Raw genomic sequence first — 144,179 nt, forward strand, 5'->3', positions numbered from 1 at the left:
AGAGAATGGGAAATAGAGAAATGGGAATTCTTGCTTGGTGCATTAAGGGAGGGTGACCAGCATGCCTTCTGGAATCCTCTTTCAATGGGAAGCAAGGAAGGCCACTACTCAATTGAGGTTACTGTCCTTACTGCAGACTAGGTTGCCAATATTTCCAACCTAAATATGCTGTGAATGGAGCTGATGGCACCCCTCACCCACAGTGGGAAGCTGTTGATCAAGTCACTCGGGGTAGTAAAAGGGCCACAAAGGAGATTGCGCAGATCTAATTGGCCAAAGTACCAGGGCTTGACAAAATCCCTGGGGATCTAATCAGGGGGATCTAATCAGGAGGAGGCTGAGATTTGGAGTTTCTATTTTTTAATACTATTTAACTCCATCCTGCAAGGTGCACCTATACTGCAAAATTAGGCAGAAGCAGAAATTATCCCAATTCATATGAAGGGATCACCAATTGAACCATGTAATTATCAGCCAATAAATTTAATTGACTGCTCACAAAAGGTCTATAGCAGAATTCTCCTTGAATGGCTACAAGCCTGGGTTGGTGACAGTGAAGTGCTTTCCCCTTTGCAGGCGGGTATCTGGGAATGTACTAGCTCGGTGGACCAGAATACAGCTATATTTCTGGAAAATAGTGGCACTGGGTGAAGGACGACTGTACATCTCATTTATTGACTTAAACTCAGCATTTGACTTGGTCCCAAGGTTACTGCTCTGGTGAGTTCTGGCAGACATGGGGATCCCCAGAGACCTTCTGACTGCCCTTTTAAATCCACGCAGCAATAACAATGCCCAAGTCCACTGTGGTACGTTGGGTGAGACAACGGAACCATTCCCTGTCAGCCGAGGTATAAGGCAGGGATGCATTCTCACCCAGACACACTTCACACAATGGCTTAATTGCATTCCTGAACCAATGTGATGGAACAATAAAGCTCCGGCCTTGATGTTCGCAGCTTACAACCTGATATTATCAAAGTCACCGATGGAGTCGCAGAAAACTCTGGATAGTTTTGAGACCTTCTGCAGACTGGGATGACAGAAATAAATGTGGATAAAATTAAAAGCATGATTTTGAACCCATGCCATTCCACAAGATCGAACACAAAACTTCCTAGGGACTGTCTTGGAGTAAGTACAAACATTTGAGTATCTGGAGTTAATACTCACAGAACAGCTAGATTGGAGGCCCCATATAGACAAGTTTTGTCTTAAATTTGTGTAAAACACACAGGGCTGACTAGAATTCTGAAAAGCTCACATTTTTGTCCAACATCCCTAGTGATTCAGATTTATAAGCAGCAGGCATTAGGATCAGCCCTCTATGGATTGGAGTTGTGGGCCTTAAGGATGTGGTAAAATTACTAGCTGTGGAGAGCCATTTTTTATGACAGCTGATGGCACTCCCAAATAGCACACCCCTGCTCCCTCTTAGGTTGGATATGGGTCTTAGGCCAACTACGGAGGTGGTTGGAGTCAGGCCTCTTTGTTGGCACCAGAGCTCTGGTTCTATCGTGAGGGTATCAAGAAAGTCTTGGCCATTCCAGGTTTGGGTTCAGGTAGATTGGGTTGGATCAAGTACATAAAAGACACCCTGGTTAAGATGGGGAGATGGATTATTTTGGGATAACTCCTCTGAAGTCTCAACAATTAGTAAATCTCTTCTGAAGAAAAAGTATAAACAATATGTCATGAGACAAGCACAGACACCTGCACCTCGAGGCCGTTCAATGTTGATTATGTCTTTGGGAACTTCCTTGATGAAATCGAGCCCCCGCAAGCTAGAAAGTTATATATCTGCAGTTTAGGCACACAGCTCTACCTCTAGCATATTTCACTGTAAAATGGGGTGGTATGCTTGGGCAGGCCGGGTGCACATGCCCTGTCTGTGGGGCTAAAGAGAAAACTGAAGGGCAAGTCTTGTTCATCTGTCCTGCCTATCAAACTGGCAGAAGAAAATGGCTTGTATCGGAGTGCCATGCTCTTAGGGTAAGGAAAATCTGCAGAAGGTTTATACATTTTAAAATCATATACCAAATGGTATATAGTCTTTGCTTGGTCTTGTTATCTTTCAGACATGTGGAGAATCAGGCAAAAGGCGAGTGGTGAGATTGATTAGACTCTTTACCAGTGCAAAGATCTGGGTTATGTAAATAGGTGATGATTTATGTTCTCTTGGATGCAGGATGGCCGATTGTCTGTGTTTGCCCTATTGGTATTTTAAATGTTCAACTGTTTTATATTTTACTTCTATTTTATCTGAAGGTTTTAAATGTGTTGTCTTATTTAGGTTTTTATGCAAACATTCAACACAACACAGTAGGGAGGTGAAACCATTCTAACGCATAGCAGGGTAAAAATCTGATTATAAAACAACTTAGAAGAATAAATAGCATTAGTCATCATATAAACATTGCAGGTGCATTTATCATCATAACAACGTATTTACGACACACAACATAATAAACATTTAATTTTTTATTCAACCTAATTCGATTTGAGAAGCAAATCACATCAATTCAACAAAATAACAAGTGACAATATACAATATTAAAGAAAATCTGGCATTTCAAAACATAGCATAAAATAGAGATTGATAACTAGATAACACTTAACTTGTGTGAAAATATGTAGGAAAAGAGAGAATGGTCATAATAACATTGCAATATTATTTTCACAAAACAAAAAAGTCACCATGGTAGTTTTAGTCATTTAGTAAAATATATGTAGTGAAAATGAACAGACATTTAGAATAGGAAACACAGAGGGGCATATTATCTAGAATGGAAAAGAAAGAAAAGAGTAAGCGCATGTTTCTAATATGTTTAATTTCACAATGCTTGTGGGCACACAATATGCTTTTGCGACTATTGTCACGTTTGTATATATAAACACGCGCTAATGTTGCAAAGTGAACCAACTCCTCTCCGCTCCCTCCACCCACTTCCCGGTTCTGCCATCCTGACACCAACTGTCCATCCTAATGTATGTAGACTATTGTCTCTATGCATCCTTTTCTTAATGTTACAAAGTGAACCAACTCCTCCCCCTCCCTCCACCCACTTCCCGGTCTGCCATCCTGACACCAACTGTCCATCCTAATATATGTCGACTATTGTCTCAATGCGTCCCTTGTAGTTTTTGCGCAGCAACCAAATCGATAGGGTCTGTTCGGCCTTTCGATTAAAACCACACGCCTATTGGACACGCGCGTATTCTAATCCCACGTTGTGTATATATAAACATGCGCTTAATCGAATTCAACGTCCCAGGTTGTGTATATATAAACACGAGCTTAATCGAATCCAACGTTGTGTCAAAATTTCAAATCAATCGGTGAAGAACTTTCGGAGATTTAAGATTTTGAACAAACGAACATTGACATTTTTATGTGTCGGTTCGGGCTTTCGATTAAAAACATGCACATATTCGACAAACACGTATTGGAATCCAACGTTGTCTATATAAACCCCCTCCGTATTCGAATCCAACGTTGTGTCAAAATTCTACAGCAATCAGTGAAGAACTTTCGGAGATTTGCGATTTTGAACAAACGAACATTTACATTTTCATTTATATAGAGATAAAAAATGATGAACTTCAATCGAAAAACCAAAGGTTAAAATTTAGCTATGGATATGAAAACTATATATTTTTTTTATACAAACCAAACTTAAACTACCCAAACATTGCAAATTCTAAAGTGAAAGTTATGCCTTAAATGTATCATTTATGCACCACCTTCAAATTATTACAACTTGGGCACCTCTTTACACAGTGTTGTGAACTTGGTAGCCACAGACATAAACTATAACTCACCACTATATCACGGACTGTGTTCTGCTGAATGATGTGACTTGAGATGTTATATGTGTTGTTAGGAGTGCGATAAACTTCAGATGGTATAAGTGATGTAATATGAAATGGTATAAGCAGTGCACGGAGAAGGTGCAAGAAGTTGTGAATAATTGTGCAATTGTAATGGCACTGGCAAAATCAAAAACAGCACTGACCATCTTGTAAAGTTACTTCTATACTTTCCTGATAACTTTCACTTTGCTTGTAGACACAACATAGTGGCCTTCTTGAAAGTACAGAAAATAAAATTCCATCATATCTGACCTCAAGTATAGGCTTTGCCAATGTTTGAGATGCAGTTTTACAGGTGTTATATTCCAAATAAGTTCACTGGATTTAGGCTCAGGTAGCTCATAATCCTGCACCTATATTCTTCCCTACATTACACTTGCAACGAATTACAGGGACTGATTTTTTACCTAGATGCGACACTTCATTCAGAAAAAGGTTTTCCCTATTTCGAAATCTCATACATTATTCATGAGGATTCTTGAAAGCACAGCAGGATCCCCATCTCCTGTATCATATCTATGTATAAAGCTCATGCCCAATGTCATCCATGGGCTGACACATTAATATAGCAAGGTAGGACCACTGAGGATGGGTATATATTCGTCACTTCTTGCTAGGACAGAACAGAGGAGACTGAGAATTCCCGGCCGACACACTGACCAGAGATGCTGAGGTTCCTGCATGCATACACTCCAGCTCGCAGTAGTCTAAAACATCCCTTGCGGGGTCTCCAACTCGAGACCAGGATGGAGTCCCACAGTCTCACTACAGGTAATGGGGTTGTCTTTATCCTTGAGGGATTCTTGGCTTAACACCTACATACATGCCAGGTACACTTAGGTACATCAAGTTAGGGAGGCATCGTAGGAGTACACATCTTGTTATTATCATGTGTTTTATAAACTCCTATGTATTCATGATTATTGCAAGATGGTAGAGTTATACCATCCATTTACCTTTATAGTACTGCTTATCATTTATATCTTATACTGTCTAACGGTTGTTGCAGCTCATCTATTCTACACCAGAATAACAACAGTTCAATAAATACTTATTAAAAAGGCCCAGCCTGTTTATTTTGTGAATCTCTCTAAGACCGACTGAGCTAGCATGAGTGACTGAGCGAAAGGTAGTATATTGTTTCCACAGTCCTGAGGGATCATGGTTGCAATGTTTGATGGTTGCAAAGAACTATTCTCTCCATGGTAAGAGGAGATTATAGTGGCACTGTGAGCTAGCTGGTACAAAAGGCCAACATATCCGATGGGGGTGTTCAGAATCAGTCTGACATCAATCCTACAGTGTATGCTGTCCAAACGGGCAGATCCTGTATAGCTTTATAGGAGCTACACGACATGGCGCCGCCAACGTTGGTTGGGTACTTATTAACAGTAGAATCTGGGTAGTTTAGTCATGCTTTTCTCAGAAATCCCCACTCACAAAACACCAGAGACATCTGGAGTGGATGGGCAAAAACTGCACCACAGCGGAATAGGAAAAAAATTCTATTTCTTGGCTGTTGGTTAATCAAGCTTGAAGGACACAGTGTTCCTAAAAATTGTGCAAAAACACCTTATCTTAGTTCCCTTGAAAAGTTATTGCCTACTATAAACACAATGACTGTGCAGAAAACAATCCCACTAAGACAAGCACTTCCCCTCTCAAGGACGAGGATGATGCAAACACAATACATATTGGGGGTTCGGGCCCCCTGTATCAGGCTGAGAAGTTTGTCCCCTACAATCCGGTACGTACCCTTCGCTCCAGCAACCAATGTCTTCTACAAATTCCTTCTATCAGAAGGGTGAGACTGGGCGAAAGGGCTCTCACATTTCTGGGTCCCAGTCTCTGGAACAAACTGCCTGCTGCCCTCAGGCTCTGTACTAATCATCTAGCCTTCAGGAAACCGCTGAAGACTTTTCTGTTTCAAACATAGCGCCTCCTCTTTAAGATCTTGAGAGCACTGCTGTTCTACCTGTAGGGTGAATTGAGCGCAGAGATACTCCTTCGGGAGTCGAGTCTAGCGCTATACAAGCCTATAAATAAATAAATATATAAATACGTAAATTGAGGAAAACATTAGAAATGCCATCACCCTGAAACTGGTTGCGCATGGACTAACACCTAGGGGTGGCTCAGTAGCATTCTTGATTGAGGCACATGAATCATACAGAACAAAGGTATTTTATTCATGGGTTACATTCCCAGCAGCAAATGCAAGATTAAAAACATTTCACTCCTACACAGAAGATGAAACACAAATGGAATATTGTCCGCATAGGACATTGAAGTTCTGCTCACTTACCAGGAACATTTATACTGGTCCAAAGGTGAACTCCTTCATACAAGAAGTAGAGGGAGGCTTGGTCCGCTCGGAATAGAAGGCTCACCATGGCCAATATTAGCGTCCTACACACCACATCCTGACATTGAAACTATGCCAGAAGGAGACTTACTTATACTTCACAAAGAATTGATAAAACTTTATAGAAACATGACATAATTCCACATGAGGATACTTACAGTCCAGCCAGCAATGGTAAGAGCAAATACACCTCCAGTTCAAAATACAGCAACTAAAATTACACCACAAACTTTGCACGCAGTATTGGGTAAAATGCCCACAAAACATGAACGAATACCATTCTGGGTAGCTCAGAAAATAACACAGCTAGAAGCAGTATTCCCAAATAATAGAGTGTAGAAAAAACACAGAATGCTGACAATCTGCTTGCCCATGGGGATAACACCACAAATAGAGGATTGTACCTCTTGGGGTACAGTTTTTGCTGCCATATATACCAGAAAACATGGTATCCCATCATTAGCTGTGATACCAGATGCATTAAAACAAATACAAAATGAGTATGGAGCAGAACCTGCTCCGAACTCAGGGATGAAACAACTAGGGAATTATGCCCAGGTATCAGCTATAATATTAGCAAATATTAAAGGGGAGGCAGCATCAATGGCAATCCGCCAACACCTAAGGGAGTTCAGTTCTTTACAAAAGGAACAAGAACTACAAAAAATAATTGAAATTGCGTATGCTGAATTAGGATGGGATAGTTTGGGTGGAAAGACATTAAAACCACAACTGATGGGTAGTCCTGAAAAGGACACATCAAAGCAGACACTCACTTCATCAAAGAAGAAGTGGGACAATAACAAAAAACAAAAAGGTAAAGACAACATATCTCAATCCAGAGGTAGGTCTCCTCAACAGGTGTCCTCTGAAAGGAGGTAGAACCTTAGGAATAGAGACACTATTAGAAACCCTGACAGGTATCAGGATACTGATACACGTACCTCTCGTTTCTTTCAGGGTGCAATGAAAAACTCGGAGAGGGAAGGACGTTCAGACAGACATGAAGAGCGTACAAAGTCCAAAGAAAGCACCACGCTCCAGATTATACTTCCAAAAAAGAAGACAAACAAAAAACAAAGCCACAGTTCAAAAAGGAAAAGGTTGCAGGTCTAACGATCAGACATACCCAGAATTTTGAGGACTCAACTAATGAATGGAGAATAGGCTCTGACGATGCTAGACAGTGTGGCAGAAGTAACAATAGCTCACCAGAAACTGATGGAATTTCTGGTGACAGCGGACTTGAATGATTATATCACGGTGGAAACACCTGATACAAGGGTAAGCATCCCACATAAGTTATATGAATTAACACTCCAAATGGAGGGGGACAAGCCCTGGAAAGTTAGAGGTCTCTTTTGGGAGAACCTGACGTTAGGCTATGCATTTTGTTAGCTACACAAGATTGGATGCCAGCATTCGTCATGGACTGCCTTAGGGAAGAAACAGTAATTTTAACAGTATTTTCTGACCATGTTCCCCGATATCTAAAATTTACATATGCACGGAGAGAGCTGTAGCCCTAGCCTCGGCATTATACAAAAACCATGTTGGATGGGACTAGGATTCAATGCACCACATCATACTATTAAAAAATACTCCGATTGCACTGCGGCAGTATCCAATGAAGCAAGAAGCTAAAATACAGGCCAGGGAGATTTTAGATCAACTTGAGTACCAAGGGGTGATTGAAACTTGCACCTCTCAAATAAATAACTGTTTGTTTCCCGAATAAAAACCAGATAATTCATATAGTTTACTTTTGGATTGCAGACAATTAAACACTTGCACTTAGACATTTCCAGGTCAAAATGCACATAGTGCTGCATTATTAGATAACATTGTATGGAAAAAATACAAAACAACACTAGATATCTCAAATGGAGTTTTTTGCCATAATATGGCACCTGAAAGCAGGTATTTAACCGCCTTCTCCCCGTTAGGCTCCCAGGGTCAATTTTGTGGACTCCCCCAGGGTTATAAGAATAGCCCAGGGTTGTTTTCAAGCCAGAGTAACTGAATTAGTTCACAATTTGGAAGAATAGGCATTGTCCTATATGGATGATATTTATCTAACAGATGATGACCTGGAGTAAAACTTTAACAGAGTAAATACCATAATGTTGGGATTTGACTCTGAGGGTTAAAAATTTAACTTTAAAAAATCAAAGATTTCCCACCTCAATGTCCTTTTTCTGGGATATGAGCTTTCAAGTGAAGGAAAAAGCTTACCAGCTAAATTTTTTGAAAAAAGTGCACTGCTCCAAACTCCGAAATCATTAAAAAACTTACTATCAATCCTGGGATTTCTGAACTTTGGCAGAACATACATTTTGGATTACGCTGAAAGAGTAAGACCTTTCTAAGATTTAATAAAATCTGACTTTTCAGTTAGACAATGGACACAGGAACACACAGATGTTTGCTCCCTACAAGCAGATATGATAGCTTCAAAACACTTACAGACACGTGTAAATGTACGCAACCTAATGATCTGCATTGTTGTGGGTCAATTGGGATACACCTAACTACATATAACGAAGGCGCAACAGTACCATTAGCATACAAATCACATTAGTATACAAATGGTGAAATGCGTTTTGCATCAACGGCAAAAATTCTGACAGCAGTACAGACTGCTGTAGTGAGAGAAAGAGCTGTGGCACAGGGGAAGCGAATAATTGTCGTAACCCCAGTACCAGCCTTACAGGCTGCTATGAATACAAGCGTTCCCAATGCAAAAGCATTACATCCAAGATGGATACAATGAGCTAAGTCTCTCACTGCAACAGACGTACAATACAGGTATGACCAAAGTCTGAAGACACAAGCCTTTCTGCAATATGAACAAGAATATCCTCTAACAAATGAAATAATGCCTTTAGATCAGTATGAATATATAATGTACACTGATGGTTCTGCTAAGCCGGACATAGGAAGTAAACAACTATACAGAGCTGCATTGCTATTGTTAAAAGACGCATGCAGGATTTACAATTTTATCCAAGTTGTACAAAAACTCAGGGCCTCATTTATGAGAAATGACGCATCGCTGCGTGAAAGCAGCGATGCGTCACTTCTCAGTGCGCACTCCTTGCGACATTCCTGATGCGTCATATTTAATGATACGTCAGTATTTCTGACGTATCTGTATGGCGCAAAAGTGACGCATTGCTGGAGTGTGTCACAAAAGTGACGCAACTCCAGCAATTTCGCCTGCAGTGAGGCAGGCGCAAGATTTCGACGCAACGGCGTCCTAAAAGTGAATCAGTGAAATCTCATAGATTTCACTGTCACTTCTACGATCCTTCCTTGCATCAATACGCCCCCATTGCATACATTATACCTGGCGCAGGTAAAATGTGGAGCAGGGGTTTACAAAGTGACACATCTACCTAGATGCGTCACTTTGTAAATATGACGCAACAAGGCGCATTTTTTACGCCACTGGTGCCTCACAAAAAGTGACGCACCGGCGGGTAAAAGTGACTCATAGCCTCATAAATGAGGCCCTCAGTCTCTAGGAGACTGCATGGAACAGCTGGCAGAATTAAAAGCCCTGTTACTAGCACTGGTAAATAAGGATCGAGAATTGCAAGAATTCCTCGCACTAATATTGTGTGTTTCCTTTTACTGTGCGCAGTCATACAATGAATATTTACACCACTGGGGACAAAATACATTTAAAATGAATGCGGCACACTTAAGCACAAAATGCTATGGGAACAGGTAGTGGAGTTGAAAAACGAACTACCAAGGGCTTACATGATACACACACTAAGTCATCAACGTGATGGCATTTGTGTTGAAGGGAATTCATTGACTGACAAAGCCGCAAAGGGGGCTGTATGCACGGCTTCCGTAGCTGCAATCACTCATTCAAAGACGAGAATAGACGGTGAGATTATGGTTGCGATTACTGCTACATGCAATAATACGGCAGTACCAAAAAATTTCCACGAATGCACTCCTACAAGTTAGATGCAAATAACTTTTCCTATGCTCAGACTCCTGGAGTGGGGATAGAGTAATGCCAAATATGGATCGCAGATTAGGGTCAATTCTAGCAGCACACAAGGGTATAGGTTCTGCACACGCAGGAGTAACAGCGACTTTTGCTCTACTGAAACAGCGCTTCTGGTGGCCAGGAGTAACAAAGCAGACTAAAGATTATGTCTTAAAATGCAACATCTGTCAGCAGATGAAAGGCTCCACCGTAACACGTCCAGTGCAGACACCATTGCTAATATCAGACAAATCACTCATGTGTGTTTATTTGGACTACTGCGGACCCTTACAAACAGATGGGGCTTACAAGTATATCATGGTTGCTGTAGATTCCTGCTCTAGATTTCTATGGGTGTGGCCCCAGCGCTTGGCTGTCGCTCGAACTGTTATAAAAGATTTGCGAGTCTTTGTAGGGACATACGCAATTGGCACATTCCATTCTGACCGTGGCCCCATCTTTAGCTCTAGGGCTTACAAGGAAGCCATGAGAAGTTTGGTTGTAGCATTGCGGTTCTCCTCGCCGTACCATCTCAAAGGAAATTCAGTTGTGGAGAGGAAAAACTGGGACTGAAAGCAGTCTTTAACAGCTAGAGTATTAGGCTTGGGTGTGAGTTGGGTAAAACATTTGCATGGGGTACAAAGAGTATTGAATAATGTGCCAAGAAGTTCTCTAGGGGGGTCACTCCTTTTGAGGTCTTATTTGGACGAGAATGTGGGTACCTGATCTTGATTCTGAAGGCACAGTGGCAAATGAAAAACCTTTTGACATCCATAAACATTTAGCTGTTTTACAGGAGCTAAACAAATCCAGGTCACTATAAAGCAATGTCCAGGTAAAGCGGACTGCAACTGGGGAAGTCAAGTCTGTCACCACAAGACCTGTCTGTTTCTCTAAAATTAGGGACCTGGTCAGAGAAAAAATAGCAGACAAAAAAGAATTTGGGCCATCATACATAAAGCCTGTACCTGTCTTGGCAGTTGAAGAAACAAGAAATATTCTTCTGCCATCTCTTGCATGTAAAAAGGAAAAAAGATTTTTCTCAATTTAGCTAATCAAGCCACACTATGTGGCCGATACTGAGTAGTAAGCCGCGTGGACTCCGGAGTAACAGACACCCTCCTCTCGCTACTGTACAAGAACTTCAAACAAAAGGACTCATCACATTTGAAGAGTCACCTGCATGGAATGATGGACTATGCAACAATGCCATGGAACTTGTTCCCCTTGAAACTGAAATTCAAATTCAAAACCAGAGTGAAAGACAAATTTCCATTCGACCAAACACAGATATCTACATCAACATGCCTCAACAAGAGCGAGCTACAGTTTCCACAAGACCTGCGGAAATCCCAAAAATTGATCAAACTACATCTGGCTAATTTATTGACTTTGATACTTTTTCATTGGATCCAAGTGAACCTGAAATGATTTCAGTGGAAAAACTTGTCAATAGCGAATTAAGGATTTTCTGAACCTTCTTAAAAAGACATACCTGGTATCACCTCGGGTAGAAGTCTGGGTAATTATCGGGATACTTTTCTTTCTTTTCTGGATAGACTTAGTAACTGTCTTTAGTATGCTTATGAATGGAACTTATCTCCGAGAAAGCTCTGCAGCACAAAAAGTGAATGCGAATCTTAAACCGCATCTATCATCACATGGTGAAAAAAGAGACCTGTCATTAGTGAACATTACAGCAGTTCCTATACCAGATAGTGTGGGACAAGGTTTATTATGATATATTTGGTCTGACCTAACTTTTAAAAATACCACATTTACTTAAAATTTCATTGAGTGATATCATTACCTCCAGTACATTTTCCGAGGATTGAGATTCTGAAACTGTAAATAATATGTTGTCTATTATTAGAAAAAGCAGCAGATTTTTCTAAATCGAAAAATCTGCTGCTTTTTCTTATAATGAAATGTTGGAAGACACAGCAGACTTCGAAACAATGTATTGCTATCAACATTATGTTCATAATTTTCTGCATAAATCGGCTAATCCCAGAAATGTTTTCACATACCACCAATGGGAACATTGCCCAACACCACTGAAAAGCAGTTCAAAGACATTTGCACAGAAATTTCCATATTTTTCAGAGTTTAACACATCAGAACCAGCTTCAAATTATTATAAGGTTGCACAAACACCAGCCCAGAAAAATATGTTGACAAACACCAAACAGATTTATTCTGCCTCCTTTATTGCCCAACTGTCTGAACAAGGTTTCGACTTATGGAAAGACACTATAGACTTAAAATCAGTCTGGGGTACTAGAGACCGGAAGGTTCAGGGAACAGAAACGCTATTTAGAGCATGCCTTATTCCTCAGCAAATCATGTTTTTGAATGAAATGGTGCAACAAAAACCTGTCTTGGACTAGCCAAGATCAAAGACTTAATACACCTCGGATGCCCACACCATCACACACCAAGGGTAACATAACATCGCAAGAAAGGATTATGCTAGAGGACATCATGCAATACAATAGATCAGACCCCGATTGGAAGGGATGGTTGATTTGGCCCGGATCACTGAAATAATATCGACCTCAAAAATATCGAGTTGCCATAATATCGTTGACAAAATATCGATGGACAAAATATCGACTGGCTATCTTTAAACAGGTAAGTACAAAAATATCGACTCTAAAATATCGAGTTACTAAAATATAGACTGTAAAAAATATCGTTTTTTTTAAATGTCTTTAAATTAAGTTAAAACTAATGTAGTAATAAATATATTTATTATAAACTTACTTAAAATTATTAAAATAATGTTATATTAATAAATATTTATTTTAAATTAAAAAAATATAGAAAATAATAATACATATATATTTATATAATTTTTTTTTATTAAATAAACATATATAATAATTTTACCGTAGCATAGCAAAATAGTTAACAATTATTGTAACAACTGTAGTGAATTCTACAATAGCTAAAGCGTTGGATAGCGTAGGGGTAAAATTTACTATTCCCACTCCAGTGGGTGCAACAGTAGGGAAAACGTTGGATAGCGTAGGGGTAAAATTTACTATTCCCACTCCAGTGGGTGCAACAGTAGGGAAACCGCTGGATAGCGTAGGGGTAAAAATTACTATTCCCACTCCAGTGGGTGCAACAGTAGGTAAAGCATTAGATAGCGTAGGGGTTAAAATTACTATTCCCACTCCAGTGGGTGCTACAGTAGGGAAAGCGTTGGATAGCGTAGGGGTTAAAATTACTATTCCCACTCCAGTGTGTGCAACAGTAGGGAAAGCGCTGGATAGCGTAGGGGTAAAAATTACTATTCCCACTCCAGTGGGTGCAACAGTAGGGAAAGCGTTGGATAGCGTAGGGGTTACAATTACTATTCCCACTCCAGAGGGTGCTACAGTAGGGAAAGCGTTGGATAGCCTAGGGGTTAAAATTACTATTCCCACTCCAGTGGGTGCTACAGTAGGGAAAGCGTTGGATAGCGTAGGGGTTAAAATTACTATTCCCACTCCAGTGGGTGCAACAGTAGGGAAACCGCTGGATAGCGTAGGGGTAAAAATTACTATTCCCACTCCAGTGGGTGCAACAGTAGGGAAAGCGTTGGATAGCGTAGGGGTTAAAATTACTATTCCCACTCCAGTGGGTGCTACAGTAGGGAAAGCGTTGGATAGCGTAGGGGTTAAAATTACTATTCCCACTCCAGTGTGTGCAACAGTAGGGAAAGCGCTGGATAGCGTAGGGGTAAAAATCACTATTCCCACTCCAGTGGGTGCAACAGTAGGGAAAGCGTTGGATAGTGTAGGGGTTACAATTACTATTCCCACTCCAGAGGGTGCTACAGTAGGGAAAGCGTTGGATAGCGTAGGGGTTAAAATTACTATTCCCACTCCAGTGGGTGCTACAGTAGGGAAAGCGTTGGATAGCGTAGGGGTTAAAATTACTATTTCCACTCCAGTGAGTACAACAGTATAAATAGGCAAAAGTTCATAATTAATTATAATTTATAGAAAAATTAGTACCAAGTAAATTTATTTTCCTAGACCAATTACTTTTATTTACCAATTATTTTTTTTTCATGGACAATATTAATTAATTAAACCATTTAATTAATTAACTTTATTAATTAATTATTTATTGATTTACTTCCCACCCTATTCCCCTATAAACCCACTACCCACTACAGATTTATATTACACAATTATTAAAAAATAGTCAAAACTTACCTTATTTCCCATTTTCTTTTGTCTATATTCTATCTAGTCAATATTATGTCTAGTCTATATTTTTGATTCGATATTTTAGCTATTAAAATCAATATAACTCGATATTTTTGTAGTCGATATTATGTCTGGTCGATATTTTGTCTAGTCGATATTTTTTACTCGATATTATGACCTGTCTATATTTTGGATTCAATACTATGTCTGTTTACCATTTGGCCCACAGGCACCAATGGCTGTCAGGAAATATACATGGGTAAACCCAAAGAGTTTAGTATCAACAAGCCAGATCCATGCTGTGTACAGAGAGAACACCCAGGGGTAATGAAATCATACAGTGTTAGGAAGTTATGCCTCAATTGGCTAAAGACCTCAACACTTACACAAAGCTTATCCTTACTTACAGAGGATGTGGACCTATAGAATGTTGTATTAGGCCCTAGGAAGCCACATCATGAACATTTCTATTATGCTGTCTATAAAGAGATTTGGAAAATATCGCAAGAGGCCCCAGAGAGATTATGAGAAATAGATTGTATAAACCTAGAGAAAGGTCTAACAGTGGTTTACAAGGGGTTAACTAAACTAACCTCCAGGATATATTCACTGGGCAATATTGTATCTTCTGCTATTGATGTACTAGAACAGGATTTGTCCACATTACAACACGGACAATCACAATTATGTTCTATTGTGTTATTAAGCTGGACGCTGCAATCTTTGTGCGCAGGCTACGTGCCTTGGTATTTCATAAACAGCACGTCTCTGTTTTCTTCAATCAATCCAACAGAAAAAACATAGAAATGGCACAGAGGTGAGCAAAGTATACAATGCTGTGTATTGAAAAACTGGACAGATTAGCTTGTACAGTGGCAGAGTCACCGTCCACTGAATAGTTTATCCGTGGCCACATAACTCTTCCGGTCACTACTTTTCAATTTCAACATTGTCTTGAACAAAAGTAGGCAGGCAGATATGAAGAAATAGGTAGGGAACTCATCAAGGAATCTTGGGAATTACCGTACAGATTTTGATGCCAGAGTGGGGAAGAGAAGTATTTTTAAGCGGTACAAACTGTGAGAACACTTTAAGTGGATCACTTATATGCCAGCATATAATGCTTCATGAGGCCTGTAAGGGTTTCGTGGCAAATGTATTCTGTCACTTGAAGGGTGCCCTAGCTGCCCTGATCACAGTGTTCAGGCTACTTTCGAATGGGAGCTACTTGATACTCAAGGATCATTGTTGCTTTGGGATCCCTTCTGGCATTGCATATCTGGTGACCATCAGTTCCAGGGTTACTTGCTGTATGGAGGTATTGTTTCCACCAACACATACAGTCAGGTAGGGGCCATTATGGCCTTCACTAAATGTTTCATTAATATGGTTTGATGTTTTGAGCAGAATGAAAGCTTTTACAGAAATCCGTGCCCTTAACCTCCGCTCGAGAGACTTTTGATCTCCAGATCGCAAGTTCTTCGGCAGAGATACAGGCGCTCATATGTACAAACTGCCTCTTCCATTTCGCAGAAATGATAAATCACATCTTTAACATGTCTGATATGACAGGCATTATCCTCCTATTTAAGACCGTAGGTTCTGGACTATTAAGCACCTTTCAAAGGGTTCTCGGAGTTATACCAAACTTTATACACTCTGTATTTGGAAGCATTTTTGGAGGGCTGCCACTGATCCTGTTTCTAATAGCAGGTATCCTGAATGTTATTTTTCTGCTACGCAATGGACGTCCCAGTCACCAAGGAGATGGAAACAGTACTCCTAGAGCGAAAATACTGTCATCGCATGGTAGAACATCTAGGCACACCTCGCCTAAGAGAACTAAGTGCATTGTGGTTCTTGTCATTTAGACCAGTCTGGATGAACTGGATCTTACCTGTCTTCTGATGCCTGTTTTGCAGTGAAGAATGCGTGTTAAATTGCTGTCTGGCACTCCCATCATGTGCGCAACCGAACATTAATGCTTTACTGGACCCCATAACGGCCCATGGTCTGCAGTGTCCCCAGCACATTCAGATGTTGAGAGCAGCATTCCTACAGCCACCACAGGTAGTATTGGCTCATGTTGGTATGGACATCAGCTCCTCCTCTGACACCCAGGCCTTGGATGGCGCACGGACTGCCCAGCATCAGTTGTGTACTCTACAAAAGATCATCTGTGCTCAACTGACATAATCTGCGAGGTGTAACAGGGACCGCCATCTGCAGCGGCAGGCTAAAAGAATGTTGCGTCTATCAGCCAGGACACATAGACATTTGACTCATTTAGCCCGTCGTGTGCTGGAAAAAATTCAACATTTTGAAAAACCAACTTAAGATTGGAACTCTATAACTAAATATACATTCTTTTGAGCATGCATGGCTTTCAAATGCTTATAGTAGTTCAAACTATACCTACGGACACATTAGAGCTATGGCTTGAGTGACAATTTCCATTTCACTTTTGTTTATTATGTTTAAGGGGTTTTAGAATTTTTAAACATCTGTTTTTAGTACGTTTAGAATTTAACTATGTCGTCCATTCGGAAGAGGAGTGGGTGTTATATTCCATATAGGTACCCTTATATAGGCTCAGGTAGCTCATAACCCTTCACCTATATTCTTCCCTACCTTACACTTGTAACAATCTACAGGGACTGACCTTTAACCTAGATATGACACTGTATTCAGAACGTGGGTTTTCCCTAGTTTGAAATCTCATACATTATGCATGAGGATTCTTGGAAGCACAGCAGAATAACCATCTTCTCTATCATATTTATGTATAAAGTTCATACTCAATGTCATCCTTAGGCGGATACAGTAATACAGCATAGTAGGAACCCTGGGGAGACCTATGGGTATATATATATATCACATCTTGCTAAGATAGAACAGAGGAGACCGAGTCTTCCCAGCTGACACACTGACCAAAGATGATGAGATTTCTGCATGCAGACACTCCAGCTCGCAGTGGCCTAAAACATTCCTTGCGGTGTGTCCCACCTGAGACCATGACGGGGTCCCACAGTCTCTCACTTCAGGTAATGGGGTTGACTTTATCCTAGAGGGATTCTTGGCTTGACACCTACACACATGCTAGGTACACTTAGGTACATCTAGTTAGGGAGGCATCGTAGGAGTAGGCATCTTTTTATTACCATTTGTTTTATATACTTATATGTATTAATGAATGTTGCAAGATGGTAGAGCTATACCATCCATTTAGCTTTATAGTACTGATAATCATTTATATCCTATACTGTCTAACGGTTGTTGCAGCTCATCTATTCTACACCAGAATAACAACTGTTCAATAAATACTTATTGAAAATGCTCAGCCTGTTTATTCTGTGTATCTGTCACGGTTAGCAGCGGACAAGTAATCCCAATGAAGAATACACAAGCCACTAACCTGAAGTCTTCAGCTAGCGGGGACCACGGCGAGATGATAGTCTTCCCTATACCTGATAGCACTGACCCTCCCCGTGTGACATACACACCGGAGACAGGTAGTCCTCTAGGTAAGGGGAAGGATAGTTGATCGGGGAAGGTTGTTGTGAAGACACCCCTCAAGGTCTGGTCTGAGACTTCGGACGACTTCAAGGCACAACAATTGTCTGGAGACACAAGAACACTTGTTAGCACTACAAATGGGCAGATACTATAAATGTTACATTTAGACATATAACCAAGTGTTCACTTACGGATAACCACCGCTTGTAACATCCTGAAGTCTGGGTTAGCAAAGACTCAAGTTCAAACGAATGGGTTGCTGTTAATTCACAGCTAGTTCCACAGGAAAAAACAAGTTTCTGAAAAGACCACAGCGTAGTTGGAATCACTACTGGTGGGATGAATGTTTTTAGTATCTGAATATCACAACTATCCTCAGGGGTGATCTGAAGGTAAAGTAGAAAACTATACTCTAATAGCACGGCCGTGCTAACTATATGTACCTGAAATCTACTTACTGAAATACCACAAGTTTGCTTTGGTGTCCTCAGCGGGAAGGCAAGCGTCCGCGCACCCTAGGCTCTCGGCGTCCTCAGCGGGAAGGCAAGCGTCCGCGCACCCTCGGCTCTCGGCGTCCTCAGCGGGAAGGCAAGCGTCCGCGCACCCTCGGCTCTCGGCGTCCTCAGCGGGAAGGCAAGCGTCCGCGCACCCTCGTTTCTCGAATAGCTAGTTCCCAACACGATCGATAAAACCGGAAGGATTGACAAGCATCCGGTGATGGGACAAAAGTGTTTTTATACGCTCTCAGAGGGCTTGGACAAGTTCGCCATGCCCCGGGGCATTCTGGGATATGTAGTGCTGCAGCGGTATTTCCTTACACTAGCTCTCCAGCTATGGGTAATCGCGACAGAACCCCCTCTCGAGGATAGCCGACCCGGCGGTCGACCTGGCTTCCCTGGATTCTGCAGATGAAATTGTGTCACCAATTCGGGGCAGTGGAGATTCTGCTCTGGTTCCCAAGTTCTCTCCTCAACCCCAAATCCCTTCCAACCAACCAAATACTGCACTCTGCCCCGATGGATCCGTGAATCCAACAACTCTTCTACCTCATATTCCTCTAATCCCTCCACCAACACAGGGGCTGGATGAACAGGTAATCTAGTGTGCAAAGGACAAGGCAGGAGCAGGGAGACGTGAAAAACAGGTGGATTCTCCAGTTCTGGGGAATCGACAATTTCAATGCCACAGGGTTGATGACTTCCTCAACACTATAGGGACCAATGTATCTAGGTTTGAGTTTGTTAATACCCCGGAGATGAATGTTTTTAGTAGAAAGCCATACCTTGTCCCCCACCTGGTAGACCGGTTCTGGAGTGCGTTTCTTGTCGGCGTAGCGTTTCTGCGAGGCTTGAGCTTCCGCCAGGTGACGTTTCGCATCTATCCTTACAGCCTGTAAATGCGCATGATGTTCTTGAATACTGGGTAGGCTGGTTGATACCGGCCAATCAAATGGAAGTATGTTTGGATGATATCCAAGCAGGCAAAAGAAAGGGGAACAACCCAGGGTGGAATGGTCTGAGTTATTGTACGTGAATTACGCTAGCCATAAGAGGGTAACCCAATCCGTCGAGTTTTGCAAAGTGAAGCAACGCAGATATTGCTCAATAGTTTGGTTGAGCCTTTCCGTTTTTCCATCTGTCTGCGGGTGGTAACTGGTAGAGAGCCTGACATCTATAGCTAACGATTCACAAAGGGCTTTCCAAAAACGGGATGTGAATTGAGATCCTCTGTCGGTAATGAAGACTCTCGGAATGCCATGTGCCCTGATGAGATGCTGCAATATTACCATGGCTAATTCCGCAGATGTGGGTAGACCCTCCAAAGGTACAAAATGACCCATTTTGGTTAAGTGATCCACAATCACCAGTACGGTCGTTTTTCCTTGACACACAGGCATTTCCACGATAAAGTCCATTGAGACCGTATGCCACGGTTTAGGGGGTACTGGAATTGGACGTAGCAGCCCCGTAGGTCTGGTGTGTTTTGCTTTACCTTGGGTACACACTGAACAGTTCCTTACATATTTCTTGACATCAGTTCGTAAGGAAGGCCACCAGAATGATCGCTCTATAGTCGCGATAGTCTTGTACACCCCCCAATGCCCACCTAACACAGAGTCATGTGCCCAATTGAGCACTTGCATTTGGAACCCAGGGTCCGGCACAAACAAGGCTTGCCGGTAATATAGGAGTTCGTCGGTTTGCGACCGCCATTGGGGATCTTCTTGCAGCCATGTTTGGACATCGACATCCGTTAAAGCCACTCTTATATCCTCGATAAAGTCTGTGGAGGTGAGTAAAGCAATGGTGTTTTCGGGAAAGGATTTTTCAGGCAGGATTGATGATGGTTCAACGGGGACTTCAGACTGGGTTTCTTGAGTGTCTTGATTCCTGGAGAGGGCACCGGCTTTCCCATTTTGAGGGCCGGGACGATACTTGATAACAAAATCGTAATCAGAGAAAAAGAGAGTCCATCTCAATTGCCTAGGAGTCAGAGCCTTCGCTGTTTTTAAGAACAAGTTCCGATGGTCCGTATAGATTTCAATGGTATGTCGTGCTCCTAGCAGGTAATGTCTCCATTCCTCACAACCTCTCTTGATGGCAAGCAGCTCTTTGTCTGTGATAGAATAATTGATTTCACTGGGACTGTGTTTCTTTGAGTAGAATGCCACCGGGTGGATTTGTCCTGTTTCAGGGTGGCGTTGCGAGAGCACCCCTCCCAAAGCATACTGTGAGGCATCTGTTTCCAGAATGAATGGAAGTTGGGAATCGGGATGTCGCAATATGGGGGCCTGGGTGAAACTGTCTTTTAGAGTACAGAAAGACTGTTCGGCTTCCTCACCCCACTGGAAGGGAACGTTTTTCCGTAACAGAGTGGAAATGGGGTGGATGATTTTAGAGAAGTCCTTAATGAAACGTCTATAATAGTTAGCAAAGCCAAGGAAACTCTGCACCGATTTGACGTCTTTTGGGGTTTTCCAATTCGTGATGGCTTCAACCTTCCCACTTTCCATCTGAAAGCCCTTGGCGTTGATCACGTACCCCAGGAAGGAGACTTCTGTGGCATGGAAGAGGCACTTTTCCAGTTTGGCAAACAGCTGGTGTTGTTGTAGACGACTCAGAACTTCCTTGACATGCTGTTCATGTTCCTGGAGAGTACTGGAGTATACCAGGATGTCGTAGATGTACACCATACAGATGGTATCCAGAAGGCCCCTGAGCACTTCGTCCATAAAGAATTGGAATGCTGCAGGGGCGTTACATAAGCCAAAGGGCATGACATTATATTCGAACAAACCGAACTTTGTTCTGAACGCTGTCTTCCACTCGTCGCCCTTCTTTACTCGGACCAGATGATACGCTCCCCTGAGATCTAGCTTGGTGAAGTAACGAGCGCCCTTTATCTGGTCCATCATGACTGGAATCAATGGAAGGGGGTATCTATTCTTCACCGTGATGTTATTCAAGGCTCTGTAGTCTATGCAGGGTCTTAATTCTGCACAGTCCTTCTTCGGGATGAAGAATAGGGGCAAAGAAGCAGGTGACGTGGAATGGCTGATGAATCCCGTAGCTAAATTATCCTCAATGTAGCTCTGAAGATATGTATTTTCATGTTCTGTCAAGGCATACACTCGACTACACGGAATAGCCGCACCAGGGAGGAGTTCGATGCAGCAGTCGTAGACCCGGTGTGGGGGTAAACCGGTAGCTTTCTGTTTGTCGAACAAAGAACGGTATTCATTATATATCTCGGGTAGACTGGTAGTACTGCATAGATTTTTCTCTACACATGCTACAGCCAGATGGCGGATACCAGGACGCTCTTCTTCTCCAGTTGATAAAGAAAAAGGGTGGTAACAATGTTCCATACAGTAGGAGGAGGTTAATGCTATTGTGCGAGCCGACCAACTCACCACGGGATCGTGTAGCGTGAGCCATGGCATGCCTAAGATCAGGCGAAACTGGGGAGCCGCAATCAAATCAAACTGGATACACTCCGTGTGTTCCCCATGTTGCATTTGCACAGGGATTGTATGTTTGATAACAGATCCAGATGACAAGGTGGATCCATCCACGGCCTTCACATGTTCTGGTTCCTCCTTCTGTTCCCACGATATCCCAAGGGACTCTGCATAGTCAATGTCCATGTAATTTCCCGTGGCTCCTGAATCTAACAGCGCATCCATCTGCGTCACGTTATCCCTGGTTGTCCATAGGGACACAGGCAAGTTCATATGAGCTACAGCGGGCATCATTGTATTGGCAAGTAAGGTGGAGATCGTTGATTGTTTTCGATCCGTCCCAGAGATCTCAACCTGGGTTGGACATTCTAGTTTTCCGACGTCTCTCTGGTTCCAAGAGCTGCCGCTTTACGTGGGGCGGAATTCCTCTCTGATTGTGGGGCTCTGACTCTGCACTCTCGTATGAAGTGTCCCCCTTTGCCACAATAGAGGCATAGTTTCATCTTCCGCCGTCGCTCTCTTTCCTCAGAAGACAAGGGACCTCGAATACCCCCGATCTGCATGGGCTCCGTACCATCAGAACTTTTGGCACTATCTTCTTGTGGGGGTTTGAATTTAGGGAACCATCCACGTCCATCCCCCTTGCTTCTATCTCCTCTTCTCTCCAACAGCCTATGATCCAATTGTACCGTTAGGTCGATGAGTTCTTCACAAGTAGCAGGCAGTTGGACTACCTGGGACAAGACGTCCTTCAATTCACTCCTCAGGCCTTGATAGAACAGCGAGGTCCTTTTTTCTTGTGGCCAATCTGTTTCGGCTAAGAGACGATTAAAAGAGGTGATGTATGACAATAAATCCTGTGACCCCTGTCTCAGTGTCAAAAGCTCTTTATCCAAGGACAACATGTGGGTTTTTCTATCAAATAGTTTCCTTAAGGCAGAACAGAAATCGGTGAAATGGTGCAAAACGGGATTGTTTCTTTCCATTAAAGGGATAGTCCAGCTTGCAGCGTTTCCACCCATATATGACATCATGAATGCGGTTTTGGCCGCTTTGTCCTGAAACACAGAAGGTTTACACAAAAAGTGGAGACGGCACTGGTTCAGGAATGTCTCAAATTTCTTTGGATCTCAGTAGAACCTCTCAGGGGGAGCCAAAGGAATCCCTGTATTCTGTATGACGTGCACCGTCGGTGTATGGTCCGTGGAGGACGAAGGTATGGCAGAAGGAGAGAAGAACCCACCCCCGGCTGCCATAGGGGTCGTAGGCTGCGATACGGTTTGTACGGGAGGGGGAAGCGTGGCTTCTCTAATATTTATTTATTTTTGTAATTTATTGAGCGCGGCGAATACCCGTGGGCGTCTCGGCGCTAATTGATTCCATTAATTCCCTCATCACTCATAGCAGGCTGTATTGGACTACTGATCGAATAGCCAGGTTTTCAATAGCTTTCGAAATTGATAAGTGAGGGAGAGGTCTTGATGCAGAGTGGCAAGGAGTTCCAAAGCTTTGAAGCCGCAACCAGGAAGCGACGGTCTCCCCAAGATACTGTCTTGGATCGAGGGACCACTAGATGGTTCAGAGTGGTTGATCGAAGCAGTCTGGTTGGTTTATAGGGTGTCAGCTTTGCCTTAAAAATTGGGGAGCCTGGTCATGTAATGCTTTGTAAACTATGCATAAAGATTTAAATTTTATTCGGTTGCGGATCGTTAGCCAGTGATAGTTTTTAAGGGTGTCAGATACTGAGGAAAATTTAGGTGTTCCTGAGAGGAGCCGTGCTGCAGCATTCTGCAATGACTGAAGCTTGTTTATTATCCTGGTTTGGGCATTTAAAAATAGCCCGTTGCAGTAGTCAAGGGAAGTTAGCACCAATGAACTGATTAGTGTTTTTGCAGCAGTAACTGGGAGAAATGGGAGGATTTTCCTAATCAGCCTTAATTTATGGTGGGCTGTTGCCGCTACCTTATTTGCATGTGCCATGAAATTTAAGTCCACATCGAAAGTTACTCCTAGGTTCCTAACCTTGAGTGCTGGCTTCGGAGGCTCACCCATTCCCGGTGGCCACCAAGTTGATGACCAGTCAGGTCTGAGGGGTCCGAAAATTAGCACTTCCGTCTTATCGGAATTTAGCTTAAGACAGTTACATGCCATCCACTCGCTGATTACGAGCATTCCGCGCCGAAATCGGTCAGCCACCTCTGGTCCATTATCTTTAATACCCAAAACCAGCTGGGTATCATCTGCATAGGAGGTTACGCTCATCCCATATGCCTTGATGACATTGGCAAGGTCCGACACATAGATGTTAAAAAGTGTCGGACTTAGGGATGAGCCTTGAGGAACCCCACATGGTAATGACAGATTGATAGATTGATAAGGGCCAATGGTGACTGCCTGTGATCTGTCGGCTAGGAATGAGGCAATCAGATTGCTCGCCGATTGGTGGATGCCCATCTTTTCGACACGGTCGATAAGAGTGTTGTGGTCGACCGTGTCGAAAGCCGCCGACAGGTCCAGCATGACCAGGACTGCTGTCCCACCGAGATCTCGGATGGTCCTTATGTCATCCGCAGCCTTGATTAAGGCGGTTTCGGTGCCATGGTGTCTTCGAAAGCCAAATTGTGAGTCATCCAGTAGGTGGTGTGTCTCGATGTACTCGACCAGCTGTTGATTCATGGCCTTTTCGACCACTTTGGCTAAGAAAGGTAGGCTTGCGATTGGTCTATAGTTCTTTGGGTCTGTCTTGTCCAAGCTAGCTTTCTTCAACAGAGGCTTCACAATCGTGTTTTTTAAGGATTCGGGGAAGATTCCGGAGCCTAATATGGTGTTACAGACTGAAGTGATCATCGGGATGAGAGTATTCATCACTGGTGGGAGAACCGAGAATGGACACGGATCCAATATGGATCCAGTCTTAATAGAAGAGACTATTTTTGTAGTTTGTTCCATGGTCAGGGGTTTAAAACTCGTGAATTCATTGTCCTGTGCTGGCTTAGGGGAGGGCGAGTTTAGGGGGTTTGAAGAGAAAGCCTGATAGATATCATTGACTTTGGAGTAAAAGAATTTAGCCAATTCATCACAGAAGGATTGAGAGGCAGGAGGGGTATATAATATAATATAAGACCCTGCCCCGGGGTTCTTTCGTGACATGCCAGCGACTTCTCTACGCATGGTATTCATATCCTTTCTGAGCTCTTGGTTCTCAACTAGAGAAGCATGCACTTCTTGCTGTAGTAAGCTAAACCCCTCAAGCAACGAGGCCAAAGTCACACTCGTATCCATGGCCCAGGCTAGTCTTCTTTCTTGGGCTTGTCAATCGGTCACGGTTAGCAGCGGACAAGTAATACCAATGAAGAATACACAAGCCACTAACCTGAAGTGTTCAGCTAGCGGGGACCACGGCGAGATGATAGTCTTCCCTATACCTGATAGCACTGACCCTCCCTGTGTGACATACACAGCGGAGACAGGTAGTCCTCTAGGTAAGGGGAAGGATAGTTGATCGGGGAAGGTTGTTGTGAAGACACCCCTCAAGGTCTGGTCTGAGACTTCGGACGACTTCAAGGCACAACAATTGTCTGGAGACACAAGAACACTTGTTAGCACTACAAATGGGCAGATACTATAAATGTTACATTTAGACATATAACCAATTTTCACTTACGGATAACCACCGCTTGTAACATCCTGAAGTCTGGGTTAGCAAAGACTCAAGTTCAAACGAATGGGTTGCTGTTAATTCACAGCTAGTTCCACAGGAAAAAACAAGTTTTTGAAAAGACCACCGCGTAGTTGGAATCACTACTGGTGGGATGAATGTTTTTAGTATCTGAATATCACAACTATCCTCAGGGGTGATCTGAAGGTAAAGTAGAAAACTATACTCTAATAGCACGGCCGTGCTAACTGTATGTACCTGAATTCTACTTACTGAAATACCACAAGTTTGCTTTGGTGTCCTCAGCGGGAAGGCAAGCGTCCGCGCACCCTAGGCTCTCGGCGTCCTCAGCGGGAAGGCAAGCGTCCGCCCACCCTCGGCTCTCGGCGTCCTCAGCGGGAAGGCAAGCGTCCGCGCACCCTCGGCTCTCGGCGTCCTCAGCGGGAAGGCAAGCGTCCACGCACCCTCGTTTCTCGAATAGCTAGTTCCCAACACGATCGATAAAACCGGAAGGATTGACAAGCATCAGGTGATGGGACAAAAGTGTTTTTATACGCTCTCAGAGGACGTGGACAAGTTCGCCAGGCCCCGGGGCATTCTGGGATATGTAGTGCTGCAGCGGTATTTCCTTACACTAGCTCTCCAGCTATGGGTAATCGCGACAGTATCTCTGAGACCGACTAAGCTAGCACGAGTGACTGAGCGAAAGGTAGTATATTGCTTCCACAGTCCTGGGGGATCAGGGTTGTCATGTTCAATGGTTGCTAAGAACTATTCTCTCCTTGGTAAGAGAAGATTCTAGTGGCACTGTGAGCTGCTGGTACAAAAGGCCAACATACCCGGTGGGGGCATTCAGAATCAGTCTGACACCAATCCTACAGTGTATGCTGTCCAAGCACGCAGATCCTGTATAGTTTTATAGGAGCTACACGACACAGGCATCGGCAAAGCCAACAGTTGTTGGACATCTTGGAGGGTTATTTTTATATTTTCAAGATGTTGGTAATGTTGAATCTAAGGGGGATGTTGTGGCCATCTTTGAAAAATAGAAAATAATATTCAGCAATCCTATTTTCTATACTTCTGAGATGGCCATCATGTATAGCACATGATATTGAAATTCAACAGAATAGCCAAATGTTATGCACCTGAAAACTTCAAAAGGAAGCATACTCATGAGGTGAACAGTCAAGACCATCCAGACTCTCTGACTTCCTATAGATGTGTTGTTGGATTCTTCATTTTGCCAAAAGAAGTCAATTCAGGTAGCAACAAGATAGTTACAGATTTCTGGCCATCTTGTGAAATGAAACTGATCATCCATAATGCTGTATTGTGGATTATTCAAGGCATCTGCACTCTTCCCGTCTCCTTCGCTTGACCTTGTTAGCCAAATCCTACATTTGGCACTGACACCTGTACAAGATGAAGATTTTTACGTGCACAACCTATAAAATTTTAAATAGTATTTAACCAATTTTCTTTTGAAGTAAGCCCACTAGGACCAGGGCAGAGGAGGAAGCAGACAATAACTTCAAAAAAGGTTGTGAAGCATTGCCACTCCATTTCAGTAGATGGTTCCAAGTATATCTCTGCAGTTTCTTGCTGTGTCAGTCCCTATACAAAGGTTTCAGATTACTTAAAAAGATGCAATCTGAGAAGTAGGTTACTCAGATTTTGGAAGCCAAAGCCAATACATAGCCTTTTTGGTTTCACAACCATATTTGTGGAGACATACCAACATCTTGTTTGGCTGCACCAGTAAGCAGTTCTGAAACAAAGGCATGTACCCTTCTGAAAAGAAAAAGGCAGTCATAACCATGCTATCTGCGTAGTTCTTCTTCACTGCACCTCCAAATATTTAAACAATTTCTCTATATTGATACATAATTCAGTACTATTTTGTACCTGTTTATAGGAGTTCGTTACTAAAAAGGGAGAATACTAGTGAATGCAGCAAATAGGACATTAGTTTAAATGCATAATTTAGATGGCGAATGACCTGTGTGAATCTTCCTGTTGGCCTCTTGAAGTGGCAGCGACCTAGCAATGATGAGATAGCTGTATTGTTCCCATAGCAACATAATAGCCACTTAATGAATTGTATGGCAGGGTTTGACTGACAGTGTGAACATGATAAGGATGCAACTCCCAAGGTGGATGAATTGGCATGCTTGTGTTGAAGTGCATACAGAAAAAGAAAGCCTCCAAGGTGGCTAGTATTTAGATACTGTAAGATGCTCCCTTTATATGATGGTGTCTGGAAGAGGTGCCCACAGATAATGGGACAGACGATAGTTAGTAGAACAAGAGTAAGGTATTTTTATTTATTCTATTTAATTAATGCAATTTTCTATAGCGCGAACATTACCCGAAGGTGTCAGAGTGCTTTACAAAAGAACCAGCTGCAATACATAAGGAGTTAGGATAACATGAGTTACATAAAAGATACAAACCGAAAAAAATGCAAATGTACAAGTTGTAAAGTCACTCAAGGAAGAGATTCAAATGGATAAACTCTAAGAATCACATAGGAATGGTAGTGAGTACAAGGGTCTAATGCATATACTAGTGGTTAGAGTTATCTCTATATACATATACTAGCAGCCCGTCCCGACGTTGTCCGGGAGCAATTAGGCTTCAGGGCCCCCGCCCGCCCCGACGTTGTCCGTGGGTCCCCTGGAGCCTTCCTCCATATATTGCAGTATTATACCTCTATGTTTACTTTGTACGCTTTTGTAACCTGCACACATAACTTTTTCCTCCTGTAAAGCACAGTTTGGCTCACTTTTTTAATGCTCCGTTTGCTTCCTCTTGCTACCTGCACACGTCACTTTTTCCTCCTACACCTCTATGTTTACTTTCTACGCTTTTGTTACCTGTACACGTAACTTTTTTCTCCTGTAATGCACCGTTTGGCTCACTTTTTTAATGCTCCGTTTGCTTCCTCTTTCTACCTGCACACGTCACTTTTTCTTCCTACTCCTCTATGTTTACTTTCTGCGCTTTTGTAACCTGCACATGTAACTTTTTCCTCCTGTAATGCACCGTTTGGCTCACTATGGTAAAGCTCCGTTTGCTTCCTCTTGCTCACGATTTTCATTTTTGCTTCATTTTTCCACCGCTCACCTCTCCTAAATAAATAAATAAATAACCTACCATATCCGCTGCTCACCGCTCCTCCCTGCCTGTCCGCCGCTCCTCCACGTCTGTCCGCCGCTCCTCACCGCCTGTCCGCCGCTCCTCACCGCCTGTCCGCCGCTCCTCACCGCTCCTCCCCACGCCATGTCCGCTGGTCCTCCTTGCACTCCTGGACGCCGCTCCTCCCTGTGCTCCTCACGTCAGGCACGCACGTCGCGGCCGGCGCTTCTTCCAAGGGACTAATTTTTTCGGTAAATTTTTTAAATAACGTATATTTATTACATTTATATAGCCTATGTCTATCTGCACACCCTGACGATTACAACGATGTATGAGGTGTGTGGATTGGCGCTGTGGTTCCCGAGTTTATCCGCCTCAAACGTTCAAAGTTCTTCCTTTATAATAGTAGTATAGATATATATACAAATAGTAGATTTGCTCAGGATTACAGTTTACTAGCGATTAGGCTGGACAAGTATATATCACATATTTACAGAATTAATGGGGAAATAAAAAAATCAAAAGTGGTAGAGAGCGGTAGGTGGGGTAGAAGAGTCGGAGGCTGAGATTGGTGAGAGGAGAAAGGGGGACCTGAGGGGGAGAAAGAGCTAAGGCAGTCCAGCAAAAGAGAAATGACTGAAGGTCGCAGGATTTTGTATTTATTTATTTATCTAATGTGATTTTCTATAGCGCAAACATTACCCGAAGGTGTCAGAGCGCTTCATAAAAGAACCAGTTGCGATACATAAGGACTTAGGATTACATGAGTTACATAAAAGATACAAACAGGAAAAAAAATTCCAAATGTACAAGTTGTAAAGTCACACAGGGAAGAGATACAAATATAAAAAATTGCAAATGTACAAGTTGTAAAGTCACTCAAGGAAGAGATACAAATCGATAAACTCTAAGAATCACATAGGAATGGTAGTGAGTACAAAGGTCTACTACATGTACTAGTGGTTAGAGTTATCTCTATAAACATATATATACAAATAGTACATTTTCCCAGGATTCCATTTTACCAGCGATTCGGCTTGAACAAGTATATATCACATATTTACAGAGTGAAAAGAGAAATAAAAATAAAAATGGATTCCAATGGACCAAAGGAAAGGACAAGAATCCACAAAATGGCGGACCCGGGACATGGGCATCGATGGAAACCATCTCAAGATGGCAAGATGCACCCAGGTCAGGACCCAAAAACCATGAGAGCAGAGTTCCATTAAGTGGGGCCGGAGGGGTGACGCAGTCACATCACCAAGGGAGGGCAGTAGAATGTCTGCTGTTTGCGTGCACAGGCACAGCTCCACAAGGGCATCAGGCTGAAGACCCATGCAACAAGGAGAGCAGAGAACTGGAGCGAGCCTCAGAATAGGTAGGGACCACAGAGACCGAAATAGAAGAGTGTCCCACACGTTACCTGTACCGCTGTGAACAGTGACGAATTCAGGCCAAAATCCATGAACGAGGAGGGAAGCTGGAGACACCGTTACACAGCAAGCGCTGCCGAGAAGCACTCCGCCATCTTGTGCTCATGAGAGCAGAGTTTCATTGAGCGGGGTCAGAGGGGGAACATAGTCACTGCACCGAGGAGCACTTCGCAATCTTGTGCTCATGAAAGCAGTGTTCCATTGAGTGGGGTCGGAGGAAGGATGCAGTTAGAGCACAGAGGAGCACTCCACCAGATGTGTCCCATTTGTGACTTGCCCTCACCCACCTTGCTTTTGTCAACTTCTTCAAGAGATGCTAGTACAGCGATGGTGACAGGGCGCGTTGTAACACTTATTTTAGCCTGACTTTAAATGCATGTGCATCTGTGACCCAAGGTGCGGCTGTTTAGAGATAATAGAAGACAACACCCATGTTAGGGCAGCGAGTCTTTGGCCTGTTGCAGCTGAGCCTCGTGCCCTGAGGCGCGAGTGCCTTCAACACTTGCTTCTTACCCTCCTCTCAGCTGTGCGTGCTCTCTCCAGCCATAAAGCCCCTGTGCTCCATGCACTTTGCTGGGGGGAACTCAGTGGTTGCCTTCTGCTTATTAACATTAGCGGCTCTTGGTGTTTTTCTACGTAAGCTCTTCACTGACTACTCTGGGGGATCCAATAGGTTGGCGGGGTTTTACATACACGTGAAAGCTGTGGATCCGCTAAGGATTGATTAGTGGTTCATTGCCTGTTGCTTTTAAGGTTGACGCTCCTACTGACTGGCACTTGGGTGCTTGCAAGATATTTTCTTGCTCTCTCATCTCAAAGATACTCAATAAACAAGTCAAGACAGCTCTGTATCCTCAATGCATGAAGTGCTGCCACCTTGTGACCTTGCTGGAGCCCTGCACTTCGAACGCATAGTTAATTATCCCAGACCAGGATTGCAGACAAACAGGCTCGTATTTCATACCATGGCTGCGCTCGCCTTGAACTGTTCAAACAAGCTGGCCCTATGGAGCCCGAGGGAAAGTGAAAGCACAGGATTCACGCGCTGACAGGAGATGTGCACACGTACAGAGTGCACATCTCCTGTCTGTGCGTGCCACCTCCTGTCTCCCCTCCAGCACCAAAGCGGCAGCAGTAGAGGCTCGCTAGCAAAGCAGTGCATGCGCTGCGTTCGTAGTGAGACCTAAAAAGTCATTAAAAAGTCTGATTATCTAAGCAGTAAAGGGAAGTTGCTGTGACTCTGGCATTTTGTATCTGTGCCTTTTTAATGCATTTCCCCGACTGTTAATTGGTTTCAGGTAATCTGGTTGGATGCGAGTAGGCAGTCACTGCAGAAGGAAATTATGCACTAATGAAACAGTTCTTACATGCTATCGGCTTCTATCTCTGTCCATAGTGTCATCATATTCTGGAGGCTCCCCAACACTCTGATGGACTTAGTTTTCCATACTTGTCAGTGGGATGGCACATGGACTCCAAATGAATAGCATTAACTGGGCAGATGTGCCAGGTTACACAACAGAATAGTCAGTCAGCCACTTTATTCGATACTTAAATTATTAAGATCAGAAAAGTACAAAATGCACAATATAAAATATACATTCCAAGGAATACAACTTTCATGATTCAAATGGTAACAGTGATTTGTTTAAAACAATAGATTTAAAAACAAGGTTAAGTTCATAATTCATAGCACAAAGTGATCCATCCGCCTAGACCTCCATGAGAGAAGTAGATATGAGGCCACAGTAAAACATACTAATTCATTAGATAATAATTGTAAACGTCCCGGGCGGGACTGAGTAAAATGGTATTTGCGCATAAGTAGCCACATACATCCTCTGCGGGGCTTCTTATAAAATGCACAGAAAAAAAGAATGTGTAAATTTGATTAAGGGTAGGAGCCACTACACGAACAGGGTGGAAGATCCGTTATAGAGTAAATATCAGCGGGAAAAGAACGCATACAAGGAATGAGGTTCAAACGAAACCTTACTAGGATAAATCGATGGCGTGGGTTGGTCAAAAAAAGATAGGTATCCCGGGGTGCCTTCCTTTTCAATTGTATTTACAACAAGGGGTGGTGAGGGACAGAGTCTCTGAATTAAGCAGAAAGCTCTCACCCAGTCAAGAGATCAGGGCTAGATCCAACACCGTTTTTTAGCTCACTGCACCATCCCAGTTTCAGAACCTGGCTGTATGCAAATTAGTCTGTTCCTGTCCCAGTGCATAATGGGAACAGGGCAAACCAAACTACAAAAGCCAATTCTTACACTGGGAAGGAAACAAGCTCCCGGGGACCGGTTTCTGGCATTACAGCCGTCTTCGGCCCGGTTTGCTTGAATCCTTATGGTGCAATGAGCAAGGGTCTCACATCTGAGAATACCCTTCCACGCTTAGGGTGGACAAAAATATTTACAACAAGGGGTGGTGAGGGACAGAGTCTCTGAATTAAGCAGAAAGCTCTCACCCAGTCAAGAGATCAGGGCTAGATCCAACACCGTTTTTTAGCTCACTGCACCATCCCAGTTTCAGAACCTGGCTGTATGCAAATTAGTCTGTTCCTGTCCCAGTGCATGATGGGAACAGGGCAAACCAAACTACAAAAGCCAATTCTTACACTGGGAAGGAAACAAGCTCCCGGGGACCGGTTTCTGGCATTACAGCCGTCTTCGGCCCGGTTTGCTTGAATCCTGATGGTGCAATGAGCAAGGGTCTCCCCCCTTTTCTGAATCGTTTTTGGCCACTATAGGTGTGGCAGGGTATACTCAGACATGAGTCCCTTTCTCACTGCTCCATCAGGATTCAAGCAAGCCGGGCCGAAGACGGCTGAAATGCCAGAAACCGGTCCCCGGTAGCTTGTCTCCTTTCTGGTGAAGAATTGGCTTGGTAGTTTAGTCTGCCCTGTTCCCATGATGCACTGGGCCAGGGACAGACTGATTTGCATATAGCCAGGTTCTGAGCTGGGATGGGGCAGTGAGATAAATAACGGTGATGGATCAAGCCCTGATCTTTGGACTGGGTAAGAGTGGTCTGCTCAATTCAGACACTCTGTTCATCACCACCCCTTTTTCGGAATTCCTTTTCAATTGGGCTCTCTAAATATAATTTTTACGAGTGCTTTTCAACAATTCAATTTAGATCACACCAGTGTCCTTTGATTATAAAATGATCTTTTAATTTATTTTTTTGACACTGTGATACAGGTTGTAGGCGATGTAAATAATCGGCCTAGACCGAGAGAAGTGAATTTGTTTTTAATATATAGTAAACACTGAATCTTTAGTATGTGTTCCAAAGTGAGACAATCTTCTATTAGTTTCTGGGTAAGGTTTACTGTTGTTCTTCTCCAGGTGGAATCTCACAGCGTTATGGGTGCCCGCATAATTATGTCATCGAAATAAGGGACATCCAGCTTGGTGTGGCACAACAAGTTAGAACAACTCGTTTGGAGGACAATGAGTCTTTTCCAAAAAGAATTTTCGATTGTCTGGAGAGAATGGCCATCGGTGTAACCCCATATTCCTGCCCCATAAGTTGCCACTGATATTGCTTTAGCAGAATAAACCTTTTTGATCACCTCAAGGGGCTTTGCACCCAATGTCTTTGTAAAGGAATTAAGTGCTATAATACTTTTTTCCAGTGCTAGGCCTCTTGTTATGATCATTTGGACCAGGCTAGTTGTCTCTCAGAGGTTATTCTGAGGTACAAAAAGGTGTCAGTGTGGGTCAGTTCACGTCCTTCTATATAAAAATGTGGCGGTCTCTTCTCTCTATGTCCAATTATTAGAACCAGGTATTTTGCCTAATTTGTTTTTAGAACTAGGCTACTCATGTAGTTTACATAAATCCCTAATAATTGTTGTAGGGCTTGGCCAGTACACGCAATTAAGACAGCATCATCTGCATTTAGAAGAATTTGGTGCGTACATTCTTGATCAATGGGATGTCCAGGGTGGAGTTTAGCAGGGATGCTTCTACCTCATTTGTGTAGATAGAAAAAAGGAATTGGGCAAGAACGCACCCATGGTGTACTCCCCTCAAGATTGGAAACTATAGAGTAAACAATTGTATTAGTTTATCTAGGACCCAAGAAGTCTTGCACCAAGGCTTGAATGGGCAGTGACCCCTACTTCTGGTGAACTGGCCAGTTGCAGGCCTAGACAGATCGAGGTTTACGAGTACTGATTATTTGGCATTTTTCTTCAGAGGTACAGTCTGGATTTGTTTCCCTCACTGTAGACCCCCCCCCCACCAAAAAGTATCAAGTACATGAAATTGTTCTTAGCATCCCTAGAAAAGGAACTGGAGTACTCCTGTTGTTGTTTTCATGAGAGAACAACCCTCGAAGATGAGGAGTATTTACTGTCCCAATATTCACAACAACCAATATGGAAGTGCATTATTTTGTGTGATTTTTTTAAGTGTTATCATAAAATGGTTCCAGAAGTTAATGATGCACATCTTCCCTTATTTTCCCTTATTTTCAGTGTAAGAATTTAACACACACTCATACATGTAGCCCCTTCTAAAATCAAGGTTGTTGATATACAATAGCAAGGTGTCAGAAAATTTCATTTTTTTGCATGGTGATCCCGGAAGTTTTTGTAAAGCCCTATTTTTGCTGGCTATAGAACTCTGTGCACTGTACCCCTGCTAAACAGTATTAAGTGATTGTGCTCCACTTTTTTTACATGGTAAAACTGGTTTACAATTGATTTTTTTTTTATTTTGCCTATAAGTCCCCCTAGTGTATGGCACCAAGTGTACCCAGGGCCTGTAAATTAAAAGCTACCAGTGGACTGCAGCACTGATTGCGTTACACATTCCAGTGGTGCTGTGAAGCATGTTGCCAGGCCTACCATTGTAGCCTGGCTGTGCAGCATTAAACTGCAAGTTCAACCAGTAAAATAACCCCTTTTTGATAGGCCTAAACCTTCCTTTCAAAAAACAATGAGCCACACATGAGTAGTCCTCATTGCCCTTAGGGCAGGGTTTATGCTATTTAAAAGTAGGACAAATAAATGTTTAATGTTAAACATATGCTTACAGTGAAATAGCAGTAAAAGATGTTTTCACAGTAGCTGGCTTGGCGCTTTCGTAGGAAAGCATTGGGATACAATATTAAGTTTAATATATGTTATCTATGACTAGGAGATTTTTTTGATTTATTGAAATATTTATTACAAGCCCAATTCACTGGTGTAGTCAGATTTGTAGTAAATGTTTTGGACTTTTATAAAGTTACTTTTTCCCTACCTGTAGTCCCCTGTAGTTCCTGGAAGCTAAATCTGCACTTTTGGCAGGCTGTAATTAGAATTTGAATAGGTGTGAACTTGCTCCCAGAAGCACACAATAGGATGACAAGAATGGGCAGAGATGACCCATCTGACCCAGACAGAATGTGCACGGTCAGGCTGAGGATCTTTTTTGACATTAGAGTGTCAAATCCTGTTTGAATGTCACACCTGCTTGACAGGTCTGCTGGGACTTTTAATATGACACTTGGATCACATGCCAAAGAGGCCTCCCCTGTCACAGATAAATTCCAGGGCACTATTTTTGCCACCCCTAGTGAGACAGGCCCAATTCACAGTGGGCCTGTTTTTTACATTACAGTGTCAAAGCCTAGTTAATAGGCTAGTTGGGTTTATATATAATACTAAGGGTGCACTTCAAAGAAGGGAAAGAGGATGCCAAAACCATTTGTGTCCTGTTTTGTTGATGAAAACGCAGCCTTTGTTCTACCAGACTTCTGTCTCTGATGTTGTTGTAGGTACAGCACCTGCCTCAAACTGGCTTTTAGGTAACATGTGGAGGACACTAAGATTACCATTGTTCACTACCTACATATATCTCCAGCCTTCGAAGATCAATTTTAATGTGGCTTAAGATTTGTCCATCATGAAAATGCCCAAAGTTTGTAGGGTCCTTTACCCCATTTGGTAGGCTGTCCCAGGTGGTCATTTGCACCCACTAGCTCTTGCCAGGCATAAATATGGCATATCCAGGCATCCACTTAAGAACACTCCTTAACCTGAGGAAGAGACCAAGAGTAATGGATCTGATGTTTGCAATGTGAGATGAGCCCTCAAGAACTAGACCTGCTCTCTCTCTTGTACCCATGTTAAAGAAGTATCAAAAGGCTGACCTCCTGTTGAAGCTACAGGGATGTCACAAGTTCCTAGAGGCCGTTCATGCAACTACCAGGTGATCTGAGGTAACTTGACCTAGATTGGCTGACCATGAGATTCTCTCAGTACCTCGCCTAAGGTCCTGGGGTTCTTAGAAGTGTACTCCTCTTGTAGTGGATTGGGATGTAAAGGACTAAAGCCAGAAAGTAAAATCTTAGTTGATGTATCTGTCCCATGCTCCATCACAGTCAGCTGTAAATTGCATCTATGTCCTGTTCTACTGTGAGCATTGACTATCATTGTGTGTTTTGTGCTTCTCAGGGCTTTTTCCAGTTTAAAACCTTTAAAAAATCATATGTCTGGTTCTCCTTAGTGGATTTTTGTCATTTTCATGTCATTTTGTTCATTACACTTTAATCTATTTTTCTAATTTGTTCTGAGATTCTAATTGTTTTGCATTTCTACTTTATTACTGGTTTTATTACTGCATAAATACATTGCCTGTCTGTGTAATTGTAACACAGGTATTGGACTTCCTAAACCCATGTAGAGGCATTATTATGATGCTTTGTTGTTTTGGGACACTAAACAGAGGGCATCACATACTGTCAATACCCACACTCATGTTGTTTTATTTGTTATCACAATTTACAAAAAATGCTACTTTATCCTTGGGGATACAAATATTCCTTGCCCGCTAAAACCGCTTTCCCCTTTGATTGACTGACAAATAATAGAAGTCCAGGGGATGCATTATAAATGTGGCGCATTTTCCTTCATTGTTCTGCACACCTTTTAAAAGGTGCACCCAGCGCAATGAAGAAAAATGCATGATATTAGGATGAATGTGCTGCCCTCAGGGCAACTTCAAACTCATGTTACCCTGGGGGCCAGTTCATTCATGTGAAAAACAGAGCAGCTCCTTTGAAGCCTCGCCTTCTTTTCACTGTGCAGGTGGCAACCAGCCTTCACTTTATTAGAGATCCCCTTGCAGGCGGGTGCAGTCAAGATGTCTAGGGGTCCATAGGTCCTCCTTTTTCCCCTCCAGAGGGCTGCTCTCAGGGGGCGCACTGATAGTGCGCCACCTTTTAGGTGGTGCACTGTCAGTGCACCTCCTGAGAGCTACTTTGCCTCTCCGTCCACATCTATAATACGGCGTGGGCACAGAGGCAAAGGGATTTCCTCATTTGCATGGGATGCGCCAGGTTTGTGTAGCAAATGGAGAAGGGGGGACAGTGTGCCCCGGGTGAAATGAGTTTTGGTGGTGGTGCCAACCCCCCGCTTTTACTTGTGGCCGTGCGTAGCGGCTGTTGTGGGACTCGCCAGCAACCCCCTTCCCTTGCTGTAACTTGCGGCCAACGTGCGGGCGGCAAACACAGTGACTGCCACAGGTGCCATAACAGCTAGCTATGCCACTGGGCACTCCCCCATGCAATTGAGGGTATTCTCCCGGAATATTGCGCTGGCGCTTTATGAGCGCGAGCTCAATCGGTATTACAGAAGAGGCTGCACAAGCGTCTGTGGCCCCTTCCGTAATACCAAAGTGCCCTTGGGGCATGCATCGTGAGGACAAACGCCTGTTGCACCCCAGGGGCACTTTGTGTAATACGGCCCCAGATGTTTACATGGGCGTCCGCAGGGGGGGGCAAGGGGGTGCGCTTGCCCCCCCCTGGATCGCCGGTCTATCCGGTGCTGGCCCAGTGACAATGTGATATTATCGCTTAGGCAGCGCACATTGCTGTAGCAGACCCCATGTGTTCCGAGCAGGTAGGCCATCAACATTCCTTTTATCCCTAATTTTCACAACTACAGCAGGCTGTGCTGTTCCCCTGCGAGAAGCCCCAGGAGTTTAAACGTTCTCTCACTTGGGACCTCTCGCACTTCTCTTTGAACTCTAGAGGCTGCAGCAGCCCCTCCCCGACCTCGAGCAGACTGTGGACAGGCCCATTGTCATTCTATCTGCTGCTGATCATCGCATAAAGAATGACAATGGGCCGTCTGCCTTTTACGCGCCTTGAAGGCGAGTGCTTGGAGGCAGTAGATTATACCACCCACATCTGAGCAAAAAAATCTACTATTAGATCTGATAGCTTTTTTTTTTAGCCTAAACTGTTTAGCTCGTGTTTATTTTTTATTTGTAAATATTAATCATTACTTCTGAACTGAGTTTCCCAGCCTCGTGTTCTCACATATTGCATTGCAGTAGTCTAGTTGTGCAAAACTGCATGAAGCTGGGAAACTCAGTTCAGAAGTAATGTTTAATATTTTAGTAACAAAATAAATACGAGCTTAAACAGTTAAAAAAGCAAACGGAAATTAGATCCTCAAACACTGAAGTTACATTTTTGCCCCCCCCCTGGAAACATTTCTGCGGTCGCCCATGGATGTTTATTGATTTCCTTTGCATACAAAAACAAATTCAAAAATAGTTTTTTATAGCAAACATCGTCTTGTTCATTTTTCACCCAATAGTTTTGTTTGTAGGTCCCACCGGCAATGACCAACTCAATTTAAACAGTTACTACTTGTGCCATTACATTCTCGGCTACATGTGCGCATGTTGCTTAAAATCGGTGGCATGTTCTCAAAAGAGAAACATTGAGGATTTCCTAGCTCGAAGACACTTCAATGACTTTCTCAAACATAAGATTTTCTAAATATTTTCTGCAAATCTCACAAGACCGAAATATAGCCAGCAAACTCACTCCATTCTATTTGTAATCACATATCCACTTAAAAAAATAAGAAACGGTTCCCTTTGAAGTTCCTCGAATTGATCTTGTGAGAGACAGTCCATAACCATTTGGGCGCTCATCCAATTTAGAGCAAATGCTGGCAGATGATGCCCCCAGCTCAATATCTTTTGACGAGAATCTCTTCCTTCCGTATCACGCTTGAGCTATTGCAACCACCCATATCTTCCAGTCAATTATTCCGATCCTGCATCACTCATCAAATGACGAAAGATCTCATCAGTTTCACTCGTACACTGGCGCGCGGGTTTGAGGCACAGTCGGAACCACAGGCCAAACGCATTCACAAAGGTGAAAGGTTAACCAAAATAGTGAGTAACTCAAGGAACGCACGAATGAAATCCCAATAGAAGTCCCGAAATATCGAGATTGCTAGTTACAATTTCTATCGCTTTTACGATTTATTTTATGAAGAATGAGCTGCTATAATAAACTGCATGTTTTCTATAGGTCGGCATGAAAGGGTTTCTGATTATATAAAAACGAAGGAAGGTCACATGCCATGAACTGGAATGGAAAAAGATCTAATCATGATGGATATTTTTTGTGACACTGCAGAGGAAGTGGCTTTTAAAAGGTGGGTGGGACATGCTGTTGGTAGAACTGACCAAGATTATGCCGTCCGTTTATGAGCTAGGAAGAGTTCTGCCTTGAGCTATGTTATGCGTTATGCATCTCGGGGCACAAGTGTTGTCATAAGTACAAATAAACCTTTTTTAATGCATTTATGACACCTTAGTCAGCTAAGGACCTGCTGCGATGTCTATGTGTAAGCAGCAAGACACCGAGTTTAAACTGAACATGGTTTAGTAATTCGTTCATGTTTTCTTGGTCAATCATTTCTGTGTTAGTCGGGATGCTTTTTATTCGAGTGCTATAAATGGCATATCTGCACCCGGAAGGGCTATTTGGAAAACAAGCTAATGCAGAGTATGGCAGGCTTAACACTGAGGAAACATATGTTCCAAATACAGGTAAATATGACAAAACATTTACCAATTATTTCATAACAGCTTTTGATCACCCTGATCTGAATATAACTATCTTTTGAGAGAGTAAAAAGCATAAATGTCACTGAAGTTCATCAGTGATTCGAAAGCAAACTCAGCAATGCAAAAGCTACATTAATCAAAGTCAGTAATCAACCTCAAATATATTGAGACGTGTTTCAGGATTCCATTTTACTTCCCAGATTATAATTAATCCAATATGGTAATGGCAGGTCTTGAGCTACTCAGGGTTCGGTTGTCAGTTCAATTGAAAACCGTGCATGTCATTTGACCATTTATTTCTCCACACATTAAATAGGAGTCCTACAATTGTGGGCTTTAAGTCAGTGTGACATGGTTTTGAGTGAAATTCTAACGCCAAATGAAATCAGGTGCAAACAAGAATCAGGCAGAACATCCTGTGATATTCCTACACCTTAGAATGTGCAATTGCCTTGACATTACACATTGTATGTGTCTTAGGCCTAGATGTAAGTAATTTCATTTTACCACTTCTTAAATACCGAATTTTACCGATTCGGTTTTTAAGAAGTGGTAAAATAGGGGGGGGGGGGGATGTAGGTATTACAGAATCGTTAAATACCGAATCGTTAAGATTTGGTATTTACCGATTCTGTAAATACCGATTCGGTAATGCTCATTGATTCCTATCGGCATTGAAGCCCATAGGAATCAATGGGCATTACCGAATCGGTATTTACCGATTCGGTAAATACCGATTCCAGCAAGGGTGCAGGGGGTGTCACTTTGACACCCTCTAGCACCCCAAATACAGGCTTGTGTGCCATGTGGTACACAGACATGCCCTAAGGGCATGTCTGTGTGTCACATTGCACACCTGAATTCGGTATTTTACCACACAATAGGATTGTGTGGTAAAATATCGACTCTTAAGGGCCTGTGGCACTGTAAACTGTGCCACCTACATTTGTAATTACAGAATCGGTATATTTACCGATTCGGTAATTTACCGAATCGCTAATTTTACCAAATCGGTAAGTAAACCGATTCTGTCATTTTCAGCCCCCTACATCTGAAAACCCTAATACCGGTCGGAAACGGCCGAAATCGGCTGTTTCCGACCGGTATTAGGGCTCCTACATCTGGCCCTTAGACTTAGACAGTTGACCTCTCATTGAGGTTTATGCTAAATGGTGCACCTCAAGTGCAAATTCTCATGCAAGGCACTGCCAGTTTACCTTTGCATCATTTGCGCAACACCTAATGTCATGCTACAATGGCTTTCTAAAACAGGCGTTAGCAATGACATCGTCAGCACATGACTTCAAGCAGCTCTGTGTTGTGTGAATGTCAATTTGAGCCTTTGTTTGTAAAAACTTAAGCCTAACCCCTTGTCTTTTCCTGTCTACACTCTATTCAGGTGGGTCAAAGGTAGACTTTTTGGTTGAGAGCAACAAACCGCACAGTAGCACAGATTGAAGAATTTTGAAGTCAGATACAAGTCTAGCAAAAAAGAACCAAAAAAGAATGTGCTTTTTGCTACAAGAATGTCCATGCAAAGTTGATATCATAAATGTGTTGCAACTGAAGCAGTGGCAAATACTAATTCTAAAACTGGTGCCTCAAAGGATAATGGCGCCTGCTCATGATCAACCTCTAGAGCCTGCACAAAAATGGAGATGCTGACGTCCATTTAGTGTATACCTCACCTTTAGAAGTAGCAGCCTAAATAGCCACATTTGTTTCCCTTATTATACTCTTATGTGCCACTGCCATCCATTTTCTTTTCAATTAGGTTCTGGGAAGCGTCTCCCTCATTTGACATTATTTGAGAATCAGAATCTTACAGGAGCAACACAGTCACAATAACATACCTTTCAGCTGCAATGCCTGCACAAAGGTTTGCAGATGCCATGTGAGGGTAGGATTAGGAGTGAACGATCAACTTGGAAGAAAATCTGAAATGACAAGAAATACATACTAAACCTAAAAGAAGTGGAAGATATGATAATGTATAACACAATCAGTAGATTTTAGCAATATAGGGCTAGATGTAGGTAAGTATATTTTACCGACTCATAAATACCAAATTTTACCAATTGAAATTAATATTATGGCCACCTACATCTGGCCCATAGTCTCTTCACAAGCCTATGTCATGAGGTTATCTGAAAGTAATGAAGAGGTTTAATTATAGTGATGCTAAATAGAATAGCGAAAGATTTTGTTCAATTGTTTAATATTAAAAACTTACAATAAGGGCATTCCTGACCAATGGTTATTCCTGACCAACTATTGTCAATCATCCTTTCAATATGAGTATTGTATGAAAGCCTCCTGCCAGCATCAATCAATCATCAATCAATCAAGCTGGATTTATAGAGTGCGGCTAATCAACTGTGAGGGTCTTCAGGCAATGGGTGTCTTGTTGTTTCACGTGGGTTCAGTTGAACAGCCAGGTCTTAAGTGCCTGCTAGAATTCTAGGAGGGGGATGTATGTCCGGAGGTAAAGGGGGAGGTTGTTCCAATATTTGGCCCTCAGAAAGGAGAAGGAGTGTCCCCTACTGTTGTTATGGCGGATACATGGGGTGTGCGTGAGGGAGAGGAAGGCAGAGCGCAGGTGTCTGAAGTGTAGGTAGAAGTACAGGCAGTGGTTTCTATAGTTGTAATACTTTATTCGATATATATATATCATAAAAGTACAAACAATTCAAACATAAAACACACATATCTAAAATATCATATTCGATTCATTTCATGATTTAAAAAGATAAACGGATATTTACATATAAAACACATAGTTATATAAAAAGTCATATAGGTCATATGCAGTAGTGGGTTTAAGTGACAAGTTGGGTGCCATAGGCTAGCTTTTGACAGTTTTCAGCAGCCTTGTTCGTATGAACCATGTATTTGATAGATACTTAGCAATCCCACATACGACAAACAGAGATGTAGTGTCTGATGAGAGAATACGCAGAGCAATCCTAAAATCTCTCACTCCCTACTCTCTACACACAGGTTTTAACCATCTTGTTCTGGGTTTTTATATGCTATACAAGCGAACAAGAAATGGGGTAGAGATTCGCTCATACATGGGCACCCAGGGCAGGTATGAGAATGGGTCCTCAATCCTTTCCATCCCTCCATGAATTTATTCAGAGGAAGTACTCCGTATCTCATTTTCACGAAGAGCGACCTATCTCTTGGGATTTGGAGGAAATCTAGGAAGGGTTCGATCTTCTTAGTGGGTTTGTGTTCCAAAATTTTTGTAGTTAGAGGCCCCCACTTTGTGCTTTTGAATTCCTCCGCCTGAACCCATTCCCAATAAAAAAGTTTAATAATTTGCTTATGGGGAGGGGATTGGGAGATCCAAAATTCTCCCAAACCTAGATTCAAAACCAACTGCTTTATTTTGTTTAGCCAGTGGATCTTATTTGAACTTTTCAAGATAATCAACTCATCCAACACCAGGGCATAGTTTGCCAGTTCTGGCATCCTTCGCAGGCGCACCCAGAACAGCAAAGGATGGAGGCGCACTACGTCTGCAATTGAGTGTTTTCCCATGTCTATAAAAAGGGGTTTAAGAGGAGTAGAGGGCGCAAGGGCAACCATATCCCTCATAAAATTATTCTCCGCTCTTACCAGGTCTGTGGTGTTTTCACATCCCCACAGCTCTGAACCATAGATAGCAGAGGCCAAGGCCCTGCCATCATAGACTGCCAGAGCTGGGGCTACCGGTCTGCTGATGGACAAGCGCTGATTTCTCAGAATTGCTCCAGAAGCTCTTTTGAGATTTCAGAGCATTTTGGCCACATGGGAGTCCCATTTCATTCTGTTATTAATCCTGACACCCAAGTAGTCAAACTCCTCCACCACCTCTAGTGGGGACCCATTCAAAGTTATATTTATTCTCCTAGCTTTTTTCCCTGCGGACAATACCATCAATTTGGTTTTGGCTGTGTTTACAGTGAGCCCCCTCTCGTCACAAAATACACTGCATCTGTCTAGTAGCTTCTGGAGCCCCGAAGGGGTTTTGGACAGTAAGAGAGTGTCGTCTACAAAGAGGAGGGTAGGTGTTTTCTCACCCGCCAGGGCAGGGGCATCCGCAGAGTCCTCCCTCAAATGGTCTACCACCCCATTGATAAAGAGGGAGAACAATGTCGGGGCCATCGCACATCCCTGGCGGACTTACCTCTGTACCGGCACCTTCCCAGTTAGTTGTCCCTGGGCCCCCCACCTAATTCCGGCGTAGTTTCCCTGGTGGAGCCTTACAATCAACTCCAAGAGATAACTCGGGAACCCCATATCCAGCAGCGCCTTCCAGAGTTTGTCTCGAAGGACCAAATCAAATGCCATTTTTAAATCTATGAAGGCCAGATATAGACTAACCTTTGCAACACACACCGTCTTCAAATAGATAGCATACAACCTGAAGACCTGGTCTATTGTTCCTATATTTCGTCTAAAACCTGCCTGAAAATGGGTAAGTATTCTGCCTTCCTCTATCCAGGACCCTATTCTAGTAACGATGACCCTGCCAACTACTTTCTGAATAGTGTCAATTAGACTAATTGGTCTGTAGTTGGCAGGGTCCTCCCTATTACCTTTCTTGTATATGGTCACTACACCAGCACCCTTCCATGACTCAGGGACAGAATGTCCCTGGAGAATCAAATTCATTAGGAGGGTGATGAAGTCTGACAATACTTTGGGTGTATATAATAATAAGTCACCAGGAAGCCCATCCGGGCCTGCTGCCTTACCAGGAGATAAGTTTATAATGGCGTCTTGTACTTCCCTGAGGTGAAAGGATTCAGCATCACTATGGATCTGTGGTATAATTGTAGTTGGTGGTATTATGTGCTGGCTCAAATTTACTGGGTCGCAGTATACTTTTGCAAAATGGGTGTACCACTGGTCTTCGGTTTTGTGGTTGGATATTTGCTCTACACCCCTTCTCTCAAATTTGTTTACCAAGTTCCAGAAAGTGGTCGAAACTTTGAAGCCGGCAGCTTTTTTAAGTTGCTGCTAATGCTCTTCCTCCCACTCTTTTTTGGCCAATTTGATACTAATTTGATAGTCCTTGCGGGCTAACTTCACTGCTATTGGATCTTTCGGGCACATGCATCATTCATACATTTTGCATTTCTTAATTTGCGAAAATTACCGAATCGCAAATTAAGAATTGCAAAATGCTATGCATCATTTTTTTCGGTATTTATTTGTGATTCGGTAAAAATCGCAATTTTTACCGAATCGCAAATAAATACCGAATTCCTAACCGCTTTTTCGCAAATCCCATTGATTCCTATGGGCCGAAAGGCCCATAGGAGTCAATGGGAAGGCATTTACGAATTCGCAATTTGTTGATGCATTCCAAGGGTGCAGGGGGGGTCCAAGGACCCCCCCCCTGCACCCCTGAAATGTATTTGAAAGTGCATGTTTCAAACACACATGTCCTAAGGACATGTGTGACTGTAACATGACAGTGTAAAAAATGCATTTTTTTGCATTTTGAAAGATTTTCGCAAATTAACACGAGGGTCAACCTCGTGTTAATTTGCACTTCCAATTTCAAAATTCGCATTTTTTTAAAAAATTGATGCATTGCATTTAAGGAATCGCACAAATGCGATTCCTTAAATGCATTCGCATTTTTAAGAAATGTAAAATAATGCGAATATTGAAAAAGTGTTTGATGCATCCCAAAAACGTATTTAGGAAGTGCAAATGGCCGAATTTACCGATTCGCACCGTTTGCACTTCCTAAACACGTTGATGCATGTGGGGGATTGCTCCTATTGGAGGACGAAATGGCCTTTCTCTTTGCCCTGCAGCCTGCCATGTACCAGGGGGTTCCCTTGTTGTGAAGTTTGTTCTTTATGGGCCCTCTGGTCTCTCCCATGGTAAAAAAGGCACCAATCTTCTCTATTAAGATTTTGTAGGAATCAACTAAATTAAATCTTGGGTCATTCGCCTGCAGAGACGTGGAGGTCTCCCGAACTCTGGTTTCTAGTTGCACAAACTCTTTGATACTAGTCAATTTGTCCTCTTGGCACATAACTCTGTTCCATTTTAGCTTGCGATTACAATGCGTCGGGATTATTTCTTTAGCGATCATTAATGGGCCATTTGTCGCTCTATCCTCATTCCCCCCTTTAATTTTCATACAGAGTGGGTTGTGATCGCTATCTTGAGATTGTATAACCTCCATGTCCACTAGTATTCCCCAAGATCTGGTGTCCAGTAGGATATAATCGATGCGCGACGGGCAACTAAGTCTATTATACGTCATTGCCCCCTTTGCGTCAGAGAGAGTCCTCCCATTTAGAGCACGTAAGTTGTGTTCTAATGTTAGAGCGTTTAGTTGTATCGCTCTTGGTTCCAGATTTAATAAGGGAATAGACTGTCTTAAATCCTCTGCACTGGATCCCACCAAACCTTCTTCAGCTAAGGGTTAATATGTGCAATTCAAGTCTCCACCTACAATAATATTAGACATTGGGCGAAGACCTGCTAGTGCTGAATCAAGTAGTGCTTTCGTAGGGGAAGATTGGCCACCCAGTGTGCCTCTAGCATATACACAAAACAATTCTATGGTTGTTGTGATGTGTGGACCTTTAAGGGAAATGTGTAGTATATCATCTGTAGGTAACTTATGCAGCAAAACAGTCCAATTTAGTGCCACACTAATCCATATATGGAGACCGCCTGATGGGCGGCCTCTCCCTACAGTAGTTGCCGGAAAAAAATAAGTAGCATAACCGTTTTTACAAAGTGGGATCAAACTCCATGTCTCTTGGAACAAGCAGATCTCAAATTTCTCAATAAATTGGTTCCATTCTGGGCTATCCAGTTTTTTAAGAGACCCGCTATGTTCCAAGAGACCAGATTAATTATTTTTACGTTCTCAACTATGGCTTTGGTAAAAGCTTGGAGCTCACAACCCTCTTTTGTTATGCTTTGTAAGGTATACTCTGGACCTCTGCTCTGTCCTGTCAGCCCAGAGAGTTCTTTACTTAGGTAGCGTCTCCTCCCCTGGCTCAATGTCTCTTTCAATGGGCCTAGGCCGATACCCAGTTTTTCCTATTGGATATATATGAGAGACATTGTGAGATTGCATGCCTTTCCCTAGTCAGTCAACATAAGAGCTGGATTTTGACCATAATGGAGACTGTCTAATTTGTATATTTGAATACGCCGGGGGGGGGGGGGAGTTCTGTACTCCAGGGTCACTAAGTTTTCTGTCAGTGCTGTGTTACCCAATTGAATTTCGATACAATCTGTAACAGAGCTCGACAGGGACAGTCTTGTAACTTTAACCATATCTTCCCTGATAACTGACCTGCACCCTCTCACATGGCGCAGCCAGTGAATAGCTTTGTTACAGATAGAATCCCTACTCTCATATACATTTGGGCTAAGCCTCGGTACCCCTGTCATGTAGATGGTAGTGTTTCTGGGTATATAAGCTAAAGTGCTCTGGGCATTAGATCTTTTAGCCCCCTGATGACAGTTTTTCTACCTCCATTGTATTTCTCTGTGTTTTTTTATCCCCCATGTCAGTCTTTGCTCCGCTTGTTATATCCTGTTGTTTAACTGCCTCTGCATAGGTGTTGGGAATACTATTTCGCCCCCTTACTGCCCTATTGACCTCAATTTGAGGTGTATTTTTGAGGACCTGCCCTTTCGCTGTGATAAGGCCTGTTGATCGGTTAACTTGCTTAGTGACAGGTTTTGACAATTTGGGCATCTCCACTGCTTGTTGAGCGCATTGTGCGCCCCTCAATCCAGTGGTTTTGGGGTCAGTTGCTGATGTTAATAGTGCATTAGCTGTTTTCGAGGTTGTAGCTATAGCTAATGACTGAGGGGCACTTATAACATGCTTTCACCCTTGATTGATTAGATCTATCAGCATTTTCTTTATTTGTGCTAAATCCGCTCCTAGGGATCCCATTTTCTTTAAAATACTCCCTTTAAATTTCTGGCAGCTAGGGAAATCTGCGGTATTCTCCGGGGTTATCTTACTTGAACCAGAATCTTGTTGCAATACCTCACACAGCTCTGTAGACTCCCCTTCCAGCAAGGCATATCTATTAGTGCAAACAATCCCGTCTACAGCCACAAACTTTTCCCCACCCGGGTCAAGAAGCTCTGTTATTCCAGGCGGGACCTCTCCATTGCTGGACAAGTTGCATCCCTGTACTGTTTGTGTGACCTTGGGCGTGGGGGAAGTTAAGGGGAGGATGAATCGCAACAGCGGGGCTAGTAAAATGCGGTTTCTTTAAAAATATATTCGGAATTACTTTATTCTTCTTCTGGGTGGTGCCCTTTAATGTGGTATCTAAACTACCTAGTTCTTCTGCACTCGGAGCTCCCTTCAGTATCTCCTCACATTCTTCTACAATCAGTTCAATACTTGAGAGAACACAGTTGAATGCAGCATGTTGTGCTTTTGATTTTTTAGCCTTTTTCCCTTTTTTTGGGTTTGTAGAGTCGTGGCCCCCATCCGCTATCTTTCTTTTGCCCATTTTACAATACAACCTAAGGCCTTATATATGATAAATTAAAGCCCTCCTCTTTCTATCACTTTAATGGGCAACCACAGCGAACCAGGGACCCAACCAACAACCCTGCAATACCTTAATCACAATTACCGGAGGTCCGCTAGTCCAAATGAATGGGGGGTTGTCCAGCCCTGCCCTTGTCTGTCCCGGACTGTCACAGACTGTCCCGCCCTTGTCCCGGGCTTCGCCTGGTGCCCGCCCGCGTCCCGCATAGTGGGGACTATAACTTTTTGTATAGAGGATGGGGGCAGGGCAATGCGGGCCTCGAGAAGCTAAGAGGAGGCTGGAGGTGGGAGCGGGGCCGTCAGCTCACCCACAGGTGTGGTGTTCCCGGAGGCTCCTAATCTGTGGAGTCCTCCCCTGGGCTGCTGGCGCGGTTCACCTTGGTCCGGTGGAAGGTGAGGACAGAGTGACCCCCTGCTGCTGCCCACACAGTGTTCCAGGCCCCCATGCAACAACTGCTTCCTCGAGTGGCTCCCGCGAAGTGGGGGCCGCGAGAAGCTAAGAGGAGGCGGGAGGCGGGGCCATCAGCTCGCCCACAGGTGTGGTGTTCCCGGAGGCTCCTGGTCTGTGGAGTCCTCCCCTGGGCTGCTGGCTTGGTTCACCTTGGTCCGGTGGAAGGTGAGGACAGAGTGACCCACTGCTGCTGCCCAGACAGTGTTCCAGGCCCCCAAGCAACAACTGGTTCCTCGAGCGGCTCCCACGAAGCGGGGGCCGTGAGAAGCTAGAGGAGGCTGGAGGCGGGGCCGTCAGCTTGCCCACAGGTGTGGTGTTCCCGGAGGCTCCTGGTCTGTGGAGTCCTCCCCTGGGCTGCTGGCGCGGTTCACCTTGGTCCTGTGGAAGGTGAGGACAGAGTGACCCCCTGCTGCTGCCCACACAGTGTTCCAGGCCCCCACGCAACAACTGCTTCCACGAGCGGCTCCCGCGAAGCGGGGGCCGTGAGAAGCTAAGAGGAGGCTGGAGGCGGGAGGCGGGGCCATCAGCTCGCCCACAGGTGTGGTGTTCCCGGAGGCTCCTGGTACGTGGAGTCCTCCCCTTGGCTGCTGGCGCGGTTCACCTTGGTCCGGTGGAAGGTGAGGACAGAGTGACCCCCTGCTGCTGCCCACACAGTGTTCCAGGCCCCCACGCAACAACTGCTTCCTCGAGCGGCTCCTATAGGTTTCTATTGGCTCGTCCTTGGATGTGCAGGGCTTCGTAGGTGTGGATCAGAATCTTGAATTGACATCTCTTCTGTATGCAGAGCCAGTGGAGTTTCTTGAGGTGAGGGGCAATGTGGGTTCATTTGAGGAGGTTAAAAATGAGTCTGACCGTGGAGTTCTGTACAGTTTGCAGTGTTATCAAGAGGTGAGAGGTGATTCCTGCATAAAGTGTGTTGCCGTAGTCCAGACGGCTAGTGACTGGGGCTTGAGTGATGGTGCGTCTCGGGAACCAGTTAAAGATTTTCCCAAACATGCAAAGAGCGACGAAGCAGGCGGAAGAGACTGGGTTGATCTAGGTTTAAATGGTGAGTTTGCTGTCCAGAATAATGCAAAGATTATGAGCCTAGTCTGTCAGTGTGGGTGAGGGTACTAGTTCAGAGGGTCACCAGGAGTCTTTCCGCGTGGAGGTGTTGATAACACATTTTCATTGTCCCTGAAGATCAGCACTTCCGTTTTGTCTATGTTGAGTTTTATGCAGTTGTTTTTCATCCAGTCGGCAATGCTCATCATACACCTTCAGAAGTTGGCTCTCATGGTGGTGTGTTCGTCTGAGAGCGAGAGGATGTGCTCAGTATTATTTTCATAGGAAATTATGTTTAATCTGTTGGGTCTGATGATGTTGGCAAAGGGGTAATGTAGTTGTTGAACAGAGTGGGCTGAGGGATGGGCACTGAGGAATGCAGCAGATGATGTTCTAGATTTTGAGGTGAACAATGGTAGACAAACTCTCAGGGGCTTTGCTTGCAGGGCCAAGATGGCGGATGCACCTTAACGCTGCTTGCCACCCATCCCCATTATCCGCTATTTTCTTCCCACTCTGGATTGACATCCACCTCTCACAGCTGCTCTGTCACTCCCCTGGGGTGCCCCTATCTGCATTCCTGTCATGAAGTGGACTGGATCAACATAACCGCGACTGATGTGACCTGAGGGCCTGTTGGAGGCAGTATGGCGAGGAAAGGCAATAGCAAGGCACACCCAGGGTAGATCGGTCAGAACCTCATGGCTGACTGATACAACTGGTGACCGGGGTGCAGAGGAGCCTGAAGCCACTACGAAACCTCCGAAATGCTGGAGGTGTGATGTCCTGCTTGCTGTCACCACAGACTGAGTGGTGGCTACGGGCAACATGGAGGAGCTGACTGCGTAGACCTGAGAAGCCTGTCTTGCTCGTTGTTGTGGCTTGGAGCCGATGAGGGCCATTGAATGGAGAAGCCTGGTCTGCGGAGGGGCCCTCGTAGTGCCGGAGGTGGTTCAGCCCGCCTACTGCTGCCACAGCCTAAGGGGTGGCAGCAAGTGGTGCTGATGAGAGGTGGGGACGAGAATCGTAAATGGCAAAGCTGGAGCTGCAGGCATGCGAGGGCTGTGACTGCCGCCAGAGGAGAGGGGCGGGCCAGCTGCGGATACTTCGGAACTCCAGCAGAGGCCCAGCCACCTCGGAAAGGGACGGGGTGAGCTGGCACCTGCATGCCTTTCCCACCAGGCTTACATAGGTGTGCGAGCTGCATCATGTTGAATGTGCCACATTCAGCTGCATGCGGTGCCTCTCCCCTGGGGCACTACTGAGCCACGGGGATTGCTGAGCGCACTCTTGGTGTCATGGGTGCAGCTGCTGCAAATACATGAATTGAGATAAAGCCTGTGACTCTCAGATCCTAAGAGGGACCATCTCCCCTGCTCTTCACACTTTAGTACATTGAATAGAGGCTCCACAGCCTGCACCACCATAGCTCCATGTACTGCTGGACATAACAATGAACACAGGTCCAAGACTGGCGCTCTGCATTGCCCTAGAGGAGCGATGTTCACATCTGACTGATGCTACTAGTGAACCTCTAACTCCCTGCTGGCTCTGCAATGGCAGTGCTTTGCCTTTCCCCACCCCTATAACCTACACTCTTTTGGGCACTGTGCTCTTTTGGTTGCTACGGCCCGCGAGCTTCATGGACCTGCCTGCACTAAGCTTAGTCACAGTGCAATGGTGTGTCACCATAAGAACATTACGATTCAGAAAAGGGGGTGGTGATGGACAGAGTTTCTGAATTAAGCAGAATACTCCTACCCAGTCAACAGATCAGGGCTTGATCCATCACCGTTTTTTAGCTCACTGCACCATCCCAGCTCAGAACCTGGCTACATGCAAATTAGTCTGTCCCTGTCCCAGTGCATCATGGGAACAGGGCAAACCAAACTACCAAGCCAATTCTTTCACTGGGAAGGAAACAAGCTTCCGTGCTCACATGTATTCCTGAAGTCCAAAATAGATAATGTGGTGGCATTCTCACAGTACTCTACGCAGATCACAGAAAACTAGCTGAACGAGTAACAACCATGGAACAGACTCTCTCAGTGGTCCAACCCTCCACTAAATTACCAGAAAAGCGATTACAGGAATATGACATCAGGATTGGGCTCTCGGAGGGGGCGCCAGGCCAAGATGCAGTTGCATTTACTAAGCGATGGCTCAAGGATTTGCTGCCTCAAGCCACCCTGTTGTTTTAATTAACAATTGAGTGGGCGCACTGCATTCCCTCGAGACACCCTGCCCCAGGCTCCAGTCCTTGACCGTTCATCTTCAAAGTATTACACTACAATGATAGAGAAACCATATTGCGAGAGGCCAGGAAGCTATGTGATATTAGACTAGACAACGTGCATGTAATGTACTTCCCACACTACACCTTAGGGGTACAGCATCAATGCAGCTCCTTTTAAGCAGTAAAATGGCAAATCTGAACATAACATTGAAGGTACTCCTTGCTCTTCCCAGTGAGGCTATGTGTGGTGTCTGCAGATAAAACCAGATTTTTTGACAGACCCCAGGATGCATAGGACTGGGTTAAGCCTACAGGGTGGGCTATTCATTGGCCCGAGACCCTGCGATGAGGGTAGATTGTGAACACCTACGGGGAATGCATTTGGATGATGCCGACGATGCAAGAAACACCACCATCCCAATCTGAAGGTAGTGCCTAATCTGGAGCAGATCCTTACGGAAAGCAGGCAGGCAGTTTAGGAAGCCGCAAGGGTAACTGATCTCGACATCAGTATGGACCGAGAAACAGTGTCCGCCTGATCATCTGGGGATGAGGAGTCCTCAATGGTATGCCCACCGGACAGCAACTCAATGATCATGACAGATATCATGCCACAGAAGTCTGATGAAATTATTTGATTCAACAACTATGCATCTGTTGTCTAATGATTTAAGTTGCTCCCACACCAAGTCCACTCTGTTTTTAATACTTCAATGCATTTGCATGTTGCTTTTGTGGTATACGGAGGGTGGAGCCCGGGGGTGGCTGGCGCCTTTATATCCATATATCTCCTTATCCATGATGCTCATCTATGCTCTAAAATTTTCATATGTTTAATTTTATTGCCATGGAATGTGGTGTTCAATGAGAATACATACTGATCATGTACTTTGGAGGGCACCTAATTGCCTTGTGCTGATCCTTAAACATCACAACATTCTAGATCTGCTGGGAAACGAGCACCAGACAAGTCATAAAGTATGTCTCCACAAGTCTCATGAACTAACGATCAGTTAGATCTTAATACCCTTGTCCTCTCATCATGCCTGCATTTGCTCTGTAACTGTATCATGAAAGGTTAATAAACAGATTTTTTTAAAGAGATGGTAGACTGACTATCTGGATTCTTCTTGAGTGTGGATTCCGATGTGATGTACACTTGATCAGGGTGTGGTGGAATATGCTAATGAATGCTGCCAAGAGCTCAAGAGGATCAGGGCCTCTGTTTCTTCGTAGCCGAGAAGGATTCTGATGTCTTCGGTGGCAGTGATTCGGGTAGGTTCAGTGCTGTAGTCGGTGAGTTAGTTGTTGATGGCTTTTTTTGAGGACTTTGTTGGGAAAGGGAAGCAGAGAGATGGGACTGTAGTTTTTGAGTTTGCTTGGGTCAGTGGATGGTTTCTTGCAAAGGGATTTGACTGCTGTGTGTTTCCTTTCTTAGATGAAGGGATGGAGGCATTGAAGAGGGTGAGCTCACTGATTATCTTCTTGCACCCGAGGATGAAAATGTGTTGGCTCCCGAGTGAACTGAGTTCATGATTGTTGTGGTGTTCTGTGTGGTAAGCTGGTCTCGGGCATGCTTCTGTGGGAGCTAGGTAGCCAAAGAGGTCAGAGGAGGTGTGCCGGGGTGTAAAGTTCTTTTAGATGGTGGCAACCTTGTTATTGAAGAAGTCTGCCTGGGTGTCGCAAAGTTCCTGGGACGGTGTGATGTTGTTTTCTATGGATGAGGAGTTGTAGAACTCTCTGACGATGATGAAGAGTTCTTTGCTGTGGTTTGAGCTCGCTACGATGAGGTCCACCTGAATTTTTTTTTCATCTTCTCCAGGAGCTGGTGGTAGTGGTTTAGGGCTGTCTTGAAGGTGTCTCTGACTGCAGATTCCTTGCTTGTGCACCCTTTTCTTTCTAGTTGTTTGCGGTTGCTTTTCACAGTTCCCAACTCCATGGTGTACCACCTGGCCTGTTTAGTGGATCTTTTGCATTTGCTGGCTTGATGCGTTGATTCTTTCGGCACAGTCAGTTATCCAAGCAGTGAAGTTCTAGGTCGTTCTAGGCTGGGGAAAGTGTCAGGGTGGGAAGAGTTTAGTGCCTCAGTCCACTGGCTCTCTGACACTTTGCTCCAGCAATGGTGGGGGGTGCTGGGTCATTCTGGAGTGGTGCCCGGGGTTCTGATGATGACAAAGTGGATGATGGGGTGGTCTGTCCAGGTGAGTTTAGCAACATAGTTTAGTGACAATGTGTGAAGTTGTGTTGTGTGTATTTGCTCATGGTATGTTTGTTTTATTCATTCACCTAAAAGAAGATCACCACTTGCTGTGAATTTCTGAAACATTTTTAATCCATGGTGGAACCCTCAAAAAGAAACAGTAGTCAACATTTACTCCCAGGATTCTCGTGTCTAAGCCTGGTGACAATGAGTGTCCCAGGATCCCTGCCTCTAACACCCACTGCATATCACCTGGATACCTGGGTGAAATCACTTTTATCAATCACTGCAAGGATTCATTCTTGGCTAATGCTGTTATGCTGACCAGCATTGGAGTGCTTACACCCTATAACTCTAGCGTTGAAATCCAACCAAGGGCAAAGTTCAATGATCACCACAACAGTGCAACCATACACCAAGCCACCCTGAGTGCTAGCCAATGGGGTTCATAGTTCATAGTCACATTGTAAAATTGAACTTAAATCTGGAAATGGGTGTTAATGTGAATACTTGCCCGGATTGTGCTTTGTGCTAAACGCTGCTGCAGGGACCAGCAAAACAGCATTTTTGCCCGCCCGCCTCCCGCTCTCTGAACCTTCATCTGCAGAGGCAGAACCATCGAGTGGAGCGCGGCGCAGGGGCAGGAAAACTATGATCCCCAGCATCCCTAGCGGCACCGGCCGCGTCAGTTTGGCACCACTAGGCGCAGAAATACGGCGACACCCCGGTCGAGGGGGTGTTAATGTGAATACTTGCCCGGATTGTGCTTTGTGCTAAACGCTGCTGCAGGGACCAGCAAAACAGCGTTTTTGCCCGCCCGCCTCCCGCTCTCTGAACCTTCATCTGCAGAGGCAGAACCATCGAGTGGAGCGCGGCGCAGGGGCAGGAAAACTACGATCCCCAGCATCCCTAGCGGCACCGGCCACGTCAGTTTCGCGCCAGGAGGCGCAGAAATACGGCGACACCCCGGTCGAGGGGGTGTTAATGTGAATACTTGCCCGGATTGTGCTTTGTGCTAAACGCTGCTGCAGGGACCAGCAAAACAGCGTTTTTGCCCGCCCGCCTCCCGCTCTCTGAACCTTCATCTGCAGAGGCAGAACCATCGAGTGGAGCGCGGCGCAGGGGCAGGAAAACTACGATCCCCAGCATCCCTAGCGGCACCGGCCACGTCAGTTTCGCGCCAGGAGGCGCAGAAATACGGCGACACCCCGGTCGAGGGGGTGTTAATGTGAATACTTGCTCGGATTGTGCTTTGTGCTAAACGCTGCTGCAGGGACCAGCAAAACAGCGTTTTTGCCCGCCCGCCTCCCGCTCTCTGAACCTTCATCTGCAGAGGCAGAACCATCGAGTGGAGCGCGGCGCAGGGGCAGGAAAACTACGATCCCCAGCATACCTAGCGGCACCGGCCGCGTCAGTTTCGCGCCAGGAGGCGCAGAAATACGGCGACACCCCGGTCGAGGGGGTGTTAATGTGAATACTTGCCCGGATTGTGCTTTGTGCTAAACGCTGCTGCAGGGACCAGCAAAACAGCGTTTTTGCCCGCCCGCCTCCCGCTCTCTGAACCTTCATCTGCAGAGGCAGAACCATCGAGTGGAGCGCGGCGCAGGGGCAGGAAAACTACGATCCCCAGCATCCCTAGCGGCACCGGCCGTGTCAGTTTCGCGCCAGGAGGCGCAGAAATACGGCGACACCCCCGTCTCGCTGGACGCGAGCGGGACGCCGGGCGAAGCCCTGGCAAAGGGCGGGCCCTCTGTGGCCCTCAGTGGCTGAGGTAGGCTGGGCTGGGCCCGGTTATTTTCATTTTCGTTGTTTTTGTCGCTATTCATACTATATACTTCTGGCTGCTAGAGGAAGTAACACTTTGCGACGTTAATAAGTCGCTCCCTTTCTATCTTTCACTGGTGAGTTATTGCTGCATCTCCAGAGCTTTATTTTATTTTTTTTACGGACATTGTATTACTCTGTGAACTCCTCTTCTGGAGGTAAACTATTTGAAAAACAACGAACTGTGGGAAGAGTCTGCAAAAGATGTCAAAAAAACTTTGCTCAGGAAGATTAGTGGGAGGAAGATCTGGTGCTAAAACAGTTACCAACCCCACGCGAAATAAATCCGTAAATAATCCTCCGCTGAAGGGTCAATGCCAACTCTTTGAGTTATGGGATAAACCTGTGGATAAGAAGTCTAATACTGCTGAAAAGGAAGCTCTCCTCTCTGCGGCTCGGGAGGATCCTACTCAAGTTATTACTAACTCTATGTCACCATCCTTGCTGACCGTGCCACCGCAAACAGCAGCGGTGGTGAATTCCTGTCTTGTTCATCTTGAAGGAGAGGGGGAGAGTAAGCTTGGCATTCTTGCAACAGAAGGAAAATTAGAGAATCAACCACTTATGCCTCAAGCTCCTTCTGTGAATGGCAGGTTAGGTGGGGAATCCTCATCATTATCTATTGATCTTGAACTGTGCGGTCGCTATGTAGATGCAGCTAGTTTGGTGGCTTTAGAACCCAATAAGCCATCTGGGGGTGCTACTCCATCTGGGCTAATGTTATATAGTAGTACTCCCTCGTTAAATGGACAGGACATGTCTGATCTGTTAAAAGCTTCCAGGAGTCCGGGTCTAAATCTATCTGGTATTTGTCCTACAGCTGAAGCTTGTAATAAACCTATATCGGAATCTTTGATTGCTTTGGAACAATTATTAGCCTCCATATTATTTCTCCTGGGGAAATTTGTAGGCAGCTCGGATTGCATCCTGGACTCAGTTACTCAAATACTAAAGACATTGCTACAAAAAACACCAGAAACGAGGAGTGTTCCTTCCCCTAAGGCCGAAGCTAGCTCTCCTAAGGGGAAAATAAACGAGCCTATAGTGAATTCTGGTATAGAAGCTGCAGCAATAGATCATGAAATGCATACTACAGTCTTGCCTTTAACCGCAGTGCCCAATTGTGTAATGAACTCTGTTCTCGAGATTGAGGAAGAAAACAAATCTATAGCTGGCTCCAAAGTGGTTCAAGATTTATTTCCAATTTTCTTGTCGGAAAATAAAAAAGAACAATCTGAAGATAAACAAGAAGTAAAGGTAAAAAACGGTAAACATAGAAATAATAAAGGGAATAAAAGGAAACCGATCCGAAAATACAGGAAGAAAAGACAACGACGGATAATCTTCCAAAACTCTATAGTCTTGTCTGAGAATGAAGAAATAGACTTAGATCCAACTTCTATGTCTTTAAAGGTGGACAGTGAACTTTGCCCACCAACGACTGGGGAAGATGTACCACAAAAGGAGGGTCCGGTCCCTAATATTACTGCATCGGTACCGATAAGAGCCTCTAACTCACACCAACTCGGGCTCCTTAACCCTTTGGCCTCTCCTTTTTCTTTTGCACTAGAGGTTGGAGATCGCCCCCCTACCTCTCTCCAACCAAAAAACTCAAAGGCCTATGTGGACACTCGTGTGCTAGACTTTTTACCTTTATTTGATGCAGACTTACCCTTAAACAGGACATGGCTACTTAAGCGTTTTAGCGAGATGGAAAGTCTTCACCCTATTCAATCTAGGGACATTGAACTAGTTTCTTTGTTTGGTGGAGACAGGGTCTCATGTATAAGGGTTAAATTTTACTCCACAATTATTGTAAATTTGATATTGCAGCAAGCTGAGAATTTCCAACGTACCTGTATTGATGTTCTCCCTATTTTTAGTCTTGGTAATACTCACCCTTCCCATGGGATGACACTAAAGGGTGATAAACAAAATGGGACAGCCTCTCCACTTAGAGACCTGAAGATCTGGGTCTCTAAAGGGAAACGTTCGGTCTCCCAGGTAAAGCCACTTCCACTGCTTCAGAACTCCTCCTTAATGGAGGATAATAATCGGTGGAATTGGCTGCACAGTGCTTTATCTACTAAGACCACAGATAACCCCAAATTGTTTCACCATCTTTAACACCCCATTGAAAATTATTTCTTGGAATGCGGCAGGGATTCATAGTAGCCCAGAGAAATTTGACCTTCTATTTTCTCTGGGAGCAAATGTGATCTGCATCCAGGAAACTTGGTGTACTAATTTGCTGGCTGTGTTAAAGTATTTCTATGTTCTGGAAGTGCCAGCTGCCCCATCCAAGAAAGGTCACGCTAGGGGGGGAATTGCTTGTCTATTATCAAATAACTTGCAGTGGAGTTTTTCTCATTATACTGACCCAAGTAATCTTTTCCAAGCTATAACAATAGCAAACTTATCTAGTAATTTCAAAAAGTCTTCCGTTGTAATTATTAATGTGTATATCCCTCCAGAAGAGCGTTTTAATCCTATATTGAAGCAGGTATTTCATTATATTGGCCAAATTAAAAAGGTACCATCCCCTCCGGAAGTTATCCTAGTAGGAGATCTGAACTGTAAAATTTCCAATACTAGTCTGAAGCTTTTCAGAAACAACCCCAAAGAAGAGGCGCATTTTATACCCCAATCCCTCTTCCCAGATAAAATAGTGACTAATAAAAGAGGGAAGATTCTGCTAGAAGAACTAGCGGCAGTCGAGGGTCTTATATTAAATGGGAGACTCCCGTCTGATGTGCCTGCAAAATTTACACATAAGTCACCCTTCTGGTTCTCCATTCTTGATTATGCAATATCGGATTATGGTTTGTTTCCCTGGATTCAGGATTTTAAGATAATCCCAACAACTTTGAGCGATCATTGTATAATGCTCATAACTATTTCTTTAAACCCTCTGCCCACTGTGCCATGGGCCCTTAACGGCAGTGATGTGGCTTTTCACGCTTCTACGGGAAGATGCTTTTGGAATCCCTCTGCCTTTAATGGGGTCCATGATAAATTATGTAAGACTCTATTAGAATTAAATGAGTGGCGTGGTTTAGAAATAGTTAAATTTGAAAATCTTATGCGAAACATCATTTTAGATGTAAAAAAGGCTACCCGCCCTAGAAAAGGGGTAGTTGTGCCTAGTACACTACGCATCCTGAACAAAGAAATAAATAAATTAGTCCGTGAGCAATATTTAGATAGAGTCATGGAACGAGGAAAAGAAATCTCTATGTTAAAAAGAAAGAGATGCAGATTAAAGGCGAAAATAAAAAAGGAGAATGAAGATACAGTTTGGATTAACTTGAGGGAATCAGTTGTCCATGGTAGGAGTAGAGAATTTTGGGCAAAAAATGGAAAGGGATGCGGTACTAGAATAAGTCCTTGCCCCATCCCTATAGCTGAAGAGGTTTGGATCACTTATATTCGGGACCTCTACGCAGGGAATGGCATTCCAGGTGAAGATATTGTTCTAGCTGCAACACCTGAAGGACTTATTAATTATCCCACAGAGGAATCAATTGAAATAGCCATAAGGAACATGCGCACCTCTGGTGCAATGGGTCCCGATGAACTCCCTATGACAGTCTTGAAGCAGGATCCCCTAATGTGGAGTAAAATCCTGTACCCATTGTTTAAAGCCTGTTTCTTGTCAAATACGGTACCTGCCTCCTGGAGGGGAAGTATTTTGGTCCCTATTTTTAAGAAGGGAACAAGGGACAGCCCCAGTAATTATCGTTTGATCGCCCTCCTCGACTCTATCGGAAAGGTTTTTGCGAAATGTCTTTTAAGTTTTCTTTCCGATTGGGTCGAAGAGAACAATATCTTGCCTCTTGAACAAACTGGCTTCCGTAGGGGGCACGGTACTCTAGACAACCTCACCACTCTCCAGGTGGTAACTGATAAATATGTGCAGGTGAGAGGGGGGGTTGTCTATGCGGCTTTTATTGATTTCTCCACAGCGTTCGATAAAGTGGACCGTAGAACGCTGTGGAGAAAATTGGCAGCACTCGGTGTTCCATCCTATCTATTGGAGCTTGTTCGTACACTCCATACAGAGACTTGGTGCAATGTCTTGCAAGGGGGCGAAAGGGGGCTCTCCCATCAAATTCCTTCTCTGAATGGCCTAAAACAAGGCTGCCTATTGGCTCCCCTTTTGTTCTCCTTGTATACTGTTGACTTGCCTGTTGCCCTGTCTGTCAGTGAAGGTATTGCTCCTGTGATTGGGGGGACCCCAATATCTTGCTTGATGTACGCCGATGACGTCCTTATTTTAGATCTGACTCCCAAAGGCCTTGCAAATCGGCTACAAGCTCTTCATGATTTTTCTGTTGCTCACTGCATGAAGATTAACATCTCCAAAAGCAAAATTATGTGCATAGCAGGGAAAAAGAAGTGCCGATCTGAAAATTTTGGTTGGTATATCGGCGGTCAAAAACTGGAGGTGGTTAAATCTTATACTTTTTTGGGGAAAATTATTGCGGCTAACTTGAGCAAGAGGCCTCATATTGAGCATAGTTCGCGCAAAGCCCTCGCACATGGCAAAGGTTTAAATTCTCTGTACCAGGCCACTGGGAAAAGGCACTTTTTGTGTTTATTGGAGGTATATAGGTCCAAAATTCCCGCTACGATACTATATGGTATCGAACTTATTGAGATGAAATATTGGGACTTCTGCCATAAGATTGAGGGGAAACTCTTAAGATCCCTATCTTCTCTGAATACTGCGTGTCCTTTGGCCGCTTGCAGGCTCGATTTCAGTCTCAGGAGCAGCTGGGTACAGGGATTATGCGCCCTGGTAAGATGGGTGGCTTGCCTGGCTAGAGCTGAACTGGGGACGATGAGAGCTCTCCTTAAAACTGAATTACTGGGTAATTTTAAGGAGTTTTCACAAATTGTAAGGAATTTTAGAAAAGCCGTAACTCTTCTAAAGTTAGATGAAAACACTTTGTTTTTGCACTCTCCCTTACAGTTAAAACTCCTATTAAAACAGGCCTCGTGGGAACTGTGTTTTCAGGCAGATAAGAATATAATTTATGAAAAAAGGGAAGTAGACCTTCTCCTTAATTCTTACTCAATTAAATTGGCCCAACCATATGTTACATGGAACTTGCCGCATGGTATTCATAGATTATGGTTTCTTTTACGTTATGATCTATTACCTTTAAATCTACTTTTATCCAAATGGTACGGTTCTTCCCCTATGTGCAATTTATGTAACCTGAGCACCCAGGATCGCATGCATGTTTTGTTGATCTGCCCTGCGCTTCGCATATTACGTCTCAAATGGTTAAAACCTATTTGTCTTCGTCTGGGCATTTCTACTCTGAACAGCTTTCTCCAAGCACTTTATTGGCCTCCTAATGAAATGTTTTGTTTCTATATTTTTAACTTTTTCAAAGGTTTTTTAGCTATTTATTATTATGTTTCTGGAGATGTTTGACATTGCTTCCTGTGGTAGATTTGTCATTGTATGTTATTTTGTATTCAAATGTGTTTTTGAATGTCATTTCTTTGATATGTATTTGTCTTTTCCTTTTATCATCGTGAATTTTTATGTGGCCCTCTGTGAGAGCCAAAACATAATAAAATAAATTGAAAAAATTGGAAATGGGTTCTCAAGGCATGCTGAATTTTGAGGTCCTCCTTTCTACATGGTTGTAAGATATTACAACACCATGAATGCCTTTACCATGCATATACATAGGTTTCTATTAAATGTATTTTGTCCATGCATGTCTTTAGCATGCACATATTATTTACTGTAAACATTGTTTATGATTTCTGACATGTATGACAATCAGAATACTCAGCTTTTAAATAATTTATTTAAAAAGAATCAAATATTTTTCCAACTATTGTGACATAAAATAACTAGACTAGTCCACAACCAAGATGATGGCTAGTTGTACCAAACAAGAAGCCTAAAGAACTTTCAAAGTTATTAATAATATAAACACATTTTAGGCATATCATACAAGTAACAAAATGTGAAAATCATGTATTACTTTAATTTTAAATTATAGATAATCAATAATTTACCAAAACATATGCTGTCTACCATTTTATGAACAATACTATGACACCCTCACAGTTGGCAACACAACTCTCATCACAGTGGAGCATCCTAGAGAATAGTGCCACCTACCGGGGAAAGTAACTAAATAATGAAACTCCAACTCGGAAATAATCAATTGTATTACGTAAAATATTATGTAAATAATATATATTTCTTTGAAAATAATTCACAGGGGTTCTTTTATTCTATTGAACACATAAATGTTATGTGGCATGAACAGATAGAAGCATATCATGTTATCGGACTGGTCATATTTTCTAAATAAATGACAAAATAGACAATTTCTTTATAAAAAAGAAACCTAATTCAATATTTTTCTATATTCCAAAGGGTAAATAGAAGTTTGTTTTGGACAAGGATCACATTTTAAAATAATAAAAAATCGAATCAAGTATAAAGAAAAGCATTTAAAATACATGTTTTCTAATATTAAATATTCAGATAACAAAACTTGAGAAGACTTTTTCAGAATATTGAAAACAGTGCATGACCCCGATGGTGAGGCATGTCACCGACCGGGGTGGTGAGTGGGGGGTTTCTTGAACAAAGAAGGAATTCTCTCTGTTGTGTTTCTCTCTCCACTTCTATGGATCGCTGGGGCACTTTGTCTTGGGGATACTCCCTCTTTTGTTTTTGATGTGCAGCACACTTGACCGCAGCTACTGTTTCTGGTAATTGAAATGCTTTTAGTAAATCTTTCACAACATTTCCATTTTTAATTGGAGTACCTGATAAAGTCAGAAACTCTCTTTGCATCCAGAGTTGACCAAAATCATGCACAACTCCATAGTCATATTGGCTATCAGTAAAAATAATCACTTTCGGGGCGTGGCTAGGCGCCGGCTAAGATGGCCGCCTAACCCAAGAGCTCCGTGCTACCGAGCCTTCAACCCTCCTAAATCCGTCCTAAATCTGGCAATTCCTGCACTCCAGCTACAGCCCTGCGTAGACCTTCGGAAGGTGAATCTAGTGGTCCGACTCCGTCCCCGCTACCTTTCTCCGTCGCTGCGTGGCGGCCCGACCTCTCGAAACGGAGAGCCGGCTCGGAGCGTGGGTGCGGCGCAGAAGGCCTCTCTAACCAGGCGAGCCCCCGGCCTTGCAGCCTAGTCGGGGCGGTACGGAGCCCAGCTGGGCTTCTAAGGGGGTCGCTACAGACATCAGGCGGCACGATACCTACGGCACGGTGCCTGTGGGACAGAACCACTCTCCCTGCATCACTGAGAGTGGGCGCAGGGGCCCGGCGTGGGAGCTAGCTGAGGCCCAGAGAAGGCGCGATCGGAAGGAGACCTCGAGGCCCGGCCACTTATCAGCTCTGAAGCACAACGGAGGACGGCGAAACAGAGTGTGATCGAGAGCACCACACAATACCCTCCTCAGGGCCCGATTGACGTTGGGGCCCGGCCCTGTCAGCGGTGGGGATACGCGAGGCCTGGCTGGCAGCGGCAGGATCCGTCCGGGGACGACCAGGCAGTCCTGAAGACCGACTAAGCTTCTTCGGGGAGGGCCTACAGCTGTGAGGTGAGCACTGTAGGTGGGGAACCACACTGGGCCACTGCTTTGCCGAGGATCACTGAGGTGAGCGGCGCACATGTCTCTGCCGCTGCGGCACCTGGTGGCTGCGGTTGAGGGCCGCTGAGGCCAACGCGAAGAGGGGACGCTAACAGGCCGGGAGCCCATACAGCTGGCACGGGGGGCCTCGCGAGCCCATTTCAGAGATCTGTGTTGCGGAAAGGTGGCGAGCCCGTGCTAATGCCCCAGACACCCCCGAGGGAACTGAGTTTAGGCCCCGGACGGGACTGACAGCATTGCTGGCCGTGTTATTGGACCGAGAACTTGCCGTCATGAGGCCCAAACAAGGTACGGCCACCCAGACTAACAAACTTGATAAGTACACGGTGCAGAAGGGTACGCCGCAGGCGGAGGGACCAGCAGGGGATCAGTCAAGCCAGAAAAAAATAACGTTGGCTAACATCATGGCTGCCATCCAGTCACTAGGCGCCAACCTGGAAACGAAAATTGACAAAGTGTCCATAAAGGTCAACCTCCTTCGCACGGACCTTACCAAAACATCAGAGAGGACCAAAGCCAATGAGGCAGGTATCGCGGAACTGCAGACATCGACCAAGACACTGGAATAGCGAGTAAACGATCTAGTGCCTCAGCATCGTCAAATGGCCCTCCGGCTGGAGGACCAGGAAGGAAGGGCGCAGAGGAGCAATATTCGCTTGGTTGGCTTGCCGGAGGCCCTGGAGGGGCCCAGCATCAAACTCTTTGTTGAGGACTTGATCCTCAATCATCTGAAGCCCAAACGTCTGTCCAAAGTTTTCACTGTCGAGCGAGCACAACGGGCGCCCATCCCAAAGCCGAAACCAGGGGCACCGCCAAGGACAATAATCACAAAAATCCATAACTACAGGGATAGAGACGCCATATTACAGACAGCCAGACAGGCCGGGGATCTACATTATGAGAATGTCACAATTCGTTTTTTCCCGGACTTCACTCCTCAGGTCCAACGAGAGAGGTGATCCTTTGTGGGTGTAAAGGCGGCGCTGAGAGACAGAGGCATGAAGTACATGATGTTTTTTCCTGCCATGCTCAAGGTCCAAGCTGGGGGCAAGTCTTTATTTTTTACTTCGCCATCAGAGATGTAGGAATGGATTGACAGGAAGTCATCGAGAGCTAGTGACGGAGCTGGTGGTCAGAACTGGAGAGACACCCAGGCCGCGTCTCCGAAGTCAACGGCTGAGAGGTCAGAAATGGACGGCCAGAGTCAGCGCTCCTGGAGGTCCCGGTCTGCAAGCCCCAGATGGGACACCCTACGTGCAGCGGCTGGTCACGGAGACTGAGGGGCCTTCAAGACTGGACCGTGGTAAAACGAAATGTATTGCAATAGGTGCAGCTGTCGAGGGGGGCCGTGATCCACCCACTGGGTCATCTACTGGGGGGGGGATATGTGCCACAGCATTGGAGGGGAGTTAGTTCCATTTAAGTAGACATTGTTGGAGGTCCTCCCTTCCCCCTTCTACTTCTTCATTCAGTGGCCCGGACAGTCCCAATAAGAGCTGTTATAATGACAACAGGGGTGGGCTACAGACCAACAATGGACAAATTCCACCTGTGACGAAATGCAGGATTTGCTGGTATATTGTTATCTGTTTGGTGGGAGGGGGCGCAGGCTGCGGGCGGAAGGTCCACAAGGAAGGGAAGACAGGGTGTCTAGAGTTGTTCTTTCTTCCTCTTCCCGGGTGAGTATCGGGCGAAAGGCACTCTGCTAATTGGGGATGTGGGTAGTTCAAAGCCTACGGAGCAGGAAGGGGGGTGGGGATGGGGGGTGTTGGGGGTGGGGGTGGGGGACGGTTGGGGACAGAGGGAAAAGTTTGGTAAGGTCACACCAGGAATGTAACGATACTGTTGAAATTTGTACCAGCTCACACAGGGCGTCACATCAGAAATGTATGGAAACACGTGTGCAAGATGTCGGAAATTATTGGGAGGGTGTTTCAGTAGGAAGTGTACATTGCTATGAAGTGGGATAGGAGCCGTAAGATTATGAGCTGGAACGTCAACGGGTTGGGGGACAAGCTTCAAGGGACCATTGTGTTGCAATTTGTTAAGAGGCACCTTTCTGATGTGGTACTCCTGCAGGAGACGCATCTGCTGGCCAACACATGCCACACGCTCAACCGGTGGGGTTACTCTTTGGCGGTGCATGCCGGCTTCACCTCCGGATCCCGAGGGGTGGGAATCCTGCTCCGTCGCAACTTTCCCCTAGTCATTGATCACACGGACTCTGACCCACTAGGGCGCTTTGCGCCCATCTCGGGTAGATGGGAGGGTCGCAGGATAAATCTAGTTACGACTCGTATCCCACCTGGTCTCCAAACCCAATCATATCAGGACATGGGCAAGTTACTCCTTTCTCTTCCAGAGGGGCGCCTTCTGGTGCGGGGCGATTTTAACGATGTGGTCTCCGGGGCCCTTGATAGGCACCCACCCAGGGATATACCAACGGGACAAAGGTGGTTTTCAGATTTCCTTGAGGCATTTGGTCCTATTATGGCGTCTCTGCCACCCGATGGACACACAGTACACTTTCTTTTCTGGCCCACACCGATTATTCTCCCGCATTGACTATATATTAGCACCTTTGCAGCACGACACAACAATTCATGAAGTTACACATCTAGCAAGGGGTATATCGGACCACTCACCGCTGCTTGTCCATCTCACAATCGGGGACAGGCAAGAGGGCTGCATTGCGCCTCTAAACGCCTGGTACCTACGTAGCGAAAACATGAGGAAGAAGCTTACTCTCTCGATTGACCGCTATTTTGAGGACAGCGATGGTACGGTAGCCTCATCAATGGTGCTGTGGGAGGCCTTCAAAACCGTGCTGAGAGGGGAGGCCCTGTCTGCGATTGCCGGCACCGCAGGGAACGGGAGGAACAAATGGCTAGTATGGAGAGAGACCTTCTTGCGCTGGGGACAGTCCATCTGATGGAACTTAAAGCGGCGGAATACAAGGCCTTGCCCACTGACACCGCTAGGACTATAGCTAGAGATCGGGAGGGCAGAATATATGACCAAGGGGACAAGGCAGGCAAGCTTATAGCCTGGTTAGACAAAAGCAACAGGCTCAAAGTGTAGTGGCAGAGCTCAAGACTTAGTCTGGAGCCGTCATCACGAAACCCCGAGAAATAGTCAGGGAATTCGCGTCGCATTACCAAAGGGTATACAGTAAGGGTTCTGACAGGCCAGAAGAAGACTCGGTCTCCTTGCTGACTGAAATTCGTCTGCCCACCCTCTCGAACGCTGAGCAAGACGCCTTGCAAGCGCCACTCACTGTAGAAGAGTTGGGCCGGGCGATTAGAGACCTTCAGCCGGGGAAAGCCCTCGGGCCTAATGGTATGCCGATAGAGCTGTACAAACTTACACCAGACGGCCTTAGTCCATATTTAAAACGAATGTTCGAGGAGAGCAAGTAGAGGGGCATTTTACCACGAGATCAACGCATTGCCACAATAGTGGCTATCCCAAAAAAAGGTAAACCGAGGGATTCATGTGCCTCCTACAGGCCCATATCTTTGTTAAACGCAGAGCCCAAAATCTTGGCCAAGGTCCTCGCAAATAGGCTCAAACCTGTCCTGCCCACTATGGTCCACCCGGACCAGTCTGGCTTTATGCCCCATCGCAACACAGAGCTTAATCTCCGACGGCTACATGGAGTGCTGGGACGCTGTCACACCATCCAGGAAGACGCGGTGGGGGTGTCCCTGGACGCTGCAATGGCGTTCGACACGCTCGAATGGCCCTACATGATGGCGGTCCTTCAAAAACTGGGCTTTGGACCTAGCTTCATAGAGTGGGTGCGTCTCCTTTACTCGAAGCCCCTGGCCCAGGTCCCTGTCAATAATAAAACCTCTGAGGTGTTTGCGCTCGAGAGAGGGACACGACAGGGGTGTCCCCTATCACCCCTATTTTTTGCCCTATCATTAGAACCCCTTGCTGCCTGGATCAGACAAGACCTCTACCTGAAAGGGATATGCTGGGCTGATGGGTGGGAAGACAGGATTTCGCTTTACGCGGATGACATCCTCCTATACCTAACGAGACCTCGTAAGTCCTTTATAGTGGCCATGGACATCTTCACCAGTTTCGGGAGAAACTCAGGATATAGTATCAACTGGGGCAAGTCCATACTCTATGTCCTACAAGGTAACCCTCCTGCAGCCCCCCGAAATTTCCCGATTACAGTGGCCACGGAGGGGTTCTGGTACCTTGGGATCTTAATTTCTAAGGAAAAGACCACCAGATATAAGAGGAATCTCCTGCCGCCCCTACAGCGATTCAAAAGGGACTCTGCCTCCTGGCGGAAGCTCCCACTGTCCCTCCTTGGAAGGGCGGCGCTCTTCAAGATGATGGCGCTGCCAAGATTTTTATACGCCCTACAAAACTATCCGGACCTGGTCCCGAACACATACTTCGCGTCCATTGAGGCCACACAGAGAGAGCTGCTATGGTCTGTGACACCTCGCATATCCCTCCAAAAATTAACCTTGGGGTGGTTTGACGGCGGCATAGCGCTCCCGGACATCCGTAAGTATTACTGGGCTGCACACCTCTCGGCCATTAATCAGGGTACATACTGCGACGGGAATGACCCTGGGTATGGAATGGATCGTTGGCTCTTGCCGGGCGGGAACTTCGAGGCGGCACTCTACTCTAGGCCTGGTAGGTACCCACTCACTGGGCCCACGCAGCACTCGGTACAGCTGTGGCATATTGTGCAGCTCAAGTTGGGATGGGCTGACACCCTCACAATGGCTACCCCTCTATGGGTCTCAGAGAAGTTGGGAACGCTGGGCCGAACCAAGGGGTTCCGTAACTGGGACCTCATTGGCATCTCCCGCATTCAAGACCTGTGGGGCCCGGATTGTTATTTGGTGTCCTTTGCCTCACTCCAACACACTTACGAACTGGCACACACAGAACATTTCCGATACTTACAGGTGAGACACTCCCTCCAAACCAGCATCCCCTCAGGAACCCAACACCCGGACTCTTCCCCCCTGGAGGATAGACTCCTAGATGGCCACCTCCCCGAACATGCCATATCACTCATGTACAAAAAAATCATTAACAACTCCCCAGACGTGCTGCTGCCCCTCAAAGGGAAATGGGAGGCTGATGGGTTGGAAATAGATGAGGAAGAATGGAGGAACGCGCTTGCCTCCCCTAAGGAGGTAGCCATTTCGGCCAGGCTCCGGTTGATTCAGCTAAAAATCCTCCACCGAGTATATCTCTCCGGAACTAGATTGCAGCGAATGGGCCGCAGTAAGGATGGGCTCTGTAGGAGGGTGATGTGGGGAGGTAGGGACCTTCTTCCATATACTGTGGGAATGCCCACTGCTGATTAATTACTGGGCCCGGGTGACCCGCTGCATGTAAGAGGTTTGGGGGGTGAAGCTACGACTGGAAGCAAAGAGGTGCCTGCTGAACATTTGGGAACCCACAGATCTGCCACCTCGTGGGAGGCTATGGGCGACATTGGGATTTGTAATCGTCAAACGGAACATAGCTAGGCTGTGGGGGGCAGTGAGGCCTCCTAGACTGGGCTCCTGGAAGACTGATATTGACTGGTGCATGCTCCAGGATAAAACGGTGTATGTGGCACGTGGATGCCCAAAGAACTGGATTGAAGTGTGGTCCAACTAGAATGAATATAGAGGCAACATTTGTGAACCCTCCCGAATTGCCCCGATTGACGAACCGCTCACACTGTAAAAAACTACTCTTGTACTGCAAATGCTCTGTATGCTCTGTGATGTCCCGCGATGCACATGTGAATATTATGTATCTTGACTGCGATGACCACTTATTTTATGTTGTTAATAAAAATAATTTTTTTTAAATAAATGACTCTCAGATTTTTCCCAAATGTACAAGCTTTTGTCAATGCAATTAATTCTGCTACCTGTGCAGATTTTACTCTAGGTAAATATGATGCTTCAACTGGACCCCATAAAGTGCAAACTGCATAAGCAGCACTCAAACCTCCTTCTTCATGTTGCATACATGAACCATCTATTTTAAGTTCAAGAAATTTTTTATTTGGTAATAACAAGAGAAAAAACCAGGTGTCAAAACAAAATACAGTGGAATATTAACTTAAAGACTGTAATCAGAATAAAGTAATCATACAAATGCAAGAATAATGAGAGAAGAAATCTGGGTACAAGGTAAAAGAAAAGGAAAATGCAAAGAGAGAGAGCATGATAAGCAATAAACATGAGAGGCATGAGAACAATGGGAAGGAATAAAAAAATGGTACAATGGAGAAAAAGTGGAATGTATCGAGCGATTAAGGAGGTTTAAGGACTTCCTGTTGTGAAGGCAGAGGGTGAAACAAGCGTCTGCTACATGAGTCCAAATAAAGCGTGACAGGAGTCCATAGGTCCATGCGTTTAGTAGCCATACATGCCGGAAAAACATAAGTAGTGTCGAGTCTGTGGTTATGGCAGTCATTAAACCACCAGGCCTTAAAAGAAATTTTGGAGAAGTCTTTCCAGTTGACTGTTATTTGTTGGAAGGCAGCGGCAAGTAATAAGTCAACAATCTGAGGTTTTAGATCAACGTTGTTCCAACAATGAGAAAGGCTACCCAGGAAAACATGTGTGTGAGAAAAAGGGATAGAGATGTGGAAAATTAAATTAATTTGAGCCCAAACCTGTAACCAAAAGCTACGAACATGAGTTCACAAAAATAACATATGAAATAAATCAGCCTGTGGTGCTGAACAAGACCAACATGTGTGGGGAGTGGTAGAAAAGCGTTTGTGAAGGTCAGAGGATGTGAAGAGGAGTCTATTGTAAATAAAAAACAAAGTCTGCGTAAGGGTTGCTGCCCTCGAGGATTTGCGAAGCTTGATCCATATTTTGTCCCAAAAGGAAACTGGCCAGGAGACAGATAGATCGTGCTCCCAAGAATCCTCCACTTTAGACTTGGGTCTGGGAATCTCATCAGTATGGAGGTACTTGTAGATAGCAGCAGCCTTTGGTGTGGTGCGTAAAAAGGAGTGAAGCGAGGAAGGGAGAGTGGCGGAAGCAGGGGAAGGGGAGGACTGAGAAAGGCCATTGTAAGTTGTTAGAACTGTATTTTTAAGCAATTGATAGTCGCGAGCAAAGGAGGTAGGTAGGTCATAAAGGGAGCGAAGAGTGTCAAAAGGTAGGAAGGAGGAGTGGGAAAAGAGTTGGGAAATCCACTGCAACCCTCGAGTGTGCCAAGATTTCCAGAAAAAGGGTCTGTTACGGATGAGCAAGGAAGTGTTATGCCATATGGGGGAGGAAAGGAAATCAGCAATGGTTGTGGGAGATGGGTGAGTGGAAGATAAGAGTAATTTAGTGGTAAACTTATGAATCGGAGTAGAGATGGAGGCGGGTTTACGAGAAAAGGAGAGATATTTGGTAAAGGAGAAGGGAGAGAGAAGGAGGCGTTCAAATTTAGCCCATAGAGGACAAGGGGTGTCGGGTTCCTGTAGCCAAAAAGAGGCTTGTCGTAGCTGGAACGCCCTATGGTAAGCAGGAAAGTCAGGGAAGTTAACCCCACCTTCTGACTTAGGGCGAATCAAACGCACCAAAGACATTCGAGGTCTTTTTTTATTCCAAAGAAAGGACGTGAGAGTAGAGTTGACCCTTTTGAAAAAATTGGAGGGGATGGGGACCAGAATATTAGAGAGGGTATAAAGGACAATGGGAGACAGCATCATTTTAATAGTGTCAAGGCGACCCCACCAAGATAGGTATAGAGGATGCCATCTGGATGTAAGATCCGTCAATTTTTGAATGCATTTGGACAGGCACAGGGAAATGGTATCTGGGATGGTAGGGGTAATGTACATTCCAAGGTATTTAATATTGGAGGGTTTCCACGTAAAATTAGAGGCGGCAAAATCAGGTTTGAATGTGAATTTAGTTAAGGGGAGGATCTCGCATTTATCGTTGTTAAGTTTATAACCAGATATTTGGGAATAGGCGTGAACTTCAGTGAGGAAGGCGGGAATTGAAACCGAGGGGTTGGAAACAAAGAGGAGAATGTCATCCGCATATGTGGGAATCTAACAATTGGAAACCTTGGATGGAGGGGTTTTGGCGGAGTTTGGAAAGGAAGGGTTCTAAAGCCAAATTAAAGAGAAAGGGGGATAAGGGGCAGCCTTGGCGAACACCTCTTTGTAAATCAAAGAAAGAGGATATTTGACCATTGGCGCAAACCGCTGCACGAGGGTTGGAATAAAGTAGCGAAATCAAAGATATAAAAACAGGACCGAAACCAAACCAACGGAGGGTGTGAAAAAGATAGGTCCATTCGACCCTATCAAACGCCTTTTCAGCATCCAGGGCAATAGCCGCAAGGGGATGGGGTAAAAGGCGAGATTTAGAAAGAATATTAAAAAGGAGTCTGGTGTTGTCAGTAATAAAGCGACCCTTGACAAAGCCTGACTGTTCCTCACCCAAGAGATCTGGGAGAAGAAGATCAAGGCGAGCCGCAAGAGACTTTGCAAATATTTTGTAGTCAATATTGACCAAAGAAATTGGTCTGTAGTTTTTGCAATGTTGAGGGTCCTTCCCCTCCTTGGGTATGAGGCATATATGAGCATCTGAAAAAGAGCCTGAGGAGGAACCCAAGGAGAGGAAAGTGCCAATGAGGGAGTGGAGTCTGGGGATAAGAAGCTTTGAAAAGTGTAGAAAAAATTCCACAATGAAGCCGTCCGGGCCAGGAGCTTTGTCCTTTTGGAGAGTTTGGAGTGCTTTTAGTAATTCTTGTTGAGATAGTTCAAGTTCTAAGTGAGAAAGGTCAAGTGGAAAGTGGGATGGCTTTTGAATAGTGGAGAAAAAAGTGTCTAGAGAGTGAGAAGAAGGCTGAGTTTCAGAAGAGTATACGGTTTTGTAAAAGGTGGAGAATTCAGTGAGGATATCTGCGTCTGTGTGTTTGAGATTCGAATCGGTGTCGTAGATGGATTCAATGTTTAATTTATTCTGCTTGACTTTTAGATAATTAGCTAAAATCTTGCCAGCCTTATTTTTACCCCCATAGAATTTGGCACTTGATTTCAATAGATACAAGGATGCATCGTCCGTGGATTTTTTGTTGAATTTCATTTTAGCATTAACCAAGGCAGTTAAAGTTTCCTGTGAGCGAGAAGTAAAATAAGAATGCTCCAATTTCTTAATATCCAGAAGGATAGCCTTAGTAAAGTCGCGGGCAGCTCTTCGTTTCTTTGCAACGAAGCCAATGATAAAGTCTCTCGCTGCTGCTTTAAAGGCATCCCAAATGGTGTGCTTGGGGACAGGGGAAGTATCGTTTAAGGAGAAAAAATCATGTGAGAAGGAAGTAAAAGAGGTAGTAAATTTAGGGTCTAGGAGGAGAGAGTTATTAAAACGCCAACGTTTAGGGCCTACTGATTTGGGTAAAATGTCCAACTGAACTAATGTGGGGGCATGGTCAGAAAGTAAAATTGGACCAATTTCTGCGTGGGTGAGAGTTTGGGCAATGTTGTGGGTAACAAAAATGTAGTCGATTTGGGATTGGGAATGATGGCAGGGAGAATAAAAAGTAAATTCCTGGAGTTCTGGGTTACATAGACGCCAAGCGTCAGTGAGTTTGTGTTGGGAAATGGTTTGAGAGAAGGATTTATGAGACTTATTAGGTATAAAGTGTGCCTTGGAGTTCCTATCTAGGAAGGGATCTAGGGGCTGATTGCAATCTCCTGCCAAGATAAAATTATCATCAATAAATCTGGTGATGTGCTGTGAAAATTAATGCCAAAAAGTGGGATCGCCGGTGGTGGGGGCATAAACATTTAAAAGAGAAATTAGAACATTCTTGACAGAAAGTTTAGCATACGTCCAACGGCCATCAGCATCCGATTCTTGAGCGAGCAGGGAATGAGAAAGGGCTTTATGACACAAAATGGCCACACCATTGCGTTTACCACCCCCAGGGGAATAATAAACATCACCCACCCAACTTCTTTTAAGTTTAACAGATTCTTCAGCAGATAAATGGGTTTCTTGTAAAAAAGCAATGTCCACATTCAAACGAGCAAGGTGAGATAAAATTCTTTGTCATTTGATAGGAGAATTGACGCCCTTAACATTCCATGTGATTACTTTTAGAGACATACCATATCAGAAATGAGGAAAGGAGCAGGAGAAGGAAAAAAGGTGTGAAGGAGACCCAGAGGGAAAAAAGAACCAAGAATAGTAAGAGAGTCGGTAAGAGGCAATGCAGTATAATAGTAAATAGGAGGATGAGGAAGGAGGAAATAGAGTGAAGGAGAGAGAAATAAAATCAATTGAGGTGAAAAGTATGAGAAGATATTCCAAGAAAGAGCAAGAATAGCAAGAGGAAACCGATAATAGAAGAGTAGTCGAAAAATATGAGAAGAAGACACCTGTAGAACAAGGGAGACTAGTATATTAAAGAGTGAGAAAAGTACAAGAAGGTGTAGGAAGGTACCTCCTGACTATGGTTGCCCCCAACTTTTTGCCATGTGTTTTAGCTGGTTTTTGACATAGTCGACCTGGGACCCTGCCAATCAGGACCCCAGGCCTACTGCTCTCTCTGTAAAATGGATTCCATGTACCTTAGGTACATTTCCAATTGGTACTGGGCCACCTTGTCAGACCCTGTAACTCAGGGCATCGGTGTACCCAGGGCCTACCAGGGGCTGAAGCATGTATTATGCCACCCCTGGCTGGCCATCTAAATCTGACACAACTGGCTGCACGACAGCTGGGGCAACGTAGCGTACACGCTCGTTGCTTTAGGTATAGTATCCCTATATCTAACCTCACAATGGACACCCGGGTTCCTATCAGTCACTCCTATGGCAGGCCTTGACAATCCTGAAGGCAGAGTGCATGGACCCGTGTGAATTGGGCTCTGGCACGAGCCGAGCCCGGTTGCAGCTTGCGGAACCAAGACCCAATGGCTGTTCCATGATAATGCGTATCATATCGGTAACTTCGGTATAGCGTTATCAAGGCATGTCGAGTAAGGTGTCATACGAATCGGGATGCTACCCCCTCACCAATTCTGGCGACGAGGTTAGCCTTCCGCCCTTCTAGAGGGACACGACATGTACGTAACTGTGAACCCCGGTTAAAGTTAACTAAAGCCTCAGCTCCACAAAATGGATGCTGCCACCACAGACACGAGTCTGACCTCCTGCTGCTGGGAGTCCTTCCAGCAAGGAGAGCTTGGACAAAGGGTTTCCTGTCAAGGGCGGTGTTTGCACCATCCCAGACAGGGTTTGTGTATTCTGGGTAGGTAGGGCTTTGCAAGAAGGTGACTGCGGAGTGGCACCCCGGTGCTCACTATGCATCTGCCGGTCAGAACCAGTTCCAGGGGTGCCCAGCCCCTGACCTGGGGAAAGTCCGGCAGGGGAGAGGGGTGTAACTACCCCCCTTCCTGGTCCCACCCTTAGGGCAGGACCTAGTCATGTACCCACCCCTTTCTTTAGGATAAAGGCCGGAGCGGGGACCCTTCCAAATGAGATCATCTTTGAATCAAGAATACTTTCTACGAAAGGACTTCGAGACTCTTCTCAAGATTTCTCCCTTGTGACTGAGGAGTAGTCACCCGGCATCAGCGGGCACCATCTAAGAACACTGCGGTTTTCTGCAAGTCCTTCCTCAGGAATCCGACGGCCCAGCTCGACGAGAACCGGCTTCCCTGGCACCTCTGACCTCTACCCACGTCATCAGCTCAGCTGCGATCTGTGGGTGCGACGAGACCTCGAGGGACCGGCCATCATCAAAACCTGCACGCTTTCTTAATCAGCACGACCATCGAAGCAATTCTCTGGTGAGTGCTCTGGGGTCCGAGAAGCCCCGACCCTGAGCAGCTCCAGCACCGAAGTGCAGTCTCCCAGCATCTCCACGATCTGCGTGGGGCCCTTCTGCTCGCTGCTCAGCACGTTGTCTGGTCACTAGCCACTGGCTTGTGCCCTTCTTTGACGATATCCGACAACCAACGCTGCTGGTCTGGTTGCTCCAGACTGGCCTTTGCTTCCATCTTTGAGAGAAGCACCCCGGACCCTCCTGGTCCTCTCAAGACGCCATTTTAGGCCCACCACGTGGCCCTGAAATCTGCCAAGGCTTGTTGCCCCAACCCTGGGCCCAGCGACGCCGACAGCATCAACCTTCGTGGGACAGCTTGCACCTCCATCCTGGTCGCCGACAACGCCTCCGGGTCCGTGAGACTGCAGAGCCTAGCGTCGCCCACTCACCTAGTCGAGGTGACGGCCATCCGGTGCCTTCCTGGTACCCTCCGACTACTGGCTAGTAGTACGAACTTGGCCCCTCTGCTTTCAGGTATCAATGATCTCTGATCCGGGCTTGGATCTCTACGAACTATTCATCACTGGTCTCCGGGCAGCAACTCCTTTTCTTCCGGCTCCTGGCTCGTCAGCGAAGACCCCCGACGCCTGTAAGACTTGTGCAGCCGCAGCCCTCGTGGCTAGGTAACTTCGGCATTTCGGTGCCTGCATAGCCTCCTTACTCTAGGGTCCCGAGTCCCTCGCTTCCGACTTGCCTTATCGGGTCCGCCCGAGACCATTAGAACTTTCCGTGCCCTCGGGCACTTGTTTTAATTGTGCACTTGAAGTATTTTCCTAAGAGTTTTGTTCTGTGCTTAGTACCCTGTCCTCAGAAAGAGTACAGGGCTGTTGTGATTCTTAATAAATATGCTGTTTATTTTCATAACACTTGTGTGGTGTCCTTTCACTTGGGGTTCAAGGGGTATGTGATGGTATAACAGCTGGCTTAACACGCCCTCTAGAGTTTAGCCCGAAGACTGCTCGTATCCACGCTACTAGGATAGCTGGTCTAAGGTTGACTTACGACCAATCACCATAAGGGTCGTTTGGAACGATACATAGTGGTCACTAGAATAGTGAACACTGCATATCGGGCCAACTTCTCACATTGGTGAGCAGCGGTTGGGATTTGAGCTTGCTGTTGTTTTACCACGCGTATCCTAAGAACATCTTGTGAAAGATCGCATAAGTACTCCAGGTACATATAACTTAGCTTAGAATACTCTGAGTTCTACTGAACCAGCTGTTGTAGCTCCTCAAGGCTTAGCACACCTTGGCTACAACTCTTAGCAAGGGATCAGTAGGTAAACCCATAGTGTAGGTAGGTGCATCACTAACACCACACTAGAAGCAGCGTGTCAGACAAAGGCGGAAACTCTGAGTCTCCCCTCGTGTCAGTCGACCTGCCACAGGTCACCTCCAGATATGCTGCGCTTAGCTTTCATGAGATGCGACAGATCTGTACGTCTCGAAAGATAAAACAGGGTGCAAACCCTACCATTCCGTTTCTGATTGGTCTCTTGGAGACTTATGATGCCAAGAAGGCGGGTAACACCGACCCTTCTCATCCCGAAATGGAGAGGCCTCCCCTCGAGGGAACCCGAGGTGACCCTGACCTTATCCATCTCTCCGCCGAGGGCGAAGAGGAGGACGAGGAACCAGAGACATCTGGGGACGAGGCAGACAAAGGTCCAGTCATAGTTAGTCAGCTAACTCAGGACAACTTAAGCCGGCACGAGATTGGTACTAGGAGACCCCTGGGGCCTCTCTCGGGCCAGCTTAACATTGGGAACGGGCGAGTTAGGTCTCTGTCGGGAGGCTCTAACAGATCTGTTCGAACCAATGGCTCTCGAGGCTCTGCTCGAAGAGGGATGACATCACCTCAGAGAAGAGTGTACGAAGCAAAGGAGCGGGAAGTCAAACTGCGGATCGAAAGGGAAGAACTTGCCCTAGCCAAAGAGAGACTCGCCTTTGCTCGAGAGCAAGAGTTGAGTGGGACAATTCCCACTGGTGGCAGCATTCCCCCACGGGAACCCAGGAGTTTAGACACTAAGCACCTGAATAAGATAGTGCCCCCCTTTAAGCAAGGGGCGACATCCACAAATGGATTACTGCTTTGGAGCGGGCCTGTACTGTACAGTGCGTCCCCCAGAGTCAGTGGGCAGCTATCTTGTGGCTCTCCTTTGAAGGTAAAGGTAGAGATAAGCTCCTCACCACAAGGGTCGAGGATGCTAACAATTACCAGGTCCTGAAGAACACACTGATTGATGGGTTCGGCCTAACCACTGAGCAGTACAGGTTGCTGTTCAGGGATACCCAGAAAACTCAGTCTCAGGACTGGTCTGATTTCGTTGATTGTGCCACTAAAGCTTTTGAAGGCTGGCTACTGGGAAGTAAGGTTACTGATTTTAAAGGATTGTACAATCTAATTATGAGAGAGCAAATCGTAAGTAATTGTCAGAACCAGTTATTACACCAGCACCTGGTAGACTCTGATCTGACCTCTCCACAAGAATTGGGTAAGAGGGCAGACAAATGGGTCAGAACCAGGGTCAGGCCGAAGAACCAGGGTGGTGACCAAAAGAAGGAATCGACCAAGCCTCAAGAGAAGGGTGGGAATAAATCTTCTGATCAAACCACAGGGCCCCAAAATTCCTCTGAAAAGGGTGGGTCCCTAACTTCTCCCAAAACCCAAAAGAAACCTTATTGTCACACCTGCAAACAGGTGTGCCATTACAAAACTGACAGCAGTTGTCCCAAGGCCAACAACAATAAGGAGAACATACCCCCAAATAAAGCTTCCCAGCCTCCTGTTACTACTAGTAGTAATCCCCCAGGTGGTGGGAGTGCCCCCAAGAATCTGGGTGCATTTTCTTTGGGAGTGCCTGGGGACTCTGGCCTAACCAGGTCCCCTGACTTAGATACTCTTGTCTGTGAGACTGGCATGGGGTGTGCCAACTTCACCACCTGTCCCAACACTTTGGGCAGGTACAGACAGGAGCCCCTCATCAATGGTTCAAAAGTTGAGGCCTACCGAGACACAGGGGCTAGCATCACCGTAGTGGCTGAGAGCCTAGTCCCCTCGAGGCAACTTATGCCTGGTGCCACATACCAGGTAGTGAACATTGACGGAGTGCAGAGAGATCATCCCATAGCAGTGGTAAATCTCAGCTGGGGAGGTGTCACTGGTCACAAGAGAGTGGCAGTGTCACCAAACTTGCCTGTAGATTGCCTACTGGGGGATGATTTGGAGACCTCAGCCTGGGCTGAGGTAGAGCAAGAAACCCATTTTAAAATGGTAAACCTCCATGGTAAGGTTAGTGGGGCAGTGGTAGCCACAGCCCCAGTCCAAGATGTCCTCCCTGAACAGGTCAGGAGGGCTGTGCCAGTCACAGCCCTATCCCAGAAAGATGCCTTTCCTGAACAGGTTGGCAAGGCTGTGATGGTCACAGCCCAAACCCAAACTGAGTCCCTTCCTGAAAAGGTTGGTAGAGTTGTGATGGCCACAGCTCAAACTCAGACAGATAGCCGTGTTGTGAAGCCTGAAACTATGGATCACTCCACTCAGACAGAGAGCATTGAGGAGGAAGAGAAATCTCCCTCCCACCAGACTCTAGGAAAGGATCAGCCTCCTCAGGGAACTGACCTGACCCCTTGTGAAGGAACTGCCCCAGAGGTTGTCAGGCCTAGCCTGGCCGAGCCCCTGATGTCAGTGGACCCTTCCCAGGTGGGACCCAGTCTGGAGCAGGTAACCTGCCCCTCTCTACCCTGCCTCAGTCAGCCCAAGGCTGTGGAGGTCAGGGAGGCCAGTGGTGGACCCCAAAGGGCCCCCTGTCCAAAAGAACTCCTTAATCAGCAGATTAGGATCACTGAATCTGGTAAACCTCACCAAGTGAAAATAAATCAGACTCCTGAGGGATCCCCCTTAAAAGTAGTTAGTGACCTCCCACAGCTGGACACTGTTGGGCACAGCCAAACATGGGGCCTAAAAACCCCAGACCTGACCTGTCCCTCCAGTAAGCCAAACAGAGGGACTCAGCCTCCAGCTTTAGGTAGCCAGAGGCTGACCCTGAGAGCTCAGTGCATCTCAGCTAAAGAAAGGAAGGCACACATGATGGATGGTGATTGGAGGAAGTTGAGCCCAAAGGTAGAGGAGCCTCACTTCAGCACTCCATCCCAGCATCAGCCTTCTTCTTTCCCAAGACACACCAGAGACAGAGATTCCCTATGGTGGAGACCCTCAGATACCCTTAGGGTGAGGGGTTGCCTAGTGGACCATGACACAGGGGGAAACCAAGCCAGAGCTGGTCCTTCCTTATATGGCCACTTAGGTAATAGAGGCTTACCTGGACAAGGATAGCCTTATCTCCTTTCGTTTGGGGGGGGGGGGGGGGGGGTTGTGTAGGAAGGTACCTCCTGACCCCAACTTTTTGCCCTGTGTTTTAGCTGGTTTTGACATAGTCGACCTGGGACCCTGCCAATCAGGACCCCAGGCCTACTGCTCTCTCTGTAAAATGGATTCCATGTACCTTAGGTACATTTCCAATTGGTACTGGGCCACCTTGTCAGACCCTGTAACTCAGGGCATCGGTGTACCCAGGGCCTACCAGGGGCTGAAGCATGTATTATGCCACCCCTGGCTGGCCATCTAAATCTGACACAACTGGCTGCACGACAGCTGGGGCAACGTAGCGTACACGCTCGTTGCTTTAGGTATAGTATCCCTATATCTAACCTCACAATGGACACCCGGGTTCCTATCAGTCACTCCTATGGCAGGCCTTGACAATCCTGAAGGCAGAGTGCATGGACCCGTGTGAATTGGGCTCTGGCACGAGCCGAGCCCAGTTGCAGCTTGCGGAACCAAGACCCAATGGCTGTTCCATGATAACGCGTATCATATCGGTAACTTCGGTATAGCGTTATCAAGGCATGTCGAGTAAGGTGTCATACGAATCGGGATGCTACCCCCTCACCAATTCTGGCGACGAGGTTAGCCTTCCGCCCTTCTAGAGGGACACGACATGTACGTAACTGTGAACCCCGGTTAAAGTTAACTAAAGCCTCAGCTCCACAAAATGGATGCTGCCACCACAGACACGAGTCTGACCTCCTGCTGCTGGGAGTCCTTCCAGCAAGGAGAGCTTGGACAAAGGGTTTCCTGTCAAGGGCGGTTTTCGCACCGTCCCAGACAGGGTTTGTGTATTCTGGGTAGGTAGGGCTTTGCAAGAAGGTGACTGCAGAGTGGCACCCCGGTGCTCACTACGCATCTGCCGGTCAGAACCAGTTCCAGGGGCGCCCAGCCCCTGACCTGGGGAAAGTCCGGCAGGGGAGAGGGGTGTAACTACCCCCCTTCCTGGTCCCACCCTTAGGGCAGGACCTAGTCATGTACCCACCCCTTTCTTTAGGATAAAGGCCGGAGCGGGACCCTTCCAAAGGAGATCATCTTTGAATCAAGAATACTTTCTACGAAAGGACTTCGAGACTCTTCTCAAGATTTCTCCCTTGTGACTAAGGAGTAGTCACCCTGCATCAGCGGGCACCATCTAAGAACACTGCGGTTTGCTGCAAGTCCTTCCTCAGGAATCCGACGGCCCAGCTCGACGAGAACCGGCTTCCCTGGCACCTCTGACCTCCACCCACGTCATCAGCTCAGCTGCGATCTGTGGGTGCGACGAGACCTCGAGGGACCGGCCATCATCAAAACCTGCACGCTTTCTTAATCAGCACGACCATCGAAGCAATTCTCTGGTGAGTGCTCTGGGGTCCGAGAAGCCCCTACCCTGAGCAGCTCCAGCACCGAAGTGCAGTCTCCCAGCATCTCCACGATCTGCGTGGGGCCCTTCTGCTCGCTGCTCAGCACGTTGTCTGGTCACTAGCCGCTGGCTTGTGCCCTTCTTTGACGACATCCGACAACCAACGCTGCTGGTCTGGTTGCTCCAGACTGGCCTTTGCTTCCATCTTTGAGAGAAGCACCCCAGACCCTCCTGGTCCACTCAAGACGCCATTTTAGGCCCACCACATGGCCCTGAAATCTGCCAAGGCTTGTTGCCCCAACCCTGGGCCCAGCGACGCCGACAGCATCAACCTTCGTGGGACAGCTCGCACCTCCATCCTGGTCGCCGACAACGCCTCCGGGTCCGTGAGACTGCAGAGCCTAGCGTCGCCCACTCACCTAGTCGAGGTGACGGCCATCCGGTGCCTTCCTGGTACCCTCCAACTACTGGCTAGTAGTACGAACTTGGTCCCCTCTGCTTTCAGGTATCAACGATCTCTGATCCAGGCTTGGATCTCTACGAACTATTCATCACTGGTCGCCGGCCAGCAACTCCTTTTCTTCCGGCTCCTGGCTCGTCAGCGAAGACCCCGACGCCTGTAAGACTTGTGCAGCCGCAGCCCTCGTGGCTAGGTAACTTCGGCATTTCGGTGCCTGCATAGCCTCCTTACTCTAGGGTCCCGAGTCCCTCGCTTCCGACTTGCCTTATCGGGTCCGCCCGAGACCATTAGAACTTTCCGTGCCCTCGAGCACTTGTTTTAATTGTGCACTTGAAGTATTTTCCTAAGAGTTTTGTTCTGTGCTTAGTACCCTGTCCTCATAAAGAGTACAGGGCTGTTGTGATTCTTAATAAATATACTGTTTATTTTCATAACACTTGTGTGGTGTCCTTTCACTTGGGGTTCAAGGGGTATGTGATGGTATAACAGCTGGCTTAACACGCCCTCTAGAGTTTAGCCCGAAGACTGCTCGTATCCACGCTACTAGGATAGCTGGTCTAAGGTTGACTTACAACCAATCACCATAAGGGTCGTTTGGAACGATACATAGTGGTCACTAGAATAGTGAACACTGCATATCGGGCCAACTTCTCACAGAAGGAAAGCGAACAATCGGGAGGAAAGGGAGAACATACTTACGAAGGGTGGAGGGGGGGAGGACTGATCCCAGGGAGAGGAAACGAGAAAAAATGGATGAGGGGGGAGCGCCAGGCAAAGGAAGCAAGCGTCCAATGCAAACGAACCAACAAGTCGAGGGAAAAACGCCAAACATATTGTGAGACCTGCAGGGAAGAAAGAGGGAGAACAAAAATGAGTGAGACGAGTGAGAGAAGACGAAAACAAAACAATAATAAATGGCAAGAAGGTGTATGGAAAAATAACAGTGAACAATACTTAATCAACCAACGGGGATACAAGAAAAATGGGGAAGGTGAGGGGGAGAACGTAACACTGAAGTCGTTGGAAAAACGAGCAGAAACAAACAGTAACGCAATCAACAATACACAATAAACGTGCAGATGGATTGAGACTTCGAGGCCATATCACTCAGGAATCATGGAGGGAAAGCTGACGAAGAGCTGGAGAAGTCCATGTCAGATGCTTGTATTGCGTTCAAAAAACTCCGAAGGCAAACAGGATCTTCGTACGTTGTTGTCTTGTTGTTATAAGTCACTCTGAATAGGCAAGGATGAAAAAGGCCATATCTGGATCCAATTGCACGAAGTTCTGGTCGCATATCTAAAAAGGCCTTGCGGCGACTGGCTGTGGCCTTTGCGTAATCCTGCGCGAAGAAAAGGTTGGAGCCCGACCACTGTAGACGAGGTGAAGCACGAGCCGCTGAGATGACTTTGAGCAAGTCAGTATATTCCAAAAAGTACATGATGACCCCTCTTGGCCGTGAGGAGGAGGAAGAAGTAGTGGGAAGGCGACCTAGCCTATGTGCCCGTTGGATATTAAGCACTGTGCCTTCAGGTAGATGAAGAAGCTTGGGTAGAAAGGATTTGAAAAAGGCAATGGGGTCAGTCCCCTCACAGTTCTCCGCCAGGCCGTAGAGTCGAAGGTTATTGCGCCTGTTTCGGTTCTCCAATTCTTCGACTTGTTTTTGGAGAGATGAGATCTGAGACTGCATGTTGGATACTTTGGAGGATGACTCTTGAAGAGATGTGAGAGATTGCTCTACAGTAGTTACTCTTGCATCCATCTGAGACCAATTATCCGTGAGGACCTGCAGTTTAGAGTTAGTTTCTTCCATGAATGGCCTGAGGGCACGAATCTCTTCCAATAATAACTCCATAGAGACAGCCGATGTAGAACCAGTCGGTGACGGAGAATCTTTTTTGAGGCGTTTCGTGGTCACTTTTCCTGGAGGTTGGATAGGCCGTTCCGTGTTTGACTGTGACATCTGGATGGCGGACGGTTGGGAAGCCTCAAGGTGCGCCAACGCAGAGAAGACTTTCGAGTTTTTGATAAAAACACGACGCGGAGCCTTGGGAGTGCGAGTGATTGCTCTCCGGTCCATAAAAGAGAGTTATTATCAGGAATGAAGAGTATTCAAAAATAAGCAGTGCGTGCCCGTTGATAATCCGAAGTAAGTGCAGGAAGTCTTGAGTGATAAGAAGTACGTAGGGTGCAGGTCGTGTGAGGAAGGCTCAGTGACACAAAATGGCCGCCGATATCATACTGTTGTAAAACGCGAGTAAAACTCACTAAAAAGCAGCGTTCTTGAGAGACATGTGGCGGTGTTGAATAGCTGAAGGTGGTAGCTTACCGGGAGCAGCCGGGGTAAGGTGAGGCTTCTTGGTTGGCGAGCATGATCTTTCCGCGGGTGCTCCGTAGCGTGCGGTATGAGGAGCCAAAATGGCGGTCGCGGCTATCAGAGAACCACGTTCGCCAAAAAGTTGAGGAAAGCGGACGTTCCGCCGGTCAGGTGCTGCCACATGTAGGAACACAGTGTTGTCCCTGATTTCCGATTAAGGAAGATGAGGTTTGCAGGCGCCGGGAATTGAGGAAAGGTAGCGAAATCCCCTGCCGACCCGGAGCGCTCACATCAGAGCCGCCTGCCTCGCAGGGCGCCAAGCCACGCCCCCCCACATGAACCATCTATAAATAGCTCATGTTCTGAATTTATTAGTGGCTCTTCTCTTATGTCTGGTCGTGGTTTAGTACAATATTCTGTAAGATCAATACAATTATGTTCAATTTCATTTTTGACTTCTGCAAATTGTGATTCAGGTAACAATGTTGCGGGGTTCAGAATATTACATTAGCAATTGTCACATTCTCTGCACATACAAGAATTTGTTCATACTTAGTCAGCCGACTAGGTGTTAAATACTGAGTTTTAGTCCTAGTTAGTAAAATCACAACTGCATGTGGGACATACACTGTAACTGGATATCCCATGATAATGGACGCACTTGGCTCAAGACTCGCACACATTGCTGCTACTGCTTTCAGACATCCTGGCAATGCTGCTGCCACTGGATCCAGAGTAGAGGAAAAATATGCAGCAGGTCGTCTCATCAAACCATGAGTCCGAGTCAGAACTGAAAGTGCACAATTGTCTCGTGTGTCACAAAACAATGCAAAATCTTTTGTGTAGTCGGGCATCGCTAATGCTGGAGCTGAACACAGACAATCTCGGAACTTTAGAAAAGATGACATGCTTTCATCACCCCATTCTACTGGGTCTTTTGCTCTTTTCCTTGTAACCTACAACTCCAAGAAACATTCTGATTTTTTTCTGTGTTTGAGGTAGATTCATGTTTTGAATTATTCTGATTCTTTCAGAGGTAACCCTTCTGACACCTCTCTCTATCTGGTGCCCAAGTTATTTCACTGATGTAGTACAATACTGCAACTTTTCAAGTGATACTTTGTGTCCACCTTTTCCTAAATGATTCAACAAAGCAATTGTATTAGTGACACAGTCTTTTCGATTCTTAGATGCCAACAGTAGGTCATCTATATACTGCACCAGGACTGATTGTTGGGTCAATATCAAAGATTCAAGAAATTTTTTCAAGATCTCATTAAAGATCAATGGACTTTTTATGTACCCCTGAGGGACGCAATTCCAAACATAGATATGTTCATCGAATTTGAATGAGAAATGATACTTACTATCCGGGTGCAGTATTATTGAGAAAAATGCGTGGCAAAGGCCAATTAGGGTGAACCAGCCTGCTGCCCATGGTATTTGATATAAAATCACAGCAGGGATTGGCACAACTGGACAACATGGGACGACAATTTTATTAACTTTGCGGAGGTCCTGTACGACCCTGTATTTTTTGCTTGGTTTCTTGATGCCAATTATGGGTGAATTACATGGACTGCTCATTATTTCCTGCAAAATTCCTGCTTCCACTTGACGTTTTATTTCTAGTGCGACTACTGCTTTTTTTTCTCGGCTCATTCTGTACTGTTGAATATTTGGATAAACTGCAACTTCTTTTACTGTCACTTTTACTGGGTCAACATTTGCCATTAATCCTACATCTTTTCCTGTGAAATTCCACACTTTAGGATCTACTGTATGTTGTAATTCTTTTGGCAAGTCTTCTATGGTAATCTTTTGTTTTTCAGTTTCTTGTTTTGCTAACATAGTTTTATAAATTCCATCTTCATCTGGAGTTTGAATTTCAACACCATTTGGTGTACAAAAGATAGTGCAATTCATTTTGCACAACAAATCCCTGCCTAATAGATTTACAGGACTGGAGTCACATACAACAAATTTGTGTATTTCTTTAATCCTATTTTAACTTCCATTGGTTCTGTAACTGGGGTACTAATTTGTTTATTAGAATTGCCCACTACTTGGATCGCTTCTGCCTAGAGGGGTAGGTTTGGAACGTCTGCTGTTCTCACAGTAGAACGGGTAGCGCCAGTATCCAACAAAAAGGTAACATTTTCTTCAACCTTTCCCTGAATGTATGGACCAGACTGATCTACCTGCAAGGATGCGCCAAGTGCGCACTTCTCGTCCTTCCACCTCAGGCACCGTCAGAAACTATCTTCATCAAAGTATGAATCGCTCAAAAGAAATTGGGGTGTCACTGTGTCCCTTTTACTACTTCCTTCCCAACTTGTGGTATCTATACTGTATGCTGGTTGACTCCCAGGGTTTGGCATAGGCGCCAATAGTAACTGATTTTGTATTAGCTGTTTTTGCTGCTTTTCGATAACTCATTCTGCGTCTTTGGATTCAAATTATTATTATTATTTAGCACAGCCTTACACTCGTTCTTCCAATGCCCCAACTTGCCGCACCCATGACAAGGAAATTTTTTCTTAGCTTCTTCTCGATTAAATTTAGCTCTAGGTTACCATTTCCATCTCCTTGGGTATGAATGTTTTTCAATTGAAGTTCTTCTTGCTCTGCTAATTTTACCTGTGCCCACATTACTTTTTCTTCCAACTTCTTTAGTTTATTATCCAATTCGTCTTCACAATATTTTGCATATTTCAGTTTTTCATCTACAGGTTTGGCCTGCCAACAGATTTTATCATCCTGAATCCATTGTGAAATTACTGGTCTTAATCCAGACACAAACCGATAAATAAAATGCGTCATATCTTTGCTGTCAATATTTTCTAAACCACTATACTGTTTAAAAACATGCAAAAGACGTTCATAATGTGCATGCACGGATTCAGGTTTATTCTGCGTAGTTCTGTCTATTCTAGTCCAGTCTGCCTCTATTGGAGGTCCCTTTCCATGTTTTCTTGCATTATGTATTCCCTATTTTACCCAATTGATCCCTCCCTATCGCTTTGTACACCACCCTTAATACTGTAAAGCGCTCTGATACCCTCACGGGTCTGGTTCGCACTCTATAAAACTATTAAATAAATAAATAAAGAAAGAAAATACCAATCAAGAATATTCCTATAATCTCGACCACGTAAATATTTTTCTTAAAAGTTTAAATAATAAGTGATGATATTCCATTCTTTCAAACAAGACGAACATAAAAAATGACTGATATTTTTCTCTTCGAGCAGCACCAATACAGTTTTGTAATCCATTTACAGGCAACAATACAAATGAATACTGTAAAAATGATTTTTCACTTTGTTTTTTTTTCTTTACGTTTAGAAAAACACTTAAACCAGCTTTTACCAAACAACTCAATAAAACAGGTAAATAAACCTTTTTTTTAACCAAATTAGACTACTAAACATTAAATAATAATACATCTAACAATAAACCAAATGAACTATAATTTTTGTCAACAGCATAACAACTCTTCAAAACAGAAGCAAGAAAACATTCCATGGATTCAAATGCAAACATAATAAACATACTTTAAAACCTAACAGGTTACTTACAGAGGATATATTTACTGCATAGAGAGACAAACTGATCTTTGGGATCTTTGATGTTGTGTGGACTGGGGATCTTTGATGTTGTGTGGACTGATTCTCAACTCAAGCAGAGGCAGAGCTATTTTTCCTTGTGATTTTGTTGAGAAAGCAACTGAGCATGACCACACTGCCTCTGCAACAAACTTGGAAGTATGAGAACATTTCCAGTACATTAAAACACTAGGTGAAACCACCAGTGAACCCGGTGACTCAGTATTAAAAGGAGGCAGCGCAAAACATACTAATGCACATTGCTCGGTCTATGCCACAGTACCTAATCTCAGAAGAATAGTTAATTGAAAAAAACTGTGATATTAACAACTCCCTCAGCCTAACTGATCCCTTCAATGATGAACTGTTTATCCTTTATGATAACAAAGGCCTTATAAAATATAATAATGTTCACTACGCTACATAACACAGTAACTTTAGTAAATAGTGAAATCTGGATGATAAATGGGATGATCAAATAAACACCCCATCCATTTTCTCAGACATACACTGTTCACACAACCGCCAATGATACAAATATGCTTGCACCAGACAAAAATTCTTCTACTTATACTGAATTTTTATCAGTAATAAATTATAAAACCATGAACAAAAATCGTGGAAATGATAATTGCTGTTTAACCCAAAAATTATTGATTTAATGAAAATTAATGTATCCTGATACTCAAATACAATACAATACAATAGGATTTATATAGCGTGCATTTGCTTCAGAGGAAGTGTCCCAGCGCTAGCAACAAGGTATTGAAGGAACTGGCAAGCATACAGATACCAAGACACAGACCTACGTATTGAAAATATATGTCTTTAAACTTTTCTGAAAGACTGATTCAGAAGGGGCGAAACGAAGTGCAAATGGAAGAGAGTTTCACAGTTAGAAACACAAAGGGCATTCCCACTCTTCTGGCCTTTGAAACCCTAGGAGATTATAGGGGTTTTAGAGCATGAGCTCTCAAGGATCTACCCTGATAGTAACCCTGAGCCTTTTTTTTGGTACAATGGGAATTTTTGCTCAAGGACTTGATAAGCAAAAATTACTGCCTTTAATTTAATACAGTTAACAATAGGAAGCAGGTGCAGATGGTGCAAGTAGGCAGAAACTGAATAGGGGCGGCAGAACATTTAGAGTAAGACGAGCTGCCACAATTTGTATGATCTACAGAGGATGCATAAGGTAGGATGCCAGACCCAGACATAAGCTGTTTGCATAATCTAACTTTGAATTGACCAAAGAATCGACAATGGTCTTCCAGGTGGCTAATAGTATCAGATGTCACATACTTCTGAGAGAATTCATAGTTGCTAAGCAGCTAGCAGATACCACTTTAATCTGTGGTTCATAAATCAGGTTAGAGTCAAATTTGAAGCCTAGGAGTCAGATTAAGATCTTGGCAGATGGGATACCCCTTCACAAATTGAACAGATATCTTGTCTGCTGTATTACAAGTGCCATAGGATATAATGCACTTGTAATAAGGTGGAGAGGATATCTGTCTTGTTTGTGATGGAGTATCCAATCCAACAATCTAAATCAAGCCCTACATTTCTTGCGCATGAATATGGGGCGGGCGCACCTAACTCTGAAGGCCACCAGTTATGCAAGCATGATTACTGACTTGTGCCCAAAATGAGAATGTATGTTTTGTCATAATTCAATTTAAGGCAGTTTTTACTCATCCACTCACAGACAGATATCAGACACTGCTTAAAAGGCCTCCACCTCATTGTCCTGAATGTACAGGAGAAACTGGGTATCATCAGCATAGAAAATCACCTTCAGGCCCCAAGATTCCACAAAGTTTGCAAAAGGCTCCATTTAGACATTGAAAAGGGTAGGCCAAAAGGCAGGGCCCTGAAGTACCAAAAAATCAAGAGGCTTTGTGGCAGAGATAAAAGAGGAAAAATGTATCACTTGAGACCTGCCTTCAAGATATGATTTGAGGCAGGCCAACACCTGTCCTTGGACTCTAATACTCTCTAGCCTGTTCAGAAGAATGGGGTGAGAGACCGTATTGAATGCTGAAGATATATCCAATAGGACTACCATTCCGGCAGCATTCTGTCTGAGATTAGCCTATATGAATTCAGAGAACTCCAGCAAGGCACATTCTGTTCTGTAACCTGTCTGAAGCTAGATTGCATATCACGAAGGAGAAGATTTGACTCCAGAAAAAGGGTAAAATGTATAATAACAGCTTTCTCCTCCATTTTTGCCACTGCAGGTGAGACAAAGATTGGTATGAAGTTGCTGCGTACCTTGGGGTCTGCATTAGGTTTCTCATTCCATGGGTAGCAGGAGGTCCTGTTTCCAACTCCTCAGTACTACAGCGGACTACAAGGAGGAAGTCATCAGCTTGTTTCGAATAGGATGAACATGCAACGTGACTAGTTTGAGAATGTAAGGAGGACAATGATTGAGTGGTAAGCTAGATTTACCATTGGTCAATATAGAAGCAGGGACCACAAATAAAATAGATTCAAACTTGATCAACAGGGAACCAGAAGAACTAATTCTATCCACAGTAGATGGCGGACAACAAAATTAAGGATGGCTTTTCATTCAATGCCTTTAGCAGAAGAAGATATGGGATATAAAAGCACATTGCTGTTTCAATTACAAAAACTAACAGCTTTAAGATTCGTACCTCCTAAACTTGTAGATGACTTTTACACAACACTTATTCAATCTGACTGTTTTTCACAAACAGAGAAAAATTGGCTCCAGTCCTTTTGAAGAAACCTAGATTGGCCATCTAAAATGGTCTGGTAGCAAAGGAACACCATGTTTCCCAATTAAGTGGCGAACTGTTGCTTGACCTGCTAGAAGGAGGTGCAAAGATTACCAATTTCATTGAGGGCTGCCATAACACCTTTATAAGAGCAGATACAAAAAAAATAAAAGGACTATTTTATAGTGAAATTCTTTGGGAAACCATGGAAAAATGTTTGACATTTTTTAAATAACATGTTTTTAAAAGATATAACAATAAAACATATATTTACAATTATTACTTGAGAAAATACTTATTTCAAACTATTATGTGAATTTATACAATATTTCTAATGATAATATGTCTATTTGCTGCCTTAGTATTTCTATTAATTTTAAATAATTTCTTTGCATTGCATACTAACATATTTATGTTACTTATTACCAGTAATTCTACTGGTGGAGTTATTCTACTAGTTTAGTTTGTCAATATATATTTATTTTATTTAAAAAGATGATTTTATATTGAATATTTCTCCTTTTTTTAAAAACGTGTTTTTATTGAAAATTTTCAAGAAAAAGAGCAAAAGCAATAATGCGCACAGTACGAACTATGTGTCCACAAATTGGCATATAAAAGAGCATTACAAATAACGCAGAAAAATATGGCATTAAAATAATAAAAAAGAAAATCGAATAGCCAATAATCATCAAAGGTCAGGTGCATATAATGGTAGATCTTGATAACTTAGTACAAAACGACTGGCCAACCATCATCGCAATTGTTTGAATAGTGGGAGACACATCAGTCAGTGAGTTCAGGTTGGAGCAACAATTAGGAGCGAAGTGGCTGCTAGATATTTTTAGGCCATGAGATAGGAGGTAGCAAGGATGCATAGATATCGCTGGTAGTATCACAATACATCAAAGCCTTCAGCCAGGGTTTCACCAATGGCGGTGAAACTCCACCCCCATTCAAAGACACCTGCCTCTTGGCCAACAGAAGTGAAATTGTGGTAAAACACCTGTTGTCATTCCTCAGAGGGAGAACATACCCCAGCAGGGCCAGTAAGGGTGAGGGTGTAAGCTTGGGCTTAACCATTAGACCAAGATGTTCAAAAACGACTTCCTAGAAAGCCAAAATGGTGGGGCAATTTGACGCTAAATGGGTAAAATCGGCATGCTCCATAGGACACCTCTGACAAATATCTGGCTTAACACGATTTATCTTGGCAACCAATATCGGGGTAATGTACATTCTATGCAAATACTTAAAATGCAAAAGCTTGTGTTTATAATTATTTGATACATTTCAGGTCTGCTCGCAGCAATAGGTCCACATTTTATCTGTCAAAGGGTGTGCCAGGTCTCCCTCCTAGGCCATCCGCACCCCTCCGCCTACTATCGCTCGGAGGGTATGCGCGAGCTGGTATAATCTGGAGACTATGTGTTTACTATTGGGTGTTGTAATTATTGAGTTTAAGTTTAGTTTAAAGGAGTTTGTAAAGCGCCTGGTGACGCCTCCCGGCGTGTCCCCGCGCTGAGGTGAGGGGCATTGAGGTGAGGGGCATGAAGTCAGTGGGTTCTGCTGCTAGGGGAAGCAATGCCAGAGCCAACGAGGTGCACGTTCTGTGTAACAGGAAACGATCCAATGCAGTCACATCCTGGTCATTTGTTAAATCTGCTATGGAGCGGGGGCATGGTCTCGCCAGCAGCAAGATGGCTGCGCGCTGAGCGAGCTCTGCCGGCCAGGCCTGGCTAATCCGGCATCATCTGACTCCTGAGGGGGGCTGCAGCTGCATAACACGCAGCCATTCATAGAAGAACTTGCCCTTCACACGGGCTGCAGAGCTTGACCCTCCATGGGGCCAGCAGCGCTTGATTCTTGAAGCAGGCCGCTTTTACCATTACAGTGGCTAGGCCTGTGAAACGGCGCTGGCCCTCTGCGAGGGCTGTGGCGTCCTGTCGCCTTTTTGATCCGTAGCTGGGATGAGCCTAACTGCTCCACCACGCACAATGCCTGCAGTCTGCATGAGGCACAGGGGGTCCTGCTGCTGGCGGCATCGCCCAAGACATGGAGTGGGTGGAGAGACTTCTGCTGCGGCTGGCCCCGAGCTTACATGCAGTCTCCCTGCGTAGGCTTCACCTGCCTATCACCGCTGAAGTCCTGGTCATGGCGGGCTGCTGGGACTGGGGCCGCACCAGGCCTGCTATTTACCGCCACCCCCCTGTGTTCCTGCTGCTGGTGGGGGCCCCAGAATTACCACATGGCTGCCATATTGGCCACAGCGGGTGCGGCTGCAACATTGCTTCCGCATTCCACGAGATCCCTGCTGTCATACTGCCATGGGGTGTTGGGCTGTGGTGACCTTGGAGAACTTGCCCATATACCATCTACTGTCTGCCTGCTGCCCCCAGGGGCACTGCTGTAGGCACGGATGGACCCGGGCCTGCCCTGTGATATGCCTGCCCTGGTCCCGAGACATTGGTGTCTGTTTCGTGCTCCTGGCTGGCTGATCTGCCATATCGAGGGACCTGTGCCCAGCCCCCATAGTGGTACTGCTGCAGTGACTGGGCTGACAGCACATCTTTCCTCACGCAGACCCCCAAAAGTAAGACTGCAGCAGTGGGGATGAGTTGACCACCTTGGCATTAACTGTTTCTGGACGGGGTCCATAATTATTCCACACATGCGCCATGGCCCCAGTGGCACCTGGGCCTGCACAGGCTCCCCACTTGAGGTCTGCAGCACTAGCTGGTGCTGCCTCACTGCAACTGCAGCTGATCTGTCTTCACACCAACCTGTGGTCATGTTGAGGCCGACAGCCATGCTCCTGGGGCCCCCCTTCTCATGCTTCCCCTGCCTCGCACTTCCATCCACAGTCCCTCTGGGCTGGACCTGGGGTTTTGCCTCCCCCTGCATTCTCTCTACGCCCTGCGTCTGGCCGACCCCAAGCTTCTGCCCGGTGCCCCCTGCTGGGTCCATCTGTGCTGAATGGACACTCATTGCCTGCTGGGCAGCCTGACCTGGACCTGACCTCCGCACTCCTGGGTGGCTTGGTGTGACTGCGGCGTGGTTCTGACTGGTGTGTTGGACCGGGCCTATCCCTGCACCTCGAATCCCGGCGTTCTCCTCCTGGCCTGGTGTCGGTAGCAGACTCGGCCCTCACTACGTGCCTGAGATGAGCAAGGCAGATGCTAACCAGCCCAAGCTCACCTTTAACAGGCAGGGGTGGCGAGCCTCCCCCAGATGCCAGCGAACTGTAGACGCAGACAGACCTGCCTGAGCCACAAGATGACAGCCTTCGTGCCTTGCTGCTGGAGGCTTAGTCGAGCCTAAAATCCATTGACTCCAAGATCGACAATTTAACCTCGTGCCTCAATCAAGTCAAGCAATGGGTTGACACCCATGAGACCCAGATTGTCCAACTCGAGGCAAGGGTTTCGGAGGCAGACAACACTGGAGCTGAAAATTGACAGCAACTCCTCAAGATAGATAAGGTCTTAGAACTAATCTGCGCAAAGAATGAAGATCTCAAAGCACGTTCCTGCAGTATTATTGGTATCCCGGAGTCCACAGCAAAAGGGAAAATGGAGAACTACCTTGAATCTCTCTGGCGTGAACTCTTTGGCTCAGCGCTGTCTGAACATTTAATCATCGAATAGCTGCACAGTTCCCTCCTGGAACATTGGCAAGACCTATAATTGCTCGCTGCCTAAACTACGGGGACTCCATACTCCGGAAGGCAAGAGATTTGGGTGAATTTCGGCATCAAGATAAGGTCCTATTTTTTTACCCTGACTTTACCCTGGCTGTCCCGGGGCCCAGCAGGGACTTCCTTCCCACCAAGCGCATACCCCAGCAGCTACATATATCCTATGCCTTGATGTACCTTGCCAATCTCCGCATTGACCCAGGTGAAATAGCTACGTTTTTCACTGATCCCAAGGTTGCCCTATCATTTGCTAAACAATTGCGGGGTCCGCCGAGGGATGTCCGAAGATGCACGCCCGAGTGACAATGATTGACTTTGCAGGCCCTGAGCATGTTCATTTATATATTTTTTAATTTCTTCCGCTTTGTGATTTGCATTTGTCATCAGAATCTATGCCATTCTGCTGCCTTTACTGATCTGCTTAACACCCTCCTCTGGCAGCTCTAACGCTCAGCCAACCTGCCCTTGTGGCATGGGTATTTACAACAAGGGGTGGTGAGGGACAGAGTCTCTGAATTAAGCGGAAAGCTCTCACCCAGTCAAAAGATCAAGGCAAGATCCAACACCGTTTTTTAGCTCACTGCACCATCCCAGTTTCAGAACCTGGCTGTATGCAAATTAGTCTGTTCCTGTCCCAGTGCATGATGGGAACAGGGCAAACCAAACTACAAAAGCCAATTCTTACACTGGGAAGGAAACAAGCTCCCGGGGACTGGTTTCTGGCATTACAGCCGTCTTCGGCCCGGTTTGCTTGAATCCTGATGGTGCAATGAGCAAGGGTCTCACATCTGAGAATACCCTTCCACGCTTAGGGTGGACAAAAATATTTACAACAAGGGGTGGTGAGGGACAGAGTCTCTGAATTAAGCAGAAAGCTCTCACCCAGTCAAAAGATCAAGGCTAGATCCAACACCGTTTTTGAGCTCACTGCACCATCCCAGTTTCAGAACCTGGCTGTATGCAAATTAGTCTGTTCCTGTCCCAGTGCATGATGGGAACAGGGCAAACCAAACTACAAAAGCCAATTCTTACACTGGGAAGGAAACAAGCTCCCGGGGACCGGTTTCTGGCATTACAGCCGTCTTCGGCCCGGTTTGCTTGAATCCTGATGGTGCAATGAGCAAGGGTCTCACATCTGAGAATACCCTTCCACGCTTAGGGTGGACAAAAATATTTACAACAAGGGGTGGTGAGGGACAGAGTCTCTGAATTAAGCAGAAAGCTCTCACCCAGTCAAAAGATCAAGGCTAGATCCAACACCGTTTTTTAGCTCACTGCACCATCCCAGTTTCAGAACCAGGCTGTATGCAAATTAGTCTGTTCCTGTCCCAGTGCATGATGGGAACAGGGCAAACCAAACTACAAAAGCCAATTCTTACACTGGGAAGGAAACAAGCTGCCCGGGGACCGGTTTCTGGCATTACAGCCGTCTTCGGCCCGGTTTGCTTGAATCCTGATGGTGCAATGAGCAAGGGTCTCACATCTGAGAATACCTTTCCACGCTTAGGGTGGACAAAAATATTTACAACAAGGGGTGGTGAGGGACAGAGTCTCTGAATTAAGCAGAAAGCTCTCACCCAGTCAAAAGATCAAGGCTAGATCCAACACCGTTTTTTAGCTCACTGCACCATCACATGATGCACTGGGCCAGGGACAGACTGATTTGCATATAGCCAGGTTCTGAGCTGGGATGGGGCAGTGAGATAAATAACAGTGATGGATCAAGCCCTGATCTTTGGACTGGGTAAGAGTGGTCTGCTTAATTCAGACACTCTGTTCATCACCACACCCTTTTCTGAATCGTTTTTGGCCACTATAGGTGTGGCAGGGTATACTCAGACATGAGTCCCTTTCTCACTGCTCCATCAGGATTCAAGCAAGCCGGGCCGAAGACGGCTGAAATGCCAGAAACCGGTCCCCGGTAGCTTGTCTCCTTTCTGGTGAAGAATTGGCTTGGTAGTTTAGTCTGCCCTGTTCCCATGATGCACTGGGCCAGGGACAGACTGATTTGCATATAGCCAGGTTCTGAGCTGGGATGGGGCAGTGAGATAAATAACGGTGATGGATCAAGCCCTGATCTTTGGACTGGGTAAGAGTGGTCTGCTTAATTCAGACACTCTGTTCATCACCACCCCCTTTTCTGAATCGTTTTTGGCCACTATAGGTGTGGCAGGGTATACTCAGACATGAGCCCCTTTCTCACTGCTCCATCAGGATTCAAGCAAGCCGGGCCGAAGACGGCTGAAATGCCAGAAACCGGTCCCCGGTAGCTTGTCTCCTTTCTGGTGAAGAATTGGCTTGGTAGTTTAGTCTGCCCTGTTCCCATGATGCACTGGGCCAGGGACAGACTGATTTGCATATAGCCAGGTTCTGAGCTGGGATGGGGCAGTGAGATAAATAACGGTGATGGATCAAGCCCTGATCTTTGGACTGGGTAAGAGTGGTCTGCTTAATTCAGACACTCTGTTCATCACCACCCCCTTTTCTGAATCGTTTTTGGCCACTATAGGTGTGGCAGGGTATACTCAGACATGAGTCCCTTTCTCACTGCTCTATCAGGATTCAAGCAAGCCGGGCCGAAGACGGCTGAAATGCCAGAAACCGGTCCCCGGTAGCTTGTCTCCTTTCTGGTGAAGAATTGGCTTGGTAGTTTAGTCTGCCCTGTTCCCATGATGCACTGGGCCAGGGACAGACTGATTTGCATATAGCCAGGTTCTGAGCTGGGATGGGGCAGTGAGATAAATAACGGTGATGGATCAAGCCCTGATCTTTGGACTCGGTAAGAGTGGTCTGCTTAATTCAGACACTCTGTTCATCACCACCCCCTTTTCTGAATCGCTTGTGGCATGGGAGCATCTCGCGGAGCCATTGTACCCCAAAGGGATTATTCCCAGCTGAACTATCCACACTCCAAGTTTGTGGGTCCTTGTGGGGGGGTGGTGTGATACTCACCCTAATTTGGAGGTTGGAGTGGGTGGGAAGTGGGTCTCTTTTTAGGAGTTTGTTCTCTATATTTGGGCTCGCGACCCGAGGGTTGTTTAATGTTTATTGTTTTTTCTCTGCCAACTCACTATTGATTGCATTCACTGTACTAAGCATCATCCTTATTGCGACTAGTGACAGACAGCATATCCCAAACACATATCTATTAGATAGATGACTGAAACCACCTTCCTGACCTGGAACATTAGAGGCATGCATGATCATCATCGTAAGGCACGCCTCGTACACACATACTTAAGTAGGTTAAGGGTTGACATATGTTTCCTCCAGGAGCCTCAATTTATCTCCACCAATGCTGCCAAATTGTGGAGAAGTGTGGCTCACTGGTTAGAGGAGGCATACCTTGAAGTAGAGGTCAGACCCGGGACCAGGGTTCAATTCCCGACGCGGCAGGGTCTTGAGCCCAATTGTCCACGGACTCGATAATTCTCGCTTCGGTGCCCACTCTAATCATGGGTTCACACTCTGCATCTCTGGGCATTAGCTTGCTTAATCTCCACATCGGCCCCCAGTGGCGGGATGCCTGGCTTTCACCTTGGGGATGCCCAGTACAGGTTATCTCACAGGGAAAAGCCAGGACGGGTTCCCAAGGCAAGCGCCGAGATGCCCTAGGGTAAGTCGAGCGCTATATAAGAACACACATACATACATACAAATTGCGCTCCAGTTACTAGGGAGAGATGCATTCAGTTTATTACTCAAACTATGCACTCGGCATCACTATACTCTTCAAGCAGGATCTCCCCTGGCTTTCTACACAGACCTTCATTGACACAGAGGCCAGATATGTGATTCTAGCGGGGATACTGTATACTTAGCTGGTAATTCTGGCAGCTGTTATGGCCTGAAAACCGATGACCCAGAATTTTATTCCAATGTCTGGAGAGTAATCTCCATTGGCCCCCTCCCATTACTATGGGGCAGCAATTTTAATAGTGCCCCCTTAGGGACCTTAGATCGCTCAGGCGGTCATGTACAACACCCTCAGGCCACTGCTACCCTACACACTATTACACAAGATAACTCGCTGCTCGACGGCACACTCACCCTAGCGCTCGCGAGGGCATGTGCATTTCTAACACTCTCAGCTCCTGGTCCCGAATTGACATCTGGCTCATCAACTGCAATGTAGCATTTTGGGCTGTGTCTGTCGATCAACTGTTCTGCACCTTATCTGACCACGCACCTGTGCTCATGGTTGTACAATTCCCACTCACCCTTCATCGCTCAGTGACATGGCATTCCCGGAAGAAATCTGAGCAGCTATCGTTGAATTGTTCGAACACAATACTGGCTTTGTGGAATCCCCCTCAACCCTGTGGGAGTCATTTAAAGTCGTACTCCGAGGTAATGCATTACTAGACAATCAGGGGTGCTTAAATCTACCAGGGAAACTCTGGAGCGCCTTGAGGCAGACATTAAACTTCTGGATCAGCGCCAGATCACTGTTCCTAACTCTACCTCCTTAGCTGATAATAGAACCAAACTAACCGAGTATAACACTGAGGCAGAAAGGGATGCAGCATTTCTAAGTAAAGAATTTTAGGCATGTAGGTATGGGAAGGCGACAGAGCCAGAAAAATCCTTGCAAACCTACTTAGGAAACCTCATGCCTCTTCCTACATTTCAGAGTTTCACGACGAGTCCTCTGGGAGGACCACATCCCCCAGTGAGATCATAGCTAGTGTGTCTGCTTTTTACTCCCAATTATACACTGCTGGCGAAGATGTGCCTCGCGAGCTCTTAGATCAATATTTAATCTCAATTGAGCTGCTTTGGCTTGGTGATGAACACCGTGACTACCAGGACGCACCTTTCACCACTGAGGAGATTGGCCAGGTCATTGCTTGCTTTCTAAGTGACAAGACACCGGGCTCCGACTGTCTGACATCCCTGTTTTATAAAGAATCTGTACCCTTGCTTATCCAACATCTTGCGGAGATGTACAACAAATCAGTCACCCTAGGCAGGTTTCCTCCCATGCTACACGAAGCATTGATTACTCTCCTTCTTTAACACAACAAACCACCCAATAGCTGTCTTTATCCCCCCTCTCTCTGATAAACACAGATAACAAGATATATGCTAAATTACTCGCCAACTGGCTCCTTCCTCTCATGCCCCTGATTGCGCGACCTGATCAGTTTGGGTTCATTCCCGGCTGAGCCACTTCTCATATCCTTTGCACCTTTCTTTCGGTAATGCACCAGATTAACCCTGCTTTGCCTGCGGTGGCCGCTCTCCTGGACGCCACTAAGGTGTTCGATACATTGGAATGGCCCTTTCTTTTTTATCTACTTAACCGCCTCAGGTTTAGCCTAGGCTTTATCCAGAAGAACAACATCCTCTACACACTTCCCTTTGTCTGCATCAGGGTCAACAGGCAGGTCACTGAACCTATCATCATTACCAGGAGCACCAGACAGGGATGCCCTCTATCCCCAATACTCTTCGCCATCACCATGTTGCCTCTTGCGGCTCGCCTACGCCAACACTATAAACATAGGGGCATTGGCTTCTCTACCTGCAGCCTGGTGACATCTATGTATACATTTGATGTTACATTATACATACGTGAGCCGAAGGTTAATATAGCTCCTAAGACTAGGGAGGTGACACATTATGGTGGGTACTAGGGGGGAACAAATCAATTGGGGAAAATCTGTCCTTTTCTGTCTTACCAATGCAACAACACCACTTCCCACTGATTATCCAATCATTTGGGCATCGGGTCCCACTAAGTACCTTGACATATGGCTGTGCCGAGATTTGGACGAACTTTGGAAGGCCAATTTCGGACGAGCAGTAGAAAGACATGAAACTAAATTGCTCATGTAGAATAAGCTCCCAATTTCCCTGGCCGGTAGAGTCTCAATCGCTAAAATGGTGGTACTTCCTTAATTTCTACATTTATTCCTAAATATCTTGATCCCCCTAACATCACAATTTTTCAAGAGACTCCGCTCGAACATGATTTCCCTGATCTGGGCTGGCCGCCAACCTCGTACCTCATAGGAAAACCTCACGCTCCCCCCTCTTGTGGTGGCATGGGAGCCCCAGACTTTCGCCTTTATGCCCTCAAGCCAGCTTCCTTCATTTCTGGTTGCACCCCACACCCTTCCAGCCACATGTGGCGCTAGAGGCAGATACGGCCTCTCCTTGGCCTCTGCAAACTACTTTATTCTTCGTATACAAGGCTCCTCAAGACAAAATTAACACTGTTGAGTGCGTGCACTGGGCGTGGGACGGGATCCGCAAATACACCCGAAGTGGGGACCTATATGCACCAGCGATGCACATAGCGAACAACCCAGCTTTCCCACCACTAGAGACAGCTGGCATGACTCGCTGGGCAGTACTGCAGCAATCAAACCAAACAACTCTCCCCCAATTATCGGCTGCAACTCTGCACCAGCCCTATCGCATCCCCTCCCCACTATACCAAATGGGTCTGTCCGACAACAAAAGATGCGTGAGCTGTGCGATGCCTGATGCGACCTTTACTCACTTGGCCTGGAGGGTGCCGAAAAGTTGCAGGATATTGGCAGGAGGTATGCTCAACCATTAGCGATATCACTGCTGAGCACATCGCTCCTGACCCACTCACCTGTCTGCTTGGCCAAGTTAAAGGAGCCTCTGATGCCAATTGCAGACTTACCACAGTGCTACTGGTCCTGGCTAAATGCTGTGTGGCTATACACTGGAGTCGCAGGCCGGCACCTCAACTCAAACACGGGCTAGCAGATGCGCATACTGCCAGACACATCTTAGTGAGTACTGGAACTGATGCCCGAGGCTAACAGACCGCATGACATCTGCGGTCCCTTGGTCTCCCATCTCCACTGGACGGCCATCTCCAGGAATTCTCCGACCCAGCCCTCCATCCCTAGGGTCCAGGCAGCTAGCGACGCCCCTAGTCAGGAACAACCACACACTTCATGACCTACCTAACCTATAGATGACATTTAAGTCAGCTTACCTTCCATCTATATGCATGCTGTCTGCTTCACTCTATGAGCCATCCACTTGCTGATACAATGTCATATTTGGTCTACTGAACTGCAGAATATCACCATTGAATTCATAACATGCATTGTGATTTATTGTTAATAAAGATTGAAAAATAAAAAAAATAAAAAATCTGCTGAGCAGCACATTTGCCCATTTTCAAACATATCGTCCACAATCTGGAGGCGGCAATCAGTGAGCGCACGTTGAGTTAATGTCTAAGTAGTGGGAGACCGCCTTGGGTTGTTCAGGAGAGGCAAATGTGGGAAATACAAATGCTTGGCTCCTAAATATTTATGAAGATGTCACCAAGCCCAGCTTCTGGTCTGCAAGTTTTGGATTTCAGTAGGAGTCCTAGTGAGCCCAAGCAGGAGAATATTGGAGAGAGGGTAAGGGTGAGCCTGGGTATAAGCTGGTTTAAGAAACTGCAATTGTGCATTTGGATAATACCAAATGTATGCATAGTGTGTCTGTGCCACTAGATAACATAAATAAAAATCAAGAACTCCAAACCCACCCCGCTCCATTGGTTGAGTGAGTGTCTGCCATCTCACCAGTGCTTATCCCCCCACCCAAACCAGCCACGTCAACATGCCCCGGAGGGTATTGAAGAAGGTTACTGTAAGTGGAATTGGGATGTTCAGGAACAAATACAAAAAACAGGGCAATACCACCATTTCAATAATCGCAATGCGACCAGCAACACATAATGGGAGCGCTATCCAAAGGTATATCTGTCCCACCAGACGGTCAATGGCTGGGTCATAATTGAGATGGATGACCTTCGAAGCTGTGCGGTGTAAAACTACACCAAGATATCAGGGAGGGTCGTCGCGCCATCGTAAAGGAAAGTCCAATGTGAAAGGGAGGGTGACCTCCATTAACGGAAAGACTTCAGATTTGCACCAGTTTATGATCAACCCCAAAACTAACCAACTCACGTATAATCAGGGAGAGATCTTCGTCAGGTTCCCGAAAAAATTAAAGGATGTCATCCACATATAAAAAAGGCAGAAGGGGGCCCCAGTGGAACCGAATCCCTCTCTGGGGGTGGCTCTCCTGTAGATGTTACACAAGAGGGCCATCGCGATAATGAACAATAGAATTTGTATGACAATAACTCATTAATTCTAAGCTGTGCGACTGGGTTAGTGTATAATAAACAGATTAAGGAACGGAAATTCTGTGGAAAACCAAGTTTGGTGAGCGCTGCCTGGAGAAATTCCCACTCCAGGAAATCAAACGCTTTTTGAACGTCAAGTAGTATCGCAGCAGCAGGAAGAGTGGGATTGATCTGATTTATGACAGTGAACAGTATGCGTAGATTTACCGTCGTGGAGGGGCCTGGGATAAAGCTCAATTGGAGAGGTGAGCCTATCTGACCAATTATGAGTGATATCCGTGTTGCAAGGAGCTTTGCTTTGTTTTAATAAAGATAGAGGTCTAAAGGACGCACACACATCAAGCGGCATGCCCGGTTTGAGCAGCAGTGTTACTATTGCCTCTCATGGTATTAGGCAGTTCACCCGTCTCTAGCACCTCCGCGTACACCTCCAGAAGTTGTAGAATCAATAATGCTTTATAAGTTTTATAAAACATACCAGTGAGGCTGTCCATTCTGGGGGCACGTGAGCCATCGAGCTTGTCAATGGCCTATCGATCTCTTCTGCACCAATAGGGGAAGCAAAGAAGTGCTGTTGACCCTTTTCTATAACTTGCACCCCCCCAATGCACTGCTGATGACTTCACATTACTTCACTCATGACATGATCAGTGACATCACAGATAACATCTCAAATGACATCATTGATGAATTCATCCACATAATCTCTGATGTACCTACTCCCACCCCAATATAACCTTTCATTCACCCACTCTCAATTTCAGACTATCATTCTTGAACCATAGACACACCAGTACAAGTAAGTACATACCCACCCACTAATTCATAGGTTTGCACACACATCTACTCACTCACCCATACAGACACTCGTACACCCAGTCACCAATACAGCCTTTGATATATCCACTCATACATCTATAAAGACACTCACCCACCGCCACTCAACCATAGAGCTAATCACACACCCAGTCACTCACCAAAAGAGTCAATCACTCTGCCACTTACTCACCTATACAGGGCACTTCGCTCTAACTCCCTACTTTTCCTAGAAACTCCCCGATTGAAATGTTCCCGTGCAGGTGGAAAAACCTTTGAGGTTTGTGCCACCCAGCACTGGAACAAGCTTCCGTTAGCTCTGCACACCTGCCAGGCAGAACCAGCATTCCACAAATCCCTTAAAACCCTTCTCTTTTCCTCCTAGTCAGGCACCCCGACCCTGTTCCTCCTGTTGTCAGAGTTTTTCAGCGCCGGGATGCCCCGTTGGGGCCGCTGCGAGCTTTACAAAACACACAAATAAACACACCACCTCATGTATTCATTTAGATACTAACGCATACTTACTCTCTTATACAATCACTGACACAAGCACACACTCATCCCTACAGCCTCTCTTACAATCACTCAAAGACATACAGTCATTTATATACTCCAACGCTGCTTTTCACATATGGAGTTACTCACCCATATACCATAGGATTTATAGTATAATTCCTACAATTTATTTTTTGTGTGTAAACCCCTCGAACCACCCTTTTTTACTTCTAAGATTACTAAATACATAACATTATACATACCCCATACTTACCTATACTTACCGTTTGTGGAAAAGGCCTCCAAGGTAAAGGCCTACGTTGTAAAGACAACTGCTTGTAAAGCCTGTGTGGTAAAGGGTGTTCATGGTAAAGACTGTGTGGTAATAAATGTTCCCCTTCTACATGCCTCCTTATTTGTTCTTACCATACTGGATTGCAAGCAGATTCCTGATTCCCAGCTCTCTGATTTGTTATGACAACATTTAGTTTTCTTGTTTTGGCCTTTCTGTTTGGTCTTTAAATGCCTACCCAAGCCTAGTGTGCTTCATAAACATTTTTTCTGAAAACTGCTTAAATTTCATTGCCGATTGTTTTAAGTAAAGGAGAGTTTAAGAGAAGGATCTTTTTCCTGTCCTTCTGGGGATTTTTATCTTGGTTTTGGTCCATAAATGTATCCCTATTGATTCATAAACATAGGGCTTTTAACATCTTTAGCAAAACTTATATCTAAACATTTGTAATCAAACCTACAAAATGTTATTGTAGTATTTTGTTAAAAAAGTTAGAAATTCTTTGACTCATTCTTTTTCTTACACCACATATCCATTAAAGTTTGTTGCCCTCTTGAGCCTGATGCACAAAAATACCAGTAAATGTGCTAAAAGTGTGAATATTAGCCAACCGCTAAACAAATAGCCTTAAAGCAGTGAATCGTATGCATAGATAGGTTTGCTGCACAGTAGTTGCTGGAAATTGTGTTACTGGTTGAGGGGGGAGAAACTCTTCTCAAGCAGTAACCACAATGTCTGTCAGGGTGAAACGCAAGCAAACCCCCAAATTAACCTGTGTTTAACACTCTGTTAGCTTGGCACAGACACAGTCAGGCTTCATTTAGAGGCATTCTTTAAAGTATTTGTGCCACACTTCAAACAGTAATAAAGTGGAAACACAAGAAAAATCCCACACCAATTTACAAGAATAAAATAAGATTCAATAAATTATTCAAGATCAAAATAACAAAATGTTTTATGTAAAAAACAGATCCTAAAAGCACAAATCGCCAGATTTGGTTATCTGGTCACGCTGACCTGGGACAAAATTCAGGCCAACCACGATGGATCATGGGCCGGATACATGAACCAAGTTAGGCCTGCAGAATAAGAGTACCTTAAATCCTGGTTGTGGCGCATTGTGGAATCCTCCGGCGTTTCTGAGGAGACTGCTGGCTGCAATGAGAGGTTCTGCGTCAGGTTTTCAGCTTTCTGAAGTGGGGCTGCAAGGTGCTGCATCGCACTGTTTTGGTTCTGCCCACAGGACAACAGCTGGACATGCAGAGCACCTTTAGACCCATTTCCAAGGGTCCAGGACTGGGGTGACACCACTTGAGAACAAGACACAGATTGGATGGAGACCTTTATGCACCAGAGGCTCTTAACAGGATTCCAGTCTTGTAGTTACTCTGGTGGATCTGTGATCAAGATGCAGGTGCAATTCTTTCACTCAGGCAGCAGGACAACAGAGAAGCAGTCCTTCTTCCAGCGCAGTACAGCCGTCCTTTTGAGTCTTCTACAGGTCCAGCGGTGTACTGAAGAGTAGGTCCTATTTTTATATCTGGTGCCTTATTTGTAATAGGAGAAGCATCTGGAGGATTCCCTTTTAATTCCTTGAGATTTCCATGCTTTCCTACCCTGGCTCTAAGCTGGCTACATGATAAATGCTTTGGTGACAAGTCCTCTGTGTGAAGGCAGATTACAGTCTGTTCAGCTGCAAGTAGGGCTGTGCCCAGCTCTGCCTCCCCATCCTGGGTGTTGATGGCCCATCATGGCACACCTAACACCTCTATTTTGTGGCTGTCTTGGAGGAATAAACAAAGTCCAACTCCCTACTACACCCAGTCATGTAACCCAGAAACAGGTTGGTGGCACCAAATCGTTAGGACAGGAAAATGCCAACCTTCTAGAAGTGGCATTTCCAAGATTGCAACTTAAACTCTGATTTTACAACTAACAGGGTTTTTGAATAACAGTTCTTTAGACACCAAACTCAACATTCCCACCTGCTCCTATCAAAATGTTTTACTTATTAAATGCAATAAGGCATCTCAATGTTATCCCATGGGAGAGGTAGGCCTCACAGTAGTGTAAAAATAATGAAGGAGTTTTTAACCACCAGGACATGTAAAACTTTAAATTACATGTCCAACCTTTTAATTACAGTGCACCATCCCTTTGGGATACCCAGGGCCTACCTTGGGTATGACTAATTGCACATTGCAGTGAAGTTATGCAATTATACGGCCGCAGTGATTTTCCCAATATTATCCATTAGCTGTATTTGCCACACAATCCGTCATCTACTGCATAATCTGAAGATTTGCTTAAAAAAATTGTTTCTTAGCTGCAATTGTTCAAAAGTTACAAAAAATGCAGTGACATGTATTGCAGTGCAATGAAAGGAAGTTTGAAAAGTTTACTGGTTGCTTATTGCTAAAGGTAGGTGCTAAAATGAGGTGCACCTTCTGCCCAGAGAATGGTAACACGTGTAAAAATGAGGGGAAAAAAGTAATACTATCACATAACTTGCCACATTATGCCACATAAATTGCCTTTTCTTGCTGCATAATTTACCCAACTCTCGTGCATATTATGGCCCTCTCCTGCCGCACAATTTCTGTTGCCCTCCTTATCTGCAAAAAAAGGTAATTTAAGATTTGACAAGGGGGTTATATTGCCAAGTCGAATAGGACGTTTTAAATTGCCCTCTGGCTGCAATGGCAGGCGTGTGACATGTTTTAAGGTACTACTTTAGTGGGTGGCAAAATACCTGCTACAAGTCCAGTAGTAGCATTAAAGTTACAGGCCATGGGTATATGATATACCACTCTACAGGGGACTTATAGGTAAAATAAATATGCCAAACAGGTGTAAGCCAATGTTACCATGTTTTAAGGAAAGACCAGCAGTCCTAAGGCCAACAAAACTTAGTTCAACAAAAAGTGTAGGCTAAAGGCAAAATGTTTAGGAGTGACCCTGCAGAGAATGCCAAATTAAACAGTAGTGAATAGCAGAACTGTGCTAATCTCATAAGGCAATCCGAGTGTGGTGAACTGATGAAGTCTTCACAGATTAAAAATATTGTCAGATCTGGTCATAGTGACGATTTTTTTAAGAGTCTGTAGTGTGTGGAATTACACACTAGCTCTTATGGGAACACACTTAGTCCTACACACGGTATAACCCTAGGGATTAGCTGTTTTTGAAAATACAAACAAAACAGGTGATGGACCGAATGTGGATCAATGTCACACATTCACCCCAGTCCAAAGATCTGGGCCCAAATCCATCGTTTTTTTGCACTCCACACCACCCTGGGTTAGACAATGGCGATATGCAAATCAGCTCTGACCCTGTGCCCCATGGGAACAGTCCAGTCCGAACTACAAAAGCCATGTCCTTCCCAGAACGGAATCAAGCATCCGAGGACCGGACCGGTTTTGAGGTAACACCTCTCAGCCCGGCTAGCTTGACTCTAGTGGTGTGGAGTGCCTGGGACCCACGTCTGAGCATCCCCAGCGCACTTATGGCGGTATTTGCAAACAAAACAGGTGATGGACCGAATGTGGATCAATGTCACACATTCACCCCAGTCCAAAGATCTGGGCCCAAATCCATCGTTTTTTTGCACTCCACACCACCCTGGGTTAGACAATGGCGATATGCAAATCAGCTCTGACCCTGTGCCCCATGGGAACAGTCCAGTCCGAACTACAAAAGCCATGTCCTTCCCAGAACGGAATCAAGCATCCGAGGACCGGACCGGTTTCGAGGTAACACCTCTCATCAGCCCGGCTAGCTTGACTCCAGTGGTGTGGAGTGCCTGGGACCCACGTCTGAGCATCCCCAGCGCACTTATGGTGGAATTTGCAAACAAAACAGGTGATGGACCGAATGTGGATCAATGTCACACATTCACCCCAGTCCAAAGATCTGGGCCCAAATCCATCGTTTTATTGCACTCCACACCACCCTGGGTTAGACAATGGCGATATGCAAATCAGCTCTGACCCTGTGCCCCATGGGAACAGTCCAGTCCGAACTACAAAAGCCATGTCCTTCCCAGAACGGAATCAAGCATCCGAGGACCGGACCGGTTTCGAGGTAACACCTCTCATCAGCCCGGCTAGCTTGACTCCAGTGGTGTGGAGTGCCTGGGACCCACGTCTGAGCATCCCCAGCGCTCTTATGGCGGAATTTGCAAACAAAACAGGTGATGGACCGAATGTGGATCAATGTCACACATTCACCCCAGTCCAAAGATCTGGGCCCAAATCCATCGTTTTTTTGCACTCCACACCACCCGGGGTTAGACAATGGCGATATGCAAATCAGCTCTGACCCTGTGCCCCATGGGAACAGTCCAGTCCGAACTACAAAAGCCATGTCCTTCCCAGAACGGAATCAAGCATCCGAGGACCGGACCGGTTTCGAGGTAACACCTCTCATCAGCCCGGCTAGCTTGACTCCAGTGGTGTGGAGTGCCTGGGACCCACGTCTGAGCATCCCCAGCGCACTTATGGCGGAATTTGCAAACAAAACAGGTGATGGACCGAATGTGGATCAATGTCACACATTCACCCCAGTCCAAAGATCTGGGCCCAAATCCATCGTTTTTTTGCACTCCACACCACCCTGGGTTAGACAATGGCGATATGCAAATCAGCTCTGACCCTGTACCCCATGGGAACAGTCCAGTCCGAACTACGAAAGCCATGTCCTTCCCAGAACGGAATCAAGCATCCGAGGACCGGACCGGTTTCGAGGTAACACCTCTCATCAGCCCGGCTAGCTTGACTCCAGTGGTGTTGGGTGCCTGGGACCCACGTCTGAGCATCCCCAGCGCACTTATGGCGGAATTTGCAAACAAAACAGGCGATGGACCGAATGTGGATCAATGTCACACATTCACCCCAGTCCAAAGATCTGGACCCAAATCCATTGTTTTTTTGTACTCCACACCACCCTGGGTTAAACAATGGCGAAATGCAAATCAGCTCTGACCCTGTGCCCCATGGGAACAGTCCAGTCCGAACTACAAAAGCCATGTCCTTCCCAGTACGGAATCAAGCATCCGAGGACCGGACCGGTTTCGAGGTAACACCTCTCATCAGCCCGGCTAGCTTGACTCCAGTGGTGTGGAGTGCCTGGGACCCACGTCTGAGCATCCCCAGCGCTCTTATGGCAGAATTTGCAAACAAAACAGGTGATGGACCGAATGTGGATCAATGTCACACATTCACCCCAGTCAAAAGATCTGGGCCCAAATCCATCGTTTTTTTGCACTCCACACCACCCGGGGTTAGACAATGGCGATATGCAAATCAGCTCTGACCCTGTGCCCCATGGGAACAGTCCAGTCCGAACTACAAAAGCCATGTCCTTCCCAGAACGGAATCAAGCATCCAAGGACCGCACCGGTTTCGAGGTAACACCTCTCATCAGCCCGGCTAGCTTGACTCCAGTGGTGTGGAGTGCCTGGGACCCAAGTCTGAGCATCCCCAGCGCACTTATGGCGGAATTTGCAAACAAAACAGGTGATGGACCGAATGTGGATCAATGTCACACATTCACCCCAGTCCAAAGATCTGGGCCCAAAACCATCGTTTTTTTGCACTCCACACCACCCTGGGTTAGACAATGGCGATATGCAAATCAGCTCTGACCCTGTGCCCCATGGGAACAGTCCAGTCCGAACTACAAAAGCCATGTCCTTCCCAGAACGGAATCAAGCATCCGAGGACCGGACCGGACTCTGTCCATCACCACCCCTGTTGTTTAATTATTTTGTCCACCATAAGCGTGGAAGGGTATACTCAGACGTGAGTCCCTAGCTCATTGCACCATCAGGATTCAAGCAAGCCGGGCCGAAGACGGCTGAAATGCCAGAAACCGGTCCCCTTTAGCTTGTTTCCTTCCCAGTGAAAGAATTGGCTTGGTAGTTTGGTTTGCCCTGTTCCCATGATACACTGGGCCAGGGACAGACTAATTTGCATATAGCCAGGTTCTGAGCTGGGATGGTGCAGTGAGCTAAAAAACGGTGTTGGATTAAGCCCTGATCTCTTGACTGGGTGAGAGTATTCTGCTTAATTCAGAAACTCTGTCCATCACCACCCCTGTTGTTTAATTGTTTTTGAAAATACAGCGCAATACACTCGGATTACCAATCGGCTTACATATATATGGTTATATTTTCAAAGATACTGCCATTATGACCATTAGGCAACAATTGTGAATACATTTGGAGCTTCTCACTATCGACCAACCTTTACAGAGTGAAGCTGGCGCATATAAGACCCATAAAGACTTTTTACCAATTCATCCACCCCGTGGCTTCCCATCATTAGGCAAGTATGGTATTACTATCTGTGCCACAACCTCACCTCCACGCAAACACACCAACTGTTCCCAGCAACTTTGTGTCCCCCACCCTTGCTTTCACTGAAGTTTGAATACAGACAAACAGTATTAACAATAGTTAAAAATGCAATACATGCCTACTGATTGGATGAAGAAATCTGAGCACACTGTCGAGATGATAATTAAAGTAGAAGGTGGATTTTGAACTTGTAGAAATGTAGATCTAGATTTATTAAGCCTTTGTGTCATCCTTGAGTTGTGCAAGGTGACATGAGGACAAAACAAAAGCTTCGGTAAGATTTACAAAGCCCTGTGAAGCAAAGAGAAATGGGGGATTTGTGACACCCTGAGTGATTTTGTAAAGAAATGTAATGCAACGCTGTGGCTTGTACTGCATTGTATGACATTTCGGGCCATATGTAGGTAAATGAAGAATACCGATTCCTTAATACCGAATTTTACCGAATCGGTATTAAGAATTCGGTAAGCGATATAGATAAAAATCGGTAAAGTTTATCGATTCGTTAAGATTCGGTATTAAATACCGAATCTAAATGAATCGGTAAAAAAACAAAAAATCCAACATCGAAATACCGAATCGGTGTTACAGAATCTATTACCGAATCGGTAAATACCGAATCGGTAATTCAAAAATTCGTACTTTGGTGCATCAGCCAATCCTGATTCACCCAATTACCTTCCAAACAGGAAGTGGCCACACCCAGCCAGGTGTACAGGACCTGGAGCTCACTGTGAGGCAGGCAGGCAGTCAGCCAGGAGAGCTGAGGAGGCAGCAGCAACACAGCCACACAGCCACACGCAAGACTGAAGAACCCAAAAGCAGTGAAATGGCAAGCCAGGACAAGGAGAAGGAGGGAGGTTGACAGAAAAAGAAAACTGAAGTTCAGTGAAAAGGAGCTGGAGGTCCTGATCCAGGATGTCAGCCAAGAGCGCCACAAGCTTTTTGAAGCCCAGTCCCACCAAGTGCCAGAGTCACAGAAGAGGCAAATCTGGAGTGGCATTCGTGACAAAATCAATGTCATAGGTGTGACCCAGCGCACCATACAGGACATCAGGAAGAGGTGGTACGACCTCAGGAAAGCATCAAAACAGAGGATGGCAGAGAGACATAGGCAGGCTGGCAAAGCAGGTGGAGGTAAAAGCCGAGCCCCAGCACCAACACCACTGGAACTGATGGTGGAGTCCACCATCCAGCCGGAGAGTGTGAGTGGCGTGGGAGACGCAGACAGCTCCGCCAGAGCAGCATGAAAACAAGGTAAGAAGCATGCCCAGCATGCCGTGCTACCCCCTCCCCAACCCCAATCACCATAGTGGCAAAGGGACACCCACTCCACCCCATGTCTTACTGGTTACCTGCAATGCATAATGGGTGATGTAGTCAAAGGGAACTCATGAATAGGTCAGTCAGGCTAGCATTCACAATAGCATGGTAAAGGAATTGGCTACGTCAGGACAACCACTGTGCTCTATAGGCATGTTGTTTAATGTACTTCCATTGATGACAGAGCATTGAGTATATCTACATTTGTGTCATTACAGGTGAGTCATCTCGCAGTGCAGCAGAGGGCAGCAGAGGCAAGTCAGCCAGGCCAGAGGGGAGCCAACATGAGGATGACAGCATGCCTTCAGGGACCACAAGCACGGGGCCATCACAGCCACCCAATCCTCCACCACAGCCATCACCACCATGCCAGGGAGGGCCGCAATCCCCTCTCACACAGTCCCCAGTGCGACGATCACCGACACCACCACCACCACAGTCAGGCAGGAGGCATGCCGTACCCAGCCTCCAGCAGATGGAGGGGTCGGAGGAGGAGGGCAGATTGGGCGAACAAAGTCCCATAGCTGATAGATACCACAAGGAGAGGGCTGGTTCAGCATCCGAGGGTGCCCACATCACATCAAGACGCTGCAGAGTAAGGCCGGACAGTCCAGTAGCATCCGAGCAGGGTGACAGTGTGTTTGATGGACTGGAAGGCAACATGCTGATGGTCCAGCGCCTGCAATGGAGGGAGATGAAGTCAATGCACAGGGAGGTGGCACACATGAACAAGCATATGCACAGGATGGAGAAGGGCATCAGTGCTATGGGTGAGAACTTGTGTGCGGGAATGGAGAGAGTAGCTACCTCGGTGGACAACATCTGCAGCCAGCTTCAGCAGGACTGTCTTGGTAGGCGCGGGGAGAGACAGAGGATCCAGGCCTATACCAAGTCGGTGAACGGGCTGGCCACTACAACATCACTGATGTGTCGCAGGTCCATTGCCATGCAGGAGGAGATGGCGCATTGCAGCAGGGATGTGGCCAGGGGGATGGTGTCCATGACCTCAGTGCTACAGCTCATGCAGAATGCTAAGGCGGACACAATGGAAGAGGGGGGGACAGTGAGGAGGCTACCAGCCGTGGTGGCATTATGCCCTAACCCACTGAGTGCAGGAGGCGTAGTTAATGCAACGTGCCTGCACATGAACATTTGAACACACCTAACAGTGTCGATAGGGAACGTGCACGTGCAGCGCGTGGGCACAGGAAGTGAAGACCAATGGCTGTTTCCATGCATGAAATGGGTGATGTAACCCATGTCCAATTGGACATTGCTCACAATACTGGAGGTGTGCACAATAAACACCTTTACATGTAACAATTAATGGCTCAGTGTCGTTACTCACTCAGAAATAGTTTGACGTAATCTCTGCCCATCTCTGTCTCCCATCATGTTCAATTGCAACACCAGCTGCGCAGGGCTCTGGCTGAGGGTTGTCCTCGTCCTCGTCCTCTGAGTCAGTTAGTTCCACTGCTGTTCCTTTTTTTGTGGCCAGATTGTGCTGCATTGCACATGTACCAATAATCTTGCAACATTTGATGGGGCTGTACAGACGTGCACCTCCAGTTTTGTGGAGGCAACGGATTCTGCTTTTGAGCAATCCAAATGTGCGCACCACCACGTTGCGTGTGCTCCTATGTGCCACATTGTACCTCCTCTCCCTTGGGGTGGTTGGGTTGAGATATGGTGTGAGTAGATAAGGCCGGAGGGCATATGCGCTGTCACCTATGTACAGAAGTAAGTGGCATTGATTACTGTGAACAACACCTTGAGGCAGGGTGTACATCAGGGTGTGTCACACTTACTTACCTAGTGTGTATCCGTCTCCAAATTCGCCAGCAAGCAGACGTGTATATATGCCACTGTTACGGAAGATGTAGGCGTCGTGGCTACTCCTGGGGAATTTGGCCACAATATCAGTTATGATGTGTTTGGCATTACAAGTCACCTGCACATTGATGGAGTGGGTGGATTTGCGGTTTCTGTATATGTATTCACTTGCTGCAGATGGGCAGATGGGTATGTGTGTCCCATCGATGCAGCCAATGACGTGTGGGAACTGTGCAAGTTGGTAGAACTCAAGCTTGGTTCTCTGCAGCTCCGCCTGTGTACTGGGGAAGGAAATGTAATGTTCCATTCTGTCCATCATGGCATCCAGGAAGGTCTGGAAGAAACGGGATAGATAGCTCTGTGACACTCTACCCACTGTAGCTATCACACCCTGGAAACTTCCTGATGCAAGGAGGTGCAGGCAGCAGAGTACCTGGACATGGGTGGGGATAGCGTGGGCCCTTGGTGTCTGATGCTCCAGATAGGGTCTTAGGTCACGTATTAGGTCCAGGATGGTGTCTGGGTGCAGTCTGTATCTTTCATGGATTTCTGCATCTGTCAATTGGAACAATGTGATGCGTACTCTGTACACCCGCTCTTCATGTCTCCAGATCCTCACTCCTGCTGCTCTCAAGCGTAGCCACCTTGCAATGACGTAGAGGGCTGCCATTGTGGTCACACAGATGCATGTTGGGCCGCTTTTTATGCACTGCACCTCATTACCACATGCTCTTGAAACGTGGTAAATACTGAATCGTTATTTCCGAATCTGCTCATATTCGGTGATTACGAGGTTTGCTACATCGCATTTTTGGGGGCATTACCGATTCTTTAATTCCGATTCGGTATTCATTGTTTCGGTATTTCCGATTCGGTAAATAAGGAATCGGTAATTTTTCACCGATTCGTTATTAACGATTGCATTCGGTATTACGTACATCTCACATGGCTGAATACCGGTTGGTAATACCGAAAAAGGGCCATTTTCTGTGTTACCGACCGGTATTTGGCCACCTACATATGGCCCTTCATGGTGCTAAACGTTCATTGGGTGGAGCCTGGGCATTACCATGCTTCCACTCATGGAATTTGATGCCCACCCAGACTTACTTAAGGCAGTAAACCTTGGACTGGACCAAAACTTGTGCCTACCCAACTGAAGATAACAAAGGAGAAATAACTTTATTTCTCGTTGTTACATCCTCTTACTATGCGTGGTGCATTTTGCATCACACTTGGAAAGTGGAAATTGCCTCTAATGATTGTTGATTGAAGGCATCAATTCCTGCACAATAAACCATACTTGCTGTAAGGCAGACACTCTTTCACCATGGTGCAGGGGTGCCTGTATTGGCGCTAGGCAGCACACAGTGTGGTGGCTCTAGAAGGGAACAGAAGTGTGCCATATCTTAGTGGATTTGGCACATTTGTGCTCTCTCTGCCTCACACAACACAGTGCAGACTTTACTTGCTGCCCTGCATTGCGTGAAAGGATTGTAAATATGTACCCTAGAGACTTGAGCGTGTGGATGATTCTGTGATGGATGAATGTTTAATTGGTGGACTGGGTGCCTGGATGAAAAGAACATAAATTGATGGATGGGTGCAAGAATGAATGAGTGGACGAACAGAGGTATGGGTGGAAGAGAGGAAATGTGAAAACTATTATTCATTCATTTCATTTCATAAGGCTTTATTCGGAGCAAAAGACAAGTCCATAAAAGCACAGCATAAAAAGACAACAGTAAAAAACAACAATCAAAAGCAGGAGGTACAGCAGTTTAAAAAGCATACTTTTCCTTGCATTAATTGATTTAAGGAGAAAGGTAGCCGTATAAAAACAAACGTCAGGGTGATGTAAGTTAAAAAGCAGGCTCATGCAGTCTCGTATTGTCCTGACTCCAAACTTAGCAAACAGGGGTTTCAAATAAGCAATCCGCAGGTATTTGTACAACTGACAGAGCAAAAGAAAGTGCACAGTGCTTTGAGGGGTGGTATTGTCACACGGACAAGGGCCAGCGGGATGTGAATGCTGAGAGGGGAAAGCAACAAGGTTGTGGACTACTCCGGTTCTCAGTCTAGTCAACACAAACCGATGTGCCTTCCATGTCACTTGTGACAAATACGGTTGGAAACCCACAAATTCATTTAAATCATGATAAAGAACACAGGATGAGAGTTCAGAGCTATTTTGATGCCTCCTGGTGGAAAGCTGTTGTAAAAAACAGTGCTTAAGTGCGATTTTAGACAGCTCTGTAGCCCCACATCGATCCGCAATGATGTTAATGTTAAAGATCTCACGAAAATTATCCACAATATACTTTAACCATGGGATTAAATGATGGTCCAAAGAGAGGCAATCAGAAATAATGGCTCTGCACAATGAGGTCTCTTCTTTTCTCCAAATGGAACTCCATAGCATCAGTGGCCTAAGGAGGATCAAGTCGGCAAGATGGTGAATATCCAGTTCATTGTGCACTAAAGCATTAGAAACAGAGCTTGGCAGGCACAAAAGTCTCTTCAAGATGGATGAAAAGAACATAAATTGATGGATGGGTGCAAGAATGAATGAGTGGTCGAACAGAGGTATGGGTGGAAGAGAGGAAATGTGAAAACTATTATTCTGTTTAACTATTAAACTGATGTATTTGATTTTAACAGAGCAAGCAAACGTTTCCACTTTCAAGCGAGGTTCATGTTGCTCATTAATATCACTCTACTCCGACACAATTAACTGTACAATTTGTAGAATGCATGAGTTCATATTTCTTACTTGACTTTCCCAGTACCGGAACTAATTACTTAAAAATGTAATTTTGAAAAGTTAAAAGAAAATCTATTCCTAAAAATACATCATAGCCGAACAATGGAAAAACAATTTATTTAAGCAAGATCCCTGGTCAGTTTGATGTGAATTTCCTATTTGAGCGAAAACAAAGCTGCAGTAAACTTAACCATCACAATTTCTAAAGGATACAGACCTAACATTTTATAAAGTCACCTCATGTATCAAAATCTAAAAAAAAGCAGGCCTCTGCCCGTCTCCTACCTCGATATGTGTTTTTTAAGAATTAATCCCATCTTGTTTCAATTTTTCCTATGGAATTATACAGAGGGAATAAAAATGTTTGGGTTGCCATGGAAAGTAATTACAGGCAGCACTGTGTCATTGTCTTCCCGAGAACTTCGGTTCATTTCATTATATATTTATCCAGATCACTGGCAGGGGTAACCGCATGCTGTGACGTCTTGGTGAACCCATTCAAGTGCACAAAATAGCAGTTACATAAAAACTAAATACCTTCGCAAGGGCGAGCTAGGTTTTAAATACATTTTTTATGGAAATGTGCAACACTTAAATTTCACTTGCAAAACTTTTGTGAAGTTTGCAAATCACCCTTGGCTTGTGACAGAATGTTGTCACAACAAACATTTTTCTGAGAGAATTCTCCCACTAATTAGGCTCAACTGTATGGATTGCGTGAAGTGATAACCTATTATCCTACTGGAGTAGCGTGATTTTGCTCAACCCTTTTATAATGATAAGGCAAAATATATGTGTGTACTTTTGGCCTCATATATTCGCATAATATAATCAAAATCAAAATATGAGGTGCACTAGTATAGAAAGTGCAGTAATGGAGGGTTCCAACGAGTGTGCGTGCATTAACTGTGTTTCTTTTAGGGACAACTGGGCCATAGACAAAAAATCATCTCTAAGCTTAGATTGTACTGGAGTCGCTCTAAAATTGCATTTAGTGCATTCTCCAAAGGATAGAAAAAAATGGATCGTGAGAGAGTTGTACTTATAATGCAGTTGGTCCTTGTTCTGATTAATAAACGTGTATTTTTGTGTGAAATTATAATATATATATATGTAGCCTCATATACATCAATGTATTCAAACAGGATTATATGTGTGTTCTACAATTATATGCTTTTGCAAGTAACATGCTAAGTTAGCGTGGCTGTGGGCCTTAAGCTTCCAGTTGGGACATTTACCAATAAATGTGAAAGTTGTTATTGATTTTTTTTTTCACGTGTAGACCAAAGCATTCTTAGCTAGTGAAACAATAGCAGGGCTCATTTACAAGTGCATTGCGCCACCAGTGCATCACTTTTGTTTTACGCACCGGCTGCGCAGTGTGCCTGCCCATATTTACAAGGCAACGTAAAGTCACCCTGCATGGCTTTTCATAGCATTGTAAATATGGGCTAGTTTCATGCATCACTGAGTGAAAGGGGCATTCCATGGAGGATGTATGATGTTACTATGCGATCAAAATGATTGCGGTACATCACAACGCATCTTTTACAAGGCAAGTCGTTACCAAGACTTGCGCTGTAGGGTGCTGGACTTAGGAATAGTTAGATTTACTATTCCAACTCCAGCCTACGTACAGTACGTAGGGAAGGGAATCTACTAATCCTTAGTTTAGAGCGCCCTCCAGCGCAAGTCGTGGTAATGACTTGCGTTGTAAAAGACGCATCGTAATGGCACCGCAGTGTTTTAACCCCGTTGTGACGGTCGTTCGCCTTCCATGTTGCCGTATGTGTTACTTCGCAACATCCATGGAACCTGACACATTCCTAGATTTGCAAATTTTTGTAAAGCTGGGAATGCATCAGAATCCTACGCATTCCACTGGCGCAAGGAGGAGAAATACTTTTATTGCATTTTCCGGCATGCATAGAAAGAGAAAAATGCCATCAATGATTGCTTTTGTGTGGAAAGGTGCCCCTCCCTGCACAAAAAGAATCATCTCCGCAATGCAGGCACCCTTGCAACATGACACAAGGGTGCCTACACTGGCGTATGGCAGCCAATTGTGAAAAAGAGCAGGGGCAAGCACACGGATGTGTTGTATTATTGTTAATACGACACATCCCACTACTTTTAAAATGACACAGCTTGGTACCGCAAAATGACTTGCAGCGTTGTACTGTGTCATTTTTTTAATAAATGACGCCCTGCCTGTTTTGAGAAAGCAAGATGGAGAAGAACTGGCAAGGCCACTTACATTTAACGAGAAGAACAAGAAGTGCTAGCAGTTGGTGCTATCTGGCAAAAGGAGGAATTCAAGAACACTTCAGCAGACTGTAGGAAGGGAATATTGTACCAGGCCCTGGAACTCTTCATGAGAAATGGAAATCATAAGGGTTAAATAATGTGAGGTCAAGTGTTTTTGGACTGTTTTTCTTATTGGTGAACTTATTTTGTAGTTAGATGCCTTAAGACTTCGATGTACAGATCTCTCTTGACTTCGGATTGTGTGGTTTTATGATATACATGATCTTTTGTTCCCTGAACCTCTGCAGATGTTCTGATGCTGACACCTTTCTTTACTTTTGGATTAAAAGAGCTTCCTTTATTCTTAGCTTACTGTAGGGATAGCTACATGTTGAAACTTCTTCCCATGTATGGGGAGATGGATCAAAACCATTTGTCCACTCATCAGATTTTATTCTTAATTTTCTGCATTGCAATTATGAAAATGTTGATTTGTTCTTTGTTGCTAAGGACCAATATTGTACATCAATTTGGTCTTCCTTTAATAATTCTGTATAGCTACAGTATGTTTTTACATTTGATTTATATTACTTTTGGCTTTGAGCTTAAACAAATCCTTTATCAAATTCAAAATACGAACTCTTACTCTCAATGTGTGGTCCCACTGTCCTTGGAATCTAAATTTTTTGTTAACTCCTTTCATTCTCAGGCTACAACAATGGTCTGTTGACCTAAAGAAATGTAAAAGTTGGCCCAGAGCTTCATCAGATGGTAGCAGACCACTGATGGTTTGTACCTGAGGAGGAGGGGTCAAGAATAGCCCCACTATAGATTAGTTTAGGTTCAAGTGGACTTAAATATCCGAGAGGTAACCTGAAGAATTGGTGATGTCCCGGGGGTTTGAAAATGAGTTATTACAGTGGAAAAGTGAGTATCAATAGGGCTGTGTGCAATAGCTTCATGTTTAATTTGGGGTGTCATGGGAATTGTGTGATGTTTTGTGGAGACTGTGTAATGGTTTGTTGTTGTTGTGAGAATAATGTTTGATTGTTGTAAAGTTGTAATTGGACCTGACGAGGCCTAAGATCCAAGGATGATATAAAGGTGTACAAGACACCGTATTATATTTGTCCGTTGAATTTGTGGGGTTTGTCGTGAGATATCATCGACAAGCATAATTGAGATACAGGCATTTTTCTTAGTATAAAAGTGAGATACGGTTAGTTTGGCGGACCCATGCAAGGAGGAAAGCTGCACTGAACAGAGTGACATACTGCTGGTTGAGGTTTCATTTGTATGCGCACAGGAAAAGACTGGGAAGCATTCTTCTGGTCTCTTTTGTGTGCTGCGTTCCGCTGACTTTTTTTTTAGAGAAGCAAAAAATGTTTATTTGTTGTAGCTGTATTGAATTTTTGGTTGATGAGAGAGTGCATAAGTGAATTTGTGAAGGAGGGTGAGCTATTGCAAGGACCGTGACTGTTATCAAAGTGTACCTGCTATTGATTGATGATCCAGAGTGAAATTTGGGAGTGAAACATTACATTTGGGTTGAGAAATAATTGCATGATTGTTTGAAAATGAAAAATTTTAAAGTTGTCTTAGATCTGCTTAGAGGAGATGTGCAAATACCTCTCAGAGGGGGGAAGAGGCATGCTGGAAGATAGTGCATGTCATTATATGGCGATAAATGTAGTGTTACATAGAGCCACGTTCCGTGCAGGTAAGAGCGGTGAGGTGATGGTGCCCAGTTGGGGGGGATTCGACAGATGACCAGGCAAATTAAATAAATAATTAATTTTACCTAATCGAAATCTGTCAAAATACACCCCACCCTGCCCCCCTGCCCCACTGCCCCACAGCACCTGCACGGGCCGTGGCTGGTTAATTAAAAGTATTTGACTTAAACAATGGCACAAAGTCACTCAGAAAGAAGGTTCATTAGTTTTTCCACGTTATGGTACATTTATTGTGAGGAAAATTTGAGGAGAATATTATATGAAATGAAACCACAATCTAGACCCACACAATTTGAAGCACTTTACACTTTGGAACATGCAGCCCATGTGAGAGGGAGGAGGAAGACTATCAGTGTTGAGTGAGAAAGGCAGTAAGCATTTATCCGGATGCAAGGTGGGATGCAGAGCAGAAGCTTTGGAGAATGGACATGATGTAAGGAGTGAAATTATGTCCACTATTAGAAGGTGTAGAAAGACTGGAAAGAAGAACAAAAATAATACTAAGGAAATGAGGGAAAATGCTGGAGGTAGTGAAATTGACACTAGTGATAGTCTTTTATATATATTGATGTCTAAACAACCACCTCCATGTAATGAAACTCAAACTGGAGAAGGTGACAAAGAGGTTGCTAGAGAGAATACTGGAATGCCTACTGCACCAGTGAGTACAAGTTCTAATGTCATAGGTATTTCTCCTGAGCTGAAAGAACTAAGTGTGAGGGGAACTGTTACAGTAACTCAAGGAAAGTTGGGTGGAATCTCAGGGACATGCTTTAACGAGGCCTCCATGGCTTGTGCTGTTCCAGATGCACATACGGTTCCTGTTACAATTGGACCCATGATTTCTATTTATAAGTTTGGCACAGGAGGAGATGAGACTCAGAACTCAGGTAACTCTATTAAACAACAAACTCCAGAGGCTGCATCTTTCTGAACAGATGTTGCTCCCTCGTAAAGATACATATATTCGGGCAAGGGGCTCCTGAACATCAGAGGTCTGTACATAGCACATTGCACAAATAGTTCCTGTGGTAGATCGTGGTCTTTGGCAGTATGGAGGGTTCTTCTTCCTGCAGATACTGTCAATGTCAAAGTGTTGAGCTAATACAGAAATGAGGTACTCAGCCCACCCCTGCCCTGATTGTTAGGAATTCTGTTACAGACACCTCTTCTTCCTCTTCTGATACTCTACCTTTCAGGTCTACTCAGATGTGCAAATGCTTTCTGAGTAATTTTAGATCTTTACCTACGTATGCTCTAAAAAATTTGGGATTTACTCTCCTCAGAAACACCTGACCTTGGGTTCCTCACAGAGATGTGGCTGAAATCCAGCTCTACTCCCTCTATCACTGAGGCATTTCCTGAGAACTATTGCATCCTACGGATTGACAGGGAGAACCGGGTGGGTGGAGGTATTGTCATCCATAAAGACTATATTAAGGTTTCCTTACTTGGAAACTGTTCTGATGACAAGATAAAGATCTGTATGCTTAGAATTGATTTCTTGCCCCATGATTGCTGGAAAGGTGCCCTGGTGTATCAGCCCCCTGTACCTCTCTAGATTTTGCCTCCCACTTAATGGATCTGATTACCCCTCATACCAGCTCCACTAAAAACTTTCTTTTGCTAGGAGATTTTAACCTGCATAATGAAATGGCCTCCAATGTGGATACCGCTAGGTTCCTGGCTGATCTGGCTACTATTGGACTGGATAAGATCAACGAAGACTCAACTCATGTGGCAGGACACACTTTAGATCTTGTCCTGTCTAATTCTCCGCACAATCATTTGGAGACACCCCATCCTCTAGTATGGTCAGACCATTCTTTTATTGGTTTTCAAATTTTAGGGGCCAAGGTGGAGTTCAACTGTTAAAATGTCTCCCATATTTATAGGAGACAGTGGCATAAAATTACTGCAGACACCTTTATGAATGAATTTTCAGTGGCTACGAATTTGGAATCAAGGGACATCAATAGCTGCTTGACTACTTTTCATAAAGCGGTTAAATCAGCAATAAACAAGCTGCCACTCTGAAATAGCAATTCAACAACACACGTCGGCCACACACAGCATGGTATTCACAGGAATACCATTGAGTATATGTTAAAGGTAACTAAATCTGAGTCCCCCATGGATGTAATTCCAACCAGAATCTCTTCCCTGCTGCACAAACAACTGGCTCCCATCAGCAGCCCCATCAGCAGCTGAATACTCAATCTTTTCATGAGTGAAGGCTTCCTTCCACAAGAATGGAAAGCTGCACAGATAGATTTATCAGCAGCTTTTGACACTGTCTCATCCTACTCCGGAGACTAAAAGAGATTGAGATCTGTGGACAGGCTTTGTTGTGGATTTCCAACTTGCTATCCCATCACACACAGACTATTAATCTTGGACCCTTTTGTTCTTGGACAATATAGCTTAACAAGGGGGTGCCACAGGGATCTTGTCTCAGTCCCACTTTGTTTAACATTTATGTGACCCCCTTGCTAAATTAATCAGAGAATTCGGCTTCACTCCAATCTCATATGCTGATGATACTCAGGTCCTGTTTTCCTTTGACAACAGAGAATTTTCTCCATCTGAATGCTGAGGAACCTGAAATCATGCTCTTTGGGGACCCTCTCAGTTGGGTCATCAGAATGGTGGCCTGCTGAGATGGGCATGCCTCCAGCCACAAGACAGTAGTTAAGAATGTGGGCGTCCGTCTAGACCACAAACATACCATGAAAAGTGGTGGCCACCTCTGGCTCCTGTTTCCATATGCTGAGCCTTTTTCTCAGATTGTTTCCTCTCCTTCCTCTCTTTGTGCGTAAGACGCTCATTCAGGCACTAGTGATAAGCCGTTTGGACTACTGCAATGCCCTTCTGATTGCAGCTAGTGACTCTTCTCTGAATAGGCTCCAGGTAGTACAAAATATGGCTTCCCATTTTGTTAGGAATTTACCAACTAGAACTGCCTCTCTTCCTCTCCTGTGTCAACTTCATTGGTTACCAATTTGCAAAAGAGTTCTATTTAAGATATGTTGTATTGTACATAATGCCTTGAATGGCAAAGGCCCTGGCTATTTAACTGATAAATGTATCTCTTATCGGCCTAACAGATCCCTTCGTTCAAGAAATAAATCTCTGCTAGTTACCACCCGATTCAGGAAAGCCGAGACTGGTGCTAATGCCTTTTCCGATTTGGCCCCCCATTACTGTAATCAACTACCGATACATCTTAAGAAATGTTGAGATTATCTCCTTTTTAGAAGACTTCTTAAAGCGAAACTCTTTTGAGTTGTGGCCTTCTGGTCTATACTGTCTGCTTTGGCGTCCTATAGCTTGAGATACCCCTTTGTGGGTGAATCATGCACTTTATAAATAAAAAATAAATAAATAATAATTACATGGTTGAAAGCTAAAGTGCCATCTCAAGAACTGACTGGCTCAAGATTGATAGTACAACTCAGCAAATGAAAGAGGTATGCTTACTATGAGAGATTGTTGCATAAACCGTGGGATAGGTATATTGCAGCCAAAAGATATGGGACATTTTGTGTCCAGATTTGTGTGTATGACTGAGAACTGAGATTTGAATGATGGTACAGAAGCATTTGATATGCTGGCAAAATAAATCTGTTGATGATATTTTGCGATATGCCAAATATTGTAATGATTAAATGAAGATGAGGCAGAAAAAATTGATGGAGAATCTGACGGTGGCTCAGATGAAGCCTGCACAGAGGGGTATACAAAATGTACAGTCTTCTGGAAATTCCCCTTTGATGCAAGGTGTATATCAACTGGAAATTTCGGCGATGCACAGTGGAGGTGGATTTCAGGCACAAGGTAGAGGATGAGGGGTTCCTATAAATCCGAGCACTGGGATTGATGTGGCTACATTGAAGTCAAATCTGTGTCATTATTTCAACAGGTTGGAGCATCAAAAGCGCGAATGTCATTTTAATTCTGCAAAATCTGTAAATCAAGGCCAGTTTTACGAGACTGGCTCACATTTTAATCCTGCAAAATCTGTAAATAAAGGCCAGTTTTACGAGACTGGCACACCTCTGAATAATCCAATGCAACAGCAGAACATACCCAAACCGAGATCTCAAACTGTTACCAGATCAAATGCTCCAGTGATAAAGGTTCCTCAACCTCCATTGCCACAGCATGCTACAAGTGTTCCTGGATTTTCTCCAAATAAGGTCCCAAATATGAAGCAGAATGTGGCACAGAATACAAATTCAGATCAGCAATTTCCTTTGTTTGAAATGAACGTAACTGGAGGCATCGATCAATCTGATTGACAGGGCCTGAGGGGAGTGGAGGATTGCGTACTTGGCGCAATCTTGGAAGTAGGCCAGAGTGGTCCATATGGAGATGGTGATTTAAATGGGCACAATGTCATGTTGTTGGTCGACACTGGTGCTATCAAACCTATCCCTCGTGGGTAAGTTGTTGGTGGTGCAAATGAACACATGAGAAATCCAATTTCTGAAGAAGTACCTGTAAGGATAGGAAGGTTTGAGGAAAATCACCATTTGTAGTTTGCAATTCCAGGCCTGTGAGTTTGTTAGAATGTGATTTGTTGTTAAAATTGAATTGCACTATTAATTGCACCCCGAAAAGCTATAGAATTAGAGACGCATCATGAAGACATTGCCTTTAAGTTGGCAGCTCAGAATTTAACTGTTGGAATGTAACCAATCAAACCATAGAGATTCTAACTTTGGACCTCAGAGACAGAGTGAGCCTCAATGATTTGGGATTTCACTGGAAATGCTTATTAAAGCAGTTGAACCTGTTCAAATTCAGATTAACCAAATTCAGAATACCACAGAATGACAAAATACAATTTGATTCCTGAAACAATTACTGGAATCACCCTGGTAATTGAGACAATAATCCAGTAAGGTATATTGAAAGAAATAATGGGGCGGTCATGGAACTCACCCATTCTGGGCCTGGAGAAGTAAGTGCTGCATAGTGCTGAACCTTCGAAAAATAAATATTATTGTGATTCCTTGCTGTCCCGTGGTACTGAATCCTGCAGTATTATTATTTCAGATTCCACACGAGGCTGAGTGGTTTACTGTCATTGATTTGTGTCTGGTGGTCTTCTCCATACCATTGCATGAAGAAAGCCAGTTTATTTCAGCATTTCAATTTAACAGTCGTGTTTTGGCATGGTGCTAGGTTCCACAAGTATACAGAGAGTCTGTCTATTTTTATTCAAATTTTTAAGAAAAATCTGGAGTCTTTGGTTATGCCCCAAAATTGAATGCTGGTTCAATACATTGACGATTTTCTGATTGCATCAGATACACAATATCTTGCAAAGTTGACACTTTTGCTCCATTAAACCACTTGCTGAGAATTGACATAAGGGGTCCCCAAACAAGCTGCAGTACTGTGTGAAAGAGGTTGTACATCTTGGTCCTCACATTGAGAAAGGTGCAAGAAAGGTGTTGCAAGAGAGAATTTCGGCGATCATGCAAATAAATCCACCGCAGACCCAAAAGGAAGGCAGAATGTTCAAGAGAATGGTAGCCTACTGTTCTCAGTGGATACCTAACTTTTCCCTAGTGGCCAAGCCCCTTAGGAGGCTTATGCACAATGATGTGTCAGATCCAATGCCTTGAGACAATGATTTTTTGGTTGCATTCCTATGTGGAGAGAAAGTCTCTGTCACGCTCTGGCATTAGGAATGCCTGATTATTGCAAAGCATTTTAACTCTTTTGCAGTGAATGTGAAGGTTGTGCTCTTTCAGTGTTAACACAGAGCCATGGTTGAGCTCAAAGACCAGTTGCTTATTTTTTGGCCACATTGCATCCAGTGGTTGCAGCACTGCCTAATTGCCATAAAGCAGTGGCGGCAACAGGTGTCAGCATCGAAAGGTACTAGAGTATAGTGACGGACCATTCCTTAACTTTGTACGTTCCACACTCCGTGGAGATTTTGTTAACCAGGATGAGGACTCACCATCATAAAACTAGCCATCTGACACGGTATAAACAGGTCATACTGGCGGAAGATAGCGTTTTGTTGAAAGAATGCTCCGTCTTATACCCTGCCACTTTGTTGCCTGTCCCAGACACTGAAAATGAAGAAGATGAAGTGGAATATGACTGTTTTGATATCAGTGAACTATGCAGGTGATATTCCGGATGAGCCACTGTCCAAATCTGATTACATATTGTTTGTGGATGGCTCGTGCTTACAAGGCCATGCACACAATTTGAGAGCTGCTTATTCAGTCTGTACTGTTTTGGGAGTGGTGGAAGCCGCTTGTTCACAAGGATAAGTCTCCGCACAAGTGGAGGAACTGATTGTTCTTACCAGAGCCTATTGTGTCTCAGATCAATTGACTATTTTTACAGATTGTCAATATGGCTTTGGTGTGGTTCATTATTTCAGACAGGTGTGGTCCCAGTGGGGATTTATGGCATCAGGATCTCCTATATGAAATAGTGAACAGCTTCAAATTTTTTTGAAGTTTGCTGAGATGGGTAGATGAATCTAGTATTCCTGCTACCGTGGTAAATTCCCAATGTTTAAAATGGCACGTGCCTCACAAATGGTGGCACCCAAGAGCCATTAGTAAAAGGATGATTTGAGTTGTGGTTGGCGGTCTGTGCCCATTAATCAAATGTAGTGAAAGGAATAATGATTTCCAAAACTCATGTTCGGTTGAGCTTAGTAGGCAGAATATGCCATTTCAATTGCTTCTTTTCAACTGTGAAACAGTCGACATGTGTTTCACTCGATGGACGATTGGCCGAGGGCTTTCTTAAGGCTGATATTGACAAAAGGCCACAAGAATAAGTGGTACAGAGGTAGGGTCAAATTGTCAATAGCTTACATCCAAAATGATGTAGAGAGTGTGCACAATAGATAACAAAAGACATTAAAAACTCCAGATATACCAAGTCAGTTAGGTGAGAGGGATGAGTGTCATTAGGTCTGGCAGTCCTTTCAATAGGACAATAGGATGCTGTTGGATTTCACAGAGATGACTGTGTGCAACAGGTTGAGATATATGTTGGTTTTGTATTTATCTTTTCACAATGAGTTTAGACATAACCTAAATGCAGATGTGATAGTCTCACAGTAGCTAAGCTGTTGTTGAGGGAGCTTATTCTGAGGTTTGGCTTTCCAACTTCTTTGAAATGTGACAAAGGGACACAGCTTAGTAGCAAAGTGTTGAAGATGTAATGCGCTGCTCTACAGATTGGCCAAAGGCTGCACTGTAGTTACCAACAGGAGGCTTCAGGCCTGATGGAACAAGTTAATGGAATATTGAAATCGAGACTTTCCAAAGTGTGCTTCAACATCAATAAAACGGCCAGATACTTTGCCGCTTGTGTTGATGAGCCTGCAGAGCACTTCTGATCATAGTACATGGCTGTCTCCCCATGAGATTCTCATGGGAAGGGCAATGAGATTGCCAGCTGTGCCTGCCAATGCATTGGTTAATATCACAGATGACTTGATACTGGACTACTGAAAGGGACTCGCTGAAGTGATGCATTCTAGGTCTCAACAGGTTGAAGCTGCTACTGCCCTGCCACATCAGAAGCAGTGTCATGACCTTAGGCTTGTGAACTAGTTCCTTGTGAAGAAGCATGTACAGAAGTCCTGCTTGGAGCCTCGGTAGCGTGGACCCTATTAAGACATTCTAGTGGCTACAACTGCTGTGAAATGTAGGGGTCTCCCTAATTGTATTCATTCTGTCCATACTCAGAGGGTTCCGTGTATCCTTGATGAAATAACAGAGCCTCTCCCAGAAGAGTCAGAGGTGGTCACAGGACCACATAAGCAGGTTAGTCAAGCTGTAGGGGATCAATCAGCAACTAAAATAGCACTTGATCAGCCTGAGGAGGATCTTAGAGAATTGGATGATGAAACTGGAGAAGACAAAATAAGTCCAGCAGTTGTCACAGAACCTGATTAAGACCTTAACGAAGGGCCAAGGGTTAGGGAACCCCGATGGGCCATTGAAGAACATCGGCTAAAGAAGCAAAAGAAGGAGAGACTGGTTCCACAAGGAAAAAACAGTCTTCCAAGTATCTAAGAAGAATAGGAAGATTCAGATCTAAGCAAAGGAGGTGTCAAGATACACAAGATACTGAATCAAAAATGCGCATCTCCTAAATGGGCACACTTCCTCACAAATGACAGGGGGAACATGTTTTGGGAATTCTGGGATTACTGTGAAAATTAATTTGATGCTACTGGGAGTGAATCACCAAACGGATCTCATCTTTAAACTTCCTTTTTTGACAAGACTGAGTTCATTGCGACATCTTATTTTGGATGAAACTAAAATTCCCTTTTTGGATGCAAATGAGTGTTAGACCTGGCTTTTTTTGGCATGTTTCCCCCGGCTTTTTCCTTTTGACCTGGTTTTTGTGGTATGCTGGACATTGTTTTTGTGGTTTTAGCATTTCTGTGTACTTTGATACTGCTGATCAGTACGAAAGTCCAAGTGCTACCACTTTAAATTGTGTTTATGGATTGCTGTTTCTATAATTGGCTTTTTCGATTTACTACTAAGTCCTTAGTACAGGAAAGTGAATTTCCATGATCTGTATACCATCGCAGATGAGGGGTTCTGACATGCTTCATAAACAGTATCACCTCCCTGTGGGATCCATCTATTGTCCCAGTAGAAGCTGCTTAGAACCTTTAGCACTGTCCAATGACAGTTGTATATCTCCAGTGGAGGAAAATTCAGGTTGTAGGGGTGATATCCGGTGTCATTGCCTTGCTACCTTTGTAGGGACTTTGAACAATGCCAGTGTTACCAAACAATCTATTGCAGAGTATGATGGAATCCCTACTGACCTGATAGCGTGATGTCCCCCAAAAACAATTTTGTGGTTGTTGTGTTAAGGTTTCTTTAATTTTCCATTAAATAAAAACATTTTTGAACGTGAAGGTATCTTGCTCCTTGCTCCTTCTTAAATATTTGGCAGTAATCCACATAGTTCTACACAGTTCCTTGCACTTATTATCTCACGCCTGAATGACTGGTACAACTGATGTTGTAAAAGAGTGAAGATCCTCAAATATGCCAGGTATTCATGGAAAATTGTTAGTTATAAAAAAGAAAAAAAGTGATGTTTTTACATTTGTAATTAAAACTAACTAATATGGTGACAAAATTAGAGAACTTATGAAATTCATATTTTTGTTCTTTCCAGAAGTATATACAGCCTCGATGCGGGCAGAATAAGGTGGGGGAAGCATCCCTCACTTTTCTCAAAGGTCCTGCATTTTCAAAACATTAAATAAGGCACTTCGGGGCATATTACCAACAAGTAACAATATTTATCACTAAATAGGCTTAGCGACGATATTTTTATCGATGAGCATCGCCGGAATTTATCGCTGAGATAACGTGCTATTAGCAACGTTTATCTCCAAAGCGATACATTTTCCAGCAATAGCGGCGAAATGCGTGAATATCACTGAGAATACAGCGATATTCACGCATTAGCGATGAAATGCTCTTAGCCATGTTATCCACCTCCTATTGGATAACATGGCTGAGAACTGGTCTGGGCAGGTGTTAGAATTTGGAGATATTAGCGCTTAGCGCGAATATTTCCATCGCTACGCCTGCCTTTCTAATAGGCGATAGCGATGTTAGCGACTGTTTTCAGTCGCTAACAGTTTGGGTACGCCCTCTTTGCATGTCATTAGCGATAAATATCGCTAACAAGCAAAGCGGGCCCCAAACCGCTTGCTATCACCTAAAAGCTGTTGCTAACGGCTGTTAGCGACAGCTTGCTAATAGGGCGATAGAATTATCGCTGCTTAGTAAAGTGGCAAAAATTCCCTATCGCCACCCTTGATAATATGCCCCTTCCTCCTGGAGTATTTAGGTGAATGGTCATAAGTGCAGATAATTGTGCTAAAGGCATTGAACATATTTTCAAATACCTACAAAAACGTGACTGTGTGGGTATTCACGATCCTTAAGGGTTCCTTTTCTGACGGTCTGCTGGAAACACATACATGACATATTATTTGGCCCTAAACTTCTGCAGATCCAAATTGTGGGAATCAAGAATTAGCAAGTGCTGAGTGAACTTTTTATATGAGTTAGTCTGTCATATTGTCGTTGCTTTTTTTATGAATCCAGGACTCATATAATTTAATCCTATCATATACCAACTGATGCAGTGTAAACACCGAAAGTAGTGTTGTATGCTATACAGTTGTACTTTGAAGCATAATCAGAGTCCGAATTATGAAAAATTTAGTTTAGCGGGTCCACGCGCCTGCCAGCACACCCAAGAATACCCCGAACAGAGAAAACGTTCAATACCACAAATGAAAATCTGCTGATGTGGCATCAGACCTGACTATGAAGTTAAAACACACATTGAACTGTCTTCTGAAACAGTGTCACTTTCAACTGAAAAAGTGTACATCACGCAAAGTATTATTAATGTGTCACGCTTGTTTTTTTAGCATACCCAGTCAATTGTTTCCATCACATTTCATTTCATGAAGCTTTATTCGGTGCATTAAAAGAACAATGACCATAAAAGCACATAAGCAAAATGATACATAATTATACAGATAAAACAGGATTAAAAAATCATGCTTTTCCTAAGCTGCATTGACTTACATAAAAACGTGGCAATATAAAAACATTTGTCCGGAGAATTCAATTCATAAATCAATTTCATAGCATCATCAACATTATAAATAGCATTTTTTGTTAAACATTGGTTTTATTTAAACAATCCTCAAGTTCATATAGAGAGTACAAATTAGCATAACGTGCAGGGTGCTCTGTTTTGAGTGACCATCGCATGGGCATAGTCCAACTGGATGCTATTTTAATTGTGGGAAAGCCACCAATCCATGGGCCAACCCAAGTCTAAGTCTAGTCAGAACAAACCTATGAGCTGATCTGGTTACCTGGCTCAAGTACTATTGGGGGTGCTCAATTTTTTTCCTTCACATTCGGGCTTTAAGCCGCAAATATGTTTTAATCTTACTGTACTTCCATATTTAGAAAAAAAAATTTGAACGTTTAGAAAGGGTGCTAGCAAATATTGTCCCTAATGTTCAGTTTGTAAAATTCTCTCACTTTACACCTAGGCACATTTAACATAGATATAATTGAAAAGGGAATACATAACAGTTTAAAATGAAATCAGGGTCTCAGTGACTTAATTACACACATCAACAGCTAACACACCACCATTATTGGCTTTATCCTGCTGAAAACTCTGCAGTAGGTGGATCCAAAATGTGAATGACGACGCAAAAGACCAATGTTGAAGAGGTCTGACTGAAAGTGTCTGTAGGTATATATGTATATTTTTCTAAAAGTTTTTGGGGAAAAAACAAAAGGTCTAACATTACACCAAACTTCAAAACACAGGTTTCCCATCTGTACTTGATGTTTTGAAGATGATGTAATGCGGTCAACCTCCTAAATGCAGTTTAGGCGGCATATTTACAAGAGGATATCGCCACCAGAACGTCACTTTTAGCAACCTTCTGGTAGGAAATTGCCCTTCTCCATATCTGCAAAGCAGCGTAAAGCCACTTTTTGCTGCTTGACACCACCTGTAAAAAAGGCCCCTTTACATGCAGCACTTAGCATGAAAGGGGAATGCAATGGGTGTTGCTGTGGGCATTCCACTGCAACACCCATTGCTTTTGATGCTGCCCCAGATTTAAAAGGAGGTGTAAATCTGAGGCCGTGTCAAAAACGAACACCATGCAAGAGCAGGCGTTAGAATGGCGAAGTGTGGAGAAATACTTTTTTCTCCTCGTTTTTGCTTTTCTATGTGTGCTGCATTCTGCAACAAACATAGAATGAGAAAAATGCCATTAATTATTGTTTATGTGCAGGAAGGTGTACCTTCCAGCACATAAACAATCATTAAATAATGACAATTTGAGGATAGAGTGCTTGATGGGGACCTGTCGGAAAAAGCCATATTGCTCATCTATAAAAAACTGATAAATAACTTCCTAGACCCACTGGACCACCTGCTTGCTAAGTGGGACCATGATGTGGCTAGTCTGGACGATGACGAATGGCTAGCGGCCGTGGCTTCTCCTCGCGAGGTGGCAATATCTTCTCGGGTGTGTTTAGTGCAGCTCAAGATCCTGCATAGATCGTACTTCCCCAGATCAGTCCTGGTCCGAATGGGGTATAGCTCTGATGAGAATTGCACTACATGGTGTGGACAGGTGGGCACATTCATCCATACTCTTTGGGAGTGCACGGTTATCCAGAGATATTGGCCGAAATTGTGGGACTTATTGGGCCAAACGATTGATGGTAATATAAAACTAGTTCTCCTGAACGCCTGGGGCCAACGGACCGTACCGCCATGGAACGCCTGTGGGTAACCTTGGGATTGATGGAGGCAAAGAGTAATATAGTAAGACTGTGGAGGGCCCAGGAACCCCCCATTCTAGTGCATTGGAGCAAGGACATGGATTGGTGCATGGTCACAGAGAAAACAATGTATGTTGCAAGAGGGTGCCCCAACAAATAGATACAGGTATGGGTTAGCTGGAACACATATAGAGGTTGGATCTGTGAATCCCTGTTGACTGAGGATTATACCATTTCACAATGATTAAGCATGCTGTAACTGTAATTACTATGTGTTTCCTGTGGGAGGTGCACCTCCTCTGCCATGTACTTGCTGTATCATTATGAAACGATGTGGTTGTGATGACTGTTGTCTATTTGTCATACTGAATTCCAATAAAAAGATTTATAAAAAAAAAATAATTACAATTTGCTGCGTCTACGTGTCCTGAAGAAGTAGCAACATGCCATTATTGATTGTTTCTGTGCAGGAAGGGAGACCTTCCTGCACATAAACAAACATTCCCTTGCACCACAGGCACCTTTGCACTATGGTGCAAGGGTGTCTACATTGGCGCTAGGCAGCTAAATTACAAAAAAAACAAATTTCGTAGCCCGCCCTGCATCGCATTTTGCAATGCAGGGCGTGCTACGAAATTCGTTTTATTAATTTAATTGTTTACTTACTTGCAATCATCCTTATTCCGGTGTTTACCACCCCCACCCTGCTCCTTCCCCGCCCCGCCTGTCTGCCCCACTGAACTCGCTCCACGGGCCGCGGCTGCCTTGCACTGTGAATGTTTTTGTCCAGAAAGAGGTACCTTCCTGCGTCAAAACTATCCTATTCTCCTCTTTCAATGTGTGTTGCATTCTGCAGAACACTTATGTGTCTGCAGAATGCAGCACAAATAGAAAGAGGAAAAAACGAGGAGAAATAAAGAAATTTCTCATTGTTACGCCTCACCTCAGGAGGCATAAGGATTTGGCACTTTCCCAGGTTTACATGATTTAGCAAATATGGCTCAGCATCAAAATCCATGGGTGTTGCATTGGAAAACCCACAACAATGTCCATAGAACGCCTCCCGAAAGCAAAGTAAGGCAATGCAGTAATTTATGCTGCCTTTCCTTACTCATTATCAGTAATATCAAATGAGAGCACAACACAACCAAAATGATCAACCATTTCCTAAGATGCAATCACACGATTGACGGCCTGAAATGGGTAGTAATAGAACAACTAGATGTACATCTAGGTAGCCCTCAAAATCCACTCTTGGAGAAGAAACAGAGCTGGGTCTACCTCTTTCCTACACGTCGACTGGGCGTGGCCGATGACATACCCTGGTACTTCCTTACGGCGAGGAGCTAAGAGTAATGGGCACTGTCACTTTGTTCATAGCCAAAGAGCACAACCTTACAAGGTAAAACAGGCAAGACTTCCTGCATGAAACAATACAACTCCTCAGAACTTTACTATTGAAATATTTGAGCTCACTTCATAAGAGATAAACCATCCCCTTAGGAAGACAGGACCCGTCTCACCACTGACATATCCCAGGCATTAGCTGGTTTGAGACGGATGTACCCGCCCGTCTCTGAGTCCACAGTGACTCACTATCGCTGATTATTTCAACCCAGATGCCGGGTCCGAAATATCACCCGCTATACGGACCGTTACCCCACTTGTGCTTACAGCCCTGAAGAGTCACGGGCTCCTTGCCCACTTGACGAAACACGTGTCGGCTGGTCATTTTCTTTTGAAGTTACCTTTCAACAAAGCAAGGTAAAATACAATCCTTTGAAGAACAAAAAGAGTTTCTATCGTGTCCACTTTGTTCCATTTACTGCCTATTGTGTTCTTTTTATTAAGCATGGTACATGTTTACACCTCGCTTAACGTGTGCACAGGATTCTTTTCATAATTACTGAGTGGGCCCTGGCCACTCTCTGCAGAGGTTTCGGGGTCTCCTCTGACCTTGCTGCACCGTCTTCATTATTGTTGTTTTTTACCTAACACACACCGCTACCAGTTAAGGCGCCACACTTCCTGTACACGTCAAAAACCTCCACAGAACCCACAAAGAGCACAACCTTACAAGGTAAAAAAGGCCAGACTCCCTGCATGAAACAAAAAATCTCCTCAGAACTTCACTATTGAAATGTTTGAGCTCAATTCATAAGAGATAAACTCCTCTTTTCTCTTTCCTTTTATCATAACCCTTCTTACCTAAACAGGTTATTTGCCTTAGGAAGAATCATTGTACACCCAACTTTGAAAATGACCACTTAGAAAAACTACTCTTCCATTACCCCTATTTCCTTGCAATGCTTGGGTTCCCACAGCTTAAAGATCTTATGTAGACTGCACTCTTTTAGGAGCACCGGGTATTTATGTGAAGGGCATTTTGTGTGCCTTAATCATACCGAGAATAGCTTTCAAATAAATCGCACCTTCTACGAGAGGAAGGGGTTAACTTGCTGTAATGGGCTCACCCACCTCAAACAATCACAATCGCCATCCACCACGTCAACCGAAGCAGGATGACTGGGTTTTCTCTAAATTCCTCTGGGGATCAAGGATACAGCTTCGCTGGGATCCTGGAAGAGAGGTGCTAGCACGTAATGGTGTAGGCCGCTGACCTTGACTAAGTGAGTAACTGAATCATTATTACCGCTCAATAGATATGCAGCTCGCTCAGTGCTCCCTTCACTGACCATTTTCCTTTCCTCTTTTCTTCCTCTGCATTGTCACACACAGTTGTGTCGCAAAAGGCATCGCCTCCTGCCGGCCATTAGTTTTATAGGACTAAACTTGAGTCAATTGACACACGATACACCATCCGTTTTTTTACAAATTCGGATTACTATCGTCAGTACCTACAGATGCCCAGGAGCTTCGCATGCCTAATGATACATTCACCACACTCACGGACGTGTTTGTCAGCACAGGTTAAGAAGCTGCCTGTGATCACATGCATGAGTGATGGGTCCCGACTAGGGATACCTTCTGCTAAGTTCATAATTGCGCTATGTTTTTTCTTCTATTGCATAATTTAGAAATTTCGTGGAGAAACCTGTAACTTACACACCTTACAGAACTCGGCACACCTCAGGGTGTGTGCAGTGTTCACATGAGTTCAATGTTTACTTTGAGCCACAGGTCCTGAAGAAAGCCAATTTATTGGAACCTCTTTGGCTGAAACATGTAGACTACTTCACTTGGATTAATATGTTCACTTATCTTTGAAGAGACGTGCAAGACAATTCCTCTCACTCACGTACACTTATTAGATTTTAACACTACCCCAGGGACCAGAGAATAAAAAAAACATTGGGTACCCTGGAGGTAATTTTAACCTTTAACTTTCACGGTATCTAACACTCACATAAACCCAACATAACAAATAAACCGCTGTAATCAGGTGTCGAAGCACACATACGAGGCGCTCAGCTTACTGGCTGGCAGTGGTAGCCCAATGATGAACCATGCCACCAACTAGGTCGGTGGGTGAGGGTTCCTCAATAAATCTAATGGGTTCCTTGCATGGGAGATCTTTTTCAATGACCCAGATGACTGGGTTATCTAGAGCTTAGATCGGAGCTTGTTCTCTTTGTTTGTAACATTGTTATATACAAGCATTCCACATGTGTGCAGCATAAAGACATGTTACCACTTCTTAAGATGTAGCTCAATACACCTAATGGGCCATAACATGTTAATGAAAACAGTAAAGTTCTGGATGGAAAATATCATCTTAATATTCTAGGACACCCATTTTCAGACAGATTATAGCTATGATTGATGATCAGCAACTACTTCTCCCCCAGCTACACCAATCTTTTGATGTGCTGGTGGGAGGAGCGTGTGGTCTGGGCAGCAGAGAATGAAAAATATACTGATCATATCTTTCTTTCACTCAACTCTGTAATTCTCTTTTCTAACTATGGAAGGCCCAGAAACCTTGCTGTGGACTTTTTATGAATACTCAATGAGAAGCAACTCAATCTCTTAGTTACCTGTAACATGAGCTATGACTCTATGAACTATCTTGATATGATATTAACAATTAGAACTGACACACTAGAGAGGGGCATTTAGGGGAAGGAAACTGCTGGTAACAGTCTGCATCATGCCAGCAGTCATTGGCCGACTAGAAGAAAATGGAGAATTCCATATGAAAAGCTCCTTAGAGCTTGAAGCAATTACAACTCTCAAATAAATTTCAGGGAATGAACAGAATGAGATGCCTGAAAAAGTTCAGAGAAAGAGTTTATCCTGAGTATGACTTGAAGGAAGTCGTTTTGAAAGTTGATGGAAAGAAACAAAAATATATATGTTAAATCCAGAATATCAGGAATCTTAAACAGGTAGCAAGACTATCCGGCTCATAACCACTTACGGTACTGAGGACCAAGTAATCAAATGCATTGTGAGAAAATATTGGGGATTCTCAAAAAAGGCCCAGTCATTAGACATGCAAAAGGACAAAATCCTCAATTTACTTTTCAGAAGGCACTTTCTTAGAGGGACCCTTTGTCCTTTGAAATTGAGCAGCACTAGTGTTGGGTTGAACAAACAGAAGGGATTCCACTCTGTAGGTGTTTTAAAGTTCGCTAGAATGGCAAGAATAACAGCAACCTCTGTGCATTTATAAGTAATTTTAATAGATGGTGATATTGCCTTCGGATGCTGGAGTTGACTGAAGATCAGCGTTTCACCTTTTCCTTCTCCTTCTTCACTTTTTCCCCTGAGTCTAGCCAATAGTACTTTCTAGTCCTCTTGAATATTGCAATAGTTGGCTTTTGAGAGACAAGGGACCAGGTACTGGTATCCATCATAACTAAAGTAACCGACACAAGCATCTTAAGGGGTTCTACAGGAGAAATTGAGAGAGGGACTTTTAAGAGGCTTCTCTCTTCTACTTTGTAAATTAAAGAGGAAATTTAAGAATTCAGAGTGGAGATCACAAAAGCTACTCATCGACGGTTTAAGGAAGGGGACTGCTTAAAAAAGATTAAGGATTCATTTCTCATTATCATGTTTGTATATTAATGAAGCAACATTAATAAACATTTGTTCTCATTAAGCATCAACCATTATTAAATAGCCCTCATCTCCTCAACCCTTCCAAAGTGGTATGTGATAAAGAGGCACTCTGACCCAGCCGTCCACTTCACGAGCCCCTCTGGGTTTTGACTAAAGGTTTGTCGAATTCAAGGAGATCTTTTGGGGTGAAAATGTGGCACCCCCCACCAGGAGATCAGTTATGAGAAATATAACGGAGGGGACCCTTCCCCATTTCTCTTTCCCTACCTCCCTCCACAGGGTGAGCTGCAGGCAAAGGTCAGCAGACCCCTTTCTTGCTATCCAGGTGTGATTGAGCAATAAGGATCAGAGATGTTGGCCAAAAAATCTAACTACAGTGAGCCCACATACAAAGGGACTCCTGCCCATACTATGTACCAACAATATGTTAAAAGCACGTGCAAGTATTTTTTGAGAGTTGGAGGGACTTAGTAATGAGGATGGGACGAAGTCCTTTCCAGAGCAATGTACCATTGACATAGAAAGATTTGCAAAGGTACAGAAATCAATCAATAATTCCTATAATAGAATAGATCCATATGAATAGCTTCTCATCCTACAGTGACATGATCTGGAACACAAGAATAAGCATGACTTCCAAGTCCGAGGTATGAGAAATACCCAGAAGAAACTAGAGTACCAAATCAATCACTTTAGGGACTGCGTTAGAGCTCGTGCTCCAACTACTCTGCCTCCACAATATTTATCCTCCCAGATCACTGAATCACAGGAAAAAGAAAACGAGGGACTGAGAAAGTAGGATCTACTAGATATGTTCCCCATCCTGACTTAAAGGGCTGGGGATGCAGCTGCTGAATCACACAAAAACAGAGAAGCAGCTATGGGACCACTGGAAACTGGAGCATCAGGTAACATGTATGTGAGCTTTTTGATAAACTGACTGATTGACAGTAAAATACCCAGTAGAGTGGTGCAAGCAAGCAGGCAAGAGGTTGATTACACTACCATGGATAGTTCAAGGCCCTCAGTGTGTAGAAATTGAAGAAAATGAAGCCCAACTATTTCCCGCAAGAATCTGAGACAGACCGCAGACCAATTATATAGGAAGCATATCCTTTTTTCCCACTCAAGTGACATTGATGATGAGTTTTCATCCTTCTCCAGCCTTCTGGCCTTGAGGGACTTCCCTGCTACCAGGGGTAAAATTAAAGTCCATGTTCATTGGACCTCTTCTGATTTAATGAGTGTTAAACACACAATTCCCAAATATCAGAGAAAACCATAATCAGTTCCAAGAAGAACTGCAGAATGTGTTTGAAATTTTCTTTCAGACCTATCTAGGCAAATGATAATCAGCTATTTTGGTTTATGGCGATGAGCGAAGTGAGAGAAGGATTGATGATAGAGAAACATTTCAGTTTAATTATTTACCTGAGTGGATGCTTTAGGTAATTTTTTAACCATGAAAGTGTACTTCCAAAAGCGAGCATCAATTTCCGTGCCCAAAAATCAACTTGAACATACATTTTAGCATTGTATTTTTACCTTAGCAAACCATTCAAGTAATTTTTATAGCGCAATACATTTTGTTTTGTTTCCTTTTTTTTACAGGAGGATAGTGCCATAGGAACTGGTAGACAACTGGACAACCTGTCATGAATACTCCTCCCTGTGCTTTTTTCAGTCCTTGATCATTTTGGATTTGGATTTTAGAGGAAAAGCATCACTCTCTTTTTTTGTCTGCAATCTCTGGTGCATCCACACCCTTTGAATCCTTAATTTTTGGGAAAAATCTGAAAAGTACAATGCAGTACTTTATAAAAAAATTGTAATTTGAGGGAGGGCAGACGCCACTATTTATGTTCCTTTTTTTTCTTTTTGTTTGTTTGCTACTGGATGGCAAGGAGTTTATGGTAGGAACTGTAGTAACAGGGTTTCTTTATTAATTGTGTGGGGTTGGAATGTAGAGTTATTGCATGTCATCAGAATTGTATATCTTTAGTGAACTGGAATGTTTTGCCTCATTCTGGGGTCGCCCTGCTACAATGCTGCATACACTTTATTGCCTCAATAAAAGTAGATGAATCAATAGCTCATAAGTGTGATTACTGCACTTATTTTTGGCGACGAGCTGTTTATCTAAGAACCCATGGAAAATAGCTTCTTCTACAAGCAATTCTGACTACACTGATTTGGTCGCTAGAAAAAACTGAACTCACAAGTAATATCCTCAGAGGAAATTCTGCTTGGTGCGCTGCGATTGAAGATCGTGGAGGCATCGGTTTTGCAATTGAACCTACTTCGACTAAAATCCAGGTAAGTGTAATCTTATTCTGTTACAACTTACCAATGGACATCTTTAACGAGTGGCAGTAGATTCAAAACCCGCATTGCCTCGTTCCACCATTCTGTTGCTGCCGTCATTGACTCCATGTGTCTCTCCTGTTGCGCATTCCTTCTTGTCCAGAGCAAAATGTTCTTTGAATGGTACCAGGGAAAAAGGACCTATTCTCATGACGTTAGTGCGTTAAATAGCCCGCACAGTGTACATCTTTAAGTGATGTTATATTTCGGAAGGGAAGGATTATTTCCTTCAGTTTACTGTCTCTCTTGCAGTATTCCGGAAGTGAAGGAGTGCTTAATTTCTGCCAATTATCGTCATTCCTCATCGGAGTCTTCTTTGTAAGGGTCAGTCTTCACAGAAAAGGTGTGTGCAGTGTTTTGTTTTTCTTTCAAGAAGTTTTACTTCTCATGTACTTTGCGTGTGTAAAATGATTTTAAGGAAAATACTTTATCTTGTTGCTGATTTGGTCCACACATTTTCAGTCAAATTCAAGTGCTATACATTGTACTATCACATCACTTTGTTTCTTGGAGGTACTTTATTCATTTTTTTTCTTCTGACTGGAACTTATCAACTTCTCTAGTCATGCCTACTAGTGGAACCAGCACAGCTGTGGGTGAGTCAAATTCTTCTTCAATGCACATTAATTCCCCGAAGGAATTTTTACCAACACCAGGAGAATCTTTGATAGCCTGGAATGACTCAAAAGAGTACTTCCTCAATGATATTGCCAACTTGGAAAACATTAATGGTAACTTTTTTCCAGAGAGGAAAAAGAGGATGCTCATGTATTCTTTAGGCCCTGAAGGTTTGCAGGTTTATAATGAATTACAAAAACTGGAAAGAGTTGGGGTGATATTAATGTGTTTAAAGCTGCAATGTTGGACCTTGATGATCATTTCTCCCCTTCAGTTTGAATTGCTGTCACTAGACACAGTTTCTTTCAGAGAAAACAAGAAAAACATGAGAACATTGAAGAATACGTTTCTGCCTTAAAAATGTGGCGAGTAAATGTAGGTTTGCTCAACTGCATGATGAGTTTATCCGTGACAAAGTAGTCATGTACACAAAAAACAAAACCATACAAGACAGGTTATGAGTAGAAGGTGAAGGCAGTCTGAAAGATCTTGTAGCAATTGTTAAAAAGGCTGACCTATCTGAGCACTGTGCTAAAGCCACTTTGTCTCATGATAAAAGGGATTCTGAAGTGGTGGGAACATTTTTGGAAAGTAAGGAGGGGCATAAAGTGAACAGGGATGGGAAATTTGATGAAAAGAAAAGTAAAAATGTTGAGCATAAGAAAATTGGTAATTTATTATGTTACAGATGTGGTAGTTTCTCACACTCTGCCAGATATGAAAGATGTTCTGTAAAAACTTCTAAGTGCCTTGAATGTGGTATCATTGGGCGTTTTGTGCAAAAGAAAACCAAAGGAAAAAAACTAAGGTAAAGTTACTTTTATACAAGAAGTGGAAGAGGATATATGTTCTAGTTCTAGTGAGGAAGATGTACAAGTCAAATTCATTCCTAAGAAAAAAGTTGTACTGAACATTACTGATAGTTCTTCTTTTAAACCACTATGGTTTGTTTCCCTTGGTGGTATTACTGTGCAACTTGCAGCGGACTCAGGTTCTCCATTCTCCATTGTTTCTCAAAACATTTGGGAAAAGCATTTCATTAGCAGTATTTGTGTATTGTTGGAACCTAATGATATTTCTCCTGAGAGTTTTATGGGAGAAAGAATTGATATCTTGGGGTACAGAAAATTGGTGTTTTGCTTCGAAGAAAGACATGCTACTGGAAAGTTGTATATTGCTAAAGAGGGGCCTTCAGTTCTAGGGTAGAAGGACCAGAAAAATGTAAACATAATTCTTGACCCTAACAGTAAGGAGGAAGTTTTAGTTTCATGTGATGGGGAGGACACCAGAAAGTGCGATCTACAAGAATTCCCTGAGGTTTTTGCTGTTGGTATGGGCCAACATAAAGGTTTTACCCACCAAATTAGATTAAAGGAAGGTTTTACCCACCAAATTAGATTAAACGAAGGTGCTATCCCTAAGGTACACAAAGCTCAGAATATTCCTATTATAGTCAGAGATAAAGTCAAGTCTGAGCTTGAGAAAGGATTAAAGTCAAATGTTATTGAACCAGTGGAAGCATATGAATGGGTTTCTCCATTGGTCGTTGCCCGAAAATCCAATGGAAAGGCTTTTTTGTGTGTGGACTTAAGGTATCTCAACAACAATATTCTGGTGGATCAATTTCCCCTTCCAAGAATTGATGAAATGTTGTCTTTAACACAAAATGCTAAATGGTTCTCCACATTAGACCTTTCCGCTGCTTACCACCAAATTGTGTTGAATACCGAAAGCAGACATTTGACTACTTTTTGCACATCTATTGGGTGTTATAAATTTAAACGCATGCCTTTTGGGTTGGCATCAGCCGCTGCAGCTTTTTAAGAGGTTAATGTCGAAACTTTCTGGTCATATTCCTGAAGAAGTGTTCTTTCAGAACAACATCTTAGTGATGGGGAAGAATACAACTCATCATGATGCCATTCTCAGGGAGGTTCTTACCATCCTCAGGGACAATGGTTTGGCAGCTGAGGGTAGTAAGTGTTAGTTTGCGGAAAAGTCTGTTACTTACCTAGGACACCAAATTTGTGACACTGGTATCAAGCCTAAGAGTAAACTTGTTGAAGCTATTGTGAATGCTCCAGCACCTAAATCAAAACATGTACTTAGATCTTTTCTTGGTTTAGCCAAATTTTATCCGAAATTTGCTTATCACTTTTTTCAGAACACTTATGAAATACTAATGAAGAACAAAGCTACACTTTCATGGAGTGATGCATGTCAAAAGTCTTTTGCGGATATCAAAATGGCCATTTCTAATGCTCCTACATTACAAAGATTTGATCCTTTTGCTGACCAATGATGCCAGTGGTACTGGATTAGGGGGTGTTTTATCACAGATGTCTGAGCATGGTAAGGAGGTTGTGGTGGCCTTTGCGTCACGTTCATTGCCTCCTACAGAGGAAAAATAATCAATCAATCAATTAATACATTTGTAGAGCACGCTACTCACCCGTGAGGGACTCAAGGCGCTGTGGGGGGGGGGTGCCGCTACTGCTCGAAGAGCCAGGTCTTGAGGTGTTTCCTGAAAGTGAGGTGGTCCTGGGTAAGTCGTAGGTGGGCGGGGAGGGAGTTCCACATCTTGGCCGCCAGGTAGGAGAATGATCTTGATCCGGCGGTGGTTCTGCGGATCCGTGGGACGGTGGCGAGGGCGAGGCTGGAGGAGCGGAGTTTGCGTGTTGGAGTGTAGAACGTGAGGCGGTTGTTGAGGTATTCAGGACCTATGTCGTGGAGCGCTTTGTGTAGGTGGGTGAGGAGCCTGAACGTGATCCTTTTGTTGGCGGGAGCCAGTGCAGGTCTCTCAGGTGGGCTGATATGTGGCTGTGGTGGGGGATGTTGAGGATGAGTCAAGCGGATGCGTTCTGTAGGCGTTGGAGTCTTTTCTGAAGTTTGACTGTGGTTCCTGCGTATTGGGCGTTCCCGTAGTCTAGTTGGCTGGTGACGAGGGCCTGGGTGACCGTCTTTCTGGTTCCGGTAGGAGCAAACTTTCAGTCAATAAAAGGGTTGCAAGGAACAAGGAGTGAGTGTTTTGATTCCCGCTGTGCACATTCCATGATTACGGGGCGGAACAGCCTTGAAACGCGTCGGAGATGGCCGGATGAATTGAGAGCCTGTATGCGTGTTTCAGCAAGGTGAGAAAGCCGGATGGCGGGGGAAAGCATGAGTGACCTGTGTAGAGCTCAAGGGCTCATTTGCTACCCCACGTATTTTTATATATGTACTTTTATGGTTTTTGTAAATGGAAAAAAAATACATAAAGTTAATGGAGAAAAATAAATATATATTGCGCACCAAAAGGAATATTAAGGCATTGTACTGGTGGCCCAGAGTAGATCTGGAAATTGAAAGATTTGTTTGTTCTTGTGTTAATTGTGAATGTGCGGACAAGACTC

The sequence above is a fragment of the Lissotriton vulgaris genome, unplaced genomic scaffold, assembly GCF_964263255.1.
Source record: "Lissotriton vulgaris unplaced genomic scaffold, aLisVul1.2 SCAFFOLD_916, whole genome shotgun sequence".
Classification (NCBI taxonomy): Eukaryota; Metazoa; Chordata; class Amphibia; order Caudata; family Salamandridae; genus Lissotriton; species Lissotriton vulgaris.